The 142,734-nt window shown below is 43.9% G+C and overlaps 3 protein-coding genes across 12 annotated transcripts in view; 1 reads left to right on the forward strand and 2 right to left on the reverse strand.

Moving 5' to 3' along the window:
* Positions 1 to 2,484: 2,484 nt before the first annotated feature.
* LOC121286982 (regulation of nuclear pre-mRNA domain-containing protein 1B-like) lies at positions 2,485 to 44,855 on the reverse strand. Of its 4 annotated transcripts, none has more exons than XM_041204368.1 (8): positions 44,619 to 44,855; positions 40,970 to 41,099; positions 39,840 to 39,973; positions 35,702 to 35,866; positions 16,964 to 17,073; positions 15,736 to 15,862; positions 15,411 to 15,586; positions 2,485 to 8,211 (listed from the first exon to the last, which is right to left on the reverse strand). In XM_041204368.1, exons 1-8 carry the CDS (start codon positions 44,767 to 44,769, stop codon positions 8,062 to 8,064), a joined length of 1,143 nt encoding a protein of 380 aa, XP_041060302.1. In that variant the 5' UTR covers positions 44,770 to 44,855; the 3' UTR covers positions 2,485 to 8,061. The 4 variants fall into 4 exon arrangements, with proteins under 4 accessions (XP_041060302.1, XP_041060301.1, XP_041060304.1 ...); XM_041204367.1 differs by having other exon boundaries at positions 40,970 to 41,126; XM_041204370.1 differs by lacking the exon at positions 35,702 to 35,866.
* On the forward strand, positions 44,458 to 71,789 carry tti1 (TELO2 interacting protein 1). 7 transcript variants are annotated; one of them, XM_041204361.1, is made up of 9 exons: positions 44,458 to 44,474; positions 49,886 to 49,961; positions 51,516 to 53,876; positions 56,687 to 56,854; positions 59,668 to 59,819; positions 66,101 to 66,241; positions 66,453 to 66,657; positions 68,134 to 68,221; positions 69,928 to 71,789. In XM_041204361.1, exons 3-9 carry the CDS (start codon positions 51,563 to 51,565, stop codon positions 70,109 to 70,111), a joined length of 3,252 nt encoding a protein of 1,083 aa, XP_041060295.1. In that variant the 5' UTR covers positions 44,458 to 44,474; positions 49,886 to 49,961; positions 51,516 to 51,562; the 3' UTR covers positions 70,112 to 71,789. The 7 variants fall into 7 exon arrangements, with proteins under 7 accessions (XP_041060295.1, XP_041060293.1, XP_041060296.1 ...); XM_041204359.1 differs by lacking the exon at positions 44,458 to 44,474 and adding an exon at positions 44,639 to 44,711; XM_041204362.1 differs by lacking the exon at positions 44,458 to 44,474 and adding an exon at positions 44,848 to 45,168.
* Positions 71,790 to 98,163: 26,374 nt separating this feature from the next.
* Positions 98,164 to 142,734, reverse strand: part of LOC121287536 (V-set and transmembrane domain-containing protein 2-like protein) — a 126,807-nt gene continuing 82,236 nt past the window's right edge. The window contains exons 3-4 of the mRNA XM_041205469.1: positions 111,589 to 111,639; positions 98,164 to 98,535 (exon numbers count right to left, since the gene is read on the reverse strand). Coding sequence (XP_041061403.1) covers positions 98,164 to 98,535; positions 111,589 to 111,639 — 423 coding nt within the window. The remainder of the gene's footprint in view (positions 98,536 to 111,588; positions 111,640 to 142,734) is intronic.

Raw genomic sequence — 142,734 nt, forward strand, 5'->3', positions numbered from 1 at the left:
AAACCTAATCTGAAACCTCAGTGCAGTAATGACGGGATGATGCATTGCCTTCTAAACCTCTAAGAAATGTGTAAATTCCACAGAACCATAGAAAATGTATGGCACAGAAAGAGGCCATTCAGCCCATTTTGTCTATACCATCTGAAAAAACTAGCCGCCCATTTTAATCCCACCTTCCACCACCCAGTCCGTAGCCTTGCAGGTTATAGCAGGTACCTTTAAATGAGTCAAGGGTTTCTGCCTCAACCACCAATTCGGGCAGTGAATTCAAGATAACTATCACCCTCTGGGTGTAAAAGATCTTTCTATTATCCCATCAAATCCTTCCACCAATCACCTTAAAACTGTGCTCCACAGTAATCGAGCTCTCCAATAGGGGAAACAAGTCTTCCCTGTTTACTCTACCTAGGCCCCTCAGAATTGTGTGCACTTCAATCAAGTCAACCCTGAGCCTCCTCTGTTCGAATGAAAACAACCCTAGCCTACCTAATCTTTTCTCATAGCTGCAATTTTTCAGCCCTGGCAACATTCTTGTAAATCTCTTCTGTGCTCTCTCGCGAGCAATTATGTCCTTCCTGTAAATTGGAGTCCGGAACCATATGCAAAAACTCCAGCTGTGGCCTAACCAGCATTTTATACAGTTCCAGCATTACATCTCTGCTTTTGTATTCAATACCTCGTGCAATAAAGGAAATCATTCCATATGCCTTCTTTACCACCTTATCCACCTGTTCTGCCACCTTCAAGGACCTGTGGCTATGCGCTCCAAGGTCTCTCACTTCCTCTTCTCCTCTCAATATCCTCCCATTTAATGAGTATTCCCTTGCCTTGTTTGCCCTTTCCAAAGCGAAGCAACACAAACAAGCTTGATTATAAATGTTCTTCAGTGACTGGAATCAAAAGTTCCTCAGTCGCACTCCACTGGCTGAAATGAAAGAATGAGAATGATGTCTGGGATGCAGGGAGGAGAGTTAATTTGCCTGCAAAGATTATTCCTTTTCATATGAGTTTTAGGGAAATGACTAGTGCAATGATTATATAAATGAGTTGACCCAGGAAGTTCTAGTTCAAATATATCTCCATACCACCAGTAGGCATGAGTTATTTTCTATTGGCATAAAAACTGTGCAACTGGAATTTCTCAGCCTGTCCTTCATACCTAGCATGAAAGATGCTGGGGACTACTTCCAGGCATTCATCAAAAGTTGCCAGATTAGTCTCACACTACATTTCAGCTGTTTAATTTCCGTCAATATTGTCAAGCCAGAAAGCCAACACTCCCAGGCTCCTTTCAAAGTGTTAGGGGGAAATTAAAAATGCTAAAAGAGAATGCAGTAAGAATTTACTGCCTTTGGGGATATGGCCATCAATTTGTCTTACATGGCCCAGCCAACGGAGTTGCTGCTAGCTCAAGGGAACATGCTAGAGATCTCTGCATGCTGGTGTACTTCCATATTCAGCACACTTCCTTGCCAGGAGATACCAAAATTCATCTGAGCTGTTCGGCTCTTTTGTTGACTTGCGTATGCTGTTCATGCTTCGCTACTGTTAAGGAGGGTTCTGATAACACAACCCTGATACACAAGGAGCTTTACATTTTCAGTTAGTTTGCTGTTGGCCCACACTAGATTTCTCAACTTTGACACGACAGGTGGGAAGAGCAATGTGGTAAATAGGCCATTGCTGTCAAGGGGATCCTTGTGCCTCTGGATGCAGGGTCGTAAGATGATCCAGCAACAGCTAGAGCTGCATCCAATAAGGCAGACATGGCACTTCAATATTTTGACAGGTGGCTCATTTGGATAGGCATGCAGTTATCCTGGGAAATTACCTCACCAACACTCTCTCCCACTATAAGCCAGTTTTAATTCCCCTGGTAGGATAACCACAGGTTTCATGATCGAATGCCCTCCAAGTGAAGGAATGTGCCAATATATTGTTGCATAATGTAAGCCTCCACTATTGAATAGGAGAGATTGGAGTGAAAAAGGACTAATTCAAAATCACAGCAGCCCTCATATGCTCTGCTTCAACACAGCCTAAATAAAATTGGGATTTTATACTTCACTAAATTGAGCTGTGTGGTAGATGGGTACAACTGAAGATCAAATAAACAAAAACACTCACAAATTTGGAAACCAATATTGATTAGTTGCTCCAAAAAGATTGACTTTGTGGCTGAAATCATGCACCCAAACTATATGAAAGAAACTTGTATCTCAAGGCTAGAAAACTAGGTGTAAGTTGGATTTAAAGGCTAATCTTTGGATCTTTTAAGATAGAACCTGAAAATATTGCTTAAAGAAAGAGACATGTGTATGCTTTTTGTCTTGCAATAATCAGGACGCTCGCAAGAACATCAATATAAGGGGGAAAACAACCATTTATACTGTATGTGAAGTGTGCTGATTGGTTTGGCAAGTGGCTTTGCAACAGTGGTTCTCAGTGACCTTTTACTGATCAAAGTAGTGACAAACCAGCATCTTAACAAAATATTTTATTTTTATAATTACAAACAGAATTGCTGATAGGAAAAGGATGTTAATGTTGCTAGAAACCAACTTACTAGCAAGTTTTATTTACGATGTTTGCTGGTGACAAGTATGAATTAATTGCAGCTTTTTTAACACTTGACTATCATAGACATTAATATTTTGCTAAACTGGGTAGATATTATTAGTCATGTTCAAGTTCTCAATGACCAGAAAACTGCTTCAAAAGGGGAGAAGTAAACTTCCCATGTTTCACAAAAATGTGGGGTCTGTTTAAAAAAAGGTTAAGAATGTCAATTTTTAAATCACGATACTTGATTTATAATTCAGCTATTGTTGGTAATCTGTTGTACTAAATCAAGAAAAATACAATGTGCATGCACAAGAGATTGATACAAAATAATATAAAAACATACAGTCACTGGTTTGCTTGTAAGATTTGGTAGATCTATTTCTTTTCAATAACATTTCAACAACAATAATGGCAAAATGATGATCAAAATATGCCCACTGACTTGATTTTAATTTAAATGTTGCTACATATGCAGCCAGGATTTGATGTTTGTAACACTTATAACAGGAATATTTTGCTCATAATTAAAGGCAAAATTCTTTGGCACTTGGCTGTTTTATAGTGTTAAAATACTAGTACATAGTCTTATGACCTATGAGAACCTCTGACCTCAGTTGCAGAGCATACATTTATAACCAAAATAGGTCGTTCATTTTTAATGTTTCTGACAATGCTATTGTAGATTTAACATTTTACCTCTAGCAGATTAAAATATCATAGACCACTTTATAAACTTAATAACAGCGTATGAGTGCTCTGTATCCTATTCAGAGTAGGGAAATTACCACAGATCTCAAATAGAAAGCAAAAATGAAAACCTTGTTTTGAGAAAAAGGCTAAGTTATCAAACCATTGTCAAAAAGGATTGACCACACGAGATCGGAATTCCCTGCAACTGAGAAAGTTATGGAGTGTAAAACCCAATTTGTACCACACAATACTGCAGCCAACAGTACAGAGCTGTGCAGCAAGGGGTTAATTCGGATATTTAGTAAAAGACAGGGGCTCATCATGGACAATGGTACCAGGGAGATGCCATTACATGCCATTGATAAATTGCAATGCAACTAAGGCCTTCTTCACAAACAATGGTGCTGGAATCTGGCATTGCAACTATGATTGGTTCCTCTCAGGGAGAGGAATAGGATCATTCAAACCTTCATCGACCTTGGAGCCAGGTGTTGTTACTGTATTGCCTCAAAATAGCAGAATTGTTTAAAACAATGAGAGAGCTGATCATTTTTGTCTGGGATATATTTTCCATGGAAGGACTGCATTGTTTCAACCAGCATAAGCTGATATTATTTGTCTGGGCTATGTGTAGAATAAACTAAAAGTGCTAATTACTGGACATTGAAATGAGTTGGCCAGACCAGCAGCTGAAAAGGTATAATTGGGGATAGAAACTGTAGGACGCCACAGTTTTCTGCAGGCAGTCAAGGAAATCAATAGAGTCTGGTCAACTTCTCTGAGGACCTATAACAATTTGGAAGACCAACCGAGGGGTGATTTTAAGTATTAAGTTAGGATATAAAGAATTAAGTACTAAGTTAGGAACATAGTGGGGGTTTAGCCTCTGATGGGACAGGGTTCCGGGTAATGCAATTGTAACTGCATTTCGTGATTGCTGAATGCAGGCCATCTCTGAGGGCTGTGGGTAATTCAATAAAGCAATTATGAATTATCAGAAAAAACTTATTTCATTCTGTTCAAGCCATACACTTGTGAATCTGGTGAGTGTGGAGATGGTCTCTGAGGGAGAAAAGGGGCATCCCTGCAATCAAGGACTGTGCTGCATTTTACTTAGATGACGGACTGCAATTATTTGTTGCAGAAAACCTGAGCAAGAATTAGGAGTGACAAGTATGCTACTTTCTCACAAACTCCTAATTAAAGATTTTCAAACTCCGTGGTTTTATTCAGAGTAAATCCTCATCACAATGAACTCCAAAATAATCAAAATCAGTTGGAACTTTCAGGTCTGTTGATTAAAGACTTACAATATCTGAACTTAATCAACTGAATTGGCTCTGTGTTCATTCTCTTCCAAAAACCAAAAAGTGCACTGCGTTTGATAAATTGAGTTGCCTCCACCCACCCCTTTAGCCTTTGTAATCTCTTGAATTGGACATTTCACATGTATTTTTCTCAAGAATACATTATATGCATAACTCAATTGGCTGAAAACAAGTAAACATTAAATAAGGGTGTAGCAGAATATAGTTGATATGTCTAACTCATTTTTTATTTTATAATTAAACACTAACCCATTACACATTCACCTACTAATTTGATTTCTATTCAATATTACTATTTTTTATTAAACTTCTTACAAATACATTCAAAGGTTTCTACATATTTGCAGGTGGAGAAATTTTGCACACAAAAAAGTAATCTTTCCTAAAATGCTCCTGTTTGAGACACATTTGAAAATTATGCATGAAACTGACTTAAGGCATATTCTGAAGGGTGCTACATTACAAGCCAAAACTGAATTTCACTCTCATAATCTAACCTTAAAGAGGGATTCCACACTAAGTACTATGACTTGAATGACCTGTATCAGTGACTGTTTTTGGGTGACCATGAAAGCTTCAGATGTCAGCAAACTGCACAAAGTGCACTTGCTTTGGGAGACAAGAAATGCCTCACTTTGCAATTACCCTGAGAACATTGCGCAGTTAAAAGGAAATCAAACAAATTCTGTTAATTTATCGATAATTGATGCCCAGCCCCTAACAAAATTGCTATATTTGGCAACATTGAAAATACAGTAGTGGCGCAGCTTGGCGAGAACACATTATACAAATACTACCTTTGTCAGAACTTCCAACTTATATGCAGGCTGGTTTTCCAGTGAGCAAAAAATAGATTTTTTCCATCAACACTACCAAGCAATTATTTGGACAGAATGACTGCCAAATTGAAGTAGGCGTGGTTGTGATGCTGACATTAGGAGAAATACAAGTTCCTGCAACAAATTATGAATGGTAATAATTTGATTGCTTATAGGAAGGAATGATCGTTAAAGAATATGCTTTAAAATGTTAAACGTTATATAGACTACAATGGTGGGAATGTCATTCCAGAAAGCTATTCTTAATTTTCAGTCAATAGGATAAATAACGATAAATTTAGAGAATCTTAAACTTACGTTGCACTGTCAAACCCAAGAGGTTCAACCATACTTCTTTTTTAAAAAGTTAAGGCACAATGTAGATACCATGCTAAGATAAACTGCATTTCCCAATTGTGTGCCACAGACACATAGTAAATAAAGCAAAAACTGATTCAGAATTTTAGAAAGCATTCTTTATCTTTCTCAAATCACTGCAGATGAACCCAGGGTTTGCATTTCTCATCACTGCATATAGTTAGAAATTCCCAGTATTAGGCATTTCCACTAGATTTATCTGGTTGATCTGCCATTAGTGATGCTCAAGCAGCACAGGAGGAAGTTCCTTTCAGATAATTTCTCCTCCCCACCCCACATAAATGTAACAAAAAATGAAACTCGCCATTCCAAGAACAAATTTCAATCAAGACTGGAATTTGGGGCTCAGCTGTCACAAGACAGAGGTTGGCACTCTCATGTCACAGCTACCCGGATGCAACTACTCAAAATCTCTGTCAGCAGATGGTTGGACATTTTCTTTCTTCGCAGTTGTACTAATACCAAAAATGTGGTTACATTTCCTCTCAAGATGTACAAGTGCATAACATACCGTGTACAATTTAATTTGTTCATACAAATAAACAAAAGTCAAACAATAAAAAAAAGGAAGAGAAATTTATACTGAAAAGACCAAGGCAATTTAATAGTATTTGGTCAGGGTGGCTGAATTACTTTTTGCTTACTTAAAAAAATCTTTTCCTAGCTACCTTTTAGAACTTAATCCATTGAAAACAAATAAAAGCACTAAATAAGCATTTAACGAGTTGAATTCACATAATAGTTTACACTTTTTCAAGGACCCAAAAGGGCTTTCCCATTCCAGTTGATCCTTTTAAACAAAATTTTTCTACAAGTACGGAGTTTGCTTTTAAGCATATTGTTCATGAAAAGTAGTTAGGGGAAAACAAACTGCCAGTGATCGCAATATTTTTTCATATTAAAGGGCTTAGAGTTCAGAAACAGTCACACAGCTGTTAAAATAACAAATTTAAAACTTTAAACATAGTCAACTTGAACTGAGGAATTATTTTTTGATTGAAATTGAAGTACCTTCTGCATAAGATAAAACTACGTTTTGGTTTGTCGCTATGTGACTGAAAATATTTGAGTTGGCTTAAAAGAATGCTTTTTTTAGTTAAAACAGAAACAATTTAATGGGATCATTAACTGTGCTCTGTGTCATCAAACAGCTGAAACAACTTAACACACCAGCACTGCAAAACAAATCTTTCATTAGTTAATGTAGTCTGCAGTGAGAGGACAGACAGTTGAAATTATGAGCCCACAGTACAAAACCAAATTCAGCAGCTACAGACCTAAACAAGTTACTTGAAGCTCAAAACATTACCAAAAGTGTACCATATTCTTCTCCAGAAGACAAAACAGTATTGTTGAACTTATTATAGGCACTAATTGGGAAACTATGGTACACAACCTAACGATGTACCATGAGCCAAACTTCAATTAAGCACGTGCCTTCATTGTTTGGAAATGTCAATTTTTAAATCAAATATGAAAGGTTCTATGTTCTCAATGGAAACTTGCAGGACTAGCTTTTTATAAGAATATGACTGGCTGCAGATTTATTATAAATTTCTACAGTAGGAAAGACTCTCCTTATCATGGGCACCATCACTGAATACTTGAACTAATTATTTCAGGTTATATAACTATCAATCATTTCTAAAGTTGTAGTTCCCTTACTTTTGGAGGAACATAAAAAAAAAGTTAAAATAGTTGTGCTTAAAAGGACAAAATGAGTGGTCAGTTTGGGAAACTGGACATTAACTTGTCAAATTCAGATGCAGTAAGAACTCCTAACCTGGTGACAGTTTATATGCTCCAAGCAAGACTACACTCCTGTTACAGCACCAACAATTTGTCACAGTTCCTACTTCAGGTAAACTCTACCAGCATTGTCCTTCAATTCACTCAACTACATTCAATTCAGGGATGTTCCGTACTGTGGACTCATGCACACTTATATTGCTCATCTGGTGCTCACTGTCACAACAGATGTCACTTGACATCCTGATTAGAGAAGAAAGCTTCCATCGCTCCTGGCCTAGGATTGATGTGTATTTGGAATTTACAGGTTAATAGCAGTGGCTTTGAATAGTGTTTATTTTTCTCCCATGTTTCAAACTGCCGTAAACCATCATGTTAGGGTTACCACAGCTCTGATGCAATTTGCACATAGATGTCTCAAAGGTTTAGCCCTGCTGTTTTTAGGCCCCATCATATTCCAGATCCATGCCTTCAAGAAGTTGTCACACATAGCGGAGGTATTGCGGTTTGACTCCTGAGAAAAGGGTATCAGCTCAGTCACTAGAAAAAAGGTCACCAGCAGAGGGCAATGGTGCTAAACCACCTGTAACATTCGGAAGCAATGAAAGGTCTGGCAAATTCTGGATGTGTGATTTCAGCTCTTTCCGAACTTGTGTTACTTGAGCCAGTTTCTGTTTATATTCCTGCAGAAAAGAAGAGTTACCATTAGACAGTAATAACTCTATCAGTCATAGAGCCTATAATTCTGCTCCTGCAACAACTGATTGTGCTTACAGAGACACAGAGATCTCACACAGAAGCCCTAAGAAAACAAGTGCCAAGCCAAAGGAGGAAAGATTAGGATTAGGAGAGGTGACCAAAGGCTTGGTTTTAAAAAAAAAGTTTTAAAGGTCTTCAGGAGAGAGGAAAATGAAGAAATGGCACAATGCAGGAGGGAACTGTAGAGCATGGGGTCTAGTCACCTGAAGGCACGAGAGTCAGTGGTGTGGCATAAGGAGCAGGATGCACAAGGTCAGAGTCAGAGGGATGGAAAGTACAGATGGACAGGAGTAGGTGTGGAGGTAGGTGAAGCTAGAGGTGAAAGTAGGTGGTCCGTGATGGAGGGTAGGTTGGGTTGGAAACTCAACGTGGGGTCAAACATAATGCCAAGGATATTATGATATGGCGGGTGGTAATTGCTGGGCTGACCAAATCTCAGAGGGAAATTTGGTCAAGCTATCACAACGATTTGCAAATTGTATTTCTATTGTGAGAAGGTATGTGCACTAAGGCCAAAAGTAAAGATTCCACTACCACTTTTGGAGATTTTAAATATTTAATTAAAACATTTATTAACAAAAGAAAACTTAAACACACAAAATTTCTACAAAGCTAGACTCCCAAATAAACACCCGTTTTCCAGGCAACAGTCCAAATAGATCCTTATCTATAAAACATCCAGTAATATTACAAGGCACCCACTGTTGCTATAAGGGAGGTATTTCACAGCTTCTTTATTCTTCACTTAACAATGGAATTCTAAGGCTTTTAACAAAACCTTGCTTTCTGGAACAAGCAAACTTTTCTAGGGTGGCTAGAGGCTACTTTTCACAAGTCTGTCTTCCCACAGCCCACCTTTCAAGATCTCACTTGGCTGCACACTCACACAGCTTTCAGTTGTTCCTTAAAATATATTTCTCCCCTTTGATCTGTATATCCATTGGTCTAAACTTTCTTTGCAAGTTACCTTTCCCAGAGTATAATAGTATTTCATGTTTCATTATGGCCAGCACTTTCAAGAAAAATAAACTTAATAACTTTGCCTTATTTATTTACAATTTTGCCAGTTCTAAAACTTCCAGTCATATCTCTTTGAAATTCAAACAGCTTCTCAACTGAACTACAAATGCAAATGTTAGCTCATCCATTTCCATTTCAAAATGCTTGCTTTTACACATAAGCCCTTTGATTATTTAAACCTTGTAGTCCGACTGTCTTTAGTTTAATTAAATTAGATACACACATACACCACAAGCCTGCTTCAATGTCTCCCAGCAATATTAAGAAAAATGACATTCCATTTATCACATAAATAATCAATTTTAGTCTAAGAAAGTGGCCAGGGAGGGGATGGAGTCAATGGCTAGTGTACAGAGCTTGTATAGGGGCCTGAACATTATGTTTTTGGTCTTCCAATCTTTAGCTGATGGAAATTCAATGCCCTTTGAACACTGGGTGTTAGTTATGCAACCCCTAAATGATAGTGCTGCAATGGGAATAGCCATTGCTAGGGATGCTCTGACGATGATTAACGGTTGAGGCAAATTGAGACAGCTCCTCACAAGTGGACAATGCGAAGGTAGATGCTGGAGGAGGATGGACTAATCATGGCCAGGAATTCAGAGTGGTTAAGAAAGGGTAGTGCACTATGGTCAGCCAGAAAATGTGGTTTGTGACTTCAGTTCAGGTTGTTTTAGTATTTTGGGAGGATTCAACCAGGGAGAAAGAAATTGGGCAACCAACCTATAAAGGACTGTGGAGGAGGTTGGAGATGGGGCTCCAATTAACAAGGACAGAAAAGACAGGTGTGTCAGTAGTAGTAGCATGCTAAACAGTTTTGTATCCTATTAGCAATAATCACACCTACCCATTAAAGTGAACCAAAACAGCAAAATTGTTTTTCTACATCCTCTATGTGCAGTCATCAACAGCACCTCCAAATAAAACTTTCAAACTTTTATGTTTCAGTTGTATTAACAAAGCTGTAACTGTAACAAAACTTGGATCTGGTTACAGCCCAGCTACATGGCCGTGAATTTTTGTCAATGTTATAGTAATGTCTGCTATTCCAAAGCCTGCAACATTTCATAAATGTCAATGTTTGTTGATGGACTAATCATATAACCATAGAGTGATACAACACTAAAGTACGTCATTTGGCCCACTGTGTCCCCCAACTCTTTGATATAGCTATCCAATTAATCCTAGTCCTCTGCTCTTTCCACATAGTCTAATGATTTTCTCCCCATCGAGCATTTATCGATTCTTTTTTGAATGTCACTATTACTTCTGCTGCCACCTACATTTAAGGCAACGTATTTCAGATTACAGCAACTAGTTGTGTATAAAATATTTCCTGATGTCACCACTCATATTAAGTTTGTATCCTCTGGTGACCGACCCTTCTGTCACAGTTTATCCCACTTTAATCTATCAAAACCATTCATGATTCTGAACAACTCGAACAAATCTGCTGTTAACCTTCTCTGCTCTAAAGAGAACAAGCATACCTTCTCCAGTCTATTCACGTGACTGAAATCTCTCAATCCTGTTACCATTCTAGTAAATCTGCTTTGCACCCTCTCCAAGGCCTGACATCTTTTCTAAAGCATGGTGCCCAAAATTGAACATAATACTCTAGCTGAGGTCTAACCGCTGTTTCCTAAAGGTTTAGCATAACTTCCTTGTATTGTCTCTTTGCCTCCATTAGTAAAGCCAAGGGTCCCATATGTTTTTTTAAAAAAACAGCCACCTTAATTATATTACCATCTTCAAAGATTTCGTAAATAAATCCTCTTGCTGCACCCTATTTATCATTGTACCAAGTCAGATGGGCAAAGTTGCCAAGATGAGTGCACTGAATGTATTCGGGATAGTTTCTTAGAATAGCTTATTCTGGAGCCAACCAGAGAACAGGCTATACTCGGCATGGTACTGTGCAATGAGATGGGAGCAACTAATAATCTCAGTGAAGGTGCCCCGAAGTAGCAGCTACCATAACATGATTGAATTTTACATTCAGTTTGAGGGAGAAGAAGGGGTCTGGGACTAACTTTTTAAACTTAAATAAGGGCAATTATGAGGACATAAAAGCTGAGCGGGCTAAAGTGAATTGGCAAATTAAGTTAAGGGACAGATAAATATAGATGCAGTGGCTAATATTTAAGAGGATATTTCAGAATGCACAGAATAGATACATTCCAATGAGTACGAAAAAGTCCAAGGAACGGACACACCATCCATGGTTAACTAGAAATGTTAAAGGTAGAATCAAATTTAAAGAAAAAGCATATAACTGCAAAGACAGGTGGCAGGTCAGAAGATTGGACAGAATATAAGGAACAGCAAAGAGTGACTAAAAGACTTAGAAGGATGGAAAATTTAGAGTATGAGAGAAAGCTAGCCAGAAATATGAAAACAGATAGGAAGAGTTTTTATTAATATTTTAAAAAGAGTTAACAAAGTGAACGTTGGTCTTATAGTAAATGAGTCTGGAGAATTGTTAATAGAAAACAAAATGACAGATGAATTGAACAGGTATTTTGCATCAGTTTTCACTATAGAGGATACAAGTAACATCCCAAAAGCAGCTATAAACTGGGAAATGGAAGTGGGGAAAATGACTGTCACCAGAGAAGCGGTACCGAGTAAACTGTTGGAGCTGCAGGCTAACAAGAGCCCAGGTCCTGATGGACTTCATCCTAGGGTCTTAAGAGAAGTGACCAGTGAGATAGTTGATATATTGGCTTTAGTTTTCCAGATTCGGGGAAGATCCCATTAGATTGAAAGATAGCAATTGTAACTCCATTATTCAAAAAGGGAGACAGAAAACAAGAAGCTACAGGCCAGGTAGCTTAACATCAGTTGTAGGTAAAATGTTAGAAGCTATTATTAAAGGGGTTATAGCAGGGCATTTGGATAAACTCAAGGTCATCAGGCAAAGTCAACATGGTTTTGTTAAAGGGAAATCATGTTTAACCAACTTACTGGAGCTCTTTGAGGAAGTAACATGTGCTATGGATAAAGGGGAACTGGTGGATGTACTGTAGTTAAGATTTCCAGAAGGAATTTGATAAAGTGCCACGTCAAAGGTTATTGCGGAAAATAAAAGCTCATGGTATAGGGGGTAACATATGGCATGGATAGAAGATTGGCTGGACAGAAGGAAGCAGAAAGCTGGCATAAATGGGTCTTCTTCAGGTTGGCAAGATGTAACGAGTGGTGTGCCATAGGAATCAGTGCTGGGACCTCAGCTGTTCACAACTTATATAAATGACTTGGATGAAAGGATTGAAGGGATGGTTGCCAAATTTGCTGATGACACAAAGCTTGGTAGGAAAGTAAGTTGTGAAGAGGATGGAAGGAGGCTACAAAAAGATATAGATAGGTTAAGTGAGTGGGCAAAGATTTGGCAAAAGTAGTACAATGTGGAAAAATGTGAAATTGTCCGTTTTGGCAGGAAGAATAAAAGACAAGCATATTATCTAAATGGTGAGAGATTGCAGAACCCTGAGGTGCAGTGGGATCTGGGCGTCCTAGTGCATGAATCACAAAAGGCTAATATGCAGGTACAACAAGTAATTAGGAAAGCTAAAAGAACATTATCATTTATGGCGAAGGGAATTGAATACAAAAGTAAGGAGGTTATGCTTCAGCTGTGCAGGACACTTGTGAGACCACATTTGGAATACTGTGTACAGTACTGGTCATCTTATTTAAGGAAGAATGTAAATGCATTGGAGGCAGCTCAGAGAAGGTTTACCAAGCTAATACCTAGAATGGGTGAGTTGTCTTATGAGGACAGATTGAACAGAAAGGTTCGACAGATTAGGCTTGTATCCGTTGGAGTTTAGAAGAGTAAGAGATGACTTGATTGAAACATATAAGATCCTGAAGGGTCTTGGCAGGGTGGATGTGGAGAGAATGTTTTGTCTTGTGAAAGAATCTAGAACTAGGGGTCACTGTTTGAAAATAAGGGATCGCCCATTTAAAACAGAGATGAGGGGAAATGTTTTCTTTCAGAGGGTCATAAGTCTTTGGAACTCTGCTTCCACCGTCTTTTCAGGAAGAGAGTCTTTGAATACTTTTAAGGAAGGGATGGATAGATCCTTAGTAAGCAAGGCAATGATGGGTTATCAGGGACAGGTGAGATGCAGATTTCTGGTTACTATCAGATTAGCCATGATCTTATTAAATGACAGCAGGCTTGAGGGGTTAAATGGCCTACTCCTGCTCCTTGTTTGTATGTTCATATTATCTCTCCTCATTCTTCTTACCAAAACGTATCACTTTACACTTCTGCGTATTAAATTCCATCCATTATGTCTTCCTGAAGTCTGTTACTATCCTCATTGGTAACTACATTTCTAAGTTTTGTGCCATTAGAAAACTTTGAAATCATGCCATGTATGCACAAGTCCAGGTCATAAACAAAAAGAACAGTGCAGCTAATACTGACCCCTGTGGAACAGCATTGTTTAATTCTCTCCAGCCTGAAAACAATCATTCACATCCACTCTCTGCTATCTTTTCCTTAGCCAATGATGTATCTGTGCTACCACTTAATCCCTTTAATGCTTTAACTTTGTTAACAAGTCTATTATCAAAGTGTTTTTTTGTTAAACACCTTTTGAAAGTCCATATACACAATTTCAACTGCATTACCCTCAATGTCTCCATTAATTTAAAGAACTCAATCTCATCAGTCAAACTTGACTTGTCTTTAATAAATCCATGCCGACTTTCATTTATTAACCATGCTTTTTCAAATGCCAATTAACTTTGTTTCTCAAAGTCTTGCCACCTTTGACTGTGTCAGGTTTAGCCCTCTCCCCAGTTTTTAGATGTAACATTTGCAACCCCCTGGTCCTCTGGCACCAACCCCATACTCAAGGAGGATTGGAAGATTGTGGTCAGAGGCTCTGTAAGTCCCACCCTTTCCTCAGTAGCCTAGAATACATCTTATTCAATGACTTTTCTACTTTAGGACTTCCAACCATTTAGGTACATCCTCCATCTATTTTTATCCTATCCAATATCAACTACTGCCCCCTCCTTTTCTGTTATATTGCAATGCTCTGATCTCCAGTGAAGAGATGCAAAATACTAACTTTATTGCATTAACCACACCCTCTGCCTCCACATAAAAATTTCCTTTTAAGTCCCTAATCAGCCCCACTTTTTCTTTGACCACTTTTTTAAAATTAATTATGGCCAGAACTTTCCCGTCGGCAGGCGATTTGGGGGCAAGGCCCGCTTGCCAACGGGAAAATGACACGGAATGACGTCAGGAGGAACCCCCGACATCATCCTGGTCCCTTTAAATTTTTAGGAAGGCGGGCAGACAGCAAAATCAGCTGTCCGCCCGCCGACCTGTCAATGGCCAATGCCGGTGGAGCCCACACGCCCACCAAGGGCAAAATTCTGCCCTATGTGTTTATAAAACAGTTTTGGGTTCCTCGTATGTTAGCTAAACTATTCTCAATCTCTTTGCCCATTTTTTAGGGTCTCCTCTGCATTTTCTATATTCAACACATTTCGCAACTGTATTATGAACCTTACATAAGACAATACGTTGATCCATTACCTTTAATGACAGCTGTTGGTTATATTTAGTTAGACACACTTCCTAACATCCACAGAGATGTTGGTTAAGCAGATTTTGTTTGTCAACCTACATTCCACAGGCTAGAAGTGCCTGCAAAAATGGCTAGGTAATCTCTGGGATGATAAGCAACGCTGAGTCTTACCCTGAGAGTCTCAAGTAAAATTTACCGTGCCTCTTTTCTAAATCCACTGTGACAGCATCCTCTATATGAAAATGAGTTTGAATATTGAACATTGAAACTTTGAATATTGAGATGCGTCGGGTCACTAATAGACAAATACACTCAAGATTAATGACAATACTTATAGCTTTTTATCAACTAAAATGAAACTGCAATTCATTGTTGAGATTCTGCAATTGGCGTAGAAGAATTTGATACTGTACATGAAATTCTTAGGCAAAAGCATCATTTTATCTGTTTATTCGAGAGCATGCCTCAATAGCCCAAGAATAACTATACAAATGCTTTGACTGTAGTTTAAGAATTAGTAGCACTGCAGAGAATGAAGTACACACCGCTAGTTTTTTCTCCTTCTCCCCCAGAATCTCCTTCTGACTACTGATGTATTCAGTCAGCATTCGTGCCAGCTGCCTCCGGTCATCGAGCTCTGCTGCAAGCCGCCCATTGTACTCTGCTAACAGCAAACAAGCCTCATCAACGATTTTCGATAGCCTTTCAGCAGCTGCTTTATCTACATGCGAGAAACAGAAGAAACTGGTTACATTGCAGCTAAATTAAAATAAACAGAGAATAAAAGAATGGTATATGGACAATAACAGTGCAGGGACACACTGCACCATTCAGCCCTAGTGGTCAATAATTATGCAGCAAACTCTCTACCTGCTATATTTTCCAAGAGTGAAACATCTTGCACTTCTTGAGGCAATGACGCAATCTTCTGTCGAACAGTTGCATCCCCTGATGCTGCATTTTCCAGGTCTTGCAGAGCTTTAATCAAATTTTCAGTCTTTAAGAGGAAAATATATTGAGTAAAGAGGAGGTATGTTCATCAGTCTAAATGAAAACAGTTAATGGCAGGTTGTACAAATTACAAACTGAAGAAAAAAGACCGAATTTTTAATATGACAGGCTGTGTGAAGCAATCATATAATATTAATTTGACATTATGCGAATAAGTTGCCTATAATGAGCTGCCCAAACAATGAAGGGTTCAAGCTTTTGTGCAACAGGCTAATGCACGGTAATCATAGATGAACAGTTGCACATCTATACAAGCATGGTTAATTCTGAGGATAGTGTCTATGTAAGGGAAAATTTGGGTACAGTGGAGGCATGGTCAATAGAATTGCACTGAATTTTCACTGACAGCCCTTACAAGCTTTATAGAAAGGAGGCTTTCACTCCAGTTTGAGCTATATTTTAAGCTTAATCTAAGTTAACAGGACATTTTGTGCCAGTACACTACTTATACCATTATCAGTTTTGTATAAGAACTATATTAGTGTAAAGCTGGCATCATATTCATAGACAAGTCTGATATCAAATCTATGGCAAATATTTAGGATGCATCAATTCTTTCGAAATGGTTTTCCTGTTTCACTTCCTATCAAAGTCTTGATCAGAAGATGCACTTAGGCCCCTATTTCTGGAGACTTGATCAGACGATGCACTTAGGCCCCTATTTCTGGAGACTTTGATAGGAAGTGAAACAGGAAAACCATTTTGAAAGAATTGATGCATTCTAAATATTGATAATTGATAATATAACTGATTACATAATATATTAACATAATTGATAATATAATCGGACATGATGGGTGGAGTGGCCTCCTGTACCGTAAATCTTTCTACTGTTTCTAAGTATCTGAAAAGAAGGCATGTGCAGGCATGTGGGGAGAGGGCATGAGTGGCAGAATGTGAACTGCTCCTTAGGAGAGCCAGCACTGATACAATGGGCCAAATGGCCTTCTGTGCTGTAACGATTCTATTCTATGATGATTACAAACAAACTCCAGTCCTGATGAAATTACACTAACATCACTTTAGTATCAGACACACCAAATCCTACATTCATAGTGGTTCAATGGCTTCCATTAAAAGCACGTACCAACAGTGGACCTGTGCCAGTGTCTATAGGAGAGTAGTTGACTCTGTAATCATCATCTTCTTCATCTTCAACAACAGGATAGCTACGTTTTGGTGCTCGCTTCTCTTCACCTACAAAAACAAAAATTTATGGTTTACATGTTGCCATACATAACACATGCAGGCATAATTAAACCATGCATCTCTAGCAAAATGAGATGGATTTTAAAAATTCTTGTGTACCGAAAGATATAAAGAACTGCAGAATCAAACCTTTTTTTTAAACAAGTTTTTAATCCTGTTGGCAAATGAAACACTCCTATTATAGTTCTAACTCCAACAGCTGTGGAGGTTATTCGCAGCTTAACCTTGTATAAACACAAGGATCAAAAATTACTGGTGAAAATATGTAGACTATTTATAACTATAGGCAGTAATGATAGCACCCGAGGCAAAAGGCAATACTAGAGTGCAATCAAGGTTGAGCAATTTCTCCAAGCATACAAACTTAAATTATGTGATTTGTAATAAGAAAACAGAAATCAGTCAATACTGAAAACACTGGTTTCATTCTAAAGGCACTATAAGATGTGGAAATACGGCTCATTCTATTCACTGCTTTCTTGAGCTTTCAAGTCACAAAATTAAAATCCAGTCAGTGGTGATGCAGCAAAAGACATGCAAATGTGTAATTTAACAACTAGGCACTCTTTTGCAGACTGATGCTCAAAGTCTGCTAAAGGCTACCCTTGCTTTGGCAACTGCATGTGTCTGGTTATGAATATAGACAGCTCAGGGAGTGTGCTGCTGATATCCACTGCAGAGAGATTCTGGTCATGGGTTGAAACCTTGGGAACATGATAGGGCTTTCCTGGAGCAAGGCGGTTCATTACCTCAGATCTTATGATCAGCATGAAAGAAAACTAAGTGATCGCAAGCATTGGAGAACAAGTCCACGCTACATTGCATGGCCAGCTCTTAAACTGGCAGCTTGTGCACAGTTATTGGCAAACATGGAAATCGTGAAGCATATCCTTGGAGACCTTGGTCTTTGCCTTGAGGCGTCTCAAAGTGAGCAGCTTCCCATCCATACATTATCTGATTTCAATGCCAGGATTGCCATCATGCAAAGCACTGGAGAGCATGGAAGAGAAAACATGCAGAAGAAGTTTGCAGCTTAGCCCTATTTCATAACGATTCAGAATGGGTCAGAATACTCACCAACAAGGCATGTGTGAGCATGCTGTCATGGAACTGTCAAACCATTGTGATGAATTTTTCTATTACCTTTCAAAAAGCCCCCACAGCTGACTGTCAAAAGCCTTAGCTAAATGCGGTGTAGAGGTCCATGGTCTGTTCTTGGCATTTTTCCTGGAACTAACTGCAAATACCATATTACTGGTTCCTCGAACTTTCCAGAAACCACACTGCTTCTCTGGCAGCAGATCCTGGTCAAAATGTTGCACTAAGCAGTTCAGAAAGATTCTGGTGAAGATTTTGCTGGCAATGGAGAGGAGTGAGATTCCTCTGTCGCAAGGCTGGCAAGTATTTTTTTGTTTGTACAGTTGGACAATGGAGGCAGCTTTGTATTTTTGCAGCATAGTTCCTTGCTCCCACAGGTTGAAAGAGTTTAATGAGCTTCTTCACTAGGCACTGACCTCCAGGCTTGTTGACCCCAGCTTAGTATCAGCTCCTAAGGCTTTGTCACTAGACAGAACTGTGATTGCGCTCTTCATTTGTTAGTGTGGGAGGATCATCAACAGAACAGTTGGTGGCAACCTACTTCTTCACTGATGGATGAAGGCTGACTGAGGATGTGGTTAAAGTATTCTGCTCATCTTTTAGAATGTGGGCCTTTTCCGTGAGTAGCATTGAACCATCGGCACCAAGGATTGGTAATGAATCAGTAGACTGGAGCCTGCAGACAGTTTCAGAGCATTATAGAATCTCTTCCAATCTTTGTGGTCTGCATATGACTGAATTTCATCTGCTTTCTGATTCAGCCAGATGTCTTGCATTTCTGCGAGTTTGCATTGGACAGTCCAGTCCTGAGGATGTTTCAGTAGACATCGTGCTTGATAATGACTTGTCACTGAGGTAAACCCTGTAGAGGTGATATTTCTCTTCCAGTAGTTTCTGGATTATCTCACTATTTCGATTAAAACAATCTTGATGCTTATGAGAGGTAGCGCAAAGTGCCTATACAGCAATGGAAGTCGCCCAGTCATTTTCATTACAGTGAGTGTGCCCATTTGCACTGTACACAGGTGACTCATGTTTTTTTTAAAGAGACATTCCTTCATGACTGTTGTTTGAGCCTTGAGAAGTTTCTAGACCTTTATGCCGTGTGTGTGTAGGGGATAGCTCTTAATGCTTAGCTTTGAGATAAGGCAGTGATCAGTCCAGCAGTCAGTGCTGCACTTGGCTTTTGTTACATGTACATCCTGCCTGGTTCAAAAAGAAAAAGTCCACTAGCACTTGCTGGCTGATTTTACGCATTCCAAACATAATGAGCATTTGGAAAACATGTGAAACGTTTAAAAAAAAAAGACAGGCTTTTCTCCACCCCAAGTGATTTGCAGCACAGACATGATGGGCCAAATGACCTCTTTCTGAGCTGCATTATCCTATGATTCTATGGAAGTACACCTGCAAAAAAGAGAGGAAAGGAACAATGGAGAAGGAACATCAATACAACAGCTTCTTCCTTCATTCTGAAGCACTTCTCTCATGATTGGGAAAAATGGTCTGATTATTTTTGGTTTCTTAAAATCTAAGCAGTTGCATTAATGTTTGACGCAATTGCATTCTAACTTCAAATAAGCCTAATTCACAGGAACAACAGTAGTCCACTCAGCTCAAGCTTGTTTCTGCATTTAATTAGATCATGGCTGAAGTATACAACTTCGTTTACCTGCCTGTCCCTTTTACTCCAATAAGTATAACTTTGCTCACAATTCTTGAGCAGCAACTTATCAAGCACCTTTTGGAAGTCCATGTACACCACATCAACAGCATTGTCCTCATCAACCCTCTATTATTGCCTCCAAGCTCTCCAGCAAGTTAGCCAAACATGATTTTTCCTTAATTAACTTACATTTGACCATGTGACTATTAGCTTTGTCCCGAATTATTGTTTCTAAAAGTTTCCCCATCACTGAAGCTAAACCGACTGGCCTGTAGTTGCTGGGCTTACCTTTACATCCTCTTTTTGAACATTTGCAATTCTCCAGTCCTTTGGGACCACCCAAGTCTGAGGAAAGCTGAAAAATTATGGCCAGGACTTCTGCAATTTCCACTGTCACTTCCGTCAGTATCCTTGGATGCATCTCATCCGGTCCCGGTGCCTTTTCAACTTTAAGTACAGACAGTCTATCCAATACCGCCTCCTTTTCAATTTTAAACTCACCTAGTGCCTGAATTAGTTTATTTTTTTACCATGGCCTGGGTAGCATCTTATTTCTTCGTAAAGACAGATGCAGAGTATTCATTTAATACCTCAGCTATGCCCTCTGCCTCCATGCATAAATCCCCTACTTGGTCCATAATAAGCCCTACTCTTCCTTTACCACTCTTAATATTTATATGCCTGTAGAATATTTTGGGAATCCCTTTTATACTGGTTGCAAGTCTCTTTTCATACTCCCTCTTTGCTTCTCGACCTCAGCTCTGAACTTTCTGTATTCAGCTAGGTTGTATTAAGCTTAACTGTCCCCTACCCATGACCTTATATCTTGCTCCACACCCTCCTAAACAGTGTAAAATCCATCACATGAAATTTCTACTCGTTAGCTCTGAAGAAGTCATGTGGACTCAAAACGTTAACTGTGTTTCTCTCTCCACAAATGCTGCCAGAATCGTGTTTCACCAGCATTTTTTTATTTCAGGTTTCCAGCATCCACAGTATTTTGCTTTTATTTGTCTTAAGCACACATTCTTTACCTTAATTTCTATCTCTTTTGTCATCCAAGGAGCTCTGGATTCGTTTGCTCTACCTTTCCCTTTTGAGGGAATATACCTTGACTGTGCCAGAATCATCTATTCTTTGAAGGTAGCCCACAGATGAACTACAGTTTGTCCTGCCAACCTTTGACTCCAATTTATTCAATCCTGAACCATTCATAACCCATTGAAGTTGGTTTTCCCCCAGTTAATTTTTCTTTGTCCTTTTCTATAATCAGCCTAAAATGTATGATATAATGATCATAACCCCCCCAAATGTTCTCCTACTGACATGCAATCAACTAATATAGGCCAATTTGTCAAACGTTTGTTGTGGAATGTGTGGTACAGAGGGATCTGGGTGTCCGGGTACATGATTCACAAAAAGCAGGTAGAGCAAACGGTTGGGAAGGCAAAATGGAACACTGGTCATTGTTGCAAGAGGGATGGAGTATAAAAGTAGCTAAGTGTTGCTACAACTGTACAAGGGCTCAGTGAAGGTCACACCCGCAGTAGTGTGTACTGTTTGGCTCTCCTTACTTAAAAGGAGGGATATAATTGCATTAAAAGCAGTTCACAGAGGCTCGCTAGGCTGAGTCCTGGGATTGTAAACGACCAGGTGAGAGCAAGTGAACTCTATTCAACCTCCGTGGTTAGACACAGCAAAGGTTTAAAAGTTTCTTTTTCATGAGGGTGTGTCTTTTCCAAATCAGAATGCATTTAACCATTTAAGCTATGAGCAAAAAGGAGCCAATCAAACAAGATTTTGAGTCAAATAAAGAGCAAATTTATTAACCACTAAGCCCGAAAAATAAATAAAAACGCGACATCAAGCATTCGGCCCTCATGCAGTCATTTCAACTCACAAACACATTTCAGAAATAAGGGGAATTAAGAGTGCAATTAAAAAAAGTAAAAGAATATTTGGTTAAGTGTCCTTTGATTGTCCTTGAGGTGTAGATTTTAGAACGCTGCAGCCAATTTGCATTAGCTGGCCTCTTGGATGCGATCAGATGTAGATGGTGTTGCAATTATTACAAGATCTCAACTCACTGGTAGGTTACTGGAAGAGTTCGCTTCTCAAACCAGGTAATACAGTCCAAAAGCGAGAGAGAGCAGCCTTCAATCTGTCTCCTCTGGTGAAGACTTTCTTGACACTGCCTTTGTCACTTGCAATCTCTCTCTAGCGGCTGGGCAGCCTTGCCTTGAAATACTTCACCCTTTGTGTATTTCCAAGAGATTTCTGGTGCATCTGTCTGTGACAGCCATTGTTTCACTATCCAATACCTTGCATTTTTAATGTCTCTTCCTTAGAACATTATGAGTTTCAATGGGTGTCTGAATTATAGGAAATGATTCTCTCTTCACACTCCCCTGAGGGTGATTTGTTTGTTTCTCACTTTCACCTTGGAATGTGGCCATGCATTTTAAACACTTTTCTCTCAGTTCAAATTGCAAAAATTCCAGTCAGTTGAAAGTTTAATTATATTTTCAAAAAAAGGGCATTGCCTCATGACAGGATGAAGGAGTTGCCTAATGAAAAAAAGATTGAGTAGGTTGGGCCAATATTCATTTGAGTTTAGAAGAATGAAAGGTGATCTTTTTGAATCATAAGATTCTGAGGGGGCTTGACAGAGTGGAACCTGGGGAGGATGCTTCCCCTTGTAGGGGAGTCTAGAACTTGGGGGCACATTTTAAAAATAAGGGGGCTCCCATTTAAATGGCGATGAGGAAGAATTTGTTTTCTCTCAGAAGGTCATTAGTCTTTGGAATTCTCTTCCCAGAGAGCAGTGAAGGCGGGGTCATTGAACATATTCAAGGCTGAGTTATACAAATTTTTGAGCTATAAGGATGTCAAGTGTTATTTGGGGGGCGGGCGGGGGCAGGTAGGAAAGTGGAAGTGATGCGACAAACAGATCAGCCATTATCTCAGTGAATGGTGGAACAGGCTTGAGGGGCTGAATAGCTTACTCCTGCTCCAATTCCTTATGACATCCCTTGTCAGCATTAACTAACAAAAATCTATCAATCCATCTTAAAAATTTCAATTTACTCCCATCCATATCCATATTTCTAATGCCATCTGTGAGAAAAAGTGCTGCCTGATTTTACTTCTATAGTCCAGCTATAATTTTAAGATTATACACTATCGTTCTGGATTCCCTCACCACAGGAAATAGTTTCTCTGTATCTACTCTATTTAATCCCTTCATCAATTTAAGTTATCTGTAAACATTTCTCCTCAACCTTCTAAACTTAAGGGAATATAATGTTTAAACAGAAGATGTGCTCATAATTAAATCCTTTAAGCCCTGTTATAACTCTGGTGAAGCTCCAGTACATCCCCTCAATGATCAGTATATCTTTCCTGCAGTTTGGTGTCCAAATGTGAATGCAGTACTTCAAATGGTGCCTTAAAAGGGCCTTGTATAACTGAAGCACCTCACTTCCTCACTTTTGTACTCCAGATCTTAAGTAAGTATGAAGGAAATATTTTACCTAAAGGATCGCTGTATTTCTGCAACAAAGGGCTCTGTTATTATCAGGTTTTTTTTTACTATTTCATAGGATGAGCATCGCCGGCAAAACCATTTGCTCATCCCTAATTGCTTTTGAGGTGGTGATAGTGAGCCGTCCTCTTGAGCCACTGCAGTCCTTGTGTAGGTACACCCACAGTGCTGTTTGGGAGTTCCAGGATTTTGACCTAGTGACAGTGAAGGAACAGTGATATAGTGTTACAAATGCATAATTTTAAGATTAATATGTTTTAGGATTATAAATTTGAGTTTATGTTATCCTGGTTTGAGAGGCTGATTTTAAATGTAGGATAAATGAAAGAAAGCTCTGTCTGGATGGCTTATCAGTTAAGCCTGGAGTCGCAGATCAAAGCAGGAGTCCTATTGTGTTGCTGGGGTGATGATGAGAAGTATTCACACACACAATTATAGTGGCCTTTCTGAATATCTCAAGACGGGCTGTAGACATCTAGGAAGAGGGTCTCAAGTTAAGGTGTAAACCTGGTGTGTTTCAATTGTTCATGTAATTTCCCCAGATCAAAGAAAAAGTTTGAAGGTACCTGGTAAACAAAGGAAGGTTTTAAAGTATCCACATCTTTTCAGATCAAAGGGCAGGTATGAAGTTAAGATAATTAATTTGCATTTCTATTTGGAAGCAGGCCATGTGTCAAATTGCCATAGAGGTGGGTTGTGGGGTTAGGAAGTTTTTTTTTGCTTTGGCATATCTCTGCTGTATTTGGCAGTCTGGGTCTGGAGAAGCTTGGAGAAGGCAACAGCCAGTAAAAGGAACAGAGGGCCATCAGGAACAAAGGGTGTTTCTAATTTGGAGTCCCTACGCAAGGATGCAAGTGAGGCTATGGACAGGCTGAGGAAATCCAAATTCGTGAGGTGTTGAAATAGGGTTGAAGAATTGGACTAGTCAGATGCTTGTGGGAGAATATCCAAGAAACCCCTCACCTCAGAAGATAACTGGAAAAAAGGAGAAAAATTACAGTAAACCATTTGGAGCTGAGACACATGCTGGTTTGGTTCCAAGAGATTTGAATGGATACTCAAGAAACTGCAATGCAAAAAAAAAGTTCTCGGTTGAAATGAAAAGTAGAAAAGGGAGAGTTCTGTTCAGAATTTTAGTTTAAAGTATAAGGGCTTATGAGATAAAGTGTTAAGTTAATAGTGCTTTTTCCCTTTACCTTTGTCAGTAAAAATATTTTCCCTAAAAATGCGAAATCTTGCTGTGTGGTCTTTTCCGTTAATAACTGGGAATTCTAATTTTTTTTTTAAAGTTACTGGTTTATACCAGGATCGTAACGATAGTTCCGAGTCAGGATGGTCTGTGGCTTGGAGAGGAATTTGCAGATGGTGATGTTTCCGTGCCTGCTGCTCTTGTCCTTCTAGGTGGTTATTATAAACTCGAGGGAGACCGTTAACTTTTAAAAATAAATTCAAACTCCCAGTTATTAACTGAAAAAAATTATGTCACAAGATTTCACATGTCAAAAAACCTTTTACTGTACAGGAATTAAACAATGCAAGTAGCAGTAACTTAACACTATTCTGTAAACCCTTATTATTTAAATCAGAGAATCTCAACAGACCACTTCTGGTTCTGTTTTTACTTCCACCCAAGAGTTCCATATGCTTTCCAGGGATCTTGAGGATCCCTTCACTTCTCCCAAGACCAAGCCATAACGTGCCACAATTCTTAAAACTTAACTGAGGCCCAGTTCGCCTCTTCTCAGTTACCCAGTCTGGTGCATGAACATCCAGCGCTCTCTCTCTGCGAGGATTCCACTGCTGATCTCTTCTACAAGCATTACCAGGTAGATCTGTAAATTTAAATTCCTCACAAATTTGAACTTTTCATTGCAACCGTGGGCCAGGCTCAATTTCTGCTTAGTGGCCCTAACTCAGGAACAATCCTGGTTTCAAACAGCCCCTATGCCCCTTCTTCTGGCTGTCAGCATATACACAACTACTTTCCCAGTCTTCCAAGCTGACTGTGAGAAAACACATAGATAAACGCAAATAAAAGACAGCTTCCCTGCAATCTATTCCCATGGAAAAGCAGCACAGCTGGAATGTCCCAGATAGAAATTCAAACCAATCAACCACTATTCACAAGCCTGTCCTTTGATATGAAATGTATATGGATACTTTAAAACCATCTTGTTTCAAACCTTGCTTTAATCTGGGAAATTAACTGAATAATTTGCATCTCTAACAGGGCCAATTGCAATCTTATAAAAACAAAAAAACTGCGGATGCTGGAAATCCAAAACAAAAACAAAAACAGAATTACCTGGAAAAACTCAGCAGGTCTGGCAGCATTGGCGGAGAAGAAAAGAGTTGGCGTTTCGAGTCCTCATGACCCTTCGACTCAAGTTCTGTCGAAGGGTCATGAGGACTCGAAACGTCAACTCTTTTCTTCTCCGCCGATGCTGCCAGACCTGCTGAGTTTTTCCAGGTAATTCTGTTTTTGTTTTTGTTTTCAACTGCAATCTTACCTGACATGCTAGCTCCATTCCTAAACCAAGAGCAGGCCACCTGTTGCTATTGTTTTCACACCTCTAACTCCTTTAAGTAAACACAGGCATATCTTTGAATGGTAATTATCTCAGGATGCTTACCAGTTTCCCAAACCCAGGCTTTTTTCCCCATTTAGCTTACAATTAAAAATTACATTTCCAAGACATATGAATCATGAAATCAGACATTCTCACAACATGGTACAGGTTGCGGTTTGGAAGCTGCTGTCCAAAGAGCCTTGGTAAGTTGCAGTGCATCTTGTATATGGTACCCATTGCTGCAACAGGGCGCCAGTGGTAAAGGCAGTGAATGTTTAACGTGGTGGATGGAGTGACAATCAAGTGGGCTGCTTTGTCCTAAATGGTATTGAGCTTCTTGAGCATTGCTGGAGCTGCACTCAACCAAGCAAGTGGAGGTTATTCAATCAATCAATCATACTCCTGGCTTGTGCCTTGGTGAACAGGCTTTGGAGAGTCAAGAGATGAGTTACTCGGTGCAGAATTCCCAGCTGCTGGCCCTTGTAGGCACATTATTTATATGGCTAGTCTGGTTAAGTTTCTAGTCAATGGTAACCCCAAAGTTTCCCTAATTCCCAAATGCTGCTTTGATGTCAAGGGCAGTCATTTTTACCTCCCCTTGAGTTCAGTTCTTTTGTCCATGTTTGAACTAAGCTGTAATGATGTCAGGAGCCAAGAAATGAGCTTTCGAAAGATATACTGAAAAGTAATTAATGCTGAAAGGGCATTTCCTTGTGCGAGAGATTAGAACTAGGGACATAGTTTAAAAATAAAGAGTTTCCCATTTAAAATAGAAGTGAGAAGAAATTTTTTCTCTCAGAAGATCGAGAGTCTTTGGAACTCTCTTCCCTAGAGAGTGGTGAAGGCAGGGTCATTGATATTTTTAAGGTAGATAGATTTTGACTGATAAGATTCTTGACTAACAAGGGAGTCAAAGGTTATCGGGAGTAGGTGGAATGGAGTTGAGGCCACAATCGGATCAGGCATGATCTTACTGAATAGCAGAGCAGCTCAAGGGGCTAAATGGCCTACTTCTGCTCCTAATTCGTATGTTAGTATTTCTTAAAAATCTGAAAAAGAATTTCTCAAGTTGAGAAAAGGTTTTCTTCCAACATGAGATTTTGTAAGTGATTTTTGCATGTCAATACCGTCCAAAATTAATCAGCGGTGCTGTCACAAGATATTCACAATACAAAATAACCATTTAATCAACAGATTAGCTGATCAGGTTGAAAGGGTAAATAAGTACAAATATCATATAAATAAGGTTTGATGGCCCCCAGATGAAAGTGAGCATTCCGCCAAAACCATAGAAAATGATTATGCCATGAACTCTAGTGCAGTCAACATTCTTTGAATTAAAATATACTCCACGGATCATAAGGTTTCAGCTTGGTTCATCTTGAGTCAGGAGTCATGAAATCAATCCTCGTATAGCACTTGAGTATGGAAGCTTGGTTGACAATGCAATATAGTAATGAGGGAATTATACATGATTCAGAGGTGCTGCTTTCAGATGAAGCATTAAACCAAGATGCAAAATCCCCACAGCATAAAGTGCAGGAAGCTCTCAGTACAGCGGCCAAGTTTATTCCTCAATCAGTAGTAGCAAAGACTGAATATCTGGCTAATCATTTATTTGCTGATTCGTAACCTTGTTGTGCGCAAATCTGTACACCATGGCTCTAATATTTACAGGAAGGCTGTAGGAGAAAGAAAACAGCCAAAGAACTTGGCAAGAATAGCTACGCAGAGATCTAACTTCCATAATTTCTTTTCTGTCATTTACTGTTTATCAGCCGAGCAAGAAGACCAGCAATATAAGACAGCAGCTGCAACCCTTGGGAAGAAAAGAAAAACCACTGAGGAGAAGCTATGGGAGGTGGATTTGGGAAGAGGTCAGTGTAGAGGAAGGAACAGAGAAAGAAAGGCTCATATTTCCTTGAGGGGCTAGGTGAGGGAAACACTCCTGTTCCACAAGGTATGCTAAGAAAGACACTTAATTTGCAAGCCGATAGTTCCTGATTCCCTTTCATGGCTAGGTTTAGAGACCTCAGGAAACCTGTGCGGCAACTGTAACATTTAACTTAGGCTCCCAACTGCAATGTGGAAGCCTGATTTATGGCAAAGCGGGACCTGCGAATGCCACCATCATAACTGCAATGGGCATAAACATAACTGATTAGGGTAATTTTTCCTTTGCTTTTTAAAAGCCACCCCACTTACCAGATTCACTCTTGCCCGTTATGGTGGAATGCTGGGTGGAGAGAGGTATTAATAGAGGTCCATGCTTCCCTGAATAACAATGGTGATTATCATTCAAAAGTAATTAATTGACTGTAAAACATTTTGGAATTCCCAGAGGATATAAAAGGCACTACATAAATGCACAATATTTCTTTTGATTGTAGAGAGGAAAAACAGAGTTACTAGTCCCTTCACAAGACTTATCTAAAATTCACATCACCTTTCTTTAATCTGGTTCATTAAGAGCATTTTGGCAGAAGATGCAATCAATGGGACGCTTTTCCATCAAGACACATAGGATGAAGAAAACACTGGCTTAATGCAAAAAGAAAATATAAATAAAATCATATATTAGAGTATGGAATTAAACATTCTAAATCCTTTGAAACAAGAATGCAAAGTTGTACACATTTTCAATAATGCAAAAAATATTTGTAAAATGATAGAAAGGCCATAAAGGTGACTGTTATTCTTCGAGTTTGAAAAAGACGACGGATGTACAGACTCATCAACAATGAACACTGAAATGGTCATGTAGTCCCAGTCTGAAAAAACAGAGTTGGAAACAGTCGGAACATTGGAACTCATGTTGTGACATGGACAGACACTGCTCTATGAGTTGCTCACAGGCAGCAATAAGACATTGATCCTTTTCAAAAGTGAAAGAAGTTCTATAAATCAGGACACTCCAGCAAGTTCCTTCGCATGCTGATTATTCCAGCTCATTAGACTTGATGCCACACTTTATAGCGCTTGCACAGCCGACCTTGATTTCTTTTGCCAGATCCCAGCTTTCCATACAGCAACTGTCTCGGAATGTAACAGTCCTCCATTCTAAGTACATGTCCTACTACCGCAGTTAAGCTCTCAGGAGCATTGCCTCAACACTTTTGTCTGGGCTTGATCTAAGATTTCGAGGTTTGTGATCCGGCTTTGCCAACAGGTACCAAAGATGGAGCGAAGAGTGCGCACGTAAAAATTGTTCTAATTGCTTTGTGTGTTTGTGGTAAGTCCAGGACTTTCAGCCATAGAAGACAAGTAATGGCAAGAGTGTTATACATCTTGGTCTTCGTGGTCAGTCCAATGCTATGGTGGTTTACTACTCTGGTGCAAAGCCTGAGCACCTGGCTCACCTTGTTGATCCTAGCTGATATCTCTATTAGGTGAACCATCATTAGTGATAATGGTTTCAAAGTATTTGAAGCTGTCAACATTCTTCAGCTTTCTATCAATGATGGGAGTTGTCTGGGTGAACAATGGTGGGCTTTGGCAAGGGCTGAGAAAGAATCTCAGTCTTTCCAAGACTGACGGTCAATCCAAACAGCTTTGAAGGCTCTGAAAAATCTGTCAACCATGATCTCTCGTTTGTGAGTCATTAAGGCACAATTATTGGCGAAAAGGATTTCCTGGATGAGTTTCTCATAAGTTTTGGTTGTGCACTGAGACGTCGTAGAAGAGTGAGCCATCAAGACAATATCAGAGGTACACTCCCTCTTAGAGTTCCGCAACAGCATGGTTAATGACACAGGTGAAGAACAGGTTAAAGAGGGCTGGTGCTAGAACGCTGCCCTGCTTCACTCTGTTCGAGACCTCAAAGGGAGCTGATGATTTGCCACTTAAAAGGGCCTGGCCCTTCGTTCCATCGTGGAACAGTTATCTGACCGTGACAAATTTTTTTGGGCAATCACGCTGTTCCAGGATTATCCAGAGGGTCTCCCCTATTGACTACGTCAAACGCCTTTGTGAGATCAACAAAAATTAAGTAAAGGGATATGTTCTGCTCGAGGCATTTTTCTTAGATTTGTCTCACAATAAATATCATATCCACTGTGCTGTGACCTGGTTAAAAGCCACAATGAGCCTCAGGTGGGTTCATTTCTGCCACAATTCTGTTCAGGATGATGCGAACAAGGTCCTTCCTGCTATGGACAGAAGTGAGATACCTCTGTAGGAGCCACACTCTGCTTTGCTGTCTTTGTTTTTGTAGAAAGGCCTTAAAGGTACTCTCTCTCAAAACCAGCTGTCTAAAAACCAGAATGGTCTGAAAACCAGACATTCAGAATTTGTCTTGCATTTTTTTTTAAAATTAAACTTACCTGGACAATTCAGCTAGGCATCTGCATGGTGTTGGAACAGTAAACTGCTTCGCTACTTGCACGCATGTCTAATCCATGATCCAAGCAACCCTTGACCCCACCCAACCCAGCCTGGCCTGAATGGCCCACCGCCCAAAGCACCCAACCTGAAATCTAGCAAAATCAAAAGTCCGGTACAGTCTGGGTCCGAAGGCTGCCAGTTGTGAGACAGTGCACCTATACCAGAGTCCAAGAGTCACGTGACTGACGTAAGCCCAGGCAGTAGCCACAGTTTGAGAAATGGGTTCAAATCTAGGCGGTGCTCTCGTACCGTCAACTAAAACTGAAGCAAGATTCAACTGATGGGAAAACCAGCCATTCTTAAAACTTGTATTACCTAAAGAACACAAAATAGTTTAGATGGCCACCTGATTCTTGTGGTTCTGAGATCTGCTGAAGGGGGATCCATATCAAATTGTGCTTAGACAAAGTCTGAAATATAAATAATACCTCATGACAGAGAGCAGTGTGACTTCAACAGCAAAATATTTGGTTTACAGAGTTGACAAATCTGCACGTGCTAAAAGTAACACCACCTCTCAAGATAGCACTTTGAAAAATTTAAGTTAACACAATGGAGACACATTATGAAGAATGAATAAATTTTACTGCTTATTGAAAAAACTACGAACCTCAAAATGTACAGGATAAGAAATGTATATCAGCTACAACTTAAACCCTAACTCATAGTGAGGTAGCCCACATCTCAAGTTGCAAACAAGTTTAGCTTGTTAGCTTGCAAAGGTTTTGTGTAGATATGTGTCAATGAGGACTTTGGAAAGGTTTCTACTGACAGCAGGGTCAATAACCAGATTACACAGATTTAATTGGCAAAAGAACAAGAAGGTAGATGATACCTTTTTGTAATTTGGAGCTAGTTATGATGCTTTTGAAAGAATTGCCTGCAAGGGTGGTGGAAGCATAATCATAAGTAACTTTCAAAAGTTAATTGGATAAATACTTGAAGGGGATAAAATACAGAGCTAGATGGAGTCTCCCCTTCACCTGACCTTAGGCTGACTAATGCAATGTATTTGGGTTTGGCAAAACATTATTTCTTAGGTTTGCTTCGACTATGCCTCTGCCCAGATCTTAGCCACCCAGTATGGTATATGGTATTTTTAGGCAAAACTACCTCAAGAGAAACTAGGACCCATTATGACATCCTCTGTTGTCCAAAGTGGTGCTTAATTGCTGATATATCCTAAATGATGCCACTGCTGAGAAATCAGAACCTAGAGTCATCAGGCATATGATCTTTTTACTTTCCTAAAAAGTATTGGCTGAATTTATAGCCTTTTTGCGAAGTTTTGTTTTTTTGTGTGTGACAGATTGAACAGCACACAACTTATGATACTGGTCACAAGAATTTAGGAACAATTTTACAAGAATGGGGTAAGGGGTCTTCTCGGCTCTGTATGAAAAGGCTTACAGCAACCCTCTGCTTGGTTAGGCTACAACCGTTCCACTAATCAAGGTACAGGAAACTCATCAATGAGGGGGAATTGTAATTGAAATTGTAATGCTTGAAATATTTAAGCTTACTCTATTTCTGTTTAGAATATTGGTACACTTTGCCTGGAAAGCACCAAAATGGGATAGAAACTAAATAGTCAAATATCCTGGCATGGTCCTATATATACACATCGCTCATCAACTTGATAGATCTCTTTCAAAACAAAACTGCCAAACATAATTGGGTGGTTTCTCCTAGAATAAGCAAGCTCTCACTTAAGCTGGAGATGTGTCATGTTTCAGACCGGTTGTTGCCAACCTTTTCTCAATGGGCTGTCACTTAGGATGCTTTAGAAAAAAAGCAGACAGCCAGGCTCAAGAAGTGCTGCAAAGTCAGTTAAATTTCAAAATAGAAAGCTACAAAGGAGAATGTAGGAGGGTAAACTAGAAACTATTTCTGGTTAGGAAGTGCAGCATGTTCATTATTTCACATTATCTACACATCGCAAATTTGTACCAACTGAACTAAGTAAAAAGAATTTTAGCAATTGTTTTCTCAATCTGCCCTTGAAGAGATTGAAGCAGCACATGGGCAAAAAATAAAAACATCCGGTTGATATCACGAAAACATCATTGATGTAGTCCTGGTTTGTTATTGTATAATTAAATATTTGGCAGGTCAGGTACACCTCAAATGCAAGATGCTCAGAACAATTATACAGGTGATTAGCAGTATTGTATCCAAGAAAATAAATAAGGCTTAACCCTAAAACACCTGAATATGCAAGATTGTGTTGATTGAACAGCTCAATTTATATTAGCCTTAACTTTTGTATTTGGACAGCTAGAGTACCAATCACATGTGACTTGGCCTAAATAGCCAAGTGGTTATGGTACTGGGTTTGTAACCCCAAGATCAAGAGTTCAAATCTCACAATGGCAAACTATGAAACAATGTAACTTCATCTGAATAGGAACAGATGGAAATGTGTTTGTACTCAAAAGAGTTACCAATCACATGTGGGTCCAGTCCATTTATTTTAATGGCAAGTTTTTTTCTTCCCCTCACTTTTAGGGCTTCTATTTACCAAGAGCACCAATCTTTGATCAGCAACCTCCTCTTAGGCTTCAGTCAACACTGCTCGAATTCTGACCTTGCCGTCAGGAGATGATGCATGTATATGGACTGCCAAAAGGTGTTTGATAAAGTTTAACATAATAGGCTTCCCAGCAAAGCGGAAGTCCACCGTTTAATGAGCGTTCTCATTTTAGCAGGATTTGTAAATTGACCTCCATTTTCTTTTAGTGCAGTTACAGCAGATGCCCCAAGAACTGCATTGTAACGGGCATGCTCAGCCTGTTTTCTTAAACACTTCCCACCGCTTCACTCACCATCTTTCCCGAACCCCTCGCTCCCATCACATCACTGATTCCCTCTCCCAAACCACCTCACTCCCTCCTGCTCGCCACTCACCATCTGTTCCAAACCCCCTCGCTCCCTCCCACTTGCCGCATTCCTCTCCCAAACCTCCCACGCACCACTTCCCTCACCCAAATCCCTCACTCCCTCCCACTCACTCTTCTCTCTCCCGAACCCCTCACTCCCTCTGTCCGAAACCCCTTGCTCCCTCCCACTCACTGCTTCAATCAGGTGGTGCAAATCAGCAAGCAGGAGGTGGGAAGTGGAAAGAAGGAGTTAAGTAGAAAGAGTAGTAAGTAGAAGAGGATTTTTGAGCTAGTTAGGTTGAAGGTAACCAATAGGTTTTTTAATGTAAAAATTACAGGTCAGGAGCGTAACCCATCCTTATTACATGTCTTCTTATGGGCATGTGATTTTTCTTCAGCATGTTTTTGTTTAGCACACTTTTTTAGGAATACATTAGGAGCAATAAAAGAGGGATAGCTATAATGGTGAAGTTTTTTTTGGATTGGAGGAAGGTATACAGTGGGGTTCCCCAGTGGTCAACACCAGGACTATTTTTCTTGACATTTATTAATGACTCAGACATAGGTGTACAGGACACAATTTCAAAATTTGCAGATAATACTAAATGAACTGAGAGGAGAATGGTAATGGACTTCAAGAGGACATGGACAGGCTGGTGGAATGGGCAGACTAGTGGCAGATGAAATTCAATGCAGATAAATGGGAAGTGATACATTTTTGTAGGAAGAATACAAAGAGGCAATATAATGGGCACAATTCTGAAGTGGGTGCAGGAACAGAGACACCTGGGGGTACATGTGCACAAATCATTGAAGTTCGCATGGCAAGCAGAGAAAGCTGTTAAAAATGCATACAAAATCCTCTGCTTTACAAATCAAGGTATCAACTACCAAAAGCAAGGAAGTTATGTTGAACCTTTATACAACTCTGGTTTGACCTCAATTGGAATATTGTGTCAATTCTAAGCACCACAGTTTAGGAAGGATGTAAAGGAATTAGAGAGGGTGCAGAAAAGATGAATGAGAATCTTTCCAGGAATGAGGAGCTTCAGTTACACAGATAGCTGGGAGAAGTTGGGGTTATTTTCCTTAGAGAAGAAGAAGTTGAGAGGGGATTTGATAGTGGCGTTCAAAACCAAGGCTGGGGGGGTGGGCTCCCCGCAGACTAGATAGGGACAAATTATTCCCATGCACGGAGAACCAGAGGAAATAGATTCAAAGTGATTGACAAAAGGTAACATGAGGAAAGACTTTAAGCAGTGAATGTTTAAAATTTGGACCGCATTCCCTAAAAGGTTGGTGGAGGCAGCTTCAATTTTAAAAAGGAATTGGATAAGCACCTGAGAGAAAAAATTTGCAAGGCTACTGGGAAAGGGTGTGGGATGGAACTAGCTAAACTGCTCTTGCAAAGAGCCAGCATGGACTCAGTGGGCCAAATGGTCTCTTTCTGTGCTGTACCATTCTAGGATTCCATGTACATTGATTGGTCTGAGATGTCTCACAGATTCTCTCTCAGTATTCAAAACTGATCAATTGTTGTTCACCAGCTACCCACCCCAACCCCTCCCGTGGCACAGCTGAAAGTGGAAACTTACTACATAGAAGTTGTTGTAAAAGTAACCCTGTAGAAACCACAATGGAAAGAGGTGTGATTTTTAGTCCAGAGCATATTCTCCTTAAAACAATATTATCAATTCCTTCCTTAGTAATCATTAACTTTTGTTTTTTTTTAAACTGGTCAGTTGATTCAATGCTAGCTCTCTGACATTTGAGTCAAAGAGTAATGAATCAAGAGTCACTACAGCATCTATGTACATAAATTTAGGCTGACACTTCAGTGCATAAACCAAGGGAATGTGGGGTTGTTCGTGTACCGTTTTTCTGATGAAATTTCATACCAAGGTTGTCTCTTCAGGTAGGAGAACTTAAAAGATGCCACAAAACTATTTAACATACAGCAAAGTGACTGCTTCATCTGCCTACATAATAACAATGACTAGAAATAAAAGTAATTCATTGGCTATAAAGACTGTTGTGTTCTGAAGATGTGAAAGGCAGAATATCGTTGCAATCCACCTTCTTAGTTCAAGCCTTGTTTTTTTTACAAACATTTCTGTGCTCAATAACAAGGGGAAAATGTGCTTTACATGATCTCGGTTATAGCCTGACCACCTCACCACCTAAGCTTTTGCACTTCCACTAGATTTTCAGCACAGAAAGCAAAATACACTGAAATCCAATCCATGAGCAGTATAAACAGGTAAGTCAATCCCATCTTTTTAAATCAAGAGCTTAAAAAAAACACAAATATTAACCAGTTCTAAGGTTCTGAGCCATGATCAAAGGGTGGACACAGACACAACCAACTTTACAAAATAGTAAAGATTGGATGCATCGTAAAATACTTCTTTTTGTGGAATTATTCCATCTTTCTTAGAAAGGTGGTATACTGTTGGCTCTCTGGAAACCTACTGACCTATATATCTGGTCTCAGATGAGATGCTGGATGAAGAGTCAGATGTTGCTGATTCATGACCTTTAACAACCTCAGCATTACGAATTCTGTTAGACCGAGATTGCCTTTCACTGGATGACGGGCAAGATGGTGGTTGATCATATACGACTTTAGAACCAGTACTCTCTGCAAAGATTAAATTTGCTGTCAGAAGGTAATTACTGGGGTAGAAAAGTTTTACAAAAATTTTCATTGTACGATGCAATGCTAATGCAATTCTACAGCACTCTAAGCTACAAAAAATGCATTATAAAAGATATTCAAAGAGTTGGGGAATTCTCAGTTTATACAATAATCCTAAAATGCCAATAGGGGGTCAAAAACACACAAAGCATGGGTCGTTGTTTTTGAGGCAGAAATGCTGAGTAATGTTTGTGTAGTCTTACAATTGTCAATGCCTGTTGTACCCAGCAGACCTGTGACCACTTTTTACAGCAAATCTCACTTAAGTTTAACTACTTTATTGGTGTAAAAATTTGTAAGATAATCATCCTAACTGCCAGTCAGTATCATCTATTCAGAATTGACATTTCTACATGGTAATGTTTGTTGGACATATTTCACTTGCAATTTATTGTCAAATTTCCAACTCAAATCAGTGGCAGGCAGAATATAAAAATGGCTTAAACTACCATCGGCTGTGGCGCCTTTTGGGAATCCAATAAGGATGAAAGATCTGACATAAATGCAAGCTTTCCTGGCAAGTATAAGGCTAGCTATCTAAAGAAGATTTAAAATCACATTATAAGTTTATTTAAAAAATTGATCATAGTGTATTATATATAAAACTTAGTCACTACAGGTTAGAAAGGACTAACTTTCAAAGTTGAGAGTTCTCAGTAAGTTGCTAGATAGGTCAAATGGCAGAGATGCTTCTATTTTGGAGGAAAGAAAAGTCTAGCAAAACCAACTAATTTTTCTTGATTACGGAGTAGTCTTAGTAATAGTTGCAAAAAGACAGTCTTTCCTTCTATTCCCTCCTTTCAAAATTCAGTTGTATGCATTTGCTACAGAAAATGCAAGGTTCAATGATATTCCATTGGCCCTGCTATTCTAATTCGGATCATACTCATGTATTGCGGATTTATAAATCAAAATACATGAGGATTTCTCATCAAAGCAGCTACTGAAAACATGAAAACCAATATTACATTCTACCTGTAAGGAACAAATGTCAGTCTCTGTTGAAACATAGAATGAATGCTACATCCTAGCCACAATCTGATTTTTCTTTCATGTTCAATTTCCGATTTTATTGCTATGAAATAGTTTCACAGATCTGTGGTTCAATTTCCCAAACAAATTTGAGCTCCAGTTCATTAAGTTTTCAATTATTCTTTTTTAAATGTTTTCAGTTTTTTAAAAAATTACATTTAGACAATCTCTTGCTGTAATCCCCTCAATTTCTGATATTTTCACGGTTTGTTTTTTTTAAATTATTTATTTAGGGCCTTGATTGACCTCAGACTGACAGAACATATCGTTGATTCACAAGTCCAAGGGTTGATTCATTTCTTCAACCACTTGTGCAACTAATACCTGACACACTAATTCGTTAGATATTTGTGTAGCAGCAAAACATATTTATAATTACCAAAGATTTAATCTGGTACTTAAAATCATGTATATTTTGCAGTGACTTGTCAACTACACAAGTTATCTCATGCCAGATCGTGATATTCAAGAGCCATTTGGTAGAATGAATCTTGTCAAAAAGCAAACTAAGAACTTGCATATCTATTCCATTTACAATAAAGAATCATAGCAAAAAGCACAGCATCACAATACAGACCTGAAATTACCACCCAACTTGGATTGAGAGGCTACATCAGAAAGGCAAATACTCTAAAATAAGATTCATTTCCAGGGACTCAGAATATTTGTTGTCAGCCAGCTTAAAGTGTTGCCTGCAATACTTTAATCCAACTTTGAATTGCTCCTTTAGGAATTATTACCGGAGGGCAACACTAGGATATCAAAACTTTTCCGAGAATATGTAAATATGGATGTTACTCAACATTATCATATCATTTACAGCACTAAAGTCTATATATCTTAATTACATATTCAGTTTCAGTAGGTACATGAAAGGAAAATATGTATTTCAAAGATCATTGATTATAAATTCAAAACATTACAATTTTTAAATTGGGATAAAAATCGACATTGCTAATTACATCATCAAGGCAAATGCAAGAAGAGTACATGAAGGACATTCACAAAAGACAAAACAAGATAAAGCCAACCAGATTAAATTTAGTTGCGGAATTTTAGATCATCACTTCACTGTCTAAAATCTACCACTGCCAAAGTAGATTTACAGGTAGCAGCGCACACAGTAACAACCCTTCAAGTTTTTAAACTTCATTTCCTCTGATTCTCTTCACCCTGCTTTAGATCACTGTCTTCGTCAACTGTGCTTATCTTCAGTTAATAGTTTTGAAAAAGGATTAAACAGAATTTTAATTGTAAACAGACTTATTTCCAGAATGATTAAAGTCAGAATTTTTTAAAGACTATGATTCACCCTTGTAGCAAGAACTTAATACAAATAACTCTTTGAAGCTGCTTAATTTATTGAAGCTCTTTGAAACTATAATGCAAGATTAAATTATCAAGTCTTCCCAATATAACACTTCAATTTTTTTCTCTCCTTCCTTACTGTATTTTTTCTAATGTGTTAACTATACAGAACAAAACTACTGTGAACCATTAGGATAAAAGCCATCTGTGATTTTTTTTTTAAAATGCAGTGTAGGGTTAAGCACAGTGTGGGGCTATTTAGTTCAGCACATTTCACTCATTTCCAAATACTTTTATACTTAGATTTTTAAAAATCTTGAACTGTCAACCAGGACATACGGAGACATATGTTGCCATTGGCCAAACATGAATTTAACATTTACCATAAATTAATTTTGATTTGTGAGAAAAGCACTAGAGCACACAGCAAGTTTACAGGATTTAAAATACGTTTTAGTATAGTATACGATATAGCCAAGCAAGTAGTAAGTGTGCGTTGCAAGCTTGAATCAAAGTTTCAAAGTTCTTAGGGTGGACAACAGTTGTACAGTGATATTTAACATTTCTTATGGCTTGACCATTGCTTCCTGTGTTTCACAGCACATTTTACACACAGTTTTTCTGCAATCACCGTTAATTTGGCCAAACATGCAAAAGAATGCAGCAACACATCATAGACAGTGCTGTCCAAAAATAAACACAAGGACAACCAAACAAGCCCACTGTAATATTCCCCATTCTACTCAATTTTACATACAAATCAATATGACAATTTGGTCAGCAAGTCCCAATTTATTCTGACTTCAACATGCAAAAGGATTCCTATGCATTTTCAACTTATCACACCCTACAATATAAAATATTGTGCCAGTACTGCACTTGATTTGGATGGCAGATGCAGGTAACTCTTCTAAATTTCCTTATCTAGGGAAATATTTCACCTCTGCTCAAATTCCCTCAATGACGCTGGTGAAAAGCAGCATTTAAGCATGCAGACCGTCACTTGTATGAAGCTGTCACAACACAAACGTAGGAATCTATTCTGACAACTTTGACAATCTTACTGTGACTGCCTTATTGATTTTTTTTCAAACTACGTCCCCATTAAAGAACTGCTTTTCTTTTTAAGTATGTATTTATTTTCTCCACTTTTCCCCTTTATGTCGAGTACTTTTCCAGACTGAAAGGGTAGTGTGGAGACCCACTGCCAGGCCATCAGCTCTACTGCTCTCAAATCAAACACATGAAGGCATTAGAAATCAGAATGGCTGGTTTCCCAATTTTGCAATACTCAAATTGTGTTTGCATTCAATTTGACTCCTTCTCATAGTAACACCATGAGAGTGAGAGATTAACATAAACAGAAATATAATTTATTCTAAACAGACTCATTGATTAGTAGATAGCTGGCAACATGAAAGCATCTCAAACAACACTATCCCACTTTACAAATGAGGCTTAAGAGGCAGTTTGTTTCAACCAAGTACCTTTAAGGACAAAGATAATCTGATTAATTCAGATTATAATACACAGGTTGTATGCTGACAAGGTCACATTTTAATTTTGATATGCATACCTACTGGAAGCGGGCTGTTAGATTCATCCACAGTTAACTTAAGTTGTTGAATAAAATCAACATCATAGACGATCCTTTCCTGCCAGATATTCAGGACTCGTTCCATTTGCTTCTTACAACTCTGCTCAGATTCTCTGCAGGAAGGTAAAGGGAAAAAAAATCAACAGAAACTCCAGTAACTTTATTATTCTTGTTTACAATTGTTACTAACATCACAGCTTTCATTATAGTTATCCTACTGCAAAATTGAATTTAAAAAAAGACTAGAAAAGACCACCTATGATCAAAGGTACAAGCTGAGAGAAATTATTAAGACAAGGGCACAGGAATCAGGCCAATCCTATCCTCAGTGGAGCATCTCACAAACCTACCTGCAACAGTGATTGCAGGAAGGCGACTGGATGTAGTACCCTAGCTCATTTCCCTATTCCTAACTGTAGTATGTAATTCCAATTGCAGCACTCCTATCATTGTGAATCAAAACAGTTTAACTAGCACAAACCAGTGTAACTTTCTCATTTTACATGTGGCTCAGCTACTTACTTTCCTAACCAGTTGAGGCATTGGAGAACCCGACAGATACACTATGATCTAATGTGAAGCTAACTCTTCCACAGTTGATGTGTGTGTTTTATAGTTTATAAAGTGGATCGAAAATAACATGGCTTCTAAGCATGTGCAGACTGGCCAGTTACTGATAGGATAGAGGTCAACTTTTCCAGCAGAGCACTCAAAAATGGAGATGAAGAGTGCCCATTCACACACTGCCACTGACATTTTATATCAACATTTAGTCAGTTTAGCCACTCGATACCATGGTCAGTCTGAGATTCAGTGCTGTTATGTCACAGGTACATCTAATAAGTGGAAGATGCCGGAAAAGTTGAGAATGTGCTAAAGGGCACTAAATGCAATTGATGTGCCATTAAGGACTGGTTAACAATAGCATCTTAATTGCAACAACAAATGCACCAGTACTCTGGGTACATCACATCTTCTTTCCAACTTATTCATCAGCTAGTGAGCCAAATGAGCTTCTTACCTACTGCACAACACACCCATCCCAAGTTATTATTGTAGAATAATGCCTCCAAGGGTATTATATAGCTCTTCAATAACTCATACTGTACCTGGCAACATGTGAAAATGCATCCACAAGAACCCCCTCAAAGGCTTTGGTGAATTCAGGACCTTTTCGCTTACTGTTCTGAATGACATCATTAGCCAAATAGATGAAGGTCAGTTTCCTGCTTGGTTTAGCTAGATATGTTATATAAAAAACAGTTGCTGTGAATTAATGCAAAAAACATTTAGATGGATAACCTCCCTGTGCACTTAGCAAGTAACCCTTGTTAGAAACTACAAAACAGCTTTACATTTGTTTCAAACTGTGGTCAACTTACCTTAAACCTTTAAAAATTAAAGACTGTAAATCTACTTGGATCTGTGGTGTTAGAATTGATTGAGAGATGGCTAAACCATGTACAGATCTCAATTTTAGCAACTTTTAGAGTGAGCATATTTCACTTTAAAAAAGGATATTTAAAAATATGGAATAATCATCAAAGAATTTGTAACTTTTTTTGCATTTTCTGGAAAGATGAGAATTGACTCAAATGGAGGCTATGTTTAAGCTACATCCCTAAAATCGAATGCATTATATTGCAGGCATTTACATAAAATACTTGGGGGAAAAACCTTGATCACAGAAAGTTAAATTAATCAATATATTAAACTATGACTGCACATTTAAGTAGTTTTCATCTTTGGATTTGATTCATGATTGGTCTGAATCCCAGTGAAACAGGAAAAAGAACTTAGGAACAGGAGATGGTCTTCGTCCTTTTTTCCTATGTTGCAGAAAGATGTTTCCCTGTTAACTCACGTCAGTTTAATCCACACAATTTTATTTTCTATGATTTCCAATCTCCAAGATGTAAACTAGAATATTAAAAGCCAAGCACTTAAAACAACCAGGCTCAATAGACAGCATTCTTCCAGACACTGTTTTCAAATGCTATCAGCCTCTTGCTAACTTTAGTCTAGTACTGAATCTGCCATCAAATTTTCTTTTAGAAAAATGTATCACTACTTTTTAAACAATCTGGAATCACCTGAAAGGTTGTTGTGCACCAATTTAAAAGACTAGGTACTAACTATTTTTTATGGCATCCCTTAATGGGCAAAGTTACTGGGACGCAAGATATCTGAATTCTGACCTAAATATTAGAATCCAAAACTAGTTAGTTTCAGTATAGAAAAGCATGTTACTAAGATCCCTGAATAGAGAATAAATCCTGAGGTGACACTGAAAGACCATCTGTTGCTTCCCAAAAGCTGAATGAATTTGCCCCTTTAATTGAAAGCAGACTCAGTACCATGCACGTTCCTTCTATTGCAACATTTTTTTCTTCCCAAATACTGTTCTCATCTTCCCACCCCCACCACATTTTTAAAAACGTTTTCAATCCTTCTTCAGAATTGATGGAAAAGTCTCAAGGAACAGGCAAATTCACCGCCAGTCAATGAAAAAGGAAAATGTGGAAATGGAATACAAGCAGACATGGGTCATGAGGACTCGAAACGTCAACTCTTCTCTTCTCCGCCGATGCTGCCAGACCTGCTGAGTTTTTCCAGGTAATTCTGTTTTTGTTATGCTCTATATAGGTATGGCAGTTTACATGTTTCAGCAGTAATTCACGAATTTTATACTTTACTTTCATGCCCTTCTCTTCCATCTTGTCAAAATATAGTCTACTTCAACACATGAGGCAAAGAAATACATGTGTATCTTTATGTTGTCAACTGAAGCAAATAGGGCCCATCAAGTAAACCAACCTGTTAGCACAGATCTCTAGAAATATATTTCATTTTCTATTTACAATGTACCCAGAGCTTTTTTTTTAAAAAAAAGAAAGGCCCAACAAAATTTATTATTTTCTCTAGTTAAGATCAGAGATGTAATGATCTGGAGAAGTATGTTTGTGATTTCTTTCCAAACAAATTTACCATTGGATTACAAGATTCAACAGAAAAACTATGACCAATATTGAAGAGAAACACACTGTAGGTTAGTCAGAAAAGGCAGAATACAGTTACAACAATCAGAAAAATCTATAATTTAAACTCCAGAAAATTGGAAACTATGCTTTGGTACATTACATTGACTGCATCATAATTTAAATATTAATTATTAATTTTCATAGCTCCTACCTCAATGAAATTTAATTCTCATTAGAAACATTTATATAAAAATTGTACATACTAATCTACTTTACCCAAAGGAACAATGCTATTCAATTCACAACGCACCAGAAATAAGCCCTGCAAATGAGGGTGCTTTATTTTTGCCCCTAATTGCTTTGCTAGAATTAATCATTAAAATATTAGTTACTTCCATCAGTTTTAAAATTATTACCTTAGAGAAGGATACAAAAACGGTTCACTAGATTGATTCCTGGGAGGAGAGTTTGCCCTATAGGAAGCAATAGAGTAAATTGAGCATTTACTCTCTGATGTTTAGAAGAATGAGAGGTGATCTCATTGAAACATATAAGATTCTGAGAGAGCTTGATGGGCTAGATGCTGAGAGACTGTCACGCCTGGCTGGAGAGTCCACAATTAGGCACATAATCTCAAGGTAAGGGGTGCTCATTTCGGACTGAGCTGAGAAATTTATCCACTCATGAGTGTTGTGAACCTTTGGAATTCTCTACCCTGAGAGCTGTGGATGCTCAGTGTTGAGTTATATTCAAGGCTGAGATTGATAGATTTTTGGATGCTGAAGGATGTGGGGATCAGGCAGAAAAACTGAGTGGAGATTGAAGATCAGTTATGATCTTATTGAATGGCAAAACAGGCACGAGAAGTCATATGGCCTACTCTTGCTCCTATTTCTTATGTTCTTATATCCTATTTCATACAAAATAAGTTCAGCACTAATACAGCAAGAGCACTTTTGGGAATAATATAAGGTAGGCAATGATAGAAACTGCATCTTCCAGATCTAACAATAATCTTCCAAACATTAAATTCATTCATTCCAGCTTGACAACAAGGAACATTCCCAGAGTCTCAGTCTTCTGAGCAACTAGTTTTATATCAGAACCTTAAATCCAGAGATTGCTGGGCATTTACCATCACTCAATTTAAACCAGTTTCTCTTTCAACTCTTTCCTGAAACAAGGAAACATCTTTATCACAGAATTCAACATACACTTTGGACTAATGTTTTTCACAAAGGCAGTAACACACTGAACTCAGGCAGTCTCAAATCTCACTCCAGAGGGTACTGCTACAACGTCAAAACTGTCGCCTTTGGTTTGAGATTTTAAACGGAGGCTCCACCTGCTCATTGACCTGTGACAAATATCTCATGGCACTTTTTGGGGAAGGGCAGGTAAGTTATCCCGGTACTTATCCCCCTATTATTATCCAAAAATCAGATGATCCGGACATTTATTTCATTGCTGTTTTTTGGGAAAATGTGAATGGTTTATTTCCTTCATTGCGCCATTGACAACACTTCAGAAAGTACTTGAATGACTGTGAAGCGTTTTGGGATGTCCTGAGGTAGTGAAAGGCGCTATATAAATGCAAGTGTTTCTTCATTTCTCTATGAGTAGTAACGCTACTGTAAGTGGAAGCGCTTCAGCAAAGACCCGAGAGGCGGGCGCGGCGCAGCCCCCACCCCGGTTGGTCGGTCGGTCGGCCGGCCGGCGGGCCAGCCAGGGGCGGGTCCAGCTGAGGAGCCGCCACTCGGCTCGGGGAGGCGCTCACCTCTCTTCAGCTCCCGGTGCCAGACGTGCACAATGATGCCTGCGTGTTTCCGATGATGGATGAGCCACAAGGAGAGGGTTTGCACACTCTGCTGTGAGTTACTCAATTCAGCGAGCTTCTTCTCAAGCGCGGACTCGGAGAAGGAGGACATCTCTCGCTCTGTCCCTCTATCTCTCTCCACAGTAGTTTTCGCCCTGGTCGATCCCGCAGAGAAAACTCAGCAAAATGGCGCCCTGACCTTTCACCCCTGCGGGGTCAGAGGGCGCCACGTGACAGACAGCACGGCCGTCGGGACTCGGAACGGGAGAGAGTGTGAAGAAACAACTTTAGTGTTAGTGTGCTGCAAAAGTGCATGATTTTTTGAATGGATAGTTAATCCAGCAAATTCTGACCAAGAGCCGCCGTCAATGCGCAGGGGCAGAAACTAGGACCGGGATGCCCGGTTTGGACGCATGCGCAATGTCGCCGGTTATTGTTGGAGCCGTAGGAAGGCCAGGAAAGGACAGACTGGATAGATAAGATATTGGTGAGTGTGGGGTCTGGACACTGCGTAAGTATATAGGGTATTGGCGAGTGTGGGGTCTGGACACTGGGTAATTATATAAGCTATTGGCGAGTGAGAGGACTGGACATTGGATAAATAGCAGAGGGTTCGGTCAGTGATGGGTTCTGGACACTGGATAAATAGCAGAGGGGATTGATTAGCGATGGGGCCTGAACGCTGGATAAATAGCAGAGGGTTCGGTTAGTGATGCGGTCTGGACACTGGATAAATAGCAGAGGGTTCGGTTAGTGATGGGATCTGGACACTGGATAAATAGCAGAGGGGATTGGTCAGTGATGGGGTCAGCTGTACTCTGGGTACATGTGTGAGGTGATCTGGCCTGACTGACCAGTTCTGACATTATTGGTGGAGAGAGGAAAACCAAGCTGACAGTATTGGTAGAGAGAGGAAAACCAAGAGTTAAATGTTTCAGGTTGATGGCCCTGAATTAAAATGTTAACTTTTTTCTCTCTCTAATGATGAGATCAAATCTGCTAAGTATTTCAAGCATTTTTTTCTTTTGATTTTAGCTTCTGTAGCATTTACAATATTTTGCCCTTGTGGAGAGGTAAAAGGGCCATGCCAGGTCTGCAGCTGTTAATTTTTAATCATTTTATCTGGCATGTCAAAGGGGCTGGTCAGGGCTGAGAATGTAATATATGAAATAGGATCATGAGTAGGCCATTCAGCTGTTCAACCCTGCTTTGCTATTCAGTACAATCCTGGCTGATTTTCTAGTTCAACTCCACATTCCTGCACTACCCTCTTATCCCTTAATTCCCCGAGCATACAAAAATCTTTCAATCTCTACCTTGATCATATTTAACAACTGAGCATCCAAAACCCTCTGGGATAAAGAACTTCAAAAATCCACAAACCTTTTCATGAAGAAATATTTCCTCATCTTAGTCCTAAATGGCTGACCCATTAAGTTGTGACTCTGCACCTAAAGATTGAAGCACTTGTAAGAAGAAGATGCTTTTAAGAACATGAGAAATAGGAACAGGAGTAGACCATAACGGTCTATCGAGCCTACTCCACCATTCGGTGCGATCATGGCTGATCTGCCTCAACTCTTCTTGCTCCCCGCATCCCTTGAGTACCTAAGAGACAAAAATTTGTCAATCTCAGCCTTAAAATTACTCATTACATTGTGCAGCATCTACAAGCTTCTGGGGTCAGGAATTCGAAGCGCTGTCAAACATTTGGTTGAAGAGATTTTTCCTCATCTCAATCCTAAATTATTGACTTTTTATCCTGAGACTGTAACCCCATGTTCTAGATTTTCCAGCTGGGGAAAATAACCTCTTAAGTCATCAACCTCCTACAGAATTAATTTTGTATGTTTCATTCATCTAAACTCTAGAGAGTATAGGCTCAATTTACTCAGCCTCTCACCTGTTGAACATAAAATGGGGTAAATAAATCTGCCTGCTGCTAGACCACAGTTTATAGCTTTGAACATGCTCTCAAAGATTATTTAAAGCTATGATTAGAGCTGTCAACTCTCGACTATTTCAGTATAAAAAGTGAGGGTTAAGGTTAGGTGCATTTATTGTATTGTCTACATCGGAGTTAAGATACAGATTAGCTATAATCTAATTAAATAGTGGAATCAGTTTAAAGGACTGAATGGTCTACTCCTGTTCTTATGTTGCTGTCTACATATGTACAGTCTTCTGCGGGTACTTGCTGTTAAATTTTACAATATAAATTTCTATGTCCACATTTATGAGGGGAGGGCAGGTGCTTCCCATCCACTAACCCACTTTTCGTTGTCACAATTTTCAGTCATACTTTCGTGAATTTTCGATTGTAAGGTAGCGTGTCAACATTTCTCATTCAATTTTGCTGTGTAAGTTTCAGCTTTCCACCACTCAGTGGCTGTATGGACCAAGTTTCTGAACTCTCAACTCTCAACCTAGTACATTTTTCTAAAAATAAACTTGCATTCATCAATTGAAAATGAATAATGCTACAATCATAGATTTGTACTACAGAGAAGGAGGACATTTGATCCATCAATTCTTTGCCGATTCCTTCACAGAAAAACCTGTTAGGGCTCCTCCTCTTTTTCCCATATCTGCAATTCTTTCCCCTTCAAATAGTTATCCAATTCCCTTTTAAGAGCAACTACTGAATCTGTATCCACTGCCCTATCAAGCAGTATATTCCAAATCCTGATGATTTGTTGAGTTAAAAAAGTTTTTGTCATGTCGTCCCTGTTCTTTTGCTAGTGAGGTTAAGTTTTTGTTCTCTTATCAACCAGTCAGCCATTGAAAACAGTTTCACTTTATTTTCTAGACCCTTAATAATTTCAAGAGAATTTTCTGCTGAATTTATTTTTGGATTAGCGACTATATTTAATGGCCTCTAGTTTTGGGTTCCTTATGGACACGTAGCTCGCGTTCTATTATTTTACAGTTTTTACTGCAGTAGTGTATCAAGTGACGCTCGACACAGATGGCTAAAGGCCCAAACAAGACAAAGACTTTATTCTACCAGTATGCATACAGGGGATACAGCTCGGGAGAGACTGTTCAACGAATGAAGTTTGCTTTACGTATTTATACACTTTACAATTGTGTTTGTTACTCGGGTATCCACTCTGTCACATGGCCACAAACAGTACTAGCAATTACAATATTGATGCCTTATTCAAAGACTAGTGTTAGGAAATATAGTTTAAGTAAGTTATATTGGTATTTGTAGGTGCTAGGAATGAGTTTTAGCTTTAAAGTTTAAGTTTGATTTGTATTTCTGTATCTCTGTGTTAAGAAAGGTCAAGATGAGTTTTAGTTCCACTTTAAAAATGTGCCTGCATTTCTAATGAGTTTTTTTATGACTGTTGCAGCTGGGTTAAACAAACAAGAGTAGAAGAATTGGGCTGTTACCTAGCAATAGGGGTCCAGCGATGCAGGTCCCTCCCACAGACACACACACAAAAGCTAGAAACAGCAGTTTGTTTTGGCAGCTGTTGGAGTTCAACAGATTTTGAAGATAGCTACCGGGCAGGAATAGCCTAAAAGGGGCAGATAGCCAGCTCCAAGCTAAAATTGGTTGAAAAGAGCTGCCAGAGTGAAACTGGAGCAAGGGGGACAGATAGCCAGTCCCAAGCTAAGGAAAACCCAAAAATCCAGGGGGATGATAAAGGGGATAGGCCAAAGAAGACCTTCTAGTCAAAGGAAGGACAGGAACCTGGAAAAGGTCCTGTTAAGTGAAATTAAGAATAAGGGGCAGAGAGAAAGGCTCCAAGCTTCAAATTTAAAGAGACAAAAACTGCAGAAAGCAGATTTAAAACAGGAACAGCTTTCAAGAGGCAAGATGGTCCAAAGAGATGGCTGGAGGTCTGTAACTCTTTGCTATAGGCATGTGAAGCAATGGTACTGTTGACAGCTGAGTCAGTAAGAGAGAGTGTGTGAAAAACAGCTTGGAAACATGTGGTGACCCAGGGATGAGGAACATTAGAAGGAGATGAATCCATGTGGAAGGCATCTGAGAGAAAGCGTCAGTTTGGGAGAAGATTCCAAGGCGAGTTTTTGGAGAGTGAAGATTGGAAACCCTCACGTGAAAGACGGAATTCAGTGAGACCAGTTGGCTCAGGGTGTGACAAGTGCCTGGGGGAGTTGATGAGAGATCCATTGCATCTGGTTGAGGTGGCATCTGTCACTTGGCTTCAGAGTGTGGTGTGTCTGACCACAGGGTGCCTATTGGTTCATGGACTGTGTACTTACTGTGGACATTAAAGTGTAAGGTAGAACAAAAATACAAAACAAAAATTTGTTTTTGTTCTACATTTCCAGCATATTTTGCTTTTATCAAAGTATAAGATAGCTTTTGTAAGTTGTGTTATCCTTACAAATCTGTACATATCTGTAAAGAAATGGTTGTAGGTGAAGGAGTATTATAATATAGTTCATCTTTTCTTGTTTAACAAATGTTTTATTCTTTTGTTAAAAGTCCATAGCCGACTCCTGTAACTCTGTTCAATAGCTACTCTACACATATTTAAACAAACAAATAAAAGATAGGAAACAAAAACAGAATTACCTGGAAAAACTCAGCAGGTCTGGCAGCATCGGCGGAGAAGAAAAGAGTTGACGTTTCGAGTCCTCATGACCCTTCGACAGAACTTGAGTTCGAGTCCAGGAAAGAGCTGAAATATAAAATATATAATAAAAGATAGGATCTATCAGGCTGGGCTCCACCCTGGGATCAGGCTTGTCCAGGGGTAATCTCAGATCGGGATCATAACACTAGACTAGTCTCCAGTTGAAATGAACTCTTCCATTGTAAAGCTAATCAAGCTTCCACTGCGCCCACATTACAGTGACTCTGTCCCTTATGAATGCAAGCAACATCCCATTCGCAGCAATTATCTCAGTAACGCTAAATGAGTCTCTACACATATTATCATGGTTGTGTCTCTTTGTGTAGCTGAATTGCTCAAGTCTCCTCTCAGGGTCTTGAGTAGATTCTGAATTTAACTTGAATTAAATACATTTTTAACCCCTTGAGCGCCTCACCCTTACACTAAGCTCCCAGCCTGCTGTGTACCTATATACCCTTCCAGGTATCTGCCTCGTTGTCTAATTACTTTCTGTACTTATGTACCCCTACATTTCATAGCAATATCGTTCAATCATTACCAATTTTTAGCCTTTTTTTGTCAGTGTGAGGATTTTGCATGATTTCTTACATGCTTTTCTTTCTTCTCCTCCAGACTAATTTCTTCCTGAGGCACAATTCCATCTGTATCGGAAGCCCCCCTGTACCTTGTGCAAGTGTTGACTACTTAGGTGAGCTTTGAGAGGGTATTTTTAAGCTATTCAACTGGTGGCATCATCCATTGAATTTGAACCTGCTTACACTTGATGTTCACCCCATTCACATGCAAAAACAAAATTGCTGGAAAAACTCAGCAGGTCTGACAGCATCTGTGGAGAGAAGGACAAATTTAATGTTTCGAGTTAACTTCTTCAGAACGAAAGAGAAGTAAGAATATGGTGAAATATATACTGTTAAAGGGGTCGTTGACAGGGCCCTCAACCATGTCCAACATACCTCCCACGCCTCTGCCCTCACACTTTCCTCTTCCTCCCAGAACCACGATAGGGTCCCCCTTGTCCTCACTTTTCACCCTACCAGTCTCCGCATTCAAAGGATTATCCTCCGTCATTTCTGCCAACTCCAGCATGATGCCACCACCAAACACATTTTTCCTTCACCCCCCCTCCGACCACCCCCTCGTCGACATTCCATAGGGACCATTCCCTCCGGGACACCTTAGTCCACTCCTCCATCACCCCCAACTCCCTCCCACTGCATCTTCCCATACAATCACAGAAGATGTAACGCCTTCCCCTTTACTTCCCCCCTCCTCACAGTCCAAGGGCCCAAACACTCCTTTCAAGTGAAGCAACACTTCACTTGCACTTCCCTCAATTTGATCTACTGCATCTGCTGCTTCCAATGAGGTCTCCTGTACATTGGAGAGACCAAACGCAGACAGGATGACCACTTTGTGGAATACCTTTGGTCTGCCGCAAGCATGACCCAGACCTTCCTGTTGTTTGCCATTTCAACATACCACCCTGCTCTCATGCCCACATGTCCATCCTTGGCCTGCTGCAATGTTCCAGTGAAGCTCAATGCAAACTGGACGAACAGCACCTCATCTTCCGATTAGGCACTTTACAGTCTTCTGGACTAAACATTGAGTTCAACAACTTCAGATCATGAACTCTGTCCTCCATCCTCACCCCTTTTTGATCCCCTTTTCGCAAATATTTATTTTTTAATTTTTATATATGTTTTTCCCACCTATTTCTATTATTATTTTTTTAATTTATTTCCACTCATTGTTTTATCCCCACCTTTTAGCCTATTTGGATCTTTTCTCACACACCATCCCCTCCCCTCACCCAACCCCCACTAGGGCCGTCTGTCACTTGCTGATCCTGCTTTCTACTCTTAATGTCACCATTAGCACCTCCTTTAGCCAGTATCACCACCATCAACATCCCTTCGACCTTTTGTTTATGACATGTTTCGCAATCTCTCTTTTGCCTCCACCTATTGCTGGCCTTCTATCCAGCTTCACCTGTCCCCCCTGCTCCCCTTTAAACAGTATATATTTCACCACATTTTTACATCTCTTTAGTTCTGAAGAAGAGTCATACGGACTCGAAATATTAACTGTCTTTCTTTTCACAGATGCTGTCAGACCTGCTGGGTTTTTCCAGCAGCTTTTGTGTTTGTAACATTGCTACCTGTTTTGATCTTTTTAATGTATCTCTTTGATTGTTATGTTCAATTTGCTGAATATTTCACATTCTGTTCCCCTTTTACAGGATAGTAAAACAGCAGAAGAAACAGTAGGAGCAAGAAAGATTGAATTATGGCCATCTTTGATACCCCAAAAGAAGCTTTTGGTGCCTTGCGCCCAATTTGCATTCAGATAACAAAGGAGCAGACGGTCAATAATATACAGTGCCTTCAATCTCAACTTCAGAAGGTTGGAGATGCTGCTTTACAGGAATTACAGGAGTATGTCTTGTTTCCACTCAGATTTTCATTGAAGACACCTGGTCTGAAACAAGAAAGATTTGTCCAGAGTGTAGTGGAGTGCATTCATTTTATTATTTCCAGAACATGTGTGCGGAATCAGCAACAACTGTGTGACCTCTTTTCTGAACTTTCCCTTTGCTTGTCCTCCCCGAGCAACCATGGAAAGCTGGCCATTATCTCAGAGGAACTTAAAATGGCTGTTGTCCAAGGACTCATTGCCCTGCTTCATTCAGCATATGGTGACATTGTGCTAAGCCTGTACCAGCCAGACATGCTTCCTTCTCAAGGGTTTGTTATCTCACTGCTTCTAGACATAGCTGAACATGAAAAATCAAGACAGCTCCAAGTTCTTGCCCTGAAGTGTTTGCTGGTCCTGATTTTACAGTGTGATTGCCCAGATACGCACTGTTCTTTTGACAACAACGGCCTCCTTCAAGTTGGAAATTCATTTGCCTCATTTTTGCCTGGGATCACTTTAGGAATGACACGCATTATCTCTGGAGATGTTAAACAGGGTCACTTAGTTACAACCAATGCCATCAAGGTTTGGTACAAGGTGGTGGGCTTAGTCATGGCCAATGACCAAGTGTCCAAAAACCATCATGACAACAAAATGCTCTTTGCAGAGGAGAGTAAGCTTGCTGAGCTTGTAATCTGCAGAAAACCAGAATGGGTGAACAACACTGCAAGCAAGTTGGATATACTGTTACAGAAACTCTGCAGCTGTGCTGCTGGTAACTCACATTGGAAAGTAAGGTTGGAATTGGTTGAACTAGTTTACGATTTGCTATCTTACTGTAACAAATCACTGAAACAATCCATTGGCCATTTGCTGGAAGTTCTAGTAGGGCTTGTGGGTGATGAGAGACCCGAGGTGCAAACCAGATGTAGTCAAGTTTTGAAAAACATCTCTGAGTTGTGTGTGATGTGTGAGAACAAAGATTTCACGGATGTGCTCTCAGAAAACTTGCACACACTCACAACTGCTCTTCCAAGACTCATGAGAACACTGGATGACCAGAGTAAATTGAAATCCTTGGGCTTGCTGCTTGGCTACTTAAAATTATTAGGACGTAAAGTCAGTGTTGTTTTAAATTCAACTGTTCACCTTGGGCGTCTTTCAAAAGCGTTGATGCAAATCCTAGAGCTGGATGTCACAGATGTGAGAATTGTGGAAGAACGGCATTTGAATTCTGAAACCAAGGATCTGCAACACCTAACACATCCTTCATCTGGCTGGGATCACTTAAAAACATGGATGAAGCCCGCTGCACAGAGAAAATATTTCAAGTATTTTATGGAAGAATGTATATTTGTATTACTCCAGCAGATTTGCAGAGTTTTAGGTTACTATGGCAATCTCTACCTGCTCGTGGATCATTTCATGGATTTCTACCAACAGTCAGTAGTGTACAGGAAACAGGCTGCGATAGTGATTAATGAACTGTTGCTAGGGGCTGCAGGGTTAGATGTGGATGTTCTGCATGAAAGAGAAACTCTGGTTAGCACAGATGACCTCAAGGCAACAGTGACTTCCATTATCGAGGAGTACACAAGCATGGCTAACTGGCATTTGGTAACAAGTATTGAGTCAGAATATGAGACTGGCCTCAATATAAACCAGCCAAAATTTCTGGATTTTACTAGGGGATCGCATAGTAGCTACCTGTACTCAAGTCAAAGTCTAACTGTTCACACGATGAATAGTAATATCTGGCAAATCTGCATCCAGCTTGAAGGAATTGGTTATTTTGCTCATGTGCTAAATAAGGAATTCCGCTTGCTTTTAATGGTATCTCTTTACCCAGTGATAGAAAAAGTTGGAGCTGAGACTCTGCTTGTTAGTCAAATGGCCACAAGGACATTAGTAGATCTTTGCCAAGCCTGTGGTTATGATTCACTTCAGGAATTGATAAATCAGAACTCTGACTATCTAGTGAACACAATTTCCCTCAACTTGAGAAGCTTAACTCAACACCCTCACACACCGCGTGTTATTAGTGTCATGTTCAGCTATTCCGATGCCAGCCTCCTGCCTTTAGTTGATGATGTGGTTCAGGATATACTGCTGTCTCTTGATCATTACTACAATGAAAAAGCTCAGCAAATTTTCACTGTCCTCCATTCACTGATGTCAGCTTTAGGTATGTTTCATGTGCCAAGATAATATGGGGCTGTATTAGAATGTAGTGCACGGTTTGTGATTACTTTTCAACAACAGCTGAGATTGAATGTTGTTCAACATTCTACTCCAAGCCAAAAAAAAGGTTTTCCACCAATTTAGTGGATTTTCCGTTTCCATTTTGCCATTAGCATGGCAGTTTTGTTTGAAAGCTAGGATAATCTCAGGTAAAGAAGCACTTTCACGGGCCTGATACCTAAAGCTTTTCCAAAGGAGGTAAAAAGACAGCATACAGAAAGTGCCAACTTTAAACCAATACGACCTATAAAATTCAGTACAAATGGCAATATCTGTTCTTGCTACCAGAGAGAGTAACTACTCCATATTCATCCCCTAGCAAATAAATGGCACTCGAGCAGATAGAAAATTTAAGAAAAGGGCCATCAAGTTTGTAAAGTTTAAAAGCATATAATAAATGCAGTGTATATTGGGTCTTCAAGATAATCTGTCTGTTCACAGAATTATCCTCAAGCTATGATAAGTTCTGTTTTGGGCACTGTATATGCTCATCTAAACATCTCATTGGTATATGACTGTCTTTAAAGACGATAGTGCTTTCAGTTTTGCACAAAACGCCAGTGAACCAAATTTTGCAATTGCAGGCATCAAATACTTGTTTATCTTGTAGCCTTCAGTCCTGATTAAGGCTACGGACCTGTAACTATCAGAATTTGCCTTTCTCTTTATAGACCTGATTGAACTGTGTATTTTGAGCATTTTCTGTTTGTGTTACTAAATTAGCCTGGTGATTGTAAAAACTATTTAGTAGGAGTCACTGAACAATGGGGATATTCATCTGTAGTTGCCTGAATTTCCTTTGTCCAGCCCTGCAAGCTGGAGCAGGGGGCACAAATTAAGAAATGTTTGTACAACAACAACTTGCACCTTTTTAAAATAATATACGTGCCAAAGCACTTCACAGGAGCGATTTGATTATCAAACAAAATTTGATACTGAGTAACAAGGACAAGTGAGCAAAAAGCTCATTCAGGGGTAGATATTAAGGAGCACCTTAAAAGGAGAGGCAAAGAAAGGTTTAGAAAGGGACTTGCAGAGCTTTGGGCTTCGGCTCTGAAAGCACGGCCGATATGCGGAGTGAAGAAATCAAAAATGCACAAGAGGTCAAAATTAGAGGAATGAAGGGATCTTGGAGGGCTGTATGGCTGGCGGAGATTACAAAGATAGAGGTGGGGGGAAGATCATGCAGGGATATGAAAACAGGGTTGAGAATTAAAAATCAAAATTTTAACAGTGCAGGTCAGCAAGCATTTGGGTGATGGGTTGACAGGGTTTGATGGGAATTAGGATACAGGCTTTGAATGAGATCATGTTTATGGAGGTTTAAATATTGGTTATTGAACAGTTACAATATTGCATGGATTGGGGGAAACCTCTCTCTACCCGCGCCCCCCCCCCCCCCCCCCCCCCCAACCATGCTCAAAAGGGCATTAAAGCCATAGAAGACATAGACATTTAGTTCAGAGTAGCACTCTCACCTCTGTGATGGGAAGTTGTTGGTTGAAGTCTCACTGCAGAGACTTGAGCACATAATCTAGGCTGGCATGTCAGAACAATACCGTCTGATGAGACATTAAATTTAAGGCCCCTTTGCTCCCTCAGGTGAATATAAAAGATCTCACTGCACGATTCAAAGAACAGGGAAGTTTAAACTATATCCTACCAACAATTATCCCTTCACTATTAACTTAAACATATTTTTAACTATATATTTAATTGCTAGTTGTGGGAACTTACTGTGTGCGAAATGGCCACCACATTTCGAACATTACAACCGTGACCACGTCTTATATTGACTGTAGAATGCTTAGAAACGTCTTGAGGTCTTGAAAGATGCTATATAAATACAAGTTATTTCCTTTCTTTTTGAAGAACTTCTGTTTGTGCTGCAAATGTCTTGGATTATAAATCTCTGTTACTGCTGCTCAGCATAGTGACCCTTATCTGTGTTATTAACTCCATAGAACCGGAGATGAGGTTAAAGTTGCCAGCTTTGGTTGGGCATGTTGCTGGAGATTTTGCCAGATGACCTCTGACCTCCCTGTCATTGGTAGCCTGATTCCTCCATCCTTTTGGCACACTGCCTGCCTGTGTCAATTGGAAAACCAACAGACTTTTCATTACATGATTGGCTGAATCTTTACTGTCGGTTAAACAACTTTTTTTCCTGCATTTCCAATAATTTTATTACTAGCAACCAATGTATTCATATTAAATAGAGAAAAAGCATTTTAAAAAGGCTGCATGATGGAGCATGTGGTATTTATCCTACGTATCCTGAAAGTCTTGTTCCATTACAAATGGCCACTACTATTTTACTACAGTGGAAATTTAACGGAGAGGTGCATCCTCCAGGTAGATAGATTCATTGGAGAAAGCAAAAGAATATCTGTAGTTTAGAAACTGTGGTCCAATTTAACAGTATGGCTCCTGAAAATGCTATTTAATTGACTTTTGCAAATTTTGACAGTCAGAAGCCCTTCAACCAAACCCAGCCACTCGCGTAGGCAAGCCAGCTTGTATTGGTGCCAGTCCCCAGCCTGGTTAAGTGGGGAGGGTTAGCAGCAGGAAGGGCATCCAGCTGTAAAACCACCCACCAAATCCAAAATATGAAGATGTGATCAACCAGATTTGTGGCGACCGCATATAACATGGGAAAAGCTGAAAGAGGAAGGGAAGAAGCCCTTTAACTAGTCAAATATTAATGAGAGGTTCTGTAACAAAATAATCTATAAATTTTTGATCACCAAATAGCTCACTGGTTTCCACCTAAGGATCCAGTTCAGAAAAAAGAAAAACCTCAAGATAAAGCCTGCAGGTCTGGTGTCACAGCAGATGAGATCCAGTGTTTTTTCAAGGAATATCAGAAGCAGAAACACCTGGCTGAAGGGGATATTAAAGATATCGATCTGGACAAAACAGGTACTTCTGTGCAAGAATGCCTCTACCACATAGTGAAGGCATGTCATTTTATCTATAATACAATCCATCATCTTCAATGTGTACACAGTGCACATTAGTCTACTTTCAAATAAGAGCATGTGATCCAGTCACTTCTTTGTAGCTGACTGGCACTCTGAAGACTGTAGGCTGCAAGCTTTGGCTTTACATTATTGTTTCTCAGCAAACTGGATGCTTTTATATTTTTTCTGTTTTGGTTCTTATTCGGAAAGTACTTTAAAATTCAGCTCTCTTCAAACATACAAGCTTTTCCTGTAATTAACCCAACTATTAGCCATTGGATGCAATGATTTGAAGTGAATCCTTTTAATCCCTTCTCATTTGTTCATTGGCATTTCTACAGTCTTCTCTCACTTCATCGTGCCTCATTGCAGTCTGTTTCGCCTTACATATTTATTTAAGCCTTCTTCATGCCTTAATTCTTAAACTGTGATTTGTTGGCAGTGACACTGAGAGGATTCTACATATCAGACCTGCACAGTCTCCTAATTAACTTATTTTGTGTTTTATGTTTCTCTCCCAATCAGCCATCCTTCACATACAGTCTAATTTCAACCAGTTATTTTGCCAGAAACCTGTCTGTGTACTGTTGAGAAGGAATGTGAAATCCAGCTAGCATATGCAGCAGATTAATTGTTTTGTGTAAGGCCTGATATAGCCTCTCAATGCATGCTGGATTTTTTTTAATATTAAATTTTATACGATTTAATACTTCTATGACAATGTAACTTTCAGACAGCTGCCCTGGACAGGAGGGTTGGATAAGTAGCAAAGAGGACAGTATTGCAGTTGGAAAACCAACTGGCAAAATAAAAAATCACTTCACTTTGTTGCAGAAATTTCCTTTAATTAAATATCGGGAAGACCGAGCCATTGTTTTCAGACCCCACCATGAACTTTATTCCTTAGCCATCAACACTTTTCCTTTCTGTAGCTGCTATCTGAGGATAAACCAGACTGTTTGTCACCTTGATGTGCTGCTTGACCCTGAACAGAACTTCTAAGCCCATAATAAAAACAAAAAATTCTGGAAAACCCAGGTCAGGTGGCTCTATTGCTTCTGGAGCTATGAGGATTCTCTCAGCCCAAATGTCTCACAGAATCCACTTGTATTATTTTATCATATTTATGCATTTGACCTCATTGCTGTTCTTGACATTCTTCTCAGATGGCTATAGTACCAGTCATTGTCTGAGGAGCTTGAGCTCTATATAAAAGCAAACAATGCTTATATGTGGAAGTTTTATGTACTTATTGCAGGTCGTCACATTCTGGAACTTAACAAATTATAATATTTGAACATTGTTATGACCCTTGGCCAGACCCCAGGAAAGGTTGGGGGGGGGGATCTGGTTAGGGACCAATAGCATTTTGTTTGAAGTATTTAAAGGCTATGATTCGAGATACCTTCTTTTGCAATAAAGCCACAAGATTCCATGGGTTTTGAACAAAGACAAAATTTACTATGCAAGTTCAGAACGATAAAACAATTTACAATATGCACCTTATACTCTAAACATTCAGGCTAAGTATGAAGTACATGTGAATTAACAAACGAGCTGCAGTTAAACACACCACACTGCAGAGGAAATTACAGATGCAACCAAGACAGAGTCCATGGATTTATCAAGAACCCACCCTGACATCAGCAAACATCAAGTCAAACAATCTCATTGAAACTCTGTCTCATGAGGGATTCCCAGCTTCGCCTTCGAAAATCTTCCCTTGGAATTCTCTCAAAGTTGCTCCCACTCGGATGGTTTTAACAATGGTTCATCTCATGGGGTTTCAATCTTGCCTTCTGAGATTCCCAAGTCTGCACTTCAGTCTCTAATTACTGGTGTAATTTCAGCTCTTTGCTAGACAGCTAGCTTCACTGAGCTGGAACTGCCCTGAGTTTCTCTGAATTCCTGCCTCCTGGCTATATACATATATATAACTCCCAGGGCTTCCCCTGCGCCCTCTTTGACTACCAGGGCTTCCCCTGAGCCCTCTTTGATTACTGAAGCCCTCTTCGGTCCTCAGAGCTAACAACAGCACTTCGGCTCTATGGAGCTTCCCCCTGCTCCTGACTCCTGAAACTGAATGACTGCTAACTGCTGTTCACTGAGCTGGGGACCTAGCAAAACACTCCCAGAGGGTCCCCCCTTGTTACTAGGCAGGAACTAATGTAAAAAGCATTGAAATATCCTGTACCTTAAATGTTGCAATCTCCGTGGACTTCTAATTTAGCGCCTAGAGTCACAAAGATCAATGGGTTTTACGACAACATTCTTACTTTTAGGAGTGGTGCAAACTTAATAGCAAGTTCCATAAGGCAGCTGTGCATACTGAAACCTCAAATAAGATATGATTTCCAAGGCTGCTATTGAAGCCCTTTAAATATGAACCTTAGTTTGCACATTTAAGTTTCTGTTTAACTCTGGGTAGGTTCTTCTCCAGAGTAGAGCTTAATGATAAAACTTAATAATGTAATGGTATAAAAGCTCGAACTTAGGTTGGGAGTTTCCAATGGTGCTGGTTGTCATTGTATAAACAAGACCATTCACTGCTCATCTGCACTCTAATATGTTTCCAGGTAGCTAGGGATGCTGGCCTGCCTGACGTCAAAGCAGTAACTTTTGTCTTTTTGCTCTGATTTTTCTGTGAATGTAAAAGACCCAGCACCAATAACCTTCACTCTATCACTGTTTCGATAGCCGTCATGTTTTAAAATGCTGTAGGTGACATTTGAGTTTTTCAACAGCACTAAACATGTGTATGTACTCTTTTAGAAGATGACATCCCTGATCAAATGGAACCCTACATCAGCTCCGACCACCCCAATGTGAAAAAGGAGCTGCCTGCTCATATCCAAATTGCCAAAGATGTGATGGAGCGATGTATTCACCTCCTGTCAGACAAAAGCGTTAAATTGCGGCTAAAGGTCTGGTACTGTTCCTTATATTGATGCTAGATTATAAAATCTTCAAGGGTGTGCTGGGTATTTGTTGATTGTAGGGTTTCTTCTGTGAAAGTTAGGCTAGAAATTTGTGGGGATTTTACTTGGAAAAGTAACCCAGAGAATATGGGGATTGATAGAAACCTAGTTAAAACATTGCTTTGAAATCCCAATGTACAAGTGAAGCATTTAAGTATACAAGAGAAAGCTGTGTTTCTTGTCATTCCCTTAGAATGGTGTTATTATCTTTGTCTTTTCTCTGAATTACAGAATTATGAATTTCAGTTAGCTGTTCTTCCAAAGTTTGTGGAGTGGCATTAGTGAATTAAAAAGACATGAGAACAATTGAATTGGTATTAGTTTTTGGAGCATAATTCTAATTTGTTTTATAAATGTTATAAACAGCAAGACTTAATTGAAAGAACATGAATACATGCTGGAAATACAAATTAGGTCTGTCAGCATCTACACAGAGGTAGCTCAATGTATTGGAGGTGTGCAAATGCAATTAAATTGTTAACTGCTAAATAAGTTCCAATTATCACTTGCAACAAAACAAAAATACTGGGACTAGAGCTCTTGAGGCTAAAATTATGACTAACTGCAGCTGAATAACTTACACTAGGTTCTCATGTTAAATTTTTAGCAATTGCACTACCTTTATCATAAAGTAACCTGAAAGCTTTGCTATAATATGCACCCTGTAATTTGCTATTGAAAAGTCCCAGACTGCATAGTTACCATAAGCAAAAGATTGGCCAACAATGCAGTAAAAACTTGCGCAATTGAGTTAGCTCCTAAATAGAGTTGTTGTGTATCGCTCAATCTGATGCTTCAAGAGAGGATTGTCACGCATGGAAATTGAGAATTGAAGTGAATACTCTCAGCCTTCCACGCTGTCTAGTCTGTTTCTTATGAAAGAAAAGAGGCAAGTTAGTTCCTAAGGATGTGCAACCCAAGTAAAGTACAACATTGTTTTATATGGATCTGTTATTTTTTAGGGATCCATATGATGTAGAGTTCCTCTAATTTATAAAGAAATTAAGATAATTTGTTATTTAAAACCTTCATTTGAATTTGCAGTTTGTAATTCTCCAGTTGGGTTAGTGAGACCAGGTCATATATTTGCAAATAGATAATTAACTTGTTTACAGTTTAAACGTTAAAACTATTACTCTGTCATTCTAGTTGGTCTCCCAGTATATCCCTAATCTTCACTGTCATAATTTCAAGGGACACAAATTTAAACTTCTCTGGTGGGAAGCTAGTTTGAGCATCTATCACCAGATATGGCTGGATCTCATAAAGCATTAACAGGTTCTTCTCGTTATTGCTAAAGCTGTTTACATTTCCAGAATGATTTTTGAATAATAAAGATAACTCCTTGCCCCTCCTCTTCACCACAAATCTTTGATTTGAACTACCTTCTATGCTGCCTGTGCCCTTATCTCTAACAACAAGTGCAAAGAGCTCTTGGACATCTTGGCCTAGATTTTCACAGAACCGTGGAGATGCCACAGCTCACCCAAAATGGCGTTGGGAGCCTAAATCCAGAAGTCTTGCCCCATTTCAGACCAATCCCATTTTCACCAGTAAGGGGGAGGGGATGGAAGATGACTCACACATGAGGTGGAGCCCCAACTCAGGGCCATTTGAACTCGTTGCTGAGTTCAGACAGACCCCATTTTCACTTGAATGAGGGTCTTATCCCGCAGTGTGTGACTTACAATTTTTTCTTTTAAAGTAGACATAAATTTTTGTAAAGGGTGGCTAAGGTCTGTGGAACTGTCAAGCTATCAAGTTATTTAAATCCCCTGCCCTTTAAGTTTAAATAAAACAGCCTTCCTGTTTCTGAGAGTTGAACAAGAAATCTTGCTTGCAGTTGCAATAGATGTTTATTGATATAACATTAAATGCTATCATTCAAGCATTACTGTGTGACTGCTTCCACAGCCTACCATATAACAGTAAGGGGGGGTGGGATTGAGGGATTAAGTACTTGAGGGTATTTAAAAGTATTGAAATGGACTTTATCTAAGAGATTTTTATATAGCGTAGACTGTAATAGATGCTTAGAACTTTATTTCATCTCAGTATAGCTCCTGGGGTCTGCCCCTGGCAGATACTGGGTGAGTTGGCAGGGAGGATGTAATGGCAAAGGTTTGTAGGTGGGGGAGCATGAGTTGGCATGGATAGGGCATGGAGAGTGGATGGGGGTGTGAATGGGTGAGGGCTAGAGTGATTAATATTTAACAACACAATTGGGACGAAGTGTCAGGGAACTGAGGTGGGCCTTTTAAGCAGTCCGCCTCAGCATTCTGTTGGCTGCCTCCAATCTGTGACAGGATGCACCCAACTGTTCCTCCCTTTCCCTAGGAATGAAAATCTTGCCACTTGGGGCACTTTTTCCCAAAGCAGATGTTACAGGCTAGAACATTTCCCAACTCTTTGCAGCTGCCTGGGAGTGAAAATCCAGGGCCTTCGCATAAAGATCGGGACCATCCATTAAGCTACCTCTGCTGCTTCCCAACTCCTCCCTTCCTCTAGCCCACTGGACCAAATCTTTCCAAATGATCCCTCCCACCCTAGCCCTGAACAAACGTCTTTCTCTAGTGTCTCTCCTCTCTGCTGTCTTGCTCTTTCCGAGTTCAGCTTGTCTGTTAGTCTCACTTCCTGCTTCCTCGACTCTATTCCAACTAAAATGTGGCCACCTAACTTCCATTCCTGAGCCTGAGGTTAGCTGATATTGTTAACGATTCTCTCTCCTCAGGTATTGACCCCTGCCCTTCAAATCTACTGTCATCACTCCTACCCTCAAAAAATCTATCTTTGATCCCTCAAGCCCTGCAAACTGCTGCCCCATCTCCAACTTTTCTTTCTTGTCCTAAGTCCATAAAACATGCTTTCACCTCCCAAATCCATGCCAATTTTTCCCATAATTCCATGTTTGAATCCCTCCAACCAAGCTTCTAGCCCCACCTCTGTACTGTAATGACCCTTATCAAAATTACAAATGATGTTCTATAAGACTGTGGCCTTACGTACTCTCAACTTATCTCCAGCCTTTGATACAGTTGACCACACCACCCTCCTCCTGTGCCTTTCTTTTATCATCAGTTAGATGGAAATGCCTTTACCTAGTTCTATCCTTAATTGTTCAGTCATAACCAGAAAATCACCTGCAATGGCTTGTCTTCCCACTCCTGCACCATTACCTCTGGAGTCGCTGAAGGATCTATCCTTGGCCCCCTCCTATTTCTCATGCTGCCCCTGGTGATATCCACAAATGCAGCATCAGGTTTCACAAGTATGATGTGACACTGAGCTTTACCTCACCACCACCTTTCTGGACTATTCCACTGTCCTTGATTTGTCACACTGCTTATCTGACATATAGTATTGAATGAGTAGAAATCTCCTCCAACTAAATGGGAAATTTTAAACTGTTGCATGGGCCCTGCCATAAACTGTTCCCTGCCCGCTATTTCCATTCCTGGCAGCTGCCTGATACTGAGTAGATCATTTGCAACCTTGGTATTATGTTTGATCAGAAATAAACTTCTGATCACATATCCTCTTCATCACTGAGACTGCCGACTTCAGCCTGTGTGCCGTCGACTGACTGTCTTCTGCTGAGACCCTCATCCATGCCCTTGCTATCTCTAAACTTTACTATTCCATCAGACTTCTGACTGTCGTCTTATCAACCACCTTGCATAAACTAGCATTCACCCAACAATCTACTGCCCGAACGTAACATACATCAATTCTCAGACACTCAGCACCCCTGAGCTTCCTGACCTACACTCACTCCCAGTCTGACAACACCTCAATTTTAAAATCCTAATCCTTGTTGACAAATCTCTCCATGGCCTTGCCCTCCCTTTCCCTTTTACCTCTCTTTTGAGATTTCTGCTCTCCAGTGTTCTGGCTTCTTGCACACCCTTGATGTTAATCATGCCACCACTGGCAGCCTTGCTTCCAGCTGCCTTGGCCCTAAGCTCTGGAATTCACTCCCCAAGCCATCCTACCTATCTCTACTCCTTTAAAGTTCTCCTTAAAATCTACCTCTTTGGTCATCTGTCATGATGCCTGCATCTGTGGCTCAGTGTTAAAAATAATTTTGATAACTCTCATGTTACTTCTTTTGATCCAACCAGAAGTTGTCAATAAAGAGGACTAAGTGCTCCTTTTAAAAGCAGCAGCACCGATGTACTGTAACAAAAAATTCCCAAAAAACATTAAAGCCGAGCAAATCAGATTAAAGTGGCGTTCGCAGGGTGATGACTCCAGTACCCCTGGTGCCCACCAGTTGAAAAAGGACTGAAGCGTACTGGTGGACGCTGTGTTCTCTCTCCAGAGACACCCAAGTGTGGACCTGGCCAAAGAAGAGAGGCAGCCAGTTGGGCAGAACAATTGCCTGTACCTGTTGGTGGCCACCTTAGCCAGCCCCAGGAGCAGTCCCACAAGGAATTTCTCCAATCTGCCTGCTTCCTCCTGCACTGAACATCAGGAGTGTGAGATTGAAGTGCAACTAGAAATTGAATAGCAGCCCCTCAGATATTGGAGGAGAGGCTGCGACCTCACATTTTCTACATAGATGTGAAACTGACTCCTCTAGGCCACAGAAATTACAGGTGGCCCAAAAGTGCTGTGGAATGTTTTGCTACATTAAATTTTGCTACATAAATGCAAGTTGTTGTTGTAAACAAGTGGGTCTTGTTAGGGACAAAGAGGCCCATATAACCTTAGAGGCACCGGACAATACTTAATGAGTACATTGTATCAGTATTAACTAAGAAAAAGGATGCTGACAAAATATTGGTAGAAGTGAAGATGGTAGATGTAATGGATGGGGTGACAATTGATAGGCAGTATGTACAAAAATAGGTTATGCTTAGAGTGGGTAGGTAGCCTAGTCTGGATGGTTTGAATCCCAGGTTGTGAAAGGAAGCGGAGATAACAATGTCATAACTGCCCTTTGATACTTAGGAAGTAACAGAAGATTAGAGAGTGGCAGATGTGAGACCCTTTTTCAGGAAAGGGTGTAAGGACATTTCTAGCAACTACAGGCTGGTCAGTTTAATATCAGTGGTGGGTAAGGTTTGAGAAACAATGACAAGGGAGATCATCAAAAGGCACTTGGAGAGGTTTGAGTTAATTAAGAATAGCTAGCATGGATTTGGAAAAGGCATATGGTGTGTGACTAATCTAATTGATTTTTTTGATGAAGTATTAGAGAACTTTGATGAAGAGAATGCAGTGGATGTTGTCTATATGCATTTTGGCAAAAGGGATAGGGAGAGGCAATATAGACTTAATGGCATAGTTCCAAAGAGTTTGAAGGAACAGAGGGACCTGACAGTTGATGTGCATAGACCTTTGAAGGTGAAACAGACCTATTGAGAGAGTAATTGGCAAAGTATATGGAACCTTGGGCTTCATAAATAGAGGTGTTGTGCACAAAAGCAGGAAAGTTATGAGAGTTTATAAAGCTCTGGTTAGGCCACAACTTGAGTATTGTGTCTAATTCTGATCACCACATTTTGAGAAGGATGTGAGGGTCCTTGAGAGGGTGCAGATGAAATTTACCACAATGATTCCAGGAATGAGGGATTATACCTGCAAGGTTAAGTTGGAGAAGCTGGGGCTGTTCTCCTTAGACCAAAGGATATTGAGGGGAGATTTGATAGCGATGTATAAGGTTATGACAGGTTTAAACAAGGTAGACAATTAAAAGCTGTTCCCATTAGCTGATTATGCAAGGAATAAGGGATACAAAGTTAAGGTGTTGAGCAAGAGAATCAGGGGCTGTAAGGAAGAACTTCCCACAGTGAGTGGTAATGACCTAGAACTCGCTGCCTAAAAGGGTAGTGAAACTGGAGGTGATCAATTATTTGAAAAGGAAATTGAATGAGCAATTATAGGGTTACAGGGATAGAATAGGGGAATGGGCCTGACTGGATTGCTCCTTTGAGTTGGCATGGACTTGATGGGCTGAATGGCCACCTTCTGTGCCATAACAATTATGACCCTATCAACAGTCAAATTAACAAACCCTATGAATTCAAATGTTATATAATGGAAATAATAGAGTAAAAAAATTGAACTACCTTTGAACAGTGAAATACTCAGCAGCAAACTCTGTTCCCTGAATGCAGTATGAATACAGTAAATATGGAGAGTGTCTCCTCTTTATACTGAGATTCTTTCAAATATCTGCCTCATTACTTGCTATGTATCTGACAACATTTCTTTTCTTACAGGTGTTGGATGTTTTGGAATTATGTGTGGTTGTTCTTCAGTGTAATGTGAATGAGCTGCTTCCAATGGTACACCGGTTGTGGAGTCCTCTTGTGCAGAGATTGACAAGTGATGATCCCCTTGTGATCCTCAGGGCATTCAAGGTCAAGTGATGTTTCCTGTGCAGTAGCTTTGGTGAATTTATGTGTCTCACGTGTTTTTGTGTTAAACCAGGGCAAGAAAGCTTTATTTTGTGCTGACTTTCTTATGAAATATTTGCATATATTTCTGGATATCAGAAATTTTCTGGGATTGTTTTCTGATCTTGAATGAACAAACTGCAGACCATTGAGTGGTTTCTCTTTTGCATTTCAGGTGCTGTGTAAGTTGGCAGACGGATCTGGTGATTTCCTGAGGAGCAGAGTTTCTAAAGACATTTTGCCAAAGGTGACCAGATCTTTAGTAAGCCAAGCCCCAGTCAGTACAAAGGCTGGGCCCATTTACAGCCACACACTCTCTTACAAACTACAGTTGGCTGAACTTCAGGGTCTTGGAAAACTCTGTGAAAAACTGGACCTTGGTAAGTACATAACCTCTGATGTCAACAGTTGAGCAGTTTGTATTGCTATCAAAAAAAAAGGAAAGGAATTTAAGATATTTATCAAGGATAACCTTTCCCTTTCTATTGGGAGCTAGGGTTTTATTTCAGTTTTGTGTTCTAATTCAGTTATTTTCTAAGTAAAGCTGCAGTATTCCAACTTCAAAGTATTCCTGCATTTGAGATACTGAGTTCATATCATGGGACTTATTCTTACAAAATCCTGTATTAGTTAAAAAAAGTCAATGATTAATAATTCAGCTATGTGGCAGTTGCCTTATTTTTACATTCATGGGTATTTGATATATTTCTTTGCCAAAGGCAGGTAATGCCTTATAGGCCCTTGTTTGTTCCCTATGATTTCCAGAAAATATGCGGTAGCCAGTCTTCTCTTCAAGACCAGCATATTCCAAAGGAGCACTTGTCTTTGCTTTTATGATGTGCTGGTTGCCAGTATTTAATTATATTTTTTTTAAGTGATTGGCAGCATAGGGTATAGGGAAGTTTAGTCCTCATCAACTTCCAAATCTAGAACAAATTCCCTCTAGGAAAGCTCCGGAAGCTTAATTGTCACCTGGGCTGTGTGATAACAGATTGTGCACTTGTACAATACAATGTTTGGCTGCCATTTATCACTTTTGTATTATCCTCTTTCTTGGGAACAAAGCAAAACTAATAAATCATTGCTCAGGGTTGAAAGGTTAATGTATCTAACAAGTACCTGGGCTGGTTAAGTGAGTATTGGTGCTGAACTTGCTGGAACATCTAGTTGTACTATCCAGTCCAGAAGGATGTTCACCAGAACACTAAACCTAGATGCAGGAGCAGAAGAAGTAGCCAAGCAGTGCACTAATGGAGCTAAAGCAATCTGACTGACAGTAGATATAATTGATTGGTCCAAATTGCCAAATTGGTCACTGATTTCCCTCATTTCTGGTGATATATCTTTAGATTATTGCTGAAAATGCTACAGGTATCACTCTAATATGCATTGATTGTTTATTTAAAGCATTAGTTATATTTAATTTTGCCATCAAAAGCAACCGTTTACTTTTGAGAATGGAGTTTGAGGTAAGCAGAAATTTATTAATTAACAGAGTTTAACCACGGAATGAATTTGCACGGCCTGAATCTAGTTTGTGCTGAGTATGAGATAGTAATATATTAGCAGTCTTGCTCAGAGTAGTCACAGGATTGCTGATGTAGGAAATGTCAAGTTATTACTTTGAATTTAGAGCAAAGAAACATTATTGAAGTAAAGTTGGGATGGCTTCAATTTCCATCTAATTGTGCTACATCTGACCTGGGGACTGCCTAACGCTGACTGAGTGCCTGATGTGGAAAGTGTTCATTTCATCGATTCTTAATAGCCCCTCACCATGGGGAGCACAAAAAAAGTGACATAAAAATGGTTAACTCACACTGTAGGAGATATTATCAATATTTTTCTTGATGCAGGTGAGACTGACCTGGATATGGTGGCAAGCACCTGCTTACCATACCTGAGCAGTAGGCAGCCTCTGAAACTCCAGGATGCAGCTTGCAGGTAACTCATTTCATTCAAATCAATGATTAATCATCATAAATTTCAACTTTTAAAATGAGAGCTTCCACAGCTGTTGAAGAGTCATAAGGACTTGAAACATTGGCTGTGTTCCTCTCCGCAGATTCTGCCAGACCTGCTGAGTTTTTCCAGGTATTTTTGTTTTTGTTTTAGCATTGTCTTATATTCATTTTTATATTTTATATCTATAATACATATAATAAATACATAAATCTCTTTTGGGGGAAAGTGTAACCAGGCCATTCTGACAATCCCTTTGGATGCATTGTGTCCCAATATTAATTTGTATTGGGGTGGAGGTGGGGTGGGAGTGCAGTTGTTCCCCATACATCAGTGTGTATGACCAAGTTGAGGTTTCAATTGTTAAGTAAAAGGAAAAATTAGCATGTGGTCAAATTTGGCACAACAGAGAATTTTCTGGTTGCATTAACATCCCTTCTCATCATATATCAAAATTAGATATAGAAACAGGGCCCTGATGGCCCAACTAATTAAGATTTAGTAGCTGAACCATTCAATCTTTTCGATCTGTGCTGAATTAACTGACAGCAGTGAAGTGACGAGGGATGCTAAACTGTCCTCAACGTGCTGGATTAGAGAAGAGACACTGATAGAATGACCTCCAGGAAGGAGGCTGCGGCAGAGATCCAAAGGATAGAAGAGAATTGATGATTGAAAAAATTGAGCAAAAAAAGATATGTGAACCATTTTATTACAAAACATTTTCAATTGGAATCATAGACACTTCTCTCGACAACTCCACAGTTGCTAAATTATCAGACTGCTTATCTGACATCCAGCACTGGATGAGCAGAAATTACCTCCAATTAAATATTGAGAAAAGTGAAGCCATTATTTTTGGTCCCTGCTCCAAACTCTATTCCCTAGTTACCAACTCTTCTTCTCCCTGGCAACAGTCTGAGATTAAGCCAGTCTGTTCGCAACCTTGGTGTCACACTCGGTCCCCAGACGAGCTTCCAATCTCATATTCGTGCTATCAGTAAGACTGCCTATTTCTGCCTCCTTAGCATTGCCCATCTGCACCCCTATCTCAGCTCAGCTGCTGCTGAATCCCTCATTCATGCCTTTGTTACCTCTAGACTCAACTATTCCAGTGCACACCAAATGGTCTCCCACATTCTACCCTAGTAAACTTGAGGTCACCCAAAACTCAGCTGCCCATGTCTTAACTCCCAGTAAATCCGTTCCCCTATTGCTTCTGCACTTGCTGACTTAAGTTGGCTCCCAGTCAAGCAACATATTGACTTTATAATTCTCATCCTTATTTTCAAATCCCTTCGTGGCCTTGTCACTCCCTCTCTGTCTAATCTCCTCCAGCTCCACAGCCCTCCAAGATATCTGAACTCCCCTAATTCTAGCATCTTGTGCATTTGCAATTCTAATTATTCCATCATTAGTGGCTGTGCCTTCAGGTGCCAAGCCCTTGGCTCTGGAATTCCCTCCCTACACCTCTCTGTCTCACTTTCCTCCTATAAGACACTCCTTAAAACCTCTCTTTGACCAGGTTTTTGGTCACCTGACCCAATATCACCTTATGTGGCTCAATGTCATTACTTAGTTTTATAATGCTCCTGTGAAACACCTTGGAAAGTTTTATTACATTCAAGGTGCTACATAAATATAAGTTGTTCATGTGTATGTAATATGTCTACTCTTCTCTTCACCAGTGTTTTTTACCATCTAAATGAAGTTGATCCTGATGCCACCTGGCTCATTTTGAATGAAGTTTATTGTCCAAATGTCTACAATCCACCACACTCCAGCCTCCCAGCAATACAATTGACTGGAATGGGAAAGCAAAGGAATGAATTCACTGATAATGTTCTTCGACTTCTGCAAGAGTTTGAATGAGTCAGGAATTTGTGGTACTTGGCAGTACTATGCAATACCTAAAACTCCTCATATGTAGACTGCCAACATCAGTGTTGGTGCAGGGAATGTGTAAGCTGAGGGAAAGCATTCGGCTGAAGGGATGTAAAATCCTTTTTGGTGTACCTTATACCAGTTTCTGTGGCTTGTTACACAGCAGCATTGTCAAAGGTCGGGACATTTACCTTTTGACCACAGGTAGTGCATGACGGAGGCCAAAAACATATAGATGATAGAAGTATCATAAGGGGGTGTCTTAGACATTAGAACGAATGCCACAAACATCTTGTATGGATTGGTTTCAACAACTAGTAGCTGGGCCTGTAACATGTTATGACTTCTTTCCTTGCTGCCTCCAATCTTTCCTCTATTAAGCTGTCCAACTGTGACTGGCTGAGAGGATAGTGGGGCAGTCACACAGCAACCATGTTATTGGCTAGCAAGTGTGGTGAGATTCCCAGATTGTTCTAACCGTTTCTGTCTCTTTGTGTTATTTTGCATTCAGAACCTACAAGGGTCTTTTGTTCATCAGCCTTGAATAGATTTAAGTTTTACAACAGCTGCACCAATTTTAGGGTGATTACTTAACAGTGTTGTCTAAGGGGCTACTAAATATAATCGGCTCTGTACTTCTGGTGTTACAGCCGATCAATATTTGTTACACCTGAGAAACCTTAGTAATAAATCCAAAGGATTTTCAACTTGCTAATGAAAATCTAATAGTTTGATATTTATGGGCTGATAACTAGTTTCTAGAATGTTCATCTTCAAAATTCTGAGGAGGAAGTATTTGGTACCTGAGAAATGTAGCAGGTCAAGTTTTGAATTATGAGTGATCATGGGTTAAGTTTTATAGACAGCCTCACTTATGTTACAAGTTTCAGGTCCTCCTTGTCGCAGGTACAGCAGTGCTGCTCACTCCGGTAAGAGCTCAGAGCGTCTTAAACTATGCACATAATGCCTGTTGGCTAATTGCACAACAGTGTAACCCAGCAATGTAACAGCAGCTCCCCCTTCTGATTAGAACGAGCTATTTTTTCTTTATTACCTGTACTTATATATTTTTTGAAATACTGATGAGACAAAACCAGATACAAATCATTAAGCTGCTGTCATCACACAGGCAGCAAGTTAGGATAACAGTAAATGCAAATTCTGCTTACTTTGCTGAGTCCCACTTCTTTCCTAGAGAAATGGGGAGGGATTATATAGCAAACCATACTTCTGCACTGTCTTTGCAGGATAACATTTTTTTTTCTCATTGCTTTTCTTTTTATAAAACTTTTAACTGCAAAAACTGACATCTTCCAACTTGGCTTTCAACTCCAAGCCTCCAGACCTACACATCTCTGTCTTTTACTGCCCCCACCACCCTCAAAAAATATGAAAGGTGCTATATAAATGCAAGTCTTTTTCTTCTTTCCATTCCCCCTTCATCCACTACCTGAGCCTTTAGCAGTATAAGAGAATGAAGAGCATGTCCACTTGTGAATGCCAGCATAACTTCCAATATATTAAACTTTTTACTGGATTTGGACAAAAGCTGACGCCTTTTTCATGTGATCTGCTAGATATTATTCCAACGCCTGCTCATAAATGTGTAATTGGCCACCTTTTGGATCATTTTAAAATGCTTCAATTAAATTCTGACTGAACTGTATTAAGTATTAGCATTTTTTTTCAACTTTTAAGTATGTGGTTGGTAACAAAAGTAATTTAGGCATTCATGAATCACTTTATCAAATATTTCATTTTTAAGTCTGGACATCTAATTTATTGATATATTTCAATGGCATTTGCTATATGCTCAGTAAAACCCCTATTCTAGGAATTGTACCCGATAGTTCATTTATTTTAATCATTAAAAGACACTTGAAAGAACAGGCCAAAGCTGGTCCAACACTTAGAGCAGCTGCATGAATGAAAACCATGGCTATCTTGTTATTTGCTGCAGCTTCAAGTATCTTAACTGATGCAACTGACTTTTGATTTTAGTTTTTATTGAAATAATAATCTAGAATATTGAAGATAATAGTGTCAGTGCTTGTGTTCTTATTTACTAAAAAATCAGTGACATGTGTCTTACAAGACCCAGTAGTATGGGTCTTAAAAGCATTGTTTTGATTCCTGGCTTTTGAGTTAAACAGCCAAACTTGGTAAAATACTGCATTTGAATTGACAGTTACATTAACTGTTTCTCAAGAAAGAGACTTACAGAAAGTGATCTGAGAAATAGCATTTTTTTTTAACTTATTGGAATCATGTTTTTTTATGAAGATTTGTTCCTAGAGTATTGTAAGAAAAATATTTTTAATAACCTTGACTTGTTTGACCCTGATATCTACAATTCCTTATTCAATTTTTCAAGCTACAGCACTTCCCAGTTCTATCAAACATCTGTGTCAAGCTGACTTTTATTCTAGAGTTAATACTTAATGGACATAAATGTTCAGTGCACTATTATGCATGCTTACATAGGAGGGCAGTGGTATCTTTAGTAGCAAGAGCTGGCAACATCTAATTTCGAAATGGGTGGGAGTGGTCCTAATAGCTCATGACGTAGCTGCTGGCTCTTGAGGAGACAGTAGTGTGTCCTAGTCAAAAGGCTTGTCTCAGCTGGCTGTATGGCTATTGGACGTAGGGCAGCTAGGAACATAGCTTGTGAAAAGGAAAAGCTGACTTTGCTCTCCATCTTATTTTCTTCCTTTCCGTCCCCTTTTGAATCTTAATTTTGCTATCTGAAAATTCAGACACATTGGCAGTTGTTGTGAATTCCATGCAGCAACCCTGATGAATTTATGGCTGGAAGAAAACGGAGACACAAGTCTTTTGACGGGGTTATCGGGGGAAACCTTATAATCGTAATGAAAGTGTTCATTCCACATGGCTGGGGGAAGCAATTTAGTTCTGTATGACTAACTGTAGGGCTTAAGGTGAGTTCCAAAATGCAGGATATTGTACTTGGTCCAAGCAGCAAAATACAATGCAGATGACCAACCACAGAGCATGCATCACATATGGTTTGAAAAGAATGCAGACCAGCTCTACAATATCATCAATGCAAGAAGATGAGTTTTGAATCCTGTTTACCATCATTCCAAAGTCCAGCATCAAATTTCCCTTGCACCACTATAATAAACTGAAGCATATTTTAGCAGAAGGGAGACTAATCAAAATCACCTCCAATCCAACTATGCCTAGAAGTGGCATGAGCATGGGCACAAGAGGTAAATAAATTGTCTCACTGGGCAAATTTGTCTTGTTATACAGCTTTTTTCTACTTCCAGCTAGGATTCTTTTTTCCTATTCCCACAATTTAAGTCCCAAGGAGGAAATTCTAACCAATGGTGTAAAATGGCCATTACCGTATTGACTCTTTGTTGTACATTTCATGCAGATTTCCTTTCTATTGGAAATGATAGATGGCAGGCTGTATAAAGTTAAAATGAATGCCCGACAGTTTCAAATTTGAAACAGAAAATGCACAGCAGGATGATTAGTGTATGAAGCACAAAGAATGCAAGGCTTTCTAGTTTACAGGCTAACCTAATAAAGTGCCTAAACTGAAAATCTTTTAAGAAGCAGGCAGAGATCTCAGTTCATAATCAAAATTCAAAGTCTCATTATTGACTGTGCGTGTGGTTATCTTTGTTTTACCACATGCCGTCCTGATCACCATATAAAGAGAATATAGAGGCACTGAGAGGGTGCAGAGATTTACAAGGACAATACCAGAAGTATAAGGGTATGCAGATCAGGAAAAGATTGAGAGGCTTGGTCTCTATTTCTCTTGAAAAAAGAAGACTGAGGGGTGAATTAATAGAGGTCTTTTTTAATTATAAGAGGTTTTGATTGATAGAGTGGTCCAGAGAGAATATTTTCCCTTGTGGAGACCGTAACTAGAAGCCATCAATATAAGATCGTCATCCCAAGAAATCCAGTAGGAAATTTAGAAGAAACTTACTCATCCGAAGAGTGGTAAGAATATGCAACTTACTACCGTATTGAGTGGTTGAAGTGAACAGAATGGATGCATTTAAGGGGAAACTAGAGAAGATTATGAAGGCCAAGGGAATAGAGGTTTACGGCGATAGATTTGGATGAAGAAAGATGGGAGGAGGCTTGAGTTGAGCATTAATGTCAGCTGAATGGCAGCTTCGGTTCTGTATATCATATGTCACCCTCTGGAATTCTTGCCTCCTCAATCCCCAAAATCAAGCAATACAAAATGCTGCTGCTACTTAGGGATCACAGTAATCATGTGAGTTTTTTTAACTAATCAGGAAGGAAAGCATATATTAAGCACTGAATTTGGAGCAAATCACTTAGAAACACATCTGTGTGGACCTGGGGAAGAAAATTAATAACAAAAGCCTCATATGCAGGTTGTTAACCTGCATCCAATTAAAAAAAAATTCTTGACCCTCATTTACAGGACCATAAAGGAAATAAATCATTAGAGAACAATATAGCAAGCATCAAAATATTTAAACTACCAAATACCTTACTATGTTAATGGTGCTATATAAATGCAAACTTGTTTTCAGGTAATGACTTTAAAACAGCTTTGTCCCCACCTCTCCCCCACTTCAGAAACCAAAATTGAAATTTTTTGAAAGCAGTCCATCATACTGAAGTTGCCAAATGCCCTTTGTGCTGCAGCATCACTAATTCATACCCACCTGAACAACTAACTTTTTTAGATGGTGGAACAAGTGTAAACCCTTGTATAATATCCATGGAGGTTGACCTTCTGTGCACTTGAACCCTTTAGTTCTAAATTGAGAAGTAATAAGATGTGGTCCAGCCCTTGGCTGTAAATTACTGTTCTCTGCTGGGGCAGATTTGCTTAGATCCACATTATTTAGATTAATGGAGGAATGTTGCAGCATGCAGTGCCGACAGAGATAAATGTGTGACATTAGAAAGTCACAGTCATTCAGAATAATGACTGTAATAAACTCATTACTGCACAGACCCAGGCATTATCCTCTGAGGTATATGGCAGCATCTTTGTACAATGTCAGTAAAAAAAAGTTGTTTTGCTTGCTTTATCCAGTGATGTTATAATGATTAAAGTAGGCATTACTGTCAGTTTGCAGCTGCTTTAATGTGATTAGGCTCTTATTAGTTTATAAATAATACAGAATCTTAGACATACAGAATGCACTTGCAAATAATCATTGCCGGCTTGCCAATTTTAATTGGACTTTTATACATGTTAAAGTATCCAAAGTTATTATAGTTGAAAGGGAAAACTAAAATCCTATCTTTCTTAGAGGAGTTGAGGACATACACTTTTTCTTCTACCTCTAAATCATTTATTTAATTGTGTATGTTTTGTGACTGCTTACTTGGGTAGTTTGATTATGATCAACATTAGTAGCCCTTTTATATGCTGCAGCCTTTTTTAAAAAAATCACACTGCATTGCAGTGAACATGTTCTCCAAATGTTCAAATGAGCCCACACTCCATGTAGTATCACTCTTTTAAATAGGATACTTATCCAGGGTTGACATTTGAAAAGAATAAATGACTTCCTGCCACCCTAATTCACCATACCAGTTGCTTAATTTGATCACGTGAATTTCATTACTATATTTTCCATAATATTTGAGTCTTCATCATGCTATAAATAGGCAGGTTTCACCTAAACGAGTTGCTGCACTTTAGACTAGCCACTAAATGGAGCACCTAGCAGCCTTGGAATGCTGTGTTTTTAGCGAGAGAGTAAACTGATGGAACCAGGCTGGCTTCTTTGACATAAACAATAAAAGCAGAAACGGCTGTAAATTCATAGTTTGTCAATATCTCAGGGAAATGTCAACTTACCATTTTCGAATGTGGGTCCCTACAGAACTATCATATGCTGGCAGGATAAAGCTAATGAAAACTGAGGAACGGGAAGGACAAGTAGAAGACATAACTCCATATATCCTACTGTCATGAAGCTATTAATGTATACAACATTATTGGAAAATATTTTTCCCTTAGAATAGAGGTTTAGTCTTTGGGTGTATCTGAATTGGATTAAAGCCAGCTTCTCTGGGTGCTTTGATGTCTTCTAATTTTGAGATGTAAACAGAGGGGTAGGGAACATTTGCATTTTTTTGAATAGAGCATTCAAGAAGTGGGGTGAAAACTGACACCTATCCAGCAGATATGAAGCAATTTGTTTTTATTACTAATAAAATTGGTACTAAGAAAGGAGTTTTATTGTTAGAAGAGGCTGGTGATACAACAAGAATTTACATTCAATGAATGGTGCTTGGTATAACTTCAGCAGTGTTGTGTGTGTAGGGCAGAGGCAATGAGGGATCAAAAAGCAGCTGTAAGCCTCCAACTGTCTCCACAGGAACCAAAGTGAAAAGAACCTCATTTTGAATTTGTAAGGTGAAAATGCTTTGGTTAAGTCTATGAGTTGCTGTTTCCTTAATGGAGATTACTCTGGGAATTTGTTAAAAGTTATGATTGTAGTAATTTGTAGCCACGTGTGTGTGTATATATATATATAGATGTATATATATTTTAACGTGTAAATTAATAAAATTGTGTCATTTAGTTTAATGTAAAACCTCAAGAACTGCTAGTCTGATTCCTGAATTTAGAGTCGCATCACAAACATAACACTTAAAATTATAGGTTATGACAGTTGTTTAAAGTTTCCCTCTGGGATTTTTAAATAGCTCAGCTGTACCAACTGCATCGGTCATATCACCTACCAACTTTAACAAACTTGCTGCCTCTCTGTTAATTTCTTTGGCAGTTAATTTTATTAACGTATTCATTGAATGATCCAGCATAAAAGGAGATCCTTTGTTGATGCATGCCTGTATCAGCTCTTAAGTGTTATCCAATTAATTCCATTCCCCTGCTTTATCCCCATGGACTCAAATAGGAAACATTTATAGGACTATTTCCAAATCTCTTGTGAAAGTTAATATTCAATCTGCTTCAGGCAGTGCATTCTATATCATAACTTGCTGTGTGAAAATAACTGCTCAACATGTCTGTTCCTCAGCTACCCTATACTGCTAAATTTATTATGGTTCTTAAATTTAAACAAAATCATAAGCTATGTTAAAACAACATGAGGAACTCACTGTCAGAGGAAAATAGCTTGTATACTTTCAAAAGGATACGAGACAAGTACATAAGATAAATGGGAATAAATATGCAGAAAGGCTGAGATAAGGCAAATAAGAGGGGAGGAGACTTATGTGGAGTATAAATACCAACACATTCTAGTTGGGCACAGTGGCCTGTTTTGGTGCTATATATTCTATATAAACTCTCCTCTTTTACCAATTGCCTTAAATCTGTGCTCTAATTTCTGACCCTAATGCCAGTGGATACAGCTTCTCCTTGTTTACTCTATCAAAATCCTTTACAATTTTGAATACTACTATTAAATTTGCACTTAACTTTCCTTGCTCTAAGGAGAATCCCAGTTTCTCTGTTTTCCCCAAAAGCACTTGTCTCTCATCCATGGTATCATTCCACTCAAATTCCTCTGGACGTTCTTGACACCTTTCTAATGAGGAGTTGGACACAATATGCCAGCTGATGCCTAACCTGTGATTTATAAACATTTAGCTTACCTTGCTTTTGTACTCCATATCACTATTTATAAAGCCCAGGATCACATAAACATTAACGGCCTAAGCAACTTGTCCTGCCACCTTCAAAAATTTGAATGTGTGAACCCTGAGGTCTCTTATCTTCCAAAATGCATGACCTGAAACTTCTTTGCATTAAATTTCATTTGTCACGTGTCTGCCCATTTCATCCGTTCCCCTATGACCTCCTGAAATTGTCTACTATCCTCACTGCTTTACCACTTAACATTTCAGGTTAATCAACAATGTTAATATGGAAAGCACCTAGAAATAATACCATGTTTCAAAAATAATGCCAAGGAGCTCAGATGGTCAGTGCGTTTTTAATTGCCTACCCTTTGCCCTTTGGAACATGAGCATTGCTGAGAAAAGACATGCTGTTGTCTTGCATTCACCAGGACAGACACAAGAATGCCAAATTTCAAAGGGAGCAGCAATTTACACTGCATGAGAAAAAGGTGAAGATTTATTGGCAAGGCGGCTCTGTTAGTTTGAGGAGTTGCAGTGGAGAATGCACCAGGGAGTTTTTGTACCCCCCACTTTTGTTGCTTTGGAACAGTATAATATCACAATGAATGATTCTCCACTAACTTCTTTTCTCAAAATAAAGAATTGGGCTATGTGTTGCTGTAGCAGGGTAATGGACAGCATTCACAGTTAGACTTGCCCTTGCCCATTAATTGTGATGATTTTTTGAGTTGCAAGTTGCTGCAAATGAAAGCTGATAATGTTGCAATGAGGGAAAGTGAGTACCTGGTTCTGGAGTGAATAGGACAAGTAATTGTGCATCTCCTTAACCATTAAATTGATGAGTTGTGAAATTAACAGTGCTGGGATTGAGAAGAAAATGTAAATTAGCATGGATGTATTCGATGCCAGTGCAGGAGCAGAAGGAGAAATTGAGATTAAGAAAGATTTCATATAGATAGGAAAAAGAGAAATAAAAAGTTTAATTCTACATTTTTAAAATCTCTAACAATTAAAACCTGAAGGAATGATATTCCAAACTTGTGATAGTTAGTTTTCAATTTCAGAGAAGTTGTTTGGCAATAATTAGCAGTTATCACATTGTTAACAGGGTACCTCAACTGAAATGGATGAGGCAATAATTTTCTGTGGTGAGTTTAGTTTAAGATGCCAGCTTTGTAAAGCTAATGACCATACAGCAGAGCTTGGACAGCAACTTTTCAGTATTGACATTTACCTGGAAACCTCTCCTGAAGTTGCTGTACCATCTGTACATAATTAACGGTGCCACCATTACCCTCACCATTAATTTGTAGCAAATTATGGCCACTATATCAATTTATTTGCCTGACCTTGTCGCTACAGCTACCTAGCCGTCCAACCTTCCAGTGGTGGGAAAGATCAGAACAGATGTCAATAAAAAAATGAAGTCAATCTAAAGGCTGTCATTCGGAGCCATAGCCATAGTCAATAGATGTTCAGTAACTAGCGAAGCGTCATTCTAGGTCGTCTGATCAAAAGAAAACCACCTTAGATAAGGTAGAGAGGCCGAATGTGGCGAGACATCATTAACAAAGAGGAAAATGCTAAAATAAAAGTAGAAAATGAAAATAACTATCATCGGATGAGTTTTATATGATTTGATCCACGTGTCACATTGTGTAGTAAATGTGGACCGATAAATACAGTGATTGTTTCATTTAAGCATGCAATTAAAACAAGATTAACATTAAAATTTAATCACAAGATAAATTTTAAGTCAAGACAAAGTGACCCAAGTTCAGTACCATTCAGTAGACTCTTCATCATGAACCTAGCGTAGTCCTGACATTCACACATTCATTCCTGCGTGTCCTGCTGGACTCCATTCCCTGTGCTCCTGAGCAGCAAAATATACATGGCTTTTGTATAAACAAAATACTGTTTGTGTAGCTAATCGTGTTGATGTTGTCCCTCTGTGCAACTGGACACAGTGTAAAATGTTGGTCAGTCAGGCAACAAGAACAAATTACAGGACCTGGAATAACCAATATTACTGGGAAAATAATGCTTATTAAACGAAAACTACTGGCATTAAATTATGGCCAGTCTCCCTCAAAAATTTGTTCAGGTTTTAAAATTATGGAAATTACTTTTAATTTACTTGGAAGTGCAATATGGCAGGAAATGCATTGGTCACACGCTTTCTATTATATTAAATATGTATGCGCATTTACCCGCTGTACAAAAATATGGTCTAAGAGACACCACACTATCAAAATAAATAGTCCATTGAGTGGTGATGGAAATAGACAAAATGAATTAGAAGATAGTTTGAAGATTTTTGTTTTGGAAAGCAAAACCCAAATTTGGCAGAAATGAGAGAGAATGCCTCCCACGTCTACCACAGAAAAGTACTCAATCATTCTAATTTCAAATTATTGACTAGTCTCAGTCCATGAGTAGTGATAGAACACCTAATTTCTGCTTTATTTGTTCTGCTTTTAGAAGCACTTTGAATACTGTAAATGTAACAGATGTCTGTTATTGAAGTTTTGAAGCATAGCGGTCTCATTCAGAGACTCATTGGCCTGTCTGCATTTATTACGTCTGTAGTGTCACCTTTAGCCAGAATGCTTTGATATTTTCTAATTTCTATACCATTTTTAAATCTGCACCTACCTTAGCGGAAATAGCTTGAACACCTGGATCAAAATTGATCATCCCGTCCCATGTGTGTTCAACTAAACCATGGGTTACACCTTTAAATAATTGAGCAACTGTTTTAATCCTCTGATCAATCAACCATGAGTTTTCTACCATGTCCTAATGCTGTCACATCATGTAATGTACTGCTGATCAATTTTCTTGCCTAAAAATAACAATATTCGCATCCTCATTAGAAAAGGGAAATCAGGCTTCATGGTGCTGGTAATTTGAGCAAATATGTAAGTATTTCTGTCTGATGAAGGCAGCAACATCCTTTAATCCACATGAGATGATGGAAATGTAGAAAATCCATTGAGGATGGGACAGTTTCACATGGTGCATTTTTGCTGATGACCGAAGAAACCAAGATAAAAGCAAAAATCTGCAGATGCTGGAAATCGAAAACAGAAACAAAAATACCTGGAAAACTCAGCAGGTCTGGCAGCAAATGTGGAAGGGAGCACAGTTAACATTTCAAGTCCACATGACTCTTCAACAGAACTGGAAAAATAGAAAAGGGATGAAATATAAGCTGGTTTAAGGTGGAGGGGCAGCGGTTGGGACAAGAGAGCTGGATAGAGGGCCAGTAATAGGTGGAGATAACCAAAATATGTCACAGACAAAAGGACAAAGAGGTGTTGAAGGTGGGGATATTATCCAAAGGAATGCGCTAATTAAGGGTAGAAAGCAGGACAAGCAAGGTACAGATAGCCCTAGTGGGGGTGGGGTGAAGAAATCGAAAAAGGCTAAAAGGTAGAGATAAAACAATGAATGGACATACATTTAAAAATAATGGAAATAGGTGGGAAAGAAAAATCTATATAAATTATTGGAAAAAACAAAAAGGAAGGGGAAAAATCAGAAAGGGGGTGGGGATGGAAGAGAGAGTTCATGATCTAAAATTGTTGAACTCAATATTCAGTCTGGAAGGCTGTAAAGTGCTGAGTCGGAAGATGAGGTGCTGTTCCTCCAGTTTGCATTGAGCTTCACTGGAACAATGCAGCAGGCCAAGGACGGACATGTGGGCATGAGAGCAGGGTGGAGTGTTGAAATGACAAGTGACAAGGAGGTCTGGGTAATGCTTGCAGACAGAACGAAGGTGTTCTGCAAAGCGGTCACCCAGTCTGCGTTTGGTCTCTCCAATGTAGAGGAAACCACATTGGGAGCAACGAATGCAGTAGACTGATTTGAGGGAAGTACAAGTGAAATGCTGTTTCACTTGAAATGAGTGTTTGGGCCCTTGGACGGTGAGGAGAGGGGAAGTAAAGGGGCAGGTGTTGTATCTTCTGCAGTTGCATGGGAAGGTGCCGTGGGAGGGGGTTGAGGTGAAGGGGGTGATGCAGGAGTGGACCAAGGTGTCACAGAGGAAACAAACCCTACGGAATGCCGCCGGGGGGGTGAAGGGAAGATGTGCTTGGTGGTGGCATCATGCTGGAGTTGGCGGAAATGGCGGAGGACGATCCTTTGAATGTGGAGGCTGGTGGGGTGATAAGTGAGGACAAGGGGGAGGGAGAAGAAGGTGTGAGGGCGGATGTGCGGGAGATGGGCTGGACATGGTTGAGGGCCCTGTCAACCACCGTGGGTGGAAAACCTCAGTTAAGGAAGAAGGAGGACATGTCAGAGGAACTGTTTTTGAAAATGGCATCATCAGAACAGATGTAACGGAGGCAAAGGAACTGAGAGAATGGGATGGAGTCCTTACAGGAAGCCGGGTGTAAGGAGCTGTAGTCGAGGTAGCTGTGGGAGTCGGTAGGCTTGTAATGGATATTGGTGGACAGTCTATCACCAGAAATTGAGACAGAGAGGTCAAGGAAGGGAAGGGAAGTGTCAGAGATAGACCATGTGAAAATGATGGAGGGGTGGAAATTGGAAGCAAAATTAATAAAAATTTTCCAGGTCCAGACGAGAGCATGAAGCAGCATTGAAGTAATCATCGATGTACCGGAGAAAGAGTTGTGGGAGGGGGCCGGAGTAGGACTGGAACAAGAAATGTTCCACATACCCCATAAAGAGACAGGCAAAGCTGGGGCCCATGCGGGTACCCATAGCCACATCTTTTATTTGGAGCAAGTAAGAGGAGTTTGAGGGAAGAAACTGAAGAAACCAATACGTGAGCGACAGGTTCTTCCACAAGTGCTGCCCATAAGGGTGCTATCAGGTCAATTTGGGATGCTGTTTTGGCATCTGCTGTGAAGCTGCTGTAGCTACTGATCATCATGGTGGTGCACATCATCCTACAGCTAATGTCACTATTTCTCTCTGTTGTTGGCTAGAGTCTCCCACATATGAAAATCAATGCTTAGGGCTGTAGTATAAGGGTCTGGCACATGCAGGGTTATTGTGGGACTGAGTTATGTACCACCCACACAGTGATGTAAGAAGGCACATTATCCTAGGCCCAAGGTTTGTGTGGTGTTGGCCAGAGACATGTTAAGACTGTCATGGCGATAGATCCTTACCTGTACCCTTTACAGCACTGTATATAGTTACAAATACATAATAAAGACTTGCTGTTATCATGCTGAAAAATACAAAGGCTTCTTTAACAGACACGGTCTGCAACCAACATCATCACAACAAGGGCCTTCCTGACATCCTTACAAACATCCTTGAAGTAAAGCTTTGGGTATCTGACTGATATTCTGACCCTGGCTACCTTCCCATTCAGAATATCCTTGGGAATGCATCCGTCTTCCATCCTTCAAATGTGCAAGAACCAGCAAAGTCACCTCTTCCTGATTAGTTCTTCATACCTGAGAGATTTAATTTTGACAGGGTTGACACATTCATGATTTTGTTCTTCCATAAGCTGCTGTGAATATGCTGTAAATATCTAAGATGAACATTTTTGAGCTTTCTTTCTTGACAGGTGTACGTTATCCATGTTTCAGATCCACACAATAAGGTGCTGAGAGCATAGGCCTCATAAAGCATTATTTTGGTCCTAAGGATCAGCTTGTTGTTTCTCCATGCACTTTTGTGAGTCAGTAAAAGTGGTGGCTGCTTTCCCTATGTGTGTGTTGAATCTTGTATCAAGAATTAGATTGCCAGTGTGGATCCAAGTTAGCAGATTTTGCAAACCACTTCCAGAAGACTGTTTTGTTTTAGTCTGATTGAGGGTGAAGATGTGATGCCCTGTCCCATAACCACAGTTTTCTTAATGTTTGTGGTACAGGAGAGGCATCGGAGAGACAATCCATGAGTCTTTGTAACTGAGTTTCTGTGTGAGCGACTAGCAGGCATCATCAGCATAGAGGTGTTCTCTGATCAAGACATGCTGCGTGTTTGTCTTCACTTTCAATCTGGACAGATTGTAGAGCTTGCCCTCTGGCCTGATATGTAGGCAAACTTCTTCCATATCTTCAGAGAAGGCAAAGGTCAAGAGCATGGAGAAGAAAATACCAAATAAAGTGGGAGCTAGGACACAGCTCTATTTCTCTCCATTCTTCACCCTTAAACTGTTGGCAATGGAGCCATCAAACTGTACAGTACTGTCATGTTGTCATAAGTGGAACAGGTGAGACTAAGGAGCTTTGGTGGACAGCCAGTTTTATCCAACATCTTGTGGGGTCGGGCTCTGCTGACAGTGTCAAGTGCTTTTGTGAGATTTAAAAACAAAGCTAGAGAGGTATGTCCTGTTCCCTACATTTTTTTGCAGCTGATGTTTGAAGATCATGTCCACTCTAGATCTGTTAGCATGAAAGCCACACTGTTCTTTTCGATACATTCGACCTGCAATTGAAGAAGTCTTTTCAGCATGACCATAGCAAGGGTGTTTCCAGTGATACTGAGGAGTGAGATATCCCCAGTTTTCTCTGTTGCCTCTGATTTTGTGGGGCATCAATTTGCATCTGTCAGTAAGTACTTCACCATCTGCTGATTTCAGAGGGGCAACATTGGTAATCGTAGGACCAAGTGCTCTCTTGATTATTTCATATATAGCATGTAGATTTCCATTATCACAGGCAATTTGGATTAATTGACATAGGTTTATCTGGTGTTTATCTGGCCTTTCGGACTGAATATTGAGTTCAACAACTTTAGATCTTGAACTCCCTCCTCCATCCCCACCCCCTTTCCATTTATTCCCCCTCCCTTTTGTTTTTTCCAATAATTTATATTGATTTTTCTTTTCCCACCTATTTCCATTATTTTTAAATCTATACCTTTTATACCCTTTTAGTTTTATTTCACCCCACCCCCATTAGAGCTATCTGTACCTTGTGTCCTGCCATCCATTCTTAATTAGCACGTTCTTTTACATAATATCACCACCTTCAAGACCTCTTTGTTCTTTTGTCTGTGACATCTTTTGATTATCTGCTCCTATCACTGCTTGCTTGTCCTTACAACCACCAACCCCCCCCCAGTTCTCTCCACCCACCCCCCACCCCCACCTTAAACCAGCTTATATTCCCATCCCTCTCCTATTTTTACTTAGTTCTGCTGAAGGGTCATGAGGACTCAAAATGTCAACTTTGTTCTTCTCCACCGATGCTGCCAGACCTGCTGAGTTTTTCCAGGTATTTTTGTTTTTGTTTATTTGTGTAGTGCTTCCCAGTCTTTTTACAACTGCCTTGGCTTCTTTCGAGTCATACATTGTTTTAGTTGTTGGGTATATGTTATGCACCACGTGCACTGTAATCACCTAGGATGAATAACTCCTTGCTATTTTGAATGTGCTCCAGAATTTCGGTGCCGATTGACGGTCAGCTGCTCAAGTTTGATGTTGACGTTATTACTCTTCAGAAATTGGGATTAGTTGACACTGACTCTGGATGGAATTTTACTGCCTCGTTGTAGCAGGGGCAGGGCCAGAAAATGCAGCGAGCCGTTCAAAGGTCCATTAACTTTGGTGGGACTGGAAAATCCCACCGGTAGGAGCGCCCATAGAATTTCACCTTCAATGTATAAGATTAACTACACCTTCTATTGGCAGATGAAGCTCCCCAGTAGTTGGAATCATACATAGCACAGAGGCAGATGGTTGTTGAGGAACAATTATCTCAGCCCCAGAACATTCCTCCAAGAGTTCCTTAGGACAGCATTCTGATTGGTCTAACTGCTTCATCAATGGTTGTCATGCCATTGTAAGGTGAGAAATAAGGCTGTTTTCTGATGATTGTACAGTATTCACATCCATTTTCAATTCCTCAGATGCTGAAGCCATCCACAGCTGCATACAAAAGGATCTGGATGGCATCCAAGCTTCAGCTAATGAGTAGTATATGAGCATTTGTACTACACAAGCATCAGCCAACAAGAGAGCTTAACCACTTCCCCACAATTTTCAATGGCATTGTCATCATAGAGTTCGCCACTAGGGTCTCCATTGACCAGAACCTCAAGTGGACGAGCTACATAAAAGCCATTGGTACTGGAGGTTTGTTATTCTGCAGTGAGCATCTTACCTCATGACTTCCCAATGGAATGCTCTCCACTTGCCTAGATGGGTTCAACTTCATCAACAAAGAAGCTCCAGACTATCCAGGACAAAGCAGTCTGACTGATTGGCACATCATCCACCACAGTCATACTGTGGCTGCTATGTGCATTATCTCCTAAATCTACAATCTCTTCCAACTAGAAGGGCAAAGGCTGTCGCTGCATTGGAACATTACCCACCTCCAAATTCCACCCCAAGTTGCACACTATCCTGTCACTGGATCAGAATCCTGGCACTCCCTATCCTCTCGGATTGTGGGAGCACCTTTGCCAAATGGACTGCAGTAGTTCAAGAACCACCATTTTAAGGGTGACTGATGGTGGCTCATAAATATTGGTCTTGCCAGCATTGCTTACGTCCTGAATGAATAAATTTCTAAAAAGTCAAGGACACTTAGCACCATTTCTCTTGCTGTCCCTGCCCTAACAAATATAATAATACCAGTGTTTTCTTCTTGCCTGGGCATTTAGATTACTGGAAATCATGTTAAGACCGAAATAGCCAATTTGAAACTTGAGTTGGGATGATGCCCAAGATGTAATCAACTCTTGGACAAAGTAATAAATATAAGCATGTTTTATCTGTCCTGAAGGGAAAAGGAGAAATGGCTGTGGTCATCCGGATGTCCTACAATTTCCTTTTGCAAATTGCGCGTTAATAGTATGTCCTTTAAATGGGTGGTTATCCAAACTCCCCAGTATAGTGTTGAAAGAAATTAGGACATCACTTAACGGTCATCTTTGTATCTCATTATGGAAACAATTAGCAGACATTCTAAGTGCCCCTGTTATATCCCAGTTAGGTTTTGTAAGTGGAAAAGTACCCATGGATCACTCTCCAGCTTTAGCTAAGGAAATGATCCTTGGTGGCGATCTCTAATAGCAATATGTTGTCAATTGTTTTCCCCCTCCCTGTCTTTTTTGCTGCCCAATTGTTTGAGAATTGCAGGAACATTTCAACACTAAAGCCAAATATTCAACAAGCTTTCAATGATTACTTTAGATCTCTGCCTGGTTACTATGGATTAAGCAATGGCTGCCAGCTGTTAATTTCTCTGACTTTATAACATTCAACACTAAGAAATTACAGGAAACTATTTTTGCAGACGTTACATGAAATGAAAACAGTTATTTTGAAATCTCAAATTGCCTTTCATGTTTCATGCAGGGTTTTAGACTAGAACAGCACTTTGAACTTCATTTTTGAAAGACCAGGAAATTCGATTTTTTCATTTCTTTCAGAGAACAATATCAAAGAGATACAGGGTCTATAGTTTGATTGCATTATGTTCCATAATACTTGATGTGCATTTCTATAGAGCATCACTTTAAAAAAATGTAACGTGAGAACACTGACATGGCTCACTCTCAGAAACTTAAATTGTTTTATAGATTGTAAGATTGAACATGCCACACAAAATGTCAATTTGGTCACAGACAGCTTTCACTCAAAAGACCACCAAACATTTAATAATGGATCTTCAATTATCTTATAGGAACCAATTAACTGTATCTCCTCATTAGCAAAATTATAGAAGACCAAATCATAGCCCCTGAGGAGACTTCCTTAGCTTAAAACATTTAAAAAAATATTTATTAGGGAACTTTGTAAGAAATTGTTTTTGAATGACCTCTAGGTTGCTGACAATGCTGACATCTTAAAGAGTTGCAGCCAGAGGCTCTATGGCCTAAAGTTTGTCCTGGGGGAAAAGGTGGAAGTGTTTGCCTGCAGCACTGTTCTATCTTTGAGCTGACTGTGTTCTCATAGACTGGAGGGTCTCCAGGAATCACATTGCTATGCCTAATAACTACATTCATCAGACAATAGGAAAATAGGCAGCCATCAGTAAGAATACAGTAAATAGAGGCAATAAGACTACAATCCTCTCCTGCATAACTATCCTTCCTCTCACTGGCACAACAATGCTGCCCCCACCTCCCCCCCCGCCCCCACCACCAACCCCCCAACTACCCCCACTTCACAGAGCCCTGAAAACCTCAACTAATGGGTTTCCAGCAACTTTTCTTGACATTTGTGCTCAAGGAATGATGTATTGTCTCTTGGCAAAGGCCAGGAAAATTAGTCTTTTTATCCACTTACCATACAAACATATGAAATAGGAACAGAAGTAGGACATTTGGCCCCTTGAGTCTGCTCCACCATTCAATAAGATCATGGTTGATCTGTTTGTGTTTCAAATTCTACATTCCCATCTAACCCCAATTACCTTTGATTCCCTTGCCTAACAAGAATCTATAAACCTCTATCTATCTTAAAAATATTCAGTCACCCCGCTTCCACTGCCTTCTGAGGCAGAGTTCCAAAGTCACACAACCACCTGAGAGAAAAATTTTCTCCTCATCTCTGTCCTAAAAGGGCGACCCCTAATTTTAAAATGATGCCCCCTAGTTCCAGACTCACCCACAAGAGGAAATATTCTTTCCACATCCACCGTGTCATGACCATTCAGGATCTTACATACATCAATCAAGTCACCCCTCATTCTTCTAAACTTCAGTGGAAACAAGCCCAGCCTGTTCAATCTATTCTCAAAAGCAAAGCTGCTCATTCCAGATATCAGTCTAGTAAAATTCCTCTGAACTGCTCCAATGCATTTACATCATTCCCTCAAATAAGGAGACATAACCTACATACAGTATTCGAGATGCGCCCTCACCAATGCCCAGTGTAACTGAAGCATAACATCCTGACTTTTATGTTCAATTCCTCTCTAATAAAGAATAGCATTCCATTAACCTTCTTGATCACTAGCTGTACCTATATACTAACTTCTTTTGACTCATGCATGAGAACACCTGGATCCCTCTGTACCTCAGAATTCTGCAGTCACTCTCCGTTTAAGTTATACTCTGATTTTTTATATTTCCCACTAAAGTGAACAACTTCACATTTTCCTACATTATACCCCATCTGCCAGATTTTTTACCACTCACTCAACCTATCTATATCCTCTTCACAACATAATTTCCTACCACCTTTGTGTCATCTACAAAGTTAGCTACCATGCTTTCACTCTCCTCATGTAAGTCATTGATCTAAATTGGAAAAAGTTGAGGCCCCTGCGGGACTCACCACATCCTGCCAATCAGACAAAACCCATTTATGCATACTCTCTGTTTTCTGCCAGCCAGCCAATCCTCTATTCAGGCTAATATGTTACCCCCTATACCATACACTTTTATTTTCTGCAATAACCTTTGATGTGGCACCTTATCAAAAGCTTTCTGGAACTCCAAGTCCAGTACGTCTACAGGCTCCCCTATATCCACAGCACATGTTACTCCATCAAAGAACTCCAATAAATTGGTTAAACATGATTTCCCTTTCACAAAACCATGCTGAGTCTTCCTGATTACCTTGAGTTTTTCTAAATACCTAGCTATATCGTCTTTAATGATTGTCTCTAACACCTTCCCCATGATAGACGTCAAGCTAAGTGGTCTGTTGTTTCCTGTTTTCCACCTCCCTCCTGTCTTGAATGGAATGGTTATATTTGCTGCTTTCCAGTCTTATGGAACTTTTCCAGAATCTAGGCAATTTTGGAAAATTAATATCAATGCATCTACTACCTCATTAGCCACCTCCTGTCACATTACACAATACTAAGTCTAATATAACCCTGCTTTCTGGTTGGTTCCTGAACATGCTGCTTCAAGAAACTATCTTGAAAGCATTCTTTGAACTTTTCATCCAGGCTATTGCTGCCAAACTTATTTTTCCAGTTTATACGTAGATTAAAGTCACCCATGATTATTATCATCCCTTTATCACAAGCACCCAATATTTCTTCTTGTATACTTTGTCCTACATTGTAGTTACTGTTAGGGGGCCTGTAGACCAATCCCATTAGTGATTCATATCCCCAATATTCCTCATCTCCACCCAAACTAATTTTACATCCTGACCTCCTGAACCAAGGTCATTTTTAATTATTGTACAAATGCCATCCTTGATTAACAGTGCTGCACCACCCCCCACACCCCCACCCCATCTTTACCTAGCTTCCTATACTTCTTGAATGTCATATACCCCTCAACATTCAGGACCCAATCCTTGTCATCCTGCAGCCAGCTCTCTAAAATGGCTATCATATTTATTTACTTCAATTGTCAACGAGATAACATTGATATATCTAGCATGTGTTTGGTCCATTACACCCCATACATTACATACCAGATATATCACACTTTATTATAGAATTTAAAAAAATACCCAAGATGAGGTGTCATAACTATAAAATAGCCATTAACTGATGAACTAAACAACTGAAGAGCACACTCAATACCTCTGGCACACTGTGCTAAATCAATGTTATTACAATTACACAACTCTTCCTTAAGGCTTTTGCCCCACCTGGTTGATGGCCGGTAATTACAAAGCTGAAAAAAGATTTATTTTTTAAGAGCTTCCACCTCACTGAGGAGGCATCAGGCCAAACCACATCCAACAACCTGTTCTGAAAACTCTGCTCACATTTTGACAGCTGTGACAAATTTCACCACAGCGGCTGAGATAACCCACAACATTCTAAAACAGTCAACAACATTCTAAATAAAACAACCCAAAACATTCTCAAAAGAAAAGTCAATTTACCCTATTCCCCAATTCTAATGAATCCTTTTTTAAAAATTCCAAGATCCAGACCTGCATCTTCACCAAAAACTAATTTGTTCTTCCTTGGGCCCTATCCTATCTGCATGCAAAGTTTTTTGAAACTTGACATTTATTTTTTGAGATATATTGTATACAGACAAACAGATTAACAAATGGGTAAAAACAATTCCTCTGCCCATCTTTAGGTAATAAGGAATTTAAAATATATAGTGTGGTGAGAATGTGAAATACACTGACATTGACACAGATGGCATTAATGAATTTGAGGTGAGGTGGTATGAATTTATTAATTTATTAAGGACGAGGGAGTGGAGAGATATAGAGGCAAACTGGGAAGATGTGGTTCGAGTGAGGGAAGGCTCGTTTATCATATAAATAGTGATGGAGTCTAGTCGTCCAAATGGCCTGTTCCTGTGTTGTAGATTCTATGCAATTCATTGGCCGGAATTTTACTGCCTCATCATAGTCTAACGTAAAATGCAGCAAGCCATTCTAAACTCCATTGAATTGAAACTCCAAGAATGCAAAATCCTGCTGCCGTAAAATTCCGCCCTATGTATTTTTTTAAAAGCAATAAATAGAGAGCCGTAACTTCCTCAGAGCGGCAATCAGTGTTGGTTTGCCACTCCGTGCCTGCTTACCCACATCAAATTTCTTCCGTGTCTGCCTCACCCAACCTTTCAACTCAGGCCGGGCGAGATCCAAACAATGCAGCTCTCTCCGAAGCCCAGTGTTGCAGTCCGGCACCTTTGAAGTGAAGGAGGACACACTCCCTTTTATATGACACTAGTTGCTGTAAAACAGGTAAGGTCCCATTGAAATTGACAGGACAGGGAGAAGGTAAGTGCCTAATGTAAGTGAAAAGGATTGGGGGGGTAGGGTGTTCGGAGGTTGGGTGGGGTTGGGGGGAGAGGGGCTGGACATTGGGGGTGGTATGGGTGGAGTTGGACCTTAGGAGTGGGTGCAATGGGCTGGACATTTGGAGGGGGGTTGTACAGGGGGGTTGGACATTGAGGGAACCAGACATTGCAGGGGGCTGAGGGGGTCAGACATTGGGAGGGTGTGGGGGGGGGGGTGGGGCAGGGGTCAGATATCAGGAGGGGGGGTGGAGCGGGCCGGATATTTGGGGGTGCTGGACATTGGGAGGGGGTGGGGGGGTTGGACATTTGGGGGGACTGCAGGTTGGAATTTTGGGGGCAGTGTGTCAGACATGGAGGGTGTGGGAGTGGGGTCAGGGGGTTAAGAGTCGGGCCTGGGGGGGTTGTTGGGTGAGGAGCCCTGTGCAGGTGGGGGCATTCCCATGGAGGGGGTGGGTGGGCAGGGAATACCATGGGGGTGTGTGGTTAGTCAGGGGTGGGGGAGTCCCCTGGGGGGTCAGAGCTGTGGGGGGGGGGGTGGGTGGTGGTGCAGTCTCATCGTGGGATTGGCATGGGTCTTTAGAATAGTTACCCCGAAGTTAGAAAAGGTTTTAATTTTTCTAACTTTTTCTGAATAACTTGGTACAACCCTGGCAGAACCATCTGAAGTTTGCAATTTAATTTGCATTTTCCAATGGTTCCCAGCACAGCGCAATTGTCTAGAGGAAGCTTGTACTTCTGGGCAATTGCCGTGCACTCTTACCTGGGAATTTCTGAGAAAGATTCCCAAAATCTGACGCTGGGGAGCTCAGAGGCTATGGCCCCAATGCTGGCCATTTAATGGAGAGTGTTTCTGATTCCTTCACCAAACACTGAACCTCTATTTACCCAAATGTTCAGTTGACAATTTGAGGCCTTAAAGCAATGGTTCTCAAAGTGTGGTCCACAAGGGTCCTCCATGTGGTCTGCAGGCTGATCCCAAATACAAGTCACTGACATGCAATGCCACAATTGAGGCTATATGAGAGAATAGGCCCAAACCCTCACCACTTGCATGGCATTGAAAATAATGCATAGAAACCTTCAAAATACTTAAAGGGATAGTAGACAAGGTAGATGCAGTAAGATGTTTCCCCTGGTTGGGGAGTCTAGAGCCAGGGGACACAATTTCAAAATAAGGGGGGGCTACTTAGTACCAAGCCGAGGAGAAATTTCTTTACTCAGAGGGCTGTGAATCTTTGGAATTCTCAACCCCAGAGGATTGTGAAAGCGCAGTCAATGTGTATGTTTAAGGTAGAGATTGATAGATTAACAATAATGTAAAGGGTTATAGGGATAGCGTAGGTAAGAGGCATTGAAGTGTTCTATCAACCATGATCATATTGAATTGCGGAGCAGGCTCCATGGGCTGAATGGCCTTCTCTTGTTCCTATATTCCTCTTTTCCTATCGCTCCTGCATGCGTTAGACGTCATCATAAGTGTGAGCGCAACAATCCAGTTTTATAAACAAGATTTATGTTACAAATGATTTTGTTTGATTAATATAAATGTAAAGTAAATAGTTTCTCAGACGATTATTGTGATGATTTTTTATGATATAGCAGGTCAGGTCATGTGATGTTACTCAACGAGGCTTCTGACCTGTTGTATGGTCCCGCCACGGATCGGACAAGGAAAGGCACCGGTGCTTCAGTTGGCCATGTTAAACACTTTAAGCTATATTTTGGTTTTGGAATGTGCCTCGACATTTGTAACTTCTTATGCAAACTGAACGCTTTGATTGCTACTCCCGGAATATCCTGGTTTGAAACTTTTTTAAAAAATCCAAAAAACTCCAGCATTCTAAGGGTTAATGTATGGATCTTTTGCTTAAATATGGTACTCTAAAGTGCAAATCCAGCGAGGTTTGTGAGAGTGAGTGCGAGCACAGTGCAAAATAATGGTGACAACGCGAGTCAGGATTTGTCAACGAGAACTGTAACATTTTGATTCTGATGTCAATAACATGACAAGTGCAGAGTACAATAGAATGGAGGGACATACTCAGTGTGAATACCTTGCCTAGTTAAGGGTATGAGAAGAACAGCAAAGAAATTGTTAGTGACATTTTTTTTGCAATAATAGTGATCAAAAAGTCCAATAGGACAAGAACATAGTAAAAAGGAAATCTAACAGTGAGACCTTGAAAAAATGGTGATAAAGACTCAAAGCCTAGTTGTGTTTTGTTACTAAACCTTGAATAATGAAACAAAGAAACCCTTAAGCTTAAACCATTTTGAATGCAAACACAAATACATTGGAAAATCCTTTGAGTTTTTAAGAACAAATGCAAAGAACTGATCCACAAAGAATACAATATTTTACTGCGCCTATTGGGGGAAAATGCAAACACTCCAGAATCTTCATACAAGCTGCCACTGCTGTTAGCAAAGACTGGGAAAGATCATACTGTCGCAGAGAACTTGGTCCAGCTTGCTGCAAAAATAACGACAAACAATATGACTGGGGAAAAGGCAAAGAATATCATTGGTAATGTATCTCTATCGAATGATATTGTTCAGCATCAAATAAGTTTCATGGCTGAACACGTGCAATACCAGCTGCTGTCAGTGCTGGCACTCCTTGATCCAGCTTGAGGAATCCACTGATAGAATGAGTGATGGTACCTGCTGGCCTACGTCAGGTATGAATATTTAGGGTAAATATGACGATTTTTTGTTCTCCCGATCTCTGCCAACCAACACGACAGGAGAAGCCACTTTTGAGATACCGAACGATTCTATTGTGAGAAATGAAGTGGATAGAACATGATGTGTCAGTAATTGTACTGGCTTCAGCATTAAATGGTAGGACGAAGGACCTACGTGTAGGTGTCCAAGTAGCTGCACCATAGACGGCAGCAATACACTGGAGCATTCATTGTGGAAAACTCGCTGTGAAGAAAATTCCCGCTGGCCTTTACACTGCCACTGGATGAGGCAGTAAAAAAAAAGTGAACTTTATCAAAGGATGCCCTCTGAACACTTGCATTTTTAAAGCCCTCCGTGAAGAGTTGGGGAGTGAACATATGAAACTATTTTTTTCCATACTGAATTCACTGGTTATCACAGGGAAAAGTAATCGTCTACCAAGGAGGTCAAAACCTATCTGAATGTCAGTGACTATCGACAGTGTGGCTTCTTGGACCGCATGCGTGATTTCTCATGGTTTACCCGACGAGCTTACTTGGCCGATATTTTCAGCATTTTGAAGGGGCTGAACCTTGACTTGCAGCGACAAAAAACTAACACTGCCTTTAGTGTCCAGGAAAACTCAAAGCTTTAAGTATGAAGATGGGCTGTGAGGAGGACGTCTCAACCACCGGGAATTTGACTCACACGTCTCCTGTTGATTTGCTGCTTGCGTCCGAGAAAGAAACTGCTGGGCGGATTGTTGAAGACTTCAGAATGGACCTGTGGGGTCTTGACAAGCAATTCAGCAGTATTTCCCAAAGCTGGAGTCAAGATTTGAGCAGACCAGAAACCCATTCAGAAACATGGGCCGCATTGAAGAGTTCAATGTCAAGAGATGGGCAATCTTTTGGGAGCCTGCATCAGGCGGGTTACCGAAGCTGGTATTCGGCAAGAAGAGTTTGATGGACTTTTGGCTCCACATATGGTCCGAGTATCCTGCACTCAATGGGTAGTTCTTAAATGCTTGCTCCCATTCCCAACAACTTATAACTGTGTGGCCTGCAATTCAACACTTGTGAGGCTGTAAAAGGAGAACCAGCTGGACACGAGATTAAAGTTCTCCAGCTTGGAACCAGACATCACCTCACTGATGTTTCATCAAAAGCAATGGCGTTCTTCCCAATAGAATTCTTCTTGTAGTTTCCAGGAATTACATTTCAATTTAATTGGTAAACTTACATTTATTTGTTTTATTTTAAGCATATTAGTTTAATTGAACCACTCGTTCATTTATAATAATGGTGCCAAATAAAGGACACGTTATATTGATTCATGTTAGGTGAGGTTGGACCATCTCAGTGTCACCCTTATTGGTTAATCGTAAAAGGCCCAAACAGCCATGTTATACCAGCTGCAGCATGTAGCTCCTAAAATTATAGTTGGTTCTCATCACTTATTGCTGGATTTCTCTTGGTTTATGAAAGTTGCAGCACTTTTGTAGCACAAGAAAGGTGCAAACAAGGAAACAAACCTGACAATATTAAATCTATTTTTTTGTGTTTATTAAATCACATACAGCAAAATCATTTTACAGAGAGCCTCTGCTACAATGACCAAAATAAAATCCAGTAATTAAAAGCTGCAGCAGCTGTAGCTCTGTTATGTTTCCATAGCTACTTCATCACTAAAGAAATACTTAAATATGATTTGTGTGCAATGACCCACTCCTTTCTGGATTTTTCTTCTCTCTCGCATAAGTAGTTTTCAGCTGTACAGAAGCAAAATACTGCAGGTGCTGCCAAACCTGCTGAGTATTTCCAGCATTTTCTGTTTTTATTTCAGCTGTATAGACTGGCAGCTGTTCACAGCTTGAATGGACAATTTGAATGATCCATTAAATGGGCTTTAGAGCCTAGAGCATCAGCCTATTTCACTGCTCATTAAATGAGTTCCAAAGAGCGAAGTGGCACCATTTTAAATATATGTCAGTACTTTACATGACAATTTACTGACAATGCACATTTCCAGTGCATTCCAGGAAGCCATTTCCAGTCCTGCTCAGTCCATATATCTGTCAGGATAACAGGTACTAATGCAGATTTGTCAACACATATATGGTTATACTCAGATATGGCAAGGGCACTGTTTGTCTGCAGGCTTAATAGATATGCTGTTTTACTGGCTAAAAGACAAAGCTCGTTCTTATTTGGCCCTGTCAGAGGAAATGGGATCCAGATAATTGGCACAATCTAAAATGTATTACACCATTTTCAGTGCTGAAGTTATGCTCTTTTTAATTGATTTAACAATGCTTGTTCATATACAATTTTTAAAAAAAAACTTGCAGATAAACAATGTTACTTTAATTTCTTACATAGATATTTCAAAGTTCACAATTAATTGAAAAAAAATGATAGAGAAAACCATAAATTGTAGCTTTATTTACAGCAAAGCATTCTACTGCATGGTACCAGAGATGTACCTTCAGGTGACTTATCAAAGCAATGAGACCCAATGCAGTATTGGAGGACACCATCTAATCAGATGATCTAGGTTTCCTGGAAGGCAAAGCCCATAAACCACTATTAGACATTTGTATTTTTTCAAGATGATTAGTTGGTCAGGGAGAGCAAAAGCAAGTTGCTTTTCATTGCAATTCAACCCCCCTTGATGTACTTTACATAGACAAATTGGGTACACTAACAATGTATGACACATTTCAGTTGCTGACAGGTCCCAGTTCCATAAAACATAAAAAGGATTGGTTTTATGCTTATCATTTTAAACTTTTTGCTGTAAAATCTATCAAAATAGTTTGTATTTTAGTTGAATTTAGGGAGCAGTTAAGGAGCAAATCCAGATGTCCAAATGTTTTCGTATTTTGCTACACAATGATGTTCACTGTTTTTCCTTCTTAAATGGCATGTTAATTTTGTACTAATATTTCTGATGGACAAATTTACAAATAGGACTTCATAATTCAGGATATTTGGTTACTACAGACGGTTGAGGAGGTAACTTTCATTACCTCCTGCCGCATAATTTTTTAGATGGAATTGCAACATTTTAGCCGAAATTTCTGGATGAGGTTGAAATAGGGGATGTATTTTTAATGAGATAAAAGCTATTGAATGAGGTTGGTTAGGGGAGGTTGAGTATTCCTTTTCAATTATGTTGTGATGGGGGAATTTTGTGAGTTGGGGTTAAAAGTTGAAATGGGTTAAAGTTCTTTGATGGGAATAAGGATGGATTTATTTGGGTAAAAGGAGACTACTATGTGGTTGGGGTTGTTATATGAGACAGTACACAATTGTAAAATTAGTTAGAGATGCCATAGAACAATAGACATTATGATTATTAAATATAATTTAATAGATGTATTAGACAAAACTCAAATTGGGATTGTTAGGTGGGAGTAGGTTGAGGATGTCAAGTGAAATGATGTTGAAGTCCCTAGGTGAGATTAGAAAGATTGTTTAATGGAAATAAGTTTGGAATGATTAAATATGATGAGGAGATGTGAAGAAGTGGCAGAGTAGGAAATCTTAGGGGAATATAGGATCATAATGATGTTGGGGGCTGTTCATGATGGGATTAGAATTTTTCGGCAAAGTTTGAGGTTTATCATTTTACATGGGGCTGCAATTATTGTAAAAACTTTGATTGTTAGAAACTGGTTTGGAATCCCAGGTGAAGATGAGGCTTCAGTCATTAAATGAAAAGAGACTGAGGATGAAAGACTTTTCCACTCATGTTGAAGAGATGAATAATTGCACTGCACATCAAAAAAAAACTAAAGGCATCCATGTCATTATTCTGTATTATGTAAGGCTGCATTGTATCTTTCTGATAAACATACAGTAAAAAGTTGATCTGACCTTGTTTCTACTGAGTTATTAGGTAGATAGAGATGTTTTAATAGGACACTGAACACACAGCAACATCCAGGTGGATGTGATGAAATCAACATTTTACTTCCAATAAACATATATATATATCAAATAAAGAAAATAGTTCAAAAGCAGAGTTTCCGCCTTTAAATTATAATTTGAGATTTTCCTTTGCCAAAATATTTCCACAAAGAAGCTGGTCATGCACTCCTTCTTTACAATTTACAAACACTTGACTCTCCACAACAGCTCATTCGATTAAACACAGTGGATACGATCAGCATCAAGAGACAGATCATTCTGTTCACAGTCAGTTTCCAGGGCTTGTTCATTCATAATTTGGACAGTTTGAGGGCTGTTGGAAAAAGACGAGGATTTAACAATGTGATTCGTGTGAGTCTCTATATCACTTGTTGGTACCTTGGTGTCCTGCATGTGTGCGGCGGCTCCATGTAGCAGCATCTCATGACCCTGCTCAGGCTTGACCCTCAGGTAAGCTTTGACTTTGTGATGCCTGGGTTTGCCCTCACTATAATCAGTCACTCTGCATTCATAAGTGCCTTCATCTGAAGTTTTTATGGTGGACAACCGAAGTTTGTGAGAGATATTGCTTCCAACCACCTTCACAGCCTAGATGGAATAAAAAAAGACACACAATAGCTTGATGAAGGGCTTAGAAAAAATAAATTAGTGAGAAATAAAATGCTTTCCTTTTAAGAGTAACAAGGTAATATTTGTTATGGTTAACATTCTTAGATGTCACAGTGTATTGCTTGAAAGCAATTAATTTGATTCAAATAAATTCACATTAGCATTTATTATTTTAGTTTTGATAAAACATTGAACTGATTCATTAGGGATTTCCACAAATAAAAGTTTTCTATGAAATCAGCATCCCAAATGTTTCTCTTTCAACTCAGTTCAGCTTTGTTCAGTTACCATGTTATTGTTTTAAAACAAATATTTTGTCAGAGAAATACTCAGCACAGCCCAACTCCTTTAATTGCTCTTCAAACCTGACATGTTGACTGCTGGGGAGGTTTACACTGTTGTAAGGAAGAAAAATTTACAAATACGTAGCTTATTCACGTCTTAGAGTCATTCAAAAATGGTTCATGTACAATGAACTGCACTGTGGGGCTAATGTTATGTAGGCAGGTGTTCAATTCTCCGGCAGTTCAGACTCCTGACAGCAAAAATGATGTGTGAATGTTAGCATACGCTCACAATGTTTCCATGCAATTTCTTTGTGTGCTATTTTAATGGACACACTAACCAATTTATTTTAAATGTGATAATACTCCCATTTAATTGGAAAGAAATTTTGTACAAGTATGTTGAGGATTTATATACAGATAATCACATGGCATAATTTCTAATTTTGATTACAATCCTTGCAAACTATATGAAAAAATATTTTCACTGCCAGATAAAAGCATTGATAAGTTGACAACAATGCATCATGAAAAAAAACATTATGCACTCTTCTGCATACAGAAAGCATGGAACGAAGACATTAGACTTGCACCTCCATGTTCATTCCTCCCACAAACATTGCACGATATAACTATCACAAGCTCTACTTAGTCTCCTTTGTAAATCTACCTTAATTTTGTACCCCAGAGACCTGAGTACAAAATCTTGGCTGACAATTCATTACAGTACTGAGGAAGTGCTGCACTGCTGGAAGTACCGTCTTTCGGATAAGACATTAAACCACGATTCTGTCTGCCCTCCAAGGTGGATGTATGTAAAAGACTCTATTTCAAAGAAAAGCAGGGGTGTTGTTCCTCAGCGTCCTGGCCAATAGTTATCACTCACCTTATGTCACTAAAAGGTTTATCTGGTTGCCTGCCACGTTACACAGTGATTGCATTTCAGAAGCATTTAGCTTGATGTAAAGCACTCCCAGGCACCCTGAGGTCATGAAAGGCATTATTATAAATACAAACCTTTAGTTCTTCTCTTTCGTGAGTAATTAAGCTGAACTCCATGATATTCATCTATTCCTGTTTAACCTCCCCTTTGCAGAACACATTTGGCCCAATCGAAGCCGCAGCTACAACAGTTACCGTGTATCCTGTAAACTACTTGATTAACTGTATCTAATTATCTTCATCATGTACAATCTTATTTATTTTGTTGTATTTGCCTGCTGCTTTCCTTCACGCACATATCCTATCAAAAACCAATTATTGTCTCCATATAGCTTGTGTCCTCACTCATTCTGGAAAAACGCTAACAAAATACAGATTTAAAAAATTATATTCTGCAAGGAGAATCTGATCATTAAATTCAAGTGCCTTAATCATGTTTGACAATGTTTAAGCTTCTGTCAAGGTCACCGCAAGGGGCCTTCCAATATCTGATTTGTGCCTTAATGTTTATAAGCTAGAACCTCTTTAAAATGTTTCCTGTATATCCATACAATTGTGATAAAGCTCTGACCTCAAGCAGGCACCACAGTTCAGAGGTAATAAAAAATATAATGAGCCAAGTAAACAAATCAATGTGAACCTACCCCAAACTCATTAGCTTCTCAGCTAAATCAATTTAAATGCATTGTCTGTCGCCAGTAAAATTAGTTCACTGCTTTCAACCTTGGATAGGAGAGATATTAAATCTAAGCTCTTAAGGTGGTAGATGATGTGAAGTGATCGGGGTGGGGGGGGGGGGTTATGATTCTTGGCTGTTGATTGCTAGATAGTGAGTTTCATGTTTTTTTTTTATTACCCGCCAACCCAACCCACAACACAGAGTGTATAGCAGGATTAAAATGTGATGGAAAGGAAGAAAGGATCTTCACTGCATTTCCATTGTCAGAAGCCAGTCCATTATAACGAAATGAATGATTCCTTTAAAAACCAATAAAGTTTGTGTGAAGTTAACAAAAATTCAGGATAAGTTGTTTTTGGCTTTGTAGATATTGCGGGCTGGGCTTCCCCACCGGCAGTTTGAAGGCAGGGGTGACACATTTGCCTGCCTCCCAGTGGACCAATGGAGGGTCTTATGTCCACTTAACGGCCTCCATCCCACTAGATCCCAGTGGTGAGAGGCGCCTGTTTCAACTGTCCACCAGCAGGTTTCCCTGTCCGTATTGATAGTGAGTGGGGTGGGGGTCCCTCCTTAATGGCTTCCCTAGACTTCTGATTGGCCAGCAGCTCTCTGAGTCTGGAGTCCTGATCCAGGAGGGCAGTAGTGTCACCTCCAGCCTATTAATTGCCAATTGACCATTAAATGGCTGGAGGTTGTCAGTATTCCCCTGGGCAGGTTCTCCTCAGCGGGCCCCCCCCCCCTTCCAACATTTTAGCTGGGGAGGCAGGGAATCTGGCAGTTTGTATGATTCAGCCCTATAAAATCGCATGCTGCTTTTGTTAAAATTAACATTCCATATTAGGAAAAATCAATCAGGCTCATCTTAATATTAGCCTCAATTTCAGTCCCTGGTCAGCTTCCTGGCATGCACAAACGTTGTTAAATTTTCATTAGAGTGTAGCCCTTCCAGTAGGAAATCTCCAGTCATCCGAAAATATGAGCAGAGGATGAGGACCGCAGACAAGCAGATTTGTCGGTGTCAGTCAAAATGCCGGTTGAGTTTATCTATGAGCTTTAGGTTGAATACAAACCTTTGTAAGCTAGGCTATGCACGTCAAATATCCGTAACCACTGCTATCGTTACTATTAATATACTTAGGGAGCATAGGTAGGAGCATTTATATGAGCCCTATCTCTTGGGGCAAATTTTTCTCTTTGGCGTGTGGGGGCAGGCCTCGCAATGCCAATGCGTAAAATGACGCACGGTGATGTCAGGCGTGCGTGCATCCTGACGTCACCGCGTGTCATTCCAATCTTTCGTACGGCAGGCATGCGCCAGAGGTGGCTGCAAGCCCACCGAACAGTCAAAGGCCTGTTAAGGCCATTTAAAAACCAATTAACGCCATTGACAAGGCTGCCCATCCAACCTTAAGGTTGGTGGGCAGGCGAAGAGCCCAAGCAGCCTTCATGTTTTGCATGAAACCTCATCCACAGGTGGGATGAGGTTTTATGAAGGCTTTATTAAATTAATAAATAAAATTTTCACATTTCATAAATGTGAGGGACATGTGTAAATCATTTTTAACTTTATTCATTAAAAATTCTCTGTATGCTCTGAATCCCCCCCAAGGCAGCTCCATGCCTGAGGAAGATTTCTGCGCTCTTTTGCGAGCATGTGTCATGCTGGACGGACCTTAATTGGCCTGCCCACGTAAAATGGCGACGCACAGCTGATCGCTCCCGACCCGCCCACCCGACAGGCAGAAGATTCTGCCCTGAGGTTTTTGTACTCTTTTTTCTATATCTGACAGGAATCAATAGTTTGGGATCCGCAGCCATCGAATGGCAACTGCATTTGCACTCTGTATACACATGTTGGGACATAAACACAATGACATTCCCGATTGTCCTGGTGTGCATAGTTCTGGTCCTTATATTACAAAAAGGATGTAGCAGCATTGGAGAAAGCACAAGAATGATTTACAAGGATTTTAGTAGAACAGAGGGGTGATAACTATCATGAAAGACCAAATAGGTTGGGGCTGTTTACTTTAGAAAAGAGAAGGCTGCGGGGTAACCTAACAGAGGTTTCTAAAGTTATGATGGAGTTTGATAGAATAGACCAAGCGAAGAAGCTTCCACTTGTGGAGGAATCCAAAACTAAGGATGAATTCAGGAGAATTGTTAGAATGTGGAACTGCTACCACAACAAGTAGTTGCGACAGAGAATAGATGCTGGAAAAAATGCATGAGGGAGAAAGGAGCAGGAGGATATATTGATAGGGCAGAGGAACTCAGGTGAAAAGAGGCTTGTGTGGAGCATAAACACCAGCATAGACCAGTGGGTATTTTGGGTATTAAAATGGGTATTTTGTGTGCTGTAAATTCTACGCTATGATATACTGTGTTTAACACACAATATTTACTTGGCCAGTGTCTTCCATTTTGTTGGAGTCTTGATACATCTTCAATGGGATGCGAGCTGTAAGGTCACATCCATTATCACAGGAGGACTTCTAGCAGGATTCCAGCTCTTAACGCCTGCCTCAGTGAGCAGATTAACTCACACTATGAGAGTGGATGACTCTAGGGTCAGCTGAAGATAGGGACTTAAAGCATTGGTCCTAACATTTAAAATTCGTGAAGGCAAGCAGTTAAGTCGATCTCTCCACAAAAATTGAAATCTCTCCTCCACCTGCCCATGGCTCCAGCAACGTACTCGCATTCCCAGTGCCCAGCAACGTACTCGCATTCCCAGTGCCCAGCAATGTATTCGCATTCCCAGTGCCCAGCGACATACTCTCATTCCCAGTGCCCAGCGACGTACTCGCATTCCCAGTGCTCAGTGATGTACTCGCATTCCCAGTGCCCAGCAACGTACTCGCATTCCCAGTGCCCAGCAATGTATTCGCATTCCCAGTGCCCAGCATTGATAGGGCACAAGTGGCAGTCACTGTGTCGGACAACACATTCTTGTTCATTTGCATGTCATAGAAACTAGGAGCAGGAGTAGGCTACTTGGCCCTTCGAGCCTGCTCCGCCATTCAATATGATCATGGCTGATCCTCTATCTCAACACCATATTCCCGCTTTCTTTCCTTGATGCCCCTAGTATCCAAAAAATTATCAATTTTTTTCTTGAATATACTCAGTGACCCGGCCTCCACAGCCTTCAGTGGTAGAGAATTCCACAGGTTGACCACCCTCTGAGTGAAGAAAGTTTTCCTCATCTCAGTTCTAAATGGCCTGCCCCATATCCTGAGACTGTGACCCCTGGTTCTAGACTCCCCAACCAGGGGAAACATCCTCCCTGCATCCAGTCTGTCTAGCCCTGTTAGAATTTTATATGTTTCAATCAGATCCCCTCTCATTCTTCTAAACTCTCATGAATACAGGCCCAGTCAAACCAATCTCTCCCCAAACGACAGTCCTGCTATCCCTGCAATCAGCCTAGTGAACCTTCGCTGCACTCCCCCAATGGCAAGTGTGTCCTTTCTTAGGTAGGGAGACCACAACTGCACACAATACTCCAGATGTGATCTCACCAAGGCCTTGTATAATTGCATCCCTACTTCTGAACTCAAATCCTCTTGCATTGAAGGCCAACATACCATTTGCCCTCCGAATTGCTTGCTGCACCCAGCTGTTTACTTTCATTGACTGGTGTACAAGAACACCCAAGTCCCTTTGTGCATCCACATTTCCCAATATGTTATCGTTTAAATAATACTCTGCCTTTCTGTTTTTCACACTGAAGCATATAGCTTCACGTTTATCCACGTTATACTGTATCTGCCGTGTGTGTGCCCACACACACACAACTTGTCTAAATCACCCTGAAGCCTCCTTGCATCCTCCTTACAACCCTGCCTAGTTTTGTGTTGTCAGCAAGCTTGGAAATATTGCATTTGGTTTCCTCATCCAATTCATTGGAGGGCCTGTGTGTTCCACAGCCCTATCACTTCAGGATGCGGCAGGCAAATGAAGGCCCGATCTGTTGGATTTATGCCAGAGTGTCAGCTTGATGTCAGCAAAACATTCAGAAAGATTTGAGGCTTAAGAGATTTATTTTCACCAGGGTTTACAATACTGACAAAATCCTGGTATCTCTCCAATACGACCAGTTAAACTTCCAACCATAAACACCTTGATTTTAAAATTCTCATCCTTGCTTCTAAATCCCTCCAGGGCCTCTCCTCTCCCTATCTCTAACCTCCAGCAGTTCTGCAACCTTCTGCATTCATCCAATCTACCTGCTTAATTTGCAGACCTGATTTGCTTTGCTGTACTCTTGGTGGTTATTTCTTCCTCCTGGGCCCTAAGCTCTGAAATTCCCTCTCTAAACATTCTCTCCATCTTCATGATACTCCTCAGAACTGTTCTAATATCTTCTTATGTGGCTCAGTGTCAAATTTTGTCTGATAACATTCCTGTTAAGTGCCTTGGTATATTTATATGTTAAAGGTGCTGTACAAATTTAAGTTGCTGTTGTTTTATTAAATGTGTCCTGCAAATATCTCCTGTTGCCCATTCTCTATGTAGTACATCTGTGCGATGATGCTTTGCAATGGAATTGAACCTTGATCGGACTATTTAACACCAAGTCTTTGTGTTCAGGAGTTATGGTGTAGCATCACAGTATATGTTAATGGTTCTCCATGAACTGCATGTGATATGACGTAAAAATGAGTCACATAATAAAGGTAAATCCACAGTGAACAGAATTAGAGAGTCATTTATAATTCACATGCTTCACATTAAGTCTTTCACATTTCAATAGATTAAAAAGAATTTTGTGATTTCTGATTTATTCGATTTCTTACATCTTTCACACTTGATAATAACTTAGGTCAGAAAATGCACCGTGGTGTATTGTATTGACCATTTCATTAATATGATAAAGACTTCAGATATATCTTGTGAAAAATTAATTACAGGGCCTTTTTCATTTTGCTTTTTCAATAAGTAGTGACGAGGTTTTAATTCTGAAGGTGGCATTAATTTTAAAATATTGCACCATTCTTATTTATTTGGAAGATTTCCAGTTAGAATTCCACAAATTAAGAAGAAAGATAACAGAGTTGTGATTTGATACCAGAACAAATCGCTCCAAAGCATTTCTTCCTGACAACCTGTGTGAGGTCTTATGAAGCCAGCACGCATTTTAAATATGACAGAATCCAATAATCTTCTGATAAAGTGTGATGTGAAGGTGATACACTTATTGACCACTAGATGGTAGTAAAATATCACTGATTACAATCACTGGTTAAGGTTTATTTTGCCAAATCTATTTTGTATTTGATAGGATTGTAGTTCCCCATTACCACAAATCCTACTGCTGAGTGCATTTGTAGAAATCACAGGCATCAGTACATCCAGAGTGTTCTTCATTAGCTACAGCTCAGGAGACTGCCTTTTAGATCATTGCCTAAATGGAAGAGCAGACCACCCTGAATATTTAGCTCAAATGCGTAGAAAATTGTTTTGGGCATGAGCTGAGTAGCATCAAGAACTGCTGTTCCTAAACAGATGGGCAAGAGAACCAGGTGATATTGGTCTTCTTGTGTCATCAGGAGGTGGCGAGCGGACTGTGGACATTGGCCATACTCCAAGAGGCAGTTCACTGGATGAAAGATGTGCAAAAGAGACTACCAGTAGGTCTGGCGCGTGTGTGTGTGTGTACTATTAATGTGGAGCCAGGAGGGGTACTTCTGCTCCTTCCAACTCCACATTCAGGTATTTTTAAGGACCATTGATTAGGTTGCTGGATAACCAGAGATTATGTGCAGCTCAGGCTCTCACAGACTTTAGCCCCATAGGGGAAGAGGTTCCAGCAATTGGTACAGGGACCTCTCTTTGCACGTTTAAATTGGGCCAGCACTGCTTTCAGCTTGCAGTTCGGGATGCCTATAAACAGCATGGTCCAATATGCTCGTTGCTGACAGCTGGGCACAAGACACTTGCAATACAATTTTGGACAGTTCCGCCTTAACACAGAGCGATCCAATTTCCAGGGCAACACACTTTTGTTTTGGCTGCCAAGCCCAGTTTACTTTGTAATATATACTATATATGGAAGCAAAGACAGAAAAAGCAGAGGAATTGCTCGCAATCTTTCAATCTTCATTGGATACAAGGGTAATGCCAGAGAACTGGAAGGGTGCAAATGCTATTGTTCAAGGAAGAGGAAAGGAGTAAACTGGTGGCATAGAAATTATTGGAAACCATTATCAGGGACAAAATAAACTTTAATTTGGAAAGGCTTGGGTTAATCAAGAAGAGCCAGAACAGATTGTTGATGGCAAATCATGTCTCGCTAATTTGATTGAATTCTTCAAGGTATCAGAGAAGGTTAATCAATATAATACAGCAGATGCTGTAGATATGGACTTTCAGGAGGCCTGTTAAAGAGTTGGAAGTCCATGGAGTTAAGAGAAAATTGGTGGCATGAATACGGAATTGGCTCACTGACAGGAAGCCAAGGGTGGTGGCGGATGGATATTTTTCATACTGGGATGTTTCCCAAGAGTCAGTTTTGGGTCCATTACTCTTACTTTTTGCTAACAAAAACTTGGACTTGGATGTAGGGAGCAGCATTGTAAGATTTGTAGATGATACAAAACCTGGCAACACAGCAGATAGCGATCAGGATGATAGGTAGAATGGTGAAATGAGAAGTATGGCAGCTGGAGTTCAATGCAAAGAAGTGTGATGCACTTTGGGAGGACTAATATGGAAAAATGTTATGCTATAAATGGCTCAATTTTGAAGAGTGTAGATAAACAGCAAAACCTTTGAGTCCATATACACAATTCCTTAAAGGTGGCAAGTCAAATTGATAAGGTAGATAAAAAAAAATGGGTTCCTTGGATTTATGATAGAGGAATAGAATATACAAGCGACAAGATCATGCTAAAATGTTAGAAGTCACTGGCTAGGTCTCAGCAGGAGTATTGCAGATAATCCTGGGCACGACACTTCAGGAAGGATGTTAAGGTTTTAGCAAGGGTGCAAAGGATGTTTACTGGGATGTTACCAAAGATGAAGAGCTTCAGTTATGAGGAGGGACTGGAAAGGTTAGCACTGTTCTCAAGGAACAGAAAAGGTTAAGAGGTGAGTAATAGAGGTTTTCAAGATGATGGGAGATATTGAGAGATTGGACAGAAGAGAAATATTCCCCCTGTTTTCTGGGTCAATAAGCAGAGGCCATTGATTTAAAATCATTGGCAAAAGACCTAGAGGGGAGGTGAGGAGGATTTTTTGTTTCACTCAGTAATTTGTTGGGATTGGAAATGATGTATCTGAAAAAGTAGTCAGAAATTGATTCCGTAAATAATTTTAAAAGGGAGTTGAGCAGGTACTTAAGGAACTTACAGGGATTTGAACCAAAAAAGGGCAGTGTTGGGCTAAATACTACAGCTCTTTCAAAACCCAGCATGGGCACAACAGATTGAATGGCCCCCTTCTATGCTGTAAATTTCTGTGGCTCTATGAGATCCACAACCGTTCCCAGCGTGCCTTTTAACCTGTCTCCCTGTCCCGACCCCCACCCCCCCCACCAAAGAATACTCTAGCAATTGGATTTATCATCTTCTTGTTGGCTTGCATTTCAAAACCCAAAAAGACATGCTTCGCTTCACTATTTCAGAAGATATCGAATTTATTCTCTAATGTCATTTCTGCCTCAACAATTAATTTTAGTGGAGTGCTCTGATACCCAAAAGATGCAGCATAACGATGTGTGTAGGTCAGTGGCTGTGTGTTATTCCTCAATGTTCAATGAAATGAAAACCAGCAACAAAGGTAGAAGCTCAGGGTAAAAGCAGAATGGGATTTAAATGCAAGTTGAAATGGATCACTGTGGGACGAGAGAATTCTGAATACCTCACAGCTTGCTGTTCATGTCATCACTCACATTGTGGGGGGAGGAGATGAGGGGGGGGTGGGGAGATGAGGGTGGGAGGGGGGTGCTATGGTTTGTGTGTCAAGCTGTGCCATGAGTAAGCCTGTGATTAAGCTCCCAGCAGCACCAGTGTCTGGGGCAATGTCAGACAGGCTTCACTGTGTTCTGAGATTCGCCTGGCGGACATAACAGCAGGAACAGGGAAGCTGGTACTTTTGAGTTAGTCTTAGCAGAACTACAGCAGCTTGTACCCACAGAGAGACAGGAGCCCCTGACATCAACTACTACCTAGAATAGATAACTCAATTAACATTCACAAAGAATGAAGAAGCAAGGGGTTTTGAACATGTAAAAATCTATTTGCATCAAAGCATCTTCAAAAAGGTAAAAACTGGCCACACTGTGATTAAAACTAATTTTTGCCTCAATGCACAGAGTCTATTTCTTGCATAAACAATGACATAACATTATGCTAATGGATTTTCTCTCCCTGCAGCAGCTGCAATCTGCAGCACTCATATCCCCACAGGAACACCACCAGCTGCAGCTACTGCAGACAGAACAGCCTCTCTCTCTCTCTCTTCTGTTGTGAAAGTTCACCCGGCATTAACCCCTTGTTGGCTTCTCCAGGCACACTGGGATTGGGGAGGGAGAAAGGGCTCATGTGACTCTGATTGGTATTTGACCATTAGTGGCCATAAAAGGTGGGAGATGGTGAGCAAAATGGGTGATGGGGTCACAAGGGGAGGAGAAAGTGGAAGGTCAGTCACTCCAGGTTACTGACACACCAGAGCCTGTTGTTGCTTAGAGAGAGCATAGCAGGGGGCATTCCATCATCTTCTTAACTAGGAGCAAGTGAACAAGGTGTAGGAGAGAACTGTTTACAGATTGTGGGAGGAAAGTAGCCTCAGAAGGAAAATAAACTGATTGAAGTTTTCAGCTGTTAATATTTTCCCTCAAGTTTCCTGTTATAATCAAACATAACCTAACTGGGGTGATGCCAATAACATATGCAAATCTGTTATTGGTACCCCCACCATTCCTCTCCCCTCCCCCCCAACCAGGGTTTGGCAGTTCTATCAGAGATCATTAATTTCAACCCACAACATGGAGACTGTGAAATTAACTCGTGAGAATACATAATGGGCCTGGATTTTCATGGCGTCATGGAGACTCTGTGGAGCTTCCACACTGGCAGGTAGGATCCAGATACAGAAGTCCCGCTTCTGTTTCCAAAAGGTAGAATTTTTACTGACTGGAGAAAGGGGACAGGGCATGATTCACACATGAGGGAAACCTGAATTCAGAAGAGCCATTTGAACTCAGTGCTGAGATCAAACAGATCTTTTTGGCTGTTGCAAGGGCCTTAACTTGCAGTGTGGGAGTCAAAAAATTATGGAGTGGGTGTAACTGTTCTTGAAGGGCAGAAAAGGTCTGAATAACTTGTTATGTGAAGTTATTTAAATCCCCAGCCCTTTAAAAATGACTAAAAACATCAAGCTGCAGATTTCAGTGAGTTAAAAATACTTCTGTTCAAGCAGTTTCAATAGCTGTTTGTTGACAGTTCCCTAACATTTCTTTATGAATGTTTGACTGATTTCCAAAACCTAAAATTATCCCAGAAGAAGTGTTCTGAATTCACAATTTGATTGACAACTTAAAGAGGCTAATTAAAGAATTGTGTGTCTTTGGTGTGGGATGTGAATAGAAATTTGTTTGTTTTTATAGAAGATTGAGCACTTGAGATATAAAAACAAGCTTTGAATAGACTTTCATGAATGGGAGTTTTTTTAAACTATCAATTCTGTATAGTGAAAACTGTATTAGAATTTTAGAACTTCATTTTTATTTCGTCACCATACGGCTCCTGGGGTCTGCCCAGGGTGGATACTGGGCAAGTTGGCTCATGAGGGTATAAAGGGCCTTGGAGGATGGATGGCATGGGGGGGGGGTGAGGAATAGAAGGCTTAAAGTCTTATAACACAACTGGGATAAAGTTTCAGAGAATCAGAGATTCAAGATGGGCCTTCTAACCAGACCGCTTCAGCAGTTGACTACTCCTGTGGCTCTGCTTTCAAGATAAGCAAGCCTGATACTATCCTGCACTCCCACACCACACCACCTCACCCCCCAAATCGAGCAAAGATTGCAACATTCAGGAGCCTTGTTCCCAAGACAGGTGCAGCGAGCAGGGAGATTTCCCGACTCAAGGTAACTGCCTCAGTAGCCAAAACTCAGGCCTGGGTGTCAGGTGTCCAATTTTCATTTTCCAGGGAAGTTACAGATCAGGGGTTAGGAATCCATCTTGGGTTTGCACATGAATCATGCAGTCTGATGTACTCCTGGTCAGATTTTCAGTTTGTTTGAATACAATGACTGCTGACTCGACTGTCCAATGCTTATCTCTACTCACTGATCTTTATGATTGGGCAAAAGTAGAAAGCGAGAGACCAAGGTCATATAGTTCACGTCCCACTTTTCACCCAGATAACCATCCTGAATTATAATAAATTACTCAGTGTCCTTCTGACATTTACGATGTGACACTTAAATTTGCAATTATTGATTTTGGCAGTCACCATCATGGACATTGGTAGATCTGAGCGTGATACTAACAGTCACTGAGAAGGGGATGAAGATGTTCACCCTAAATTTTGTTTGAAGGGGTGTGATCTTAGACAATAGTGAGAAGCACCCTGGGCCCTCCCTCAGTTGCAAGAGTGGACCGCTCCAAACATATTTCTCTCTGCTGCTGATACACATATTACAAGCAGGCATCTTCACAAGTTTGGGATTAGTCAGTCTTTCTATCCCCTCTCCATTAGGCAGAGGACTCCATCTCCATGAAATGTGCCATCTAATGGCCAAGGCAAGAGAGAGCAAAATAACCCATTGGGAGGAATCGAGTTGGAATAACATTTCCGACTTAGATGTTTAACATTTGGGCCTTAAATGGACTCCACGGCTCTAACACTTGGCTCATCAGCTCACCTGTAACACCTGACCTCAATGAAAATCACAAGTGGAGGACCATTATTGTACAGTATATTAGATAAGTTTTTCAGATGTACATTTGATTGTTTACAGATAAGTGCAAATGAAACAGATCATTAAGTTCTTTACCGAACTGTTCTATTTCCTTCTTAAAATGCAAATAAACATCTGTAGACTTTGCGTTTTACTGCAGATATAACTAGACACAATAGGAAATATGAACTGATGACGGAAAGACTGAAACTCACGCTTATTTTTGTTGCATCCTTCCTAGACTCCTCATGAGTAGAAGCTTTCATCTGTTAAAAAAAAAAGGAAGACAGATGATATCAAGAGAGAGAGAAAGATAGAGACAGAGAGAGGGAGAGAGAGAGAACAACTAGTGCACTTTCAGGACTGGTCAATGTTTTCAATAAAAGTCTCAATCCCAAATATTGGAGAAGCAATCTCTCAATACACAAACATGGCAATTCATTAAAGTTCTTCTTTAGTAGGAAGAAGCCAGTCAAGTAATTTAATTATGTATTTGAAGTTAATGCATATGGCTTTATTCTTTTACGCATCCTGCATGCTAAATAAAACAGAATAGACAGTTTGCAGCATGCTACACATTGGGACAATGTGATGATGTGTAAAAGTGTGAGGGAAAAGCTTGTTCATTAACAAGCTTCGTTAAATGTTATTATAACCTAATGGCTGTACAATTGAGGTCTGCCTCATGTACCAAAGATAGCAATCCAAGCCTGTAATAATAATAATGACCGCAGACTTCAAGGGAACCGACCTTGTCCACCATGTCAGAGATAAGAGCATAGACCAACTTCACAACGTGGCAGATTTCTCCCCTGCTGGTAGCTTCCTCCTTTGTTACTTAAACGCAGGAGAACTTCTGATACCAGTGCTATTACTACATGTGACCCATTTGCAAAAAAATTCCATGTTTCAAACAACTGTTTAATTATGGAGAAGAGCTTTGATTTAACAGTATATGCCACAAGAAATAAGAAGGCCTTGAAATTATACTGAGTGACTGTTCTTGATAAAAAGCTTGACGTGTTATAACACAGGCACAGTGAGAGCAGGATCTTGAGGGTTTTTCAAAATGTCAGAAACTGGGAGCTGCTCAGCAGAGTTGCAAGAAAAGTCAAAAGGAGCTGAGGCATGAAACAAAGTAGTGAAACTTGGCAGCATGTAATTTCTAGCTTCTTGAATGTTTTATTCAGTGATAAACTCTGCTGAAAATAGGCTGCTAACGATTGTACTGGATCAGCTCAATAAATGACCCTTTGGTCTCTTTGGCGCACCTTTCCCAAATGCCAAGCCTCCTTTCTTCCCATTATAACGTCAAGCTGTTTCTCAGATCAGTCCTGTGTCCTGACTTTAGTCACCTGCTCCTGATCATCTCCTTTGTAAAGATAATCTGGCATCTTCCTTTCACAGCTCTAAAGCTGTGTCCTCTTCCCCTGCTGTCCTGGTGTTTTGAAAAGAATTGCTCTGTGTTTACATTACATCACTGGATACACTTGCATAGGAACTTCACTGGTTGGAAAGCACTTTGGGACGTCCTGAGGTCATGAAAGGCACTATGTTATTGTAAGTCTTTTTTCTTTAACTCATTAATATCTATGAGATATCCTCTGCAGCATTTCTTCCTGAAGGGAAATAGTCATACTTGTTCATTTGTTCCTCATAACTCTTGCCTACATTGGCACTGAAGTGTTTCTGTTGAGGTGACTAGAACTGTTCACAGTCATTCACATACTCCAAAATCAACGGACAGAAGATTGTGAACAGGTTGCCCTTGAATTTGTGAGAGACATTTCTGCTCCACAAAGTTCTCACAGTCGAGTACTGAGAGGAAAATCTGGCACAGTGAGAGATGAATCAATTAACATCACTGAACTTTCAAAATCCTCCACAACACATTCTATACCATTCATGGAGTGCATGATCCTTCTATTTTACCTTTCATGCTCAATACCATACATTTGTCACTGATTGTTCCAAGTGGACACTCAGGCAAGCTCTCTTTGTGAGAGGTTGGCTGCCCCCTTTGAGTTCCATTTTTCTTGACCCTATTCCCACTAAACTGCTAACTGACCAACCTCCAATTCCAGCCCCCATGCTAGCCGACTTTGTAAATGGTTGCCGCTCCTCTAGTGCCATCAATCTTGCGTTTAAAATCACCATTATCGCCCACTCTTAAAAAAAAAATCCTCGATCACTCTGCCGTCGAAAGTTTCCACCCCATCACTAACGTCCTTTTCCTCTCGGAAGTCCTTGAGCGTCATCTCCAAAACCCATGGCCATCTTTGCCGCAACTCATGTTTGAATCTTTCTAATCAGATTTCCACTCCTGTCACAGGCACTAGAACAACTCTATGGTCACAAATTACATCAACTTTGACTGTGACGGTGTGCCACCATCCTTTCAAAATCATTCTTGACCTTTTACTTCACAAGTGAAATGATTAAATGTTCAGAAGGGTATTCTAATGAATTGGGCTGGTTATGCTAAAGATTTGAGATGCTGCTGAGAATGACCCAATATACGCATCCTCAGTTTTATTTGGGGCTAGGGAGCTTTGTGAATATGTACTGACTTCTCACTGGCATTCAAATACAGGTTACATTTTAATGTGATCAAAGAGTCTGCTCTCAGCTAATATTTATAAATTTAAAAAAAAGTTTACAGTTTACAATTTCATTTTTGTAGCAAGTCCATTATTTTATAACTTTTTAAAATGATGGTGAGACTTGTTTCTGAAGTGGGTCATGTAGAGAAAATTCAAACTGTTAACTAAATAAGTAGGATGTCAGCAAGGTTAAACCCAAAATGTGAGGCCCCACACTGACCTCAGGCTGTGCAAAGCACTTCAGCATCTCCTGTGGGCAATGCTTTGGGCTGGACTTTGCCGGTAGAGTTACGATACTGACATCGACCTCAATTCTGGATTGGGAAGTGCATGGGGGTGTTGTTCGCATTGTTCCTGGAGGTAGATGGTTAAGGAGCCGCCTCCAGGAGCACTGTCCAATTAATGACAGTGGACCAACCAGTGAAGTGGGAGGCTCAATACGAGTGCCCACTGCAATGTCCAGCTGGCAGCAACAGCCGGAGATGTGGGTGCTGATGTGAAAAGTTAGAGATCTCTTATGGCCACAGCTCTCCAGCCACCAACCTCTCCACAGGATGGCTTGTGGCCAGAACCATCTTATACTGATGTGCTGGAGTGAGTGAGAGGAGGCACTAAGGGGCCACCTCTGGTTCAATTCTGGGCGACCTGGCCTGAACTGGGGGACCTGGTCATCATGGCAACAACTCTCTCCAAATTGACTCAATAATGAGCCTAACTGACTATTTGCCATCGCTGGGCTGGTAGCCTCTCCCGCAGTCACCCCACACCTGCCAATGCTGTTAAGACTCAGCAATGTGACGCATAGCCAACCTAATGCTCTCATTTCCAATTTTGCTCCTGGTCCCATCTCACCGCCATGGGGAAAATTCAGCCGGTTATAGCAGTGCGAAGGCAAAGCCATTTCACACAGAGACAGGGTGTGTACTGCGTGGTCTATCAAGTACAGAATGTGTAGGACGTGGTCTATCGAATACAGATTTATAGTATGTGGTTTATTGAGTGCAGGCAGAAGGTTTCCTTTCAATTTCATATCAGACCATTCAGGTAATGGCCCAGATCTTCCAGTCAGTGGCGATGCTGGCAAGATCGCAACTGACTGCAAAGATCGCTGAGCCTTGAGCTTTTTGCGTCCTTCCAGTCAAGACTTCCTGTCATGTCTGCAGCAGCGATTCTTTAGCACCATGATTCAGCATTGGCGAAGAGCAGCAGTGCAGAGGACACACCCTCTTTTTATGACATCAGCTGTTGTATTCAGGTATGAGTTTTAATACCTCAAAGGAGTTTAGTGGGTGAGCAGGTGACTGAGTGGCCAGGTAAGTAGGTGTCAGTGGTCCAGTCAGTGGGTGAGCGGGGGTGTGTGCGAGAGAGAGAGAGCGGGGGTGTGTGCGTGAGAGAGAGAGAGCGGGGGTGTGTGCGCGAGAGAGAGAGAGCGGGGGTGTGTGCGTGAGAGAGAGAGAGCGGGGGTGTGTGCGTGAGAGAGAGAGAGCGGGGGTGTGTGCGTGAGAGAGAGAGAGCGGGGGTGTGTGCGTGAGAGAGAGAGAGCGGGGGTGTGTGCATGAGAGAGAGAGAGCGGGGGTGTGTGCGTGAGAGAGAGAGAGCGGGGGTGTGTGCATGAGAGAGAGAGAGCGGGGGTGTGTGCGTGAGAGAGAGAGAGCGGGGGTGTGTGCGTGAGAGAGAGGGCGGGGATGTGTGCATGAGAGAGAGAGGGCGGGGGTGTGTGCGTGAGAGAGAGAGAGGGCGGGGGTGTGTGCGTGAGAGAGAGGGCGGGGGTGTGTGCGTGAGAGAAGAGAGCAGGGGTGTGTGCGTGAGAGAGAGAGAGAGCGGGGGTGTGTGCGTGAGAGAGAGAGAGCGGGAGTGTGTGAGTGTGAGAGAGAGAGAGAGAGAGAGAGCGGGGGTGTGTGCGTGTGAGAGAGAGAGAGAGACGGGGTTGTGTGTGTGTGAGAGAGAGAGAGAGAGAGAGCGGGGGTGTGTGCATGTGAGAGAGAGAGAGAGAGAGAGCGGGGGTGTGTGCGTGTGGGAGAGAGAAAGAGCCGGGGTTGTGTGCGTGTGAGAGAGAGAGAGAGAGAGAGAGAGAGTGGGGGTGTGTGCTTGTGAAAGAGAGAGAGAGAGCGGGGGTGTGTGCGTGTGAGAGAGAGAGAGAGAGAGAGCGGGGGTGTGTGCGTGTGAGAGAGAGAGAGGGCGGGGGTGTGTGCGTGTGAGAGAGAGAAAGCGGGGGTGTGTGCGTGTGAGAGAAAGAGAGAGAGCGGGGGTGTGTGTGTGTGAGAGAGAGAGAGAGCGGGGGTGTGTGCGTGTGAGAGAGAGAGAGCGGGGGTGTGTGCGTGTGAGAGAGAGAGCGGGGGTGTGTGCGTGTGAGAGAGAGAGAGCGGGGGTGTGTGCGTGTGAGAGAGAGAGAGCGGGGGTGTGTGCGTGTGAGAGAGAGAGAGAGCGGGGGTGTGTGTGTGAGAGAGAGAGAGCGAGGGGTTGTGTGTGAGAGAGAGAGAGGGGGGGTGTGTGTGAGAGAGCGCGGGGCTGTGTGTGCGAGAGAGAGAGCGGGGGTGTGTGTGCGAGAGAGAGAGCGGGGGTGTGTGTGTGAGAGAGAGAGAGCGGGGGTGTGTGTGTGAGAGAGAGAGAGCGGGGGTGTGTGTGTGAGAGAGAGAGCGGGGGTGTGTGTGAGAGAGAGAGAGCGGGTGTGTGTGTGAGAGAGACAGAGCGGGGGTGTGTGTGTGAGAGAGAGACAGAGCGGGGGTTGTGTGTGTGAGAGAGAGAGAGAGAGCGGGGGTGTGTGTGTGAGAGAGAGAGAGAGCGGGGGTGTGTGTGAGAGAGAGAGAGAGAGCGGGGGGGGTTGTGTGTGAGAGAGAGAGAGCGGGGGCTTGTGTGTGAGAGAGAGAGAGCGGGGGCTTGTGTGTGAGAGAGAGAGAGCGGGGGTGTGTGCGTGAGAGAGAGAGAGCGGGGGTGTGTGTGTGAGAGAGAGAGAGGGCGGGGGTGTGTGCGTGAGAGAGAGAGAGGGCGGGGGTGTGTGCGTGAGAGAAGAGAGCGGGGGTGTGTGCGTGAGAGAGAGAGAGCGGGGGTGTGTGCGTGAGAGAGAGAGAGCGGGAGTGTGTGAGTGTGAGAGAAAGAGAAAGAGAGAGAGCGGGGGTGTGTGCGTGTGAGAGAGAGAGAGAGCCGGGGTTGTGTGCGTGTGAGAGAGAGAGAGAGAGAGAGCGGGGGTGTGTGCATGTGAGAGAGAGAGAGAGAGAGAGCGGGGGTGTGTGCGTGTGGGAGAGAGAGAGAGCCGGGGTTGTGTGCGTGTGAGAGAGAGAGAGAGAGAGAGCGGGGGTGTGTGCATGTGAGAGAGAGAGAGAGAGAGAGAGAGAGAGTGGGGGTGTGTGCGTGTGAGAGAGAGAGGGCGGGGGAGTGTGCGTGTGAGAGAGAGAAAGCGGGGGTGTGTGCGTGTGAGAGAAAGAGAGAGAGCGGGGGTGTGTGTGTGTGAGAAAGAGAGAGAGAGCGGGGGTGTGTGCGTGTGAGAGAGAGAGAGCAGGGGTGTGTGCGTGTGAGAGAGAGAGAGCGGGGGTGTGTGCGTGTAAGAGAGAGAGACAGCGGGGGTGTGTGTGTGTGAGAGAGAGAGCGAGGGGGTGTGTGTGAGAGAGAGAGAGGGGGGGTGTGTGTGTGAGAGAGAGAGAGCGGGGGGGTGTGTGTGAGAGAGAGAGAGCGGGGGGGGTGTGTGTGTGAGAGAGAGAGAGCGGGGGTGTGTGTGTGAGAGAGAGAGAGAGCGGGGGGGTATGTGTGAGAGAGAGAGAGAGCGGGGGGGTGTGTGTGAGAGAGAAAGAGCGGGGGGGTGTGTGTGAGAGAGAAAGAGTGGAGATGTGTGTGTCAGAGAGAGAGGGCGGGGGGGTGTGTGAGAAAGAGAGAGAGAGCGGGTGTGTGTGTGTGTGAGAGAGAGAGAGAGAGCGGGAGTGTGTGTGTGTGAGAGAGAGAGAGAGAGAGCGGGGGTGTGTGCGTGTGAGAGAGAGAGAGCAGGGGTGTGTGCGTGTGAGAGAGAGAGAGCAGGGGTGTGTGCGTGTGAGAGAGAGAGAGCGGGGGAGTGTGCGTGTGAGAGAGAGAAAGCGGGGGTGTGTGCGTGTGAGAGAAAGAGAGAGAGCGGGGGTGTGTGCGTGTGAGAGAGAGAGAGAGAGCGGGGGTGTGTGCGTGTGAGAGAGAGAGAGCAGGGGTGTGTGCGTGTGAGAGAGAGAGAGCGGGGGTGTGTGCGTGTGAGAGAGAGAGACAGCGGGGGTGTGTGTGTGTGAGAGAGAGAGCGAGGGGGTGTGTGTGAGAGAGAGAGAGGGGGGGTGTGTGTGTGTGAGAGAGAGCGGGGCTGTGTGTGCGAGAGAGAGAGAGCAGGGGTGTGTGTGCGAGAGAGAGAGCGGGGGTGTGTGTGTGAGAGAGAGAGAGCGGGGGTGTGTGTGTGAGAGAGAGAGAGCGGGGGTGTGTGTGTGAGAGAGAGAGAGCGGGGGTGTGTGTGTGAGAGAGAGAGAGCGGGGGTGTGTGTGAGAGAGAGAGCGGGGGTGTGTGTGAGAGAGAGAGCGGGTGTGTGTGTGAGAGAGACAGAGCGGGGGTGTGTGTGTGAGAGAGAGACAGAGCGGGGGTTGTGTGTGTGAGAGAGAGAGAGAGCGGGGGTGTGTGTGAGAGAGAGATAGAGAGCGGGGGTGTGTGTGAGAGAGAGAGAGAGAGCGGGGGGGTGTGGGTGAGAGAGAGAGAGCGGGGGGGTGTGGGTGAGAGAGAGAGAGCAGGGGGGTGTGGGTGAGAGAGAGAGAGCGCGGGGGGGTGTGGGTGAGAGAGAGAGAGAGCGGGGGGGTGTGTGTGAGAGAGAGAGAGCGGGGGTGTGTGTGAGAGAGAGAGAGCGGGGGGGTGTGTGTGAGAGAGAGAGAGCGGGGGGGTGTGTGTGAGAGAGAGAGAGCGGGGGTGTGTGTGTGAGAGAGAGAGAGCGCGGGGGTGTGTGTGTGAGAGAGAGAGAGCGCGGGGGTGTGTGTGAGAGAGAGAGAGCGGGGGGGTGCGTGTGAGAGAGAAAGAGCGGGGGGGTGTGTGTCAGAGAGAGAGAGCAGGGGGGTGTGTGAGAAAGAGAGAGAGAGCGGGGGTGTGTGTGAGAGAGAGAGAGAGAGTGGGAGTGTGTGTGTGAGAGAGAGAGAGAGCGGGGGGCTGTGTGTGAGAGAGAGAGAGCGGGGGGGTGTGTGTGAGAGAGAGAGAGCGGGGGGGTGTGTGTGAGAGAGAGAGAGCGGGGGGGTGTGTGTGAGAGAGAGCGGGGGGGTGCGTGTGAGAGAGAGAGCGCGGGTGTGTGAGAGAGAGAGAGAGCGGGGTGGGTGTGTGAGAGAGATGAGCGGGGGGGGGGTGTGAGAGAGAGAGAGCGCGGGGAGTGGGGGTGAGAGAGAAAGAGCGGGGGTGGGCTGTGAGGGAGAGAAAGCGGGGGTGTGTATGTGAGAGAGAGAGAGCGGGGGTGTGTGTGTGAGAGACAGAGCGGGGGTGTGTGTGAGAGAGAAAGAGCAGGGGTGTGTGTGTGAGAGAGAGAGAGAGAGAGCGGGGGTGTGTGTGAGAGAGAGAGAGAGCGGGAGTGTGTGTGAGAGAGAGAGAGAGAGCGGGGGTGTGTGTGCGCGAGAGAGAGAGCGGGGGTGTGTGTGCGAGAGAGAGAGCGGGGGTGTGTGTGTGAGAGAGAGAGAGCGGGGGTGTGTGTGTGAGAGAAAGAGAGCGGGGGTGTGTGTGTGAGAGAGAGAGAGCGGGGGTGTGTGTGTGTGAGAGAGAGAGAGCGGGGGTGTGTGTGAGAGAGACAGAGCGGGTGTGTGTGTGAGAGAGAGCGGGGGCGTGTGCGTGTGAGAGAGAGAGAGAGAGCGGGGGTGTGTGTGTGAGAGAGAGAGAGCGGGGGTTTGTGTGTGAGAGAGAGAGAGAGCGGGGGCGTGTGCGTGTGAGAGAGAGAGAGAGAGCGGGGGTGTGTGTGTGAGAGAGAGAGCGGGGGTGTGTGTGTGAGAGAGAGAGAGAGCGGGGGTCTGTGTGCGAGAGAGAGAGAGTGGGGGGGTGCGTGTGAGAGAGAGAGCGCGGGTGTGTGAGAGAGAGAGAGAGAGCGGGGTGGGTGTGTGAGAGAGATGAGCGGGGGGGTGTGTGTGAGAGAGGGCGGGGGTGTGTGCATGAGAGAGAGAGGGCGGGGGTGTGTGCGTGAGAGAGAGAGAGGGCGGGGGTGTGTGCGTGAGAGAGAGAGAGGGCGGGGGTGTGTGCATGAGAGAAGAGAGCGGGGGTGTGTGCGTGAGAGAGAGAGAGCGGGAGTGTGTGAGTGTGAGAGAGAGAGAGAGAGAGAGAGCGGGGGTGTGTGCGTGTGAGAGAGAGAGAGAGCCGGGGTTGTGTGCGTGTGATAGAGAGAGAGAGAGCGGGGGTGTGTGCATGTGAGAGAGAGAGAGAGAGAGAGCGGGGGTGTGTGCATGTGGGAGAGAGAGAGAGAGAGGGTTGTGTGCGTGTGAGAGAGAGAGAGAGAGAGAGAGAGAGCGGGGGTGTGTGCATGTGTGAGAGAGAGAGAGAGAGAGAGAGAGAGAGTGGGGGTGTGTGCTTGTGAAAGAGAGAGAGAGAGCGGGGTTGTGTGCGTGTGAGAGAGAGAGAGAGAGAGAGAGCGGGGGTGTGTGCGTGTGAGAGAGAGAGAGGGCGGGGGTGTGTGCGTGTGAGAGAGAGAAAGCGGGGGTGTGTGCGTGTGAGAGAAAGAGAGAGAGCGGGGGTGTGTGTGCGTGAGAGAGAGAGAGAGCGGGGGTGTGTGCGTGTGAGAGAGAGAGAGCGGGGGTGTGTGCGTGTGAGAGAGAGAGAGCGGGGGTGTGTGCGTGTGAGAGAGAGAGAGAGCGGGGGTGTGTGTGTGTGAGAGAGAGCGAGGGGGTGTGTGTGAGAGAGAGAGAGGGGAGGTGTGTGTGTGTGTGAGAGAGAGAGAGAGCGGGGGTGTGTGCGTGTGAGAGAGAGAGAGCGGGGGTGTGTGCGTGTGAGAGAGAGAGAGCGGGGGTGTGTGCGTGTGAGAGAGAGAGAGAGCGGGGGTGTGTGTGTGTGAGAGAGAGAGCGAGGGGGTGTGCGTGAGAGAGAGAGAGGGGGGGTGTGTGTGTGAGAGAGAGAGAGAGAGAGCGGGGGTTGTGTGTGAGAGAGAGAGAGAGAGCGGGGGGGTGTGTGTGAGAGAGAGAGAGCGGGGGGGGTGTGTGTGTGTGAGAGAGAGAGAGCGGGGGTGTGTGTGTGAGAGAGAGAGAGAGCGGGGGGGTATGTGTGAGAGAGAGAGAGAGCGGGGGGGGTGTGTGTGAGAGAGAAAGAGCGGGGGGGTGTGTGTGAGAGAGAAAGAGTGGAGATGTGTGTGTCAGAGAGAGAGGGCGGGGGGGTGTGTGAGAAAGAGAGAGAGAGCGGGTGTGTGTGTGTGTGAGAGAGAGAGAGAGAGCGGGAGTGTGTGTGTGTGAGAGAGAGAGAGAGAGAGAGCGGGGGGCTGTGTGTGAGAGAGAGAGAGAGAGCGGGGGGGTGTGTGTGAGAGAGAGAGAGCGGGGGGGGTGTTTGTGAGAGAGAGAGAGAGCGGGGGGGGTGTGTGAGAGAGAGCGGGGGGGTGCGTATGAGAGAGAGAGCGTGGGTGTGTGAGAGAGAGAGAGAGCGGGGTGGGTGTGTGAGAGAGATGAGCGGGGGCGGGTGTGTGAGAGAGAGAGTGAGCGGGGGTTGGGGGTGAGAGATAAAGAGCGGGGGGGGCTGTGAGAGAGAGAGCGGGGGGGGTGTGAGAGAAAGAGAGAGCGGGGAGTGTGTGTGTGAGAGAGAGCGGGGGTGTGTGTGTGAGAGAGAGAGAGCGGGGGTGTGTGTGTGAGAGAGAGAGAGCGGGGGTGTGTGTGTGAGAGAGAGCGGGGGTGTGTGTGAGAGAGAGAGAGAGAGAGAGCGGGGGTGTGTGTGAGAGAGAGAGTGGGAGTGTGTGTGTGTGTGAGAGAGAGAGAGAGCGGGGGTCTGTGTGCGAGAGAGAGAGAGCGGGGGTCTGTGTGCGAGAGAGAGAGAGCGGAGGGGTGCGTGTGAGAGAGAGAGCGCGGGTGTGTGAGAGAGAGAGAGAGCGGGGTGGGTGTGTGAGAGAGATGAGCGGGGGGGTGTGTGTGAGAGAGAGAGAGCGGGGGTGTGTGTGAGAGAGAGAGAGAGCGGGGGTGTGTGTGTGAGAGAGAGAGAGCGGGGGTGTGTGTGTGAGAGATAGAGAGCGGGGGTGTGTGTGTGAGAGACAGAGCGGGGGTGTGTGTGAGAGAGAAAGAGCGGGGGGGTGTGTGTGACAGAGAAAGAGTGGGGGTGTGCGTGTGAGAGAGAGAGAGCGGGGGTGTGTGTGTGAGAGAGAGAGAGCGGGGGTGTGTGTGTGAGAGAGAGAGAGAGAGCGGGGGTGTGTGTGAGAGAGACAGAGCGGGGGTGTGTGTGAGAGAGAAAGAGCAGGGGTGTGTGTGTGAGAGAGAGAGAGACAGAGAGAGAGAGAGAGAGCGGGGGTGTGTGTGAGAGAGAGAGTGGGAGTGTGTGTGTGTGTGAGAGAGAGAGAGCGGGGGTGTGTGTGCGAGAGAGAGAGAGCGGGGGTCTGTGTGCGAGAGAGAGAGAGCGGGGGGGTGCGTGTGAGAGAGAGAGCGCGGGTGTGTGAGAGAGAGAGAGAGCGGGGTGGGTGTGTGAGAGAGATGAGCGGGGGGGTGTGTGTGAGAGAGAGAGAGCGGGGGTGTGTGTGAGAGATAGAGAGAGCGGGAGTGTGTGTGTGCGAGAGAGAGAGCGGGGGTGTGTGCGCGAGAGAGAGAGAGCGGGGGTGTGTGTGTGAGAGACAGAGCGGGGGTGTGTGTGAGAGAGAAAGAGCAGGGGTGTGTGTGTGAGAGAGAGAGAGAGAGAGCGGGGATGTGTGTGTGAGAGAGAGAGAGCGGGGGTGTGTGTGAGAGAGACAGAGCGGGTGTGTGTGTGAGAGAGAGAGAGCGGGGGCGTGTGCATGTGAGAGAGAGAGAGAGAGAGCGGGGTGTGTGTGTGAGAGAGAGAGAGCGGGGCTGTGTGCGTGAGAGAGAGAGAGAGCGGGGGTGTGTGTGAGAGAGAGAGAGCGGGAGTGTGTGTGTGAGAGAGAGAGAGAGAGCAGGGGGTGTGTGTGAGAGAGAGAGAGAGAGCGGGGGGGTGTGTGTGAGAGAGAGAGAGCGGGGGTGTGTGTGTGTGTGAGAGAGAGAGCGGGGGTGTGTGTGAGAGAGAGAGAGAGCGGGGGTGTGTGTGAGAGAGAGAGAGAGCGGGATTGTGTGTGTGACAGAGAGAGCGGGGGGGGTTGTGTGTGAGAGAGAGAGAGCGGGGGGTTGTGTGTGAGAGAGAGAGAGCGGGGGGTGTGTGTGTGAGAGAGAGAGAGCGGTGGTTGTGTGTGAGAGAGAGAGAGAGAGCGGGGGGGTGTGTGTGAGAGAGAGAGAGCGGGGGGGGTGTGTGTGTGAGAGAGAGAGCGGGGGGGTGTGTGTGAGAGAGAGAGAGAGCGGGGGGGTGTGTGTGAGAGAGAAAGAGCGGGGGTGTGTGTGTGAGAGAGAGAGAGAGCGGGGGTGTGTGTGAGAGAGACAGAGCGGGGGTGTGTGTGTGTGAGAAAGAGCGGGGGGGTGTGTGTGAGAGAGAAAGAGTGGAGATGTGTGTTTCAGAGAGAGAGGGCGGGGGGGGTGTGTGAGAAAGAGAGAGAGAGCGGGGGTGTGTGTGTGAGAGAGAGAGAGAGAGCGGGAGTGTGTGTGTGTGTGTGAGAGAGAGAGAGTGCGGGGGGCTGTGTGTGAGAGAGAGAGAGAGAGAGCGGCGGGGTGTGTGTGAGAGAGAGAGAGCTGGGGGGTGTGTGTGAGAGAGAGAGAGCGGGAGTGTGTGTGTGAGAGAGAGAGAGCGGGGGCGTGTGCGTGTGAGAGAGAGAGAGAGAGCGGGGCTGTGTGTGTGAGAGAGAGAGAGAGCTGGGGTGTGTGTGAGAGAGAGAGAGAGAGAGCGGGAGTGTGTGTGTGAGAGAGAGAGAGAGAGAGCGGGGGTGTGTGTGAGAGAGAGAGAGAGAGCGGGGGTGTGTGTGTGAGAGAGAGAGAGAGCGGGGGTGTGTGTGTGAGTGAGAGAGAGAGAGAGCGGGGGTGTGTGAGAGAGAGACAGAGCGGGGGTGTGTGTGAGAGAGACAGAGCGGGGGTGTGTGTGTGTGAGAGAGAGAGAGAGAGAGAGAGAGCGGGGGTGTGTGTGAGAGAGAGAGAGAGTGGGAGTGTGTGTGTGTGTGAGAGAGAGAGAGAGCGGGGGTGTGTGTGCGAGAGAGAGAAAGCGGGGGTCTGTGTGCGAGAGAGAGAGAGCGGGGGGGTGCGTGTGAGAGAGAGAGCGCGGGTGTGTGAGAGAGAGAGAGAGCGGGGTGGGTGTGTGAGAGAGATGAGCGGGGGGGGGGGTGTGTGAGAGAGAGAGAACGCGGGGAGTGGGGGTGAGAGAGAAAGAGCGGGGGGAGTGGGGGTGAGAGAGAAAGAGCGGGGGGGGCTGTGAGAGAGAGAGAGAGAGCGGGAGTGTGTGTGAGAGAGACAGAGCGGGGGTGTGTGTGTGTGAGAAAGAGCGGGGGGGTGTGTGTGAGAGAGAAAGAGTGGAGATGTGTGTTTCAGAGAGAGAGGGCGGGGGGGGTGTGTGAGAAAGAGAGAGAGAGCGGGGGTGTGTGTGTGAGAGAGAGAGAGACAGAGCGGGAGTGTGTGTGTGTGTGTGAGAGAGAGAGAGTGCGGGGGGCTGTGTGTGAGAGAGAGAGAGAGAGAGCGGCGGGGTGTGTGTGAGAGAGAGAGAGCTGGGGGGTGTGTGTGAGAGAGAGAGAGCGGGAGTGTGTGTGTGCGAGAGAGAGAGCGGGGGCGTGTGCGAGTGAGAGAGAGAGAGAGAGCGGGGCTGTGTGTGTGAGAGAGAGAGAGAGCTGGGGTGTGTGTGAGAGAGAGAGAGAGAGAGCGGGAGTGTGTGTGTGAGAGAGAGAGAGAGAGAGCGGGGGTGTGTGTGAGAGAGAGAGAGAGAGCGGGGGTGTGTGTGTGAGAGAGAGAGAGCGGGGGTGTGTGTGTGAGTGAGAGAGAGAGAGAGCGGGGGTGTGTGAGAGAGAGACAGAGCGGGGGTGTGTGTGAGAGAGAAAGAGCAGGGGTGTGTGTGTGAGAGAGAGAGAGAGAGAGAGAGAGAGCGGGGGTGTGTGTGAGAGAGAGAGAGAGTGGGAGTGTGTGTGTGTGTGAGAGAGAGAGAGAGCGGGGGTGTGTGTGCGAGAGAGAGAAAGCGGGGGTCTGTGTGCGAGAGAGAGAGAGCGGGGGGGGTGCGTGTGAGAGAGAGAGCGCGGGTGTGTGAGAGAGAGAGAGAGCGGGGTGGGTGTGTGAGAGAGATGAGCGGGGGGGGGGGGTGTGTGAGAGAGAGAGAACGCGGGGAGTGGGGGTGAGAGAGAAAGAGCGGGGGGAGTGGGGGTGAGAGAGAAAGAGCGGGGGGGGCTGTGAGAGAGAGAGAGAGCGGGAGTGTGTGTGAGAGAGAGAGAGCGGGAGTGTGTGTATGCGAGAGAGAGAGCGGGGGTGTGTGCGTGAGAGAGAGAGCGGGGGTGTGTGTGAGAGAGACAGAGCGGGTGTGTGTGTGAGAGAGAGAGAGCGGGGGCGTGTGCGTGTGAGAGAGAGAGAGAGCGGGGGTGTGTGTGTGAAAGAGAGAGCGGGGCTGTGTGTGTGAGAGAGAGAGAGAGCGGGGGTGTGTGTGAGAGAGAGAGAGAGCGGGAGTGTGTGTGTGAGAGAGAGAGAGAGAGAGCGGGTGTGTGTGTGAGAGAGAGAGAGAGAGCGGGGGTGTGTGTGTGAGAGAGAGAGAGCGGGGGTGTGTGTGTGAGAGAGAGAGAGAGAGCGGGGGTGTGTGTGAGAGAGAGAGAGAGCGGGGGTGTGTGTGAGAGAGAGAGAGAGCGGGATTGTGTGTGTGACAGAGAGAGCGGGGGGTGGGTTGTGTGTGAGAGAGAGAGAGTGGGGGGGGTGTGTGTGTGAGAGAGAGAGAGCGGGGTTGTGTGTGTGAGAGAGAGAGAGAGCGGGGGGGTGTGTGTGAGAGAGAGAGAGAGCGGGGGAGTGTGTGTGAAAGAGAAAGAGCGGGGGTCTGTGTGTGAGAGAGAAAGAGCGGGGGGGTGTGTGTGAGAGAGAAAGAGTGGAGATGTGTGTGTCAGGGAGAGAGGGCGGGGGGGGTGTGTGAGAAAGAGAGAGAGAGCGGGGGTGTGTGTGTGAGAGAGAGAGAGACAGAGCGGGAGTGTGTGTGTGTGAGAGAGAGAGAGCGGGGGGCTGAGTGTGAGAGAGAGAGAGAGAGCGGGGGGGGTGTGTGTGAGAGAGAGAGAGCGGGGGGGTGTGTGTGAGAGAGAGAGAGCGGGGGGGTGTGTGAGAGAGAGCGGGGGGGTGCGTATGAGAGAGAGAGCATGGGTGTGTGAGAGAGAGAGAGAGCGGTGTGGGTGTGAGAGAGAGAGAGCGGGGGTGTGTGTGTGAGAGAGAGAGAGCGGGTGTGTGTGTGTGAGAGACAGAGCGGGGGTGTGTGTGAGAGAGAAAGAGCAGGGGTGTGTGTGTGAGAGAGAGAGAGAGAGAGAGAGCGGGGGTGTGTGTGCGAGAGAGAGAGCGGGGGTGTGTGCGCGAGAGAGAGAGCGGGGGTGTGTGTGTGAGAGAGAGAGAGCGGGGGTGTGTGTGTGAGAGAGAGAGAGCGGGGGTGTGTGTGTGAGAGAGAGAGAGCGGGGGTGTGTGTGTGTGAGAGAGAGAGAGCGGGGGTGTGTGTGAGAGAGACAGAGCGGGTGTGTGTGTGAGAGAGAGAGAGCGCGGGCGTGTGCGAGTGAGAGAGAGAGAGAGTGGGGGTGTGTGTGTGAGAGAGAGAGAGCGGGGCTGTGTGTGTGAGAGAGAGAGAGCGGGGGTGTGTGAGAGCGAGAGAGAGAGAGAGCGGGAGTGTGTGTGAGAGAGAGAGAGAGAGAGCGGGTGTGTGTGAGAGAGAGAGAGAGAGCGGGGGTGTGTGTGTGAGAGAGAGCGGGGGTGTGTGTGTGTGAGAGAGAGAGAGAGAGCGGGGGTGTGTGTGAGAGAGAGAGAGAGAGCGGGGGTGTGTGTGAGAGAGAGAGAGAGAGCGGGGGTGTGTGTGAGAGAGAGAGCGGGATTGTGTGTGTGACAGAGAGAGCGGGGGGGGGGGTTGTGTGTGAGAGAGAGAGAGCGGGGGGTGTGTGTGAGAGAGAGAGAGAGCGGGGGTTCTGTGTGAGAGAGAGAGAGAGAGCGGGGGGGTGTGTGTGAGAGAGAGAGAGCGGGGGGGTGTGTGTGTGAGAGAGAGAGAGAGCGGGGGGGTGTGTGTGTGAGAGAGAGAGAGAGCGGGGGGGTGTGTGTGAGAGAGAGAGAGAGCGGCGGGTGTGTGTGAGAGAGAAAGAGCGGGGGGGTGTGTGTGAGAGAGAAAGAGTGGAGATGTGTGTGTCAGAGAGAGAGAGCAGGGGGGCTTGTGAGAGATAGAGCGGGGGTGTGTGTGTGAGAGAGAGAGAGAGAGAGCGGGAGTGTGTGTGTGAGAGAGAGAGAGAGAGAGCGGGGGGCTGTGTGTGAGAGAGAGAGAGAGAGCGGGGGGGTGTGTGTGAGAGAGAGAGAGCGGGGGGGTGTGTGTGAGAGAGAGAGCGCGGGTGTGTGAGAGAGAGAGAGAGCGTGGTGGGTGTGTGAGAGAGATGAGCGGGGGGGTGTGTGTGAGAGAGAGAGAGAGCGGGGGTGTGTGTGTGAGAGAGAGAGAGCGGGGGTGTGTGTGTGAGAGAGAGAGCGGGTTGTGTGTGTGAGAGAGAGAGCGGGGGTGTGTGTGTGAGAGACAGAGCGGGGGTGTGTGTGAGAGAGAAAGAGCAGGGGTGTGTGTGTGAGAGAGAGAGAGAGAGAGAGAGAGCGGGGGTGTGTGTGAGAGAGAGAGAGCGGGAGTGTGTGTGTGCGAGAGAGAGAGCGGGGGTGTGTGCACGAGAGAGAGAGCGGGGTTGTGTGTGTGAGAGAGAGAGAGCGGGGGTGTATGTGTGAGAGAGAGAGAGCGGGGGTGTGTGTGTGAGAGAGAGAGAGAGCGGGGGTGTGTGTGTGAGAGAGAGAGAGAGCGGGGGTGTGTGTGAGAGAGACAGAGCGGGTGTGTGTGTAAGAGAGAGAGAGCGGGGGCGTGTGCGTATGAGAGAGAGAGAGAGAGCGGGGGTGTGTGTGTGAGAGAGAGAGAGCGGGGCTGTGTGTGTGAGAGAGAGAGAGAGCGGGGGTGTGTGTGAGAGAGAGAGAGAGAGAGCGGGGGTGTGTGTGAGAGAGAGAGAGAGCGGGATTGTGTGTGTGACAGAGAGAGCGGGGGGGGGGGTTGTGTGTGAGAGAGAGAGAGCGGGGGGTTGTGAGTGAGAGAGAGAGAGTGGGGGGTGTGTGTGAGAGAGAGAGAGAGCGGTGGTTGTGTGTGAGAGAGAGAGAGAGCGGGGGGGTATGTGTGAGAGAGAGAGAGCGGGGGGGTGTGTGTGTGAGAGAGAGAGAGCGGGGGTGTATGTGTGAGAGAGAGAGAGAGCGGGGGGGGTGTGTGTGAGAGAGAGAGAGAGCGGGGAGTGTGTGTGAGAGAGAAAGAGCAGGGGGCTGTGTGTGAGAAAGAGCGGGGGGGTGTGTGTGAGAGAGAAAGAGTGGAGATGTGTGTGTCAGAGAGAGAGGGCGGGGGGGTGTGTGTGAGAGAGAGAGAGCGGGTGTGTGTGTGAGAGAGACAGAGCGGGGGTGTGTGTGAGAGAGAAAGAGCAGGGGTGTGTGTGAGAGAGAGAGAGAGCGGGGGTGTGTGTGCGAGAGAGAGAGCGGGGGTGTGTGCGCGAGAGAGAGAGCGGGGGTGTGTGTGTGAGAGAGAGAGAGCGGGGGTGTGTGTGTGAGAGAGAGAGAGCGGGGGTGTGTGTGTGAGAGAGAGAGAGCGGGCGTGTGTGTGTGAGAGAGAGAGAGAGCGGGGGTGTGTGTGAGAGAGACAGAGCGGGTGTGTGTGTGAGAGAGAGAGAGCGCGGGCGTGTGCGAGTGAGAGAGAGAGAGAGTGGGGGTGTGTGTGTGAGAGAGAGAGAGCGGGGCTGTGTGTGTGAGAGAGAGAGAGAGCGGGGGTGTGTGAGAGAGAGAGAGAGAGAGAGCGGGAGTGTGTGTGTGAGAGAGAGAGAGCGGGGGTGTGGGAGAGAGAGAGAGAGAGAGCGGGGGCTGTGTGTGTGAGAGAGAGAGAGCGGGGGTGTGTGTGTGAGAGAGAGAGAGAGAGCGGGGGTGTGTGTGTGAGAGAGAGAGAGCGGGGGTGTGTGTGTGAGAGAGAGAGCGGGGGGGTGTGTGTGAGAGAGAGAGAGAGCGGGGGGTGTGTGTGAGAGAGAAAGAGCGGGGGGGTGTGTGTGAGAGAGAAAGAGTGGAGATGTGTGTGTCAGAGAGAGAGGGCGGGGGGGTGTGTGAGAAAGAGAGAGCGGGGGTGTGTGTGTGAGAGAGAGAGAGAGAGAGCGGGAGTGTGTGTGTGAGAGAGAGAGAGAGAGAGCGGGGGGCTGTGTGTGAGAGAGAGAGAGAGAGCGGGGGGGGTGTGTGTGAGAGAGAGAGAGCGGGGGGGTGTGTGTGAGAGAGAGAGCGGGGGTGTGTGAGAGAGAGAGAGAGGGGGGTGGGTGTGTGAGAGAGATGAGCGGGGGGGTGTGTGTGAGAGAGAGAGAGAGCGGGGGTGTGTGTGTGAGAGAGAGAGAGCGGGGGTGTGTGTGTGAGAGAGAGAGCGGGTTGTGTGTGTGAGAGAGAGAGAGCGGGGGTGTGTGTGTGAGAGACAGAGCGGGGGTGTGTGTGAGAGAGAAAGAGCAGGGGTGTGTGTGTGAGAGAGAGAGAGAGAGAGAGAGAGAGCGGGGGTGTGTGTGAGAGAGAGAGAGAGCGGGAGTGTGTGTGTGCGAGAGAGAGAGCGGGGGTGTGTGTATGAGAGAGAGAGCGGGGGCGTGTGTATGAGAGAGAGCGGAGGTGTGTGTGTGAGAGAGAGAGAGCGGGGGTGTGTGTGTGAGAGAGAGAGAGAGCGGGGGTGTGTATGTGAGAGAGAGACAGAGCGGGGGTGTGTGTGAGAGAGACAGAGCGGGGGTGTGTGTGAGCGGGACAGAGCGGGGGCGTGTGCGTGTGAGAGAGAGAGAGAGAGAGCGGGGCTGTGTGTGAGAGAGAGAGAGCGGGGCTGTGTGTGTGAGAGAGAGAGAGAGCGGGGGTGTGTGTGAGAGAGAGAGAGAGAGAGCGGGGGTGTGTGTGAGAGAGAGAGAGAGCGGGATTGTGTGTGTGACAGAGAGAGCGGGGGGGGGTTGTGTGTGAGAGAGAGAGAGCGGGGGGTTGTGAGTGAGAGAGAGAGAGTGGGGGGTGTGTGTGAGAGAGAGAGAGAGCGGTGGTTGTGTGTGAGAGAGAGAGAGAGCGGGGGGGTATGTGTGAGAGAGAGAGAGCGGGGGGGTGTGTGTGTGAGAGAGAGAGAGCGGGGGTGTATGTGTGAGAGAGAGAGAGAGCGGGGGGGGTGTGTGTGAGAGAGAGAGAGAGCGGGGAGTGTGTGTGAGAGAGAAAGAGCAGGGGGCTGTGTGTGAGAAAGAGCGGGGGGGTGTGTGTGAGAGAGAAAGAGTGGAGATGTGTGTGTCAGAGAGAGAGGGCGGGGGGGGGTGTGTGTGAGAGAGAGAGCGGGTGTGTGTGTGAGAGAGACAGAGCGGGGGTGTGTGTGAGAGAGAAAGAGCAGGGGTGTGTGTGAGAGAGAGAGAGAGAGCGGGGGTGTGTGTGCGAGAGAGAGAGCGGGGGTGTGTGCGCGAGAGAGAGAGCGGGGGTGTGTGTGTGAGAGAGAGAGAGCGGGGGTGTGTGTGTGAGAGAGAGAGAGCGGGGGTGTGTGTGTGAGAGAGAGAGAGCGGGCGTGTGTGTGTGAGAGAGAGAGAGAGCGGGGGTGTGTGTGAGAGAGACAGAGCGGGTGTGTGTGTGAGAGAGAGAGAGCGCGGGCGTGTGCGAGTGAGAGAGAGAGAGAGTGGGGGTGTGTGTGTGAGAGAGAGAGAGCGGGGCTGTGTGTGTGAGAGAGAGAGAGAGCGGGGGTGTGTGAGAGAGAGAGAGAGAGAGCGGGAGTGTGTGTGTGAGAGAGAGAGAGCGGGGGTGTGTGAGAGAGAGAGAGAGAGAGCGGGGGCTGTGTGTGTGAGAGAGAGAGAGCGGGGGTGTGTGTGTGAGAGAGAGAGAGAGAGCGGGGTTGTGTGTGAGAGAGAGAGAGAGAGAGCGGGGGTGTGTGTGAGAGAGAGAGAGAGAGCGGGGGTGTGTGTGAGAGAGAGAGAGAGCGGGATTGTGTGTGACAGAGAGAGCAGGGGGGGGGTTGTGTGTGAGAGAGAGAGAGCGGGGGGTGTGTGTGAGAGAGAGAGAGAGCGGGGGTTCTGTGTGAGAGAGAGAGAGAGAGCGGGGGGGTGTGTGTGAGAGAGAGAGAGCGGGGGGGTGTGTGTGTGAGAGTGAGAGAGAGCGGGGGGGTGTGTGTGTGAGAGAGAGAGAGAGCGGGGGTGTGTGTGTGAGAGAGAGAGAGAGCGGGGGGGTGTGTGTGAGAGAGAGAGAGAGCGGGGGGTGTGTGTGAGAGAGAAAAAGCGGGGGGGTGTGTGTGAGAGAGAAAGAGTGGAGATGTGTGTGTCAGAGAGAGAGGGCGGGGGTGTGTGTGAGAAAGAGAGAGCGGGGGTGTGTGTGTGAGAGAGAGAGAGAGAGCGGGAGTGTGTGTGTAAGAGAGAGAGAGAGAGAGAGAGCGGGGGGCTGTGTGTGAGAGAGAGAGAGAGAGCGGGGGGGTGTGTGTGAGAGAGAGAGAGCGGGGAGGTGTGTGTGAGAGAGAGAGCGCGGGTGTGTGAGAGAGAGAGAGAGCGGGGTGGGTGTGTGAGAGAGATGAGCGGGGGGGTGTGTGTGAGAGAGAGAGAGAGCGGGGGTGTGTGTGTGAGAGAGAGAGAGCGGGGGTGTGTGTGTGAGAGAGAGAGCGGGTTGTGTGTGTGAGAGAGAGAGAGCGGGGGTGTGTGTGTGAGAGACAGAGCGGGGGTGTGTGTGAGAGAGAAAGAGCAGGGGTGTGTGTGTGTGAGAGAGAGAGAGAGAGAGAGAGAGCGGGGGTGTGTGTGAGAGAGAGAGAGAGAGCGGGAGTGTATGTGTGCGAGAGAGAGAGCGGGGGTGTGTGCACGAGACAGAGAGCGGGGTTGTGTGTGTGAGAGAGAGAGAGCGGGGGTGTATGTGTGAGAGAGAGAGAGCGGGGGTGTGTGTGAGAGAGAGAGAGAGCGGGGGTGTGTGTGTGAGAGAGAGAGAGAGCGGGGGTGTGTGTGAGAGAGACAGAGCGGGTGTGTGTGTGAGAGAGAGAGAGCGGGGGCGTGTGCGTATGAGAGAGAGAGAGAGAGCGGGTGTGTGTGTGTGAGAGAGAGAGAGCGGGGCTGTGTGTGTGAGAGAGAGAGAGAGCGGGGGTGTGTGTGAGAGAGCGAGAGAGAGAGCGGGGGTGTGTGTGAGAGAGAGAGAGAGCGGGATTGTGTGTGTGACAGAGAGAGCGGGGGGGGTTGTGTGTGAGAGAGAGAGAGAGCGGGGGGTTGTGCGTGAGAGAGAGAGAGTGGGGGGTGTGTGTGAGAGAGAGAGAGAGTGGTGGTTGTGTGTGAGAGAGAGAGAGAGCGGGGGGGTGTGTGTGAGAGAGAGAGAGCGGGGGGGTGTGTGTGTGAGAGAGAGAGAGCGGGGGTGTATGTGTGAGAGAGAGAGAGAGCGGGGGGGGTGTGTGTGAGAGAGAGAGAGCGGGGGGTGTGTGTGAGAGAGAAAGAGCGGGGGGCTGTGTGTGAGAAAGAGCGGGGGGGTGTCTGTGAGAGAGAAAGAGTGGAGATGTGTGTGTCAGAGAGAGAGGGCGGGGGGGGTGTGTGAGAAAGAGAGAGAGAGCGGGGGTGTGTGTGTGAGAGAGAGAGAGACAGAGCGGGAGTGTGTGTGTGTGAGAGAGAGAGAGAGCGGGGGGCTGTGTGTGTGTGAGAGAGAGAGAGCGGGGGGGTGTGTGTGAGAGAGAGAGAGCGGGAGTGTGTGTGTGCGAGAGAGAGAGCGGGGGTGTGTGCGCGAGAGAGAGAGCGGGGGTGTGTGTGTGAGAGAGAGAGAGCGGGGGTGTGTGTGAGAGAGACAGAGCGGGGGTGTGTGTGAGAGAGAAAGAGCAGGGGTGTGTGTGTGAGAGAGAGAGAGAGAGAGCGGAGGTGTGTGTGCGAGAGAGAGAGCGGGGGTGTGTGCGCGAGAGAGAGAGCGGGGGTGTGTGTGTGAGAGAGAGAGAGCGGGGGTGTGTGTGTGAGAGAGAGAGAGCGGGGGTGTGTGTGTGAGAGAGAGAGCGGGCGTGTGTGTGTGAGAGAGAGAGAGAGCGGGGGTGTGTGTGAGAGAGACAGAGCGGGTGTGTGTGTGAGAGAGAGAGAGCGCGGGTGTGTGCGAGTGAGAGAGAGAGAGAGTGGGGGTGTGTGTGTGAGAGAGAGAGAGCGGGGCTGTGTGTGTGAGAGAGAGAGAGAGCGGGGGTGTGTGAGAGAGAGAGAGAGAGAGAGCGGGAGTGTGTGTGTGAGAGAGAGAGAGCGGGGGTGTGTGAGAGAGAGAGAGAGAGAGCGGGGGCTGTGTGTGTGAGAGAGAGAGAGCGGGGGTGTGTGTGTGAGAGAGAGAGAGAGAGCGGGGGTGTGTGTGAGAGAGAGAGAGAGAGAGCGGGGGTGTGTGTGAGAGAGAGAGAGAGAGCGGGGGTGTGTGTGAGAGAGAGAGAGAGAGCGGGATTGTGTGTGACAGAGAGAGCGGGGGGGGGGTTGTGTGTGAGAGAGAGAGAGCGGGGGGTGTGTGTGAGAGAGAGAGAGAGCGGGGGTTCTGTGTGAGAGAGAGAGAGAGAGAGCGGGGGGGTGTGTGTGAGAGAGAGAGAGCGGGGGGGTGTGTGTGTGAGAGTGAGAGAGAGCGGGGGGGTGTGTGTGTGAGAGAGAGAGAGAGCGGGGGGGGTGTGTGTGAGAGAGAGAGAGAGCGGGGGGTGTGTGTGAGAGAGAAAAAGCGGGGGGGTGTGTGTGAGAGAGAAAGAGTGGAGATGTGTGTGTCAGAGAGAGAGGGCGGGGGTGTGTGTGAGAAAGAGAGAGCGGGGGTGTGTGTGTGAGAGAGAGAGAGAGCGGGAGTGTGTGTGTGAGAGAGAGAGAGAGAGAGAGGGGGGCTGTGTGTGAGAGAGAGAGAGAGAGCGGGGGGGTGTGTGTGGGAGAGAGAGAGAGCGGGGAGGTGTGTGTGAGAGAGAGAGCGCGGGTGTGTGTGAGAGAGAGAGAGCGGGGTGGGTGTGTGAGAGAGATGAGCGGGGGGGTGTGTGTGAGAGAGAGAGAGCGGGGGTGTGTGTGTGAGAGAGAGAGAGCGGGGGTGTGTGTGTGAGAGAGAGAGCGGGTTGTGTGTGTGAGAGAGAGAGAGCGGGGGTGTGTGTGTGAGAGACAGAGCGGGGGTGTGTGTGAGAGAGAAAGAGCAGGGGTGTGTGTGTGAGAGAGAGAGAGAGAGAGAGAGAGCGGGGGTGTGTGTGAGAGAGAGAGAGAGCGGGAGTGTGTGTGTGCGAGAGAGAGAGCGGGGGTGTGTGCACGAGACAGAGAGCGGGGTTGTGTGTGTGAGAGAGAGAGAGCGGGGGTGTATGTGTGAGAGAGAGAGAGCGGGGGTGTGCGTGTGAGAGAGAGAGAGAGCGGGGGTGTGTGTGTGAGAGAGAGAGAGAGCGGGGGTGTGTGTGAGAGAGACAGAGCGGGTGTGTGTGTGAGAGAGAGAGAGCGGGGGCGTGTGCGTATGAGAGAGAGAGAGAGAGCGGGGGTGTGTGTGAGAGAGAGAGAGAGCGGGGCTGTGTGTGTGAGAGAGAGAGAGAGCGGGGGTGTGTGTGAGAGAGAGAGAGAGAGAGCGGGGGTGTGTGTGAGAGAGAGAGAGAGCGGGATTGTGTGTGTGACAGAGAGAGCGGGGGGGGTTGTGTGTGAGAGAGAGAGAGAGCGGGGGGTTGTGTGTGAGAGAGAGAGAGTGGGGTGTGTGTGTGAGAGAGAGAGAGAGCGGTGGTTGTGTGTGAGAGAGAGAGAGAGCGGGGGGGTGTGTGTGAGAGAGAGAGAGCGGGGGGGGTGTGTGTGTGAGAGAGAGAGAGCGGGGGTGTATGTGTGAGAGAGAGAGAGAGCGGGGGGGGTGTGTGTGAGAGAGAGAGAGAGCGGGGGGTGTGTGTGAGAGAGAAAGAGCGGGGGGCTGTGTGTGAGAAAGAGCGGGGGGGTGTGTGTGAGAGAGAAAGAGTGGAGATGTGTGTGTCAGAGAGAGAGGGCGGGGGGGGGTGTGTGAGAAAGAGAGAGAGAGCGGGGGTGTGTGTGTGAGAGAGAGAGAGACAGAGCGGGAGTGTGTGTGTGTGAGAGAGAGAGAGAGCGGGGGGCTGTGTGTGTGTGAGAGAGAGAGAGCGGGGGGGTGTGTGTGAGAGAGAGAGAGCGGGAGTGTGTGTGTGCGAGAGAGAGAGCGGGGGTGTGTGCGCGCGAGAGAGAGCGGGGGTGTGTGTGTGAGAGAGAGAGAGCGGGGGTGTATGTGTGAGAGAGAGAGCGGGGGTGTGTGTGTGAGAGAGAGAGAGAGCGGGGGTGTGTGTGTGAGAGAGAGAGAGCGGGTGTGTGTGTGAGAGAGACAGAGCGGGTGTGTGTGTGAGAGAGAGAGAGCGGGGGCGTGTACGTGTGAGAGAGAGAGAGAGAGCGGGGGTGTGTGTGTGAGAGAGAGAGAGCGCGGGCGTGTGCGAGTGAGAGAGAGAGAGAGTGGGGGTGTGTGTGTGAGAGAGAGAGAGCGGGGCTGTGTGTGTGAGAGAGAGAGAGAGCGGGGGTGTGTGAGAGAGAGAGAGAGAGAGAGCGGGAGTGTGTGTGTGAGAGAGAGAGAGCGGGGGTGTGTGAGAGAGAGAGAGAGAGAGCGGGGGCTGTGTGTGTGAGAGAGAGAGAGCGGGGGTGTGTGTGTGAGAGAGAGAGAGAGAGCGGGGGTGTGTGTGAGAGAGAGAGAGAGAGAGCGGGGGTGTGTGTGAGAGAGAGAGAGAGAGCGGGGGTGTGTGTGTGAGAGAGAGAGAGCGGGGGTGTATGTGTGAGAGAGAGAGAGCGGGGGTGTGCGTGTGAGAGAGAGAGAGAGCGGGGGTGTGTGTGTGAGAGAGAGAGAGAGCGGGGGTGTGTGTGAGAGAGACAGAGCGGGTGTGTGTGTGAGAGAGAGAGCGGGGGCGTGTGCGTATGAGAGAGAGAGAGAGAGCGGGGGTGTGTGTGAGAGAGAGAGAGAGCGGGGCTGTGTGTGTGAGAGAGAGAGAGAGCGGGGGTGTGTGTGAGAGAGAGAGAGAGAGAGCGGGGGTGTGTGTGAGAGAGAGAGAGAGCGGGATTGTGTGTGTGACAGAGAGAGCGGGGGGGGTTGTGTGTGAGAGAGAGAGAGAGCGGGGGGTTGTGTGTGAGAGAGAGAGAGTGGGGTGTGTGTGTGAGAGAGAGAGAGAGCGGTGGTTGTGTGTGAGAGAGAGAGAGAGCGGGGGGGTGTGTGTGAGAGAGAGAGAGCGGGGGGGGTGTGTGTGTGAGAGAGAGAGAGCGGGGGTGTATGTGTGAGAGAGAGAGAGAGCGGGGGGGGTGTGTGTGAGAGAGAGAGAGAGCGGGGGGTGTGTGTGAGAGAGAAAGAGCGGGGGGCTGTGTGTGAGAAAGAGCGGGGGGGTGTGTGTGAGAGAGAAAGAGTGGAGATGTGTGTGTCAGAGAGAGAGGGCGGGGGGGGGTGTGTGAGAAAGAGAGAGAGAGCGGGGGTGTGTGTGTGAGAGAGAGAGAGACAGAGCGGGAGTGTGTGTGTGTGAGAGAGAGAGAGAGCGGGGGGCTGTGTGTGTGTGAGAGAGAGAGAGCGGGGGGGTGTGTGTGAGAGAGAGAGAGCGGGAGTGTGTGTGTGCGAGAGAGAGAGCGGGGGTGTGTGCGCGCGAGAGAGAGCGGGGGTGTGTGTGTGAGAGAGAGAGAGCGGGGGTGTATGTGTGAGAGAGAGAGCGGGGGTGTGTGTGAGAGAGAGAGAGAGCGGGGGTGTGTGTGTGAGAGAGAGAGAGCGGGTGTGTGTGTGAGAGAGACAGAGCGGGTGTGTGTGTGAGAGAGAGAGAGCGGGGGCGTGTACGTGTGAGAGAGAGAGAGAGAGCGGGGGTGTGTGTGTGAGAGAGAGAGAGCGCGGGCGTGTGCGAGTGAGAGAGAGAGAGAGTGGGGGTGTGTGTGTGAGAGAGAGAGAGCGGGGCTGTGTGTGTGAGAGAGAGAGAGAGCGGGGGTGTGTGAGAGAGAGAGAGAGAGAGAGCGGGAGTGTGTGTGTGAGAGAGAGAGAGCGGGGGTGTGTGAGAGAGAGAGAGAGAGAGCGGGGGCTGTGTGTGTGAGAGAGAGAGAGCGGGGGTGTGTGTGTGAGAGAGAGAGAGAGAGCGGGGGTGTGTGTGAGAGAGAGAGAGAGAGAGCGGGGGTGTGTGTGAGAGAGAGAGAGAGAGCGGGGGGTGTGTGTGAGAGAGAGAGAGAGAGCGGGATTGTGTGTGACAGAGAGAGCGGGGGGGGGGGTTGTGTGTGAGAGAGAGAGAGCGGGGGGTGTGTGTGAGAGAGAGAGAGAGCGGGGGTTCTGTGTGAGAGACAGAGAGAGAGAGCGGGGGGGTGTGTGTGAGAGAGAGAGAGCGGGGGGGGTGTGTGTGTGAGAGTGAGAGAGAGCGGGGGGGTGTGTGTGTGAGAGAGAGAGAGAGCGGGGGGGGTGTGTGTGAGAGAGAGAGAGAGCGGGGGGTGTGTGTGAGAGAGAAAGAGCGGGGGGGTGTGTGTGAGAGAGAAAGAGTGGAGATGTGTGTGTCAGAGAGAGAGGGCGGGGGTGTGTGTGTGAGAGAGAGAGAGAGAGCGGGGGTGTGTGTGTGTGAGAGAGAGAGAGAGCGGGAGTGTGTGTGTGAGAGAGAGAGAGAGAGAGAGGGGGGGCTGTGTGTGAGAGAGAGAGAGAGAGCGGGGGGGTGTGTGTGGGAGAGAGAGAGAGCGGGGAGGTGTGTGTGAGAGAGAGAGCGCGGGTGTGTGTGAGAGAGAGAGAGCGGGGTGGGTGTGTGAGAGAGATGAGCGGGGGGGTGTGTGTGAGAGAGAGAGAGCGGGGGTGTGTGTGTGAGAGAGAGAGAGCGGGGGTGTGTGTGTGAGAGAGAGAGCGGGTTGTGTGTGTGAGAGAGAGAGAGCGGGGGTGTGTGTGTGAGAGACAGAGCGGGGGTGTGTGTGAGAGAGAAAGAGCAGGGGTGTGTGTGTGAGAGAGAGAGAGAGAGAGAGAGAGAGCGGGGGTGTGTGTGAGAGAGAGAGAGAGCGGGAGTGTGTGTGTGCGAGAGAGAGAGCGGGGGTGTGTGCACGAGACAGAGAGCGGGGTTGTGTGTGTGAGAGAGAGAGAGCGGGGGTGTATGTGTGAGAGAGAGAGAGCGGGGGTGTGCGTGTGAGAGAGAGAGAGAGCGGGGGTGTGTGTGTGAGAGAGAGAGAGAGCGGGGGTGTGTGCGAGAGAGACAGAGCGGGTGTGTGTGTGAGAGAGAGAGAGCGGGGGCGTGTGCGTATGAGAGAGAGAGAGAGAGCGGGGGTGTGTGTGAGAGAGAGAGAGAGCGGGGCTGTGTGTGTGAGAGAGAGAGAGAGCGGGGGTGTGTGTGAGAGAGAGAGAGAGAGAGCGGGGGTGTGTGTGAGAGAGAGAGAGAGCGGGATTGTGTGTGTGACAGAGAGAGCGGGGGGGGTTGTGTGTGAGAGAGAGAGAGAGCGGGGGGTTGTGTGTGAGAGAGAGAGAGTGGGGGGTGTGTGTGAGAGAGAGAGAGAGCGGTGGTTGTGTGTGAGAGAGAGAGAGAGCGGGGGGGTGTGTGTGAGAGAGAGAGAGCGGGGGGGGTGTGTGTGTGAGAGAGAGAGAGCGGGGGTGTATGTGTGAGAGAGAGAGAGAGCGGGGGGGGTGTGTGTGAGAGAGAGAGAGAGCGGGGGGTGTGTGTGAGAGAGAAAGAGCGGGGGGCTGTGTGTGAGAAAGAGCGGGGGGGTGTGTGTGAGAGAGAAAGAGTGGAGATGTGTGTGTCAGAGAGAGAGGGCGGGGGGGGTGTGTGAGAAAGAGAGAGAGAGCGGGGGTGTGTGTGTGAGAGAGAGAGAGACAGAGCGGGAGTGTGTGTGTGTGAGAGAGAGAGAGAGCGGGGGGCTGTGTGTGTGTGAGAGAGAGAGAGCGGGGGGGTGTGTGTGAGAGAGAGAGAGCGGGAGTGTGTGTGTGCGAGAGAGAGAGCGGGGGTGTGTGCGCGAGAGAGAGAGCGGGGGTGTGTGTGTGAGAGAGAGAGAGCGGGGGTGTATGTGTGAGAGAGAGAGCGGGGGTGTGTGTGTGAGAGAGAGAGAGAGCGGGGGTGTGTGTGTGAGAGAGAGAGAGCGGGTGTGTGTGTGAGAGAGACAGAGCGGGTGTGTGTGTGAGAGAGAGAGAGCGGGGGCGTGTACGTGTGAGAGAGAGAGAGAGAGCGGGGGTGTGTGTGTGAGAGAGAGAGAGTGGGGCTGTGTGTGTGAGAGAGAGAGCGGGGGTGTGTGTGAGAGAGAGAGAGAGAGAGCGGGGTTGTGTGTGAGAGAGAGAGAGAGAGCGGGGGTGTGTGTGTGAGAGAGAGAGAGCGGGGGTGTGTGTGTGAGAGAGAGAGAGAGCGGGGGTGTGTGTGAGAGAGAGAGAGCGGGGGTGTGTGTGAGAGAGAGAGAGAGCGGGGTTGTATGTGTGAGAGAGAGAGAACGGGGGGGGTGTGTGTGAGAGAGAGAGAGACAGAGCGGGAGTGTGTGTGTGTGTGAGAGAGAGAGAGAGCGGGGGGCTGTGTGTGAGAGAGAGAGAGAGAGAGCGGGGGGGTGTGTGTGAGAGAGAGAGAGCGGGGGGGTGTGTGTGTGAGAGAGAGAGAGCGGGGGGGTGTGTGTGTGAGAGAGAGAGAGCGGGGTTGTATGTGTGAGAGAGAGAGAGCGGGGGGGTGTGTGTGAGAGAGAGAGAGACAGAGCGGGAGTGTGTGTGTGTGAGAGAGAGAGAGAGCGGGGGGCTGTGTGTGAGAGAGAGAGAGAGAGAGCGGGGGGGTGTGTGTGAGAGAGAGAGAGCGGGGGGGGTGTGTGTGAGAGAGAGAGAGCGGGGGGGGTGTGTGAGAGAGAGCGGGGGGGTGCGTATGAGTGAGAGAGCGTGGGTGTGTGAGAGAGAGAGAGAGCGGGGTGGGTGTGTGAGAGAGATGAGCGGGGGGGGGTGTGTGAGAGAGAGAGAGAGAGAGCGGGGGTGTGTGTGCGAGAGAGAGAGCTGGGGTGTGTGCGCGAGAGAGAGAGCGGGGGTGTGTGTGTGAGAGAGAGAGAGCGGGGGTGTGTGTGTGAGAGAGAGAGAGCGGGGGTGTGTGTGTGAGAGAGAGAGAGCGGGCGTGTGTGTGTGAGAGAGAGAGAGAGCGGGGGTGTGTGTGAGAGAGACAGAGCGGGTGTGTGTGTGAGAGAGAGGGAGCGGGGGCGTGTGCGAGTGAGAGAGAGAGAGAGAGCGGGGGTGTGTGTGTGAGAGAGAGAGAGCGGGGCTGTGTGTGTGAGAGAGAGAGAGAGCGGGGGTGTGTGAGAGAGAGAGAGAGAGAGAGCGGGAGTGTGTGTGTGAGAGAGAGAGAGCGGGGGTGTGTGAGAGAGAGAGAGAGAGAGCGGGGGCTGTGTGTGTGAGAGAGAGAGAGCGGGGGTGTGTGTGTGAGAGAGAGAGAGAGAGCGGGGGTGTGTGTGAGAGAGAGAGAGAGAGCGGGGGTGTGTGTGAGAGAGAGAGAGAGAGCGGGGTGTGTGTGAGAGAGAGAGAGAGAGCGGGATTGTGTGTGACAGAGAGAGCGGGGGGGGGGTTGTGTGTGAGAGAGAGAGAGCGGGGGGTGTGTGTGAGAGAGAGAGAGAGCGGGGGGGGTGTGAGAGAGAGAGAGAGAGCGGGGGGGGTGTGTGTGAGAGAGAGAGAGCGGGGGGGTGTGTGTGTGAGAGTGAGAGAGAGCGGGGGGGTGTGTGTGAGAGAGAGAGAGAGAGCGGGGATGTGTGTGTGAGAGAGAGAGAGAGCGGGGGGGTGTGTGTGAGAGAGAGAGAGAGCGGGGGGTGTGTGTGAGAGAGAAAAAGCGGGGGGGTGTGTGTGAGAGAGAGAGTGGAGATGTGTGTGTCAGAGAGAGAGGGCGGGGGTGTGTGTGAGAAAGAGAGAGCGGGGGTGTGTGTGTGAGAGCGAGAGAGAGAGCGGGAGTGTGTGTGTGAGAGAGAGAGAGAGAGAGCGGGGGGCTGTGTGTGAGAGAGAGAGAGAGAGCGGGGGGGTGTGTGTGAGAGAGAGAGAGCGGGGAGGTGTGTGTGAGAGAGAGAGCGCGGGTGTGTGAGAGAGAGAGAGAGCGGGGTGGGTGTGTGAGAGAGATGAGCGGGGGGGTGTGTGTGAGAGAGAGAGAGCGGGGGTGTGTGTGTGAGAGAGAGAGAGCGGGGGTGTGTGTGTGAGAGAGAGAGCGGGTTGTGTGTGTGAGAGAGAGAGAGCGGGGGTGTGTGTGTGAGAGACAGAGCGGGGGTGTGTGTGAGAGAGAAAGAGCAGGGGTGTGTGTGTGAGAGAGAGAGAGAGAGAGAGAGAGCGGGGGTGTGTGTGAGAGAGAGAGAGAGCGGGAGTGTGTGTGTGCGAGAGAGAGAGCGGGGGTGTGTGCACGAGACAGAGAGCGGGGTTGTGTGTGTGAGAGAGAGAGAGCGGGGGTGTATGTGTGAGAGAGAGAGAGCGGGGGTGTGTGTGTGAGAGAGAGAGAGAGCGGGGGTGTGTGTGTGAGAGAGAGAGAGCGGGGGTGTGTGTGAGAGAGACAGAGCGGGTGTGTGTGTGAGAGAGAGAGAGCGGGGGCGTGTGCGTATGAGAGAGAGAGAGAGAGCGGGGGTGTGTGTGAGAGAGAGAGAGAGCGGGGGTGTGTGTGTGAGAGAGAGAGAGAGCGGGGGTGTGTGTGAGAGAGAGAGAGAGAGAGCGGGGGTGTGTGTGAGAGAGAGAGAGAGCGGGATTGTGTGTGTGAGAGAGAGAGCGGGGGGGGTTGTGTGTGAGAGAGAGAGAGAGCGGGGGGTTGTGTGTGAGAGAGAGAGAGTGGGGGGTGTGTGTGAGAGAGAGAGAGAGCGGTGGTTGTGTGTGAGAGAGAGAGAGAGCGGGGGGGTGTGTGTGAGAGAGAGAGAGCGGAGGGGGTGTGTGTGTGAGAGAGAGAGAGCGGGGGTGTATGTGTGAGAGAGAGAGAGAGCGGGGGGGGGTGTGTGTGAGAGAGAGAGAGAGCGGGGGGTGTGTGTGAGAGAGAAAGAGCGGGGGGCTGTGTGTGAGAAAGAGCGGGGGGGTGTGTGTGAGAGAGAAAGAGTGGAGATGTGTGTGTCAGAGAGAGAGGGCGGGGGGGGTGTGTGAGAAAGAGAGAGAGAGCGGGTGTGTGTGTGTGAGAGAGAGAGAGACAGAGCGGGAGTGTGTGTGTGTGAGAGAGAGAGAGAGCGGGGGGCTGTGTGTGTGTGAGAGAGAGAGAGCGGGGGGGTGTGTGTGAGAGAGAGAGAGCGGGAGTGTGTGTGTGCGAGAGAGAGAGCGGGGGTGTGTGCGCGAGAGAGAGCGGGGGAGTGTGTGTGAGAGAGAGAGAGCGGGGGTGTATGTGTGAGAGAGAGAGCGGGGGTGTGTGTGTGAGAGAGAGAGAGAGCGGGGGTGTGTGTGTGAGAGAGAGAGAGCGGGTGTGTGTGTGAGAGAGACAGAGCGGGTGTGTGTGTGAGAGAGAGAGAGCGGGGGCGTGTACGTGTGAGAGAGAGAGAGAGAGCGGGGGTGTGTGTGTGAGAGAGAGAGAGCGGGGCTGTGTGTGTGAGAGAGAGAGCGGGGGTGTGTGTGAGAGAGAGAGAGAGCGGGGTTGTGTGTGAGAGAGAGAGAGAGAGCGGGGGTGTGTGTGTGAGAGAGAGAGAGCGGGGGTGTGTGTGTGAGAGAGAGAGAGAGCGGGGGTGTGTGTGAGAGAGAGAGAGCGGGGGTGTGTGTGAGAGAGAGAGAGAGCGGGATT

The sequence above is a fragment of the Carcharodon carcharias genome, chromosome 14, assembly GCF_017639515.1.
Source record: "Carcharodon carcharias isolate sCarCar2 chromosome 14, sCarCar2.pri, whole genome shotgun sequence".
In the NCBI taxonomy this organism is placed as follows: domain Eukaryota; kingdom Metazoa; phylum Chordata; class Chondrichthyes; order Lamniformes; family Lamnidae; genus Carcharodon; species Carcharodon carcharias.

Coding starts and splice junctions, on each gene's coding strand:
- LOC121286982 (XM_041204367.1), bottom strand. CDS start 44,769: ATGTCCTCCTTCTCCGAGTCCGCGCTTGAGAAGAAGCTCGCTGAATTG. Junction 17,074..35,701: donor ATCTGAGACCAGATATATAG/GTCAGTAGGTTT, acceptor TTGTTTTTGTAG/GTGAAGAGAAGCGAGCACCA. Junction 15,863..16,963: donor CTGGCACAGGTCCACTGTTG/GTACGTGCTTTT, acceptor TTCCTCTTAAAG/ACTGAAAATTTGATTAAAGC.
- tti1 (XM_041204361.1), top strand. CDS start 51,563: ATGGCCATCTTTGATACCCCAAAAGAAGCTTTTGGTGCCTTGCGCCCA. Junction 56,855..59,667: donor TATCGATCTGGACAAAACAG/GTACTTCTGTGC, acceptor GTACTCTTTTAG/AAGATGACATCCCTGATCAA. Junction 59,820..66,100: donor GCGTTAAATTGCGGCTAAAG/GTCTGGTACTGT, acceptor CTTTTCTTACAG/GTGTTGGATGTTTTGGAATT.